General features: G+C 41.6%; 6 protein-coding genes across 13 annotated transcripts; 4 read left to right on the plus strand and 2 right to left on the minus strand.

Annotated features, from left to right (window-relative positions):
* Positions 1 to 1,538: 1,538 nt before the first annotated feature.
* Positions 1,539 to 21,165, minus strand: LOC141796286 (GTPase HRas). Its single transcript, XM_074677317.1, has 6 exons — positions 20,832 to 21,165; positions 8,020 to 8,166; positions 7,160 to 7,338; positions 5,764 to 5,923; positions 4,375 to 4,499; positions 1,539 to 4,214 (listed from the first exon to the last, which is right to left on the minus strand). Exons 2-5 carry the CDS (start codon positions 8,128 to 8,130, stop codon positions 4,380 to 4,382), a joined length of 570 nt encoding a protein of 189 aa, XP_074533418.1. The 5' UTR covers positions 8,131 to 8,166; positions 20,832 to 21,165; the 3' UTR covers positions 1,539 to 4,214; positions 4,375 to 4,379.
* A 542-nt stretch (positions 21,166 to 21,707) lies between these two features.
* lrrc56 (leucine rich repeat containing 56) lies at positions 21,708 to 31,073 on the plus strand. Its single transcript, XM_074677929.1, has 13 exons — positions 21,708 to 21,993; positions 22,211 to 22,388; positions 22,812 to 22,899; positions 23,883 to 23,943; positions 25,099 to 25,195; positions 25,513 to 25,710; positions 27,668 to 27,848; positions 27,926 to 28,153; positions 28,335 to 28,402; positions 28,672 to 28,814; positions 29,350 to 29,537; positions 30,073 to 30,400; positions 30,573 to 31,073. Exons 2-13 carry the CDS (start codon positions 22,224 to 22,226, stop codon positions 30,748 to 30,750), a joined length of 1,923 nt encoding a protein of 640 aa, XP_074534030.1. The 5' UTR covers positions 21,708 to 21,993; positions 22,211 to 22,223; the 3' UTR covers positions 30,751 to 31,073.
* A 3,213-nt stretch (positions 31,074 to 34,286) lies between these two features.
* rassf7a (Ras association domain family member 7a) lies at positions 34,287 to 74,841 on the plus strand. Of its 5 annotated transcripts, none has more exons than XM_074677710.1 (6): positions 34,287 to 34,390; positions 68,496 to 68,698; positions 69,426 to 70,354; positions 72,408 to 72,582; positions 72,703 to 72,810; positions 74,574 to 74,841. In XM_074677710.1, the coding sequence occupies exons 2-6, from the start codon at positions 68,596 to 68,598 to the stop codon at positions 74,603 to 74,605; spliced, it is 1,347 nt and encodes a 448-aa protein (XP_074533811.1). In that variant the 5' UTR covers positions 34,287 to 34,390; positions 68,496 to 68,595; the 3' UTR covers positions 74,606 to 74,841. The 5 variants fall into 5 exon arrangements, with proteins under 5 accessions (XP_074533811.1, XP_074533815.1, XP_074533813.1 ...); XM_074677714.1 differs by lacking the exon at positions 34,287 to 34,390 and adding an exon at positions 34,582 to 34,597; XM_074677712.1 differs by lacking the exon at positions 34,287 to 34,390 and adding an exon at positions 40,140 to 40,285.
* A 5,657-nt stretch (positions 74,842 to 80,498) lies between these two features.
* phrf1 (PHD and ring finger domains 1) lies at positions 80,499 to 92,195 on the plus strand. 3 transcript variants are annotated; one of them, XM_074676955.1, is made up of 20 exons: positions 80,499 to 80,591; positions 81,091 to 81,145; positions 81,278 to 81,425; positions 81,649 to 81,795; positions 82,109 to 82,305; positions 82,452 to 82,535; positions 82,660 to 82,793; positions 82,941 to 83,032; positions 83,148 to 83,323; positions 83,661 to 83,793; positions 84,734 to 84,846; positions 84,957 to 85,150; positions 85,299 to 85,421; positions 85,574 to 85,728; positions 86,217 to 87,999; positions 88,093 to 89,282; positions 89,371 to 89,447; positions 89,847 to 89,978; positions 90,098 to 90,229; positions 90,340 to 92,195. In XM_074676955.1, the coding sequence occupies exons 3-20, from the start codon at positions 81,338 to 81,340 to the stop codon at positions 90,502 to 90,504; spliced, it is 5,115 nt and encodes a 1,704-aa protein (XP_074533056.1). In that variant the 5' UTR covers positions 80,499 to 80,591; positions 81,091 to 81,145; positions 81,278 to 81,337; the 3' UTR covers positions 90,505 to 92,195. The 3 variants fall into 3 exon arrangements, with proteins under 3 accessions (XP_074533056.1, XP_074533058.1, XP_074533057.1); XM_074676957.1 differs by having other exon boundaries at positions 85,577 to 85,728; XM_074676956.1 differs by lacking the exon at positions 80,499 to 80,591 and adding an exon at positions 80,803 to 80,821.
* A 192-nt stretch (positions 92,196 to 92,387) lies between these two features.
* irf7 (interferon regulatory factor 7) lies at positions 92,388 to 96,912 on the minus strand. 2 transcript variants are annotated; one of them, XM_074676959.1, is made up of 10 exons: positions 96,688 to 96,912; positions 96,185 to 96,338; positions 95,352 to 95,520; positions 95,164 to 95,264; positions 95,025 to 95,076; positions 94,771 to 94,887; positions 94,485 to 94,687; positions 93,663 to 93,864; positions 93,443 to 93,558; positions 92,389 to 93,206 (listed from the first exon to the last, which is right to left on the minus strand). In XM_074676959.1, exons 1-10 carry the CDS (start codon positions 96,693 to 96,695, stop codon positions 93,018 to 93,020), a joined length of 1,311 nt encoding a protein of 436 aa, XP_074533060.1. In that variant the 5' UTR covers positions 96,696 to 96,912; the 3' UTR covers positions 92,389 to 93,017. The 2 variants fall into 2 exon arrangements, with proteins under 2 accessions (XP_074533059.1, XP_074533060.1); XM_074676958.1 differs by lacking the exon at positions 96,688 to 96,912 and having other exon boundaries at positions 92,388 to 93,206; positions 96,185 to 96,352.
* A 4,962-nt stretch (positions 96,913 to 101,874) lies between these two features.
* ascl1b (achaete-scute family bHLH transcription factor 1b) lies at positions 101,875 to 103,425 on the plus strand. Its single transcript, XM_074677970.1, has one exon. It carries the CDS (start codon positions 102,095 to 102,097, stop codon positions 102,707 to 102,709), a length of 615 nt encoding a protein of 204 aa, XP_074534071.1. The 5' UTR covers positions 101,875 to 102,094; the 3' UTR covers positions 102,710 to 103,425.
* Positions 103,426 to 120,592: the final 17,167 nt, after the last annotated feature.

Here is a 120,592-nt window from a genome sequence, read left to right on the forward strand (position 1 = left end):
GTTAGCAGCCTGTAGTATGTCAATGCTAACTGGTGTAAGGCCAGATGTCTTCCCACAAGGTGAGGAGAAGGAGGTGAGGACGACGTGCTGGTTCTCAGGTGTGAGCTAAGAAGTGACGACATGGACCTGTCCTTCAATCCATCATTATTGGAAACGTAAGATCTATCTCCAATAAGATGGACGAGCTAGCCATGCTAACCCAGCAACAGAAGGAATACCAGAGAGCAGAGTAGTGTCGTGCTATTCACAGACATGGCTAACGGAGCTAACATCAGACACCAACACCACCAGCAGGAGGAAGAGCTTCACCTGCTGTGAACAGACAGGATCCAGGAGACAGAGACTGAACAGACTGCTGAAGAAGCTCAGTCCTGGACCCTGTGGAGGTGGAGGCTGGCTGAACTGGACAATGATGGACAAGCTGTCATCATCTGTTTTCTTATGGACTTTTTTGCACTTTCTATACACTTTCTTACTTTTGTTTTCTTGATTGCTGCTGTGACTTCAATTTCATTGTACTAGTTACATGACCGTAAAGTTCTATTCTATTCTATTCTATTCTATTCTATTCTATGTTTAGGGATATTGTTGGGAAAAACCAATGTTACGAGATACTTTGAGAAATATGTCACAATATTGAAAAATGAGGGCAAATTTTTCATCATTTAGAATAACTTAGTGTATAAATGTTCAAGATGTATGTCTGTTACAGGCTTCCATAGAAACAAAATTTGTAATACAAAAGGACAAAGCAGAGCAAGCATTTCTACAAGCAGTGACCCTTCAAAGTGCTTGTTTTTGATATGCAAACCTGCGTATCCAAATAAACGTATCCATTATTGACTTTTCTCATATTTTTATAGTTTAACTTAGTCCGGGTCTGATTCGAGACACAATTTTACAACTTCTTTGAAATGTGCGAGATCTGGAACAGGGGATAGTCCAGTCATTGCTCAACCATAAATTGTTTCCTTGGCACTTCCTTCTTCTTTCTCAGTAGCTGTAAAGCAACAAAACAAACGTGACCTATTTACTGCTCATCCTACCACTGCTCCAGCTGTTTTCTTTTATTTTCAAGTAATGTTTGTACACTGGAGCAAACACTGGAGTTATACATTTATACCAATACTTAGACCAACTCACCCTATTTCTCTGTGTACTGAGGTGCTTATTCTAAATATATAATAAAGGCAATCTGCCATGTTTACTTGTGTCATCAGATCTTATAAACTGCTCAGTCAATAGTCTGACTGTGCATGAGCTCACGGTTTATGGTCGTCCTTTGGACTTGTCATCACTGTGGAAACATTACAATCTCACACATGATCATTCAGCCATACCAAAGGACAACAAAAGATAATAACACTCATTAAGGTCAGCTGTGTTTATGCTAATAAAGTACTTATTAAATACCACTGTCAGTTTATCTGCTCCAGTTTTCAGGTTTGCACAGCAAAGAGCTCAAAGCAGCCTGTAGATGGCAGCAGATCTCAGTTTTAAGAAGAGCACGCTCTGAGGAGACACCATTTAATCTTGACATCTTTATTCCTGTCCTGCAATACATTTGCCACATGTTCAAAGAGTAAATACATCTTAAATAGCTAAACAGTTGACATTTTTTCACAAATTCTTATTCAACACCCCAGATCCACAGTTTGCAAGGGAGAAACAAGCCCTTGAGCCCACTGTATCCTTGTGCAAAACTCCCAAATGGTCCGTACAGTCCTTGTCATGCTCGCCAGGTTTTGTTCATTGGTTGTGGTTTGCTGGCTGGAGTTTCCTGTGATGACATGATGGGGATATTCTTAAGCAATGTGAACTCAGAAACAGTCAGTGGGTGTCTTTGTGGTTTTATCACTGGTGGACTGTTTAAAGAGGGAGAGGACGAGCAAACATCATCGAGACTTTCATTACATGGTACAAACTGCACATTCCTTCTCTTTAAAGGTTTGAGTACAAAGGGTGAAAAAGCCAACTTCTTCATTTTCTCAATATTGTCAATTTGAAACTTGATGCTTCTTTTAAAAAGATCTAAAGGCTCAAACACATTCACAGATCGTTTTCTTGCTCACGGCAGAGAAATGAACAGTTAAATGATAAAAACAAGTTGACCACAATCGTCCAGTTATTGAGACTGATCATGTTCCTTTACGCCATTTTATGAATGAAGGAGAAGAAAGTCACTTTTGCTGTACAAAATCACTGATCAATTTCCCTTAAAGAAGAGCAATGGCAAAATGTTGGATTTTCTCTTTTGAAAGAGGTCCCATATATTTTTGCAGTTAGCGTGAGAAGCAGGCGCCAGGATCTACCAATTGTTTCTAAAAACTCCACGTTATTGTACATGATAAATGGTCTGCTTAAGAAAAATCTGAATTAAAAGTTACATCTAATAGCAATCAGTCACCATCACATGAACCAACCTAAAGATACAAAAATAGTAGCAAGAGAACTGGCTTTTAAAGGGCCTCATCTTAACATTTCTAGCGAGTTTTTCAGTCATGTTAAACAAGGTCACATTTTGAGGCATATGCTACTGCAGAAAACCTTTGTTTTATAATCCATGTAGTGTTTTAAAGGGACTCATTCAAATTCTGTACAGCGCATGTTTGAACTCAAACAACTATTTTTTTTCTTAGTTGCACACAAACAAACAAAACAACGCAGCAAACAAAACACAGAGTCGTCTCAGGTAGAACTCGCTGCACACATGAGGTACAAACTAGCAAACGGATAAGGCAAAGTCAACACAGAGCCGTCTTTTTTCACTAAGGCAGCAAGATAATGCAAATGTGGAGAGCACAAGCTGGTTGGTAACTTCTGCACTCTGACATACATGTTCGGTATGGTTCAGATATAATTCACGACTGACCTGTTATTGTTCCATCTAAGTGCTGAGGTGATAGCGAGAGAAGAGTTGTTTGAGGATACTATGGTGTGAGGGGAGAAACTCAAGTTCAACTCTGAGGCAGAGATGTGTGTTTCACTCTGAAAGCTAACCAGTGACATCCTTAACCCTGGGTTTACAGGACTGCTTGGTGGGACGTCCCGGACCCTGATTCCTGAGCCTTATTAAACACTAAGAGTGATTCTTACGATAACATAACGCAGGAAAAAGTGAGCGGTTGTTATTTTGTCTCAAACATCACCTGACGTTAAGTTTTTTTTCCTTTCCACAGGCCTCTCCAACTTCTGCTAATGACAAGTTCATCTTCCTGCATGGTACCTCTCCTTTCTGAATCAAATGAAAACAGGAGAATAAGAAGCTGTGAGAGGTGGTTTGATCCCATCATTCTGGGTAGACGTGACCGAAAAGAATCCTATTGCACCTGAACCTACGTACACTAGCCATCACTATTATTATTCCACAACAAGAAACAAGAAGAGAAAAGCAGCTGCATATTGGACATCTATCTTTGAAGTTCTCACTGTGTCAGGCAGGTTCAAGAAAAATGTCAAACCAGGTGCCAGAAGAAATAAAACAACCTTTCTCACATATTGCTCAGTGACTTTAAATTCTGTGATCACCAAAAAAATTCTGTATCAAAAAAAAAAAAAAAAAAAAATCAGAGATCCTTTTTAACTGTTAAAAATCAACAACAAATCAAAGTCTTTCCCAGGTCAGCCTTCACCCTGTTTCCAGTACGATGAAGGGACAACTCAGATGTTTGAGGAAAACCAAAGGCAGGTAGAGGGATAAAAAGGGTATCTACGCTAGAGGTGTTAGGGGAACTAAATGTCCATTCCAGTCTTATCCATTTAAGTCGGTCAGTCCTTCCGGCGGGCAGGCAGGGGGGGTTGGAGTTAGACTTTCAAGATGGGTAGAGGTCTGAGACACCCCTTTCAAGACCAGTGTTGAGACTGAAAACAATAAGTTAGCAGGGATCTTGTGAAGCCATCCAGCGAGACCACACTGGAGTCGACAAAGAGTCAGTAGTGGTGTTGCTCTCAGGTCGACGTGCGGACCAAATTAAAGATAGGACCAGACCAGACCAGGCGAGTTCAGGTAGCCACTTAGGCAACAGTCCAAATCCTCTTGTCCATAAAGGTCCATGGTGCAGTCAGCCCTGATGGTTTCCTTTAGGGCCTTTACTTCCATCGTCCTCTTTTTGAAAAAGTTTATATTTCATCATTGAGTTGTTTCATCGTTCTTTCTGTGAGTCCATGCTGCCGCTACGCACTGTAGCATTTTTTTCTTTATGTGCAACAGCCAGCTAAAGAGAAGAAAAAACACAAGAGAGGGACAGCTGTTAAAGTTGCTCTTTAGTTTTAAGGGGAATTAAGACAGAGAAAAGTTAGGTTGACAGTTATTTCATCACTTGTTGATCATCACATCTTAAGTCTTAATCCGTCAAAGAACAGCCATTGTCTTACCTGCATCATGATACCACACAACGACAGCTCATACAGTCCTGTCCGCTCTCATCAGGTGGGTTCAGCTTCCTCAGTTTATGCTGCCTAATCTCTCTAACCAGTGTATAGAAGGCGTCCTCTACCCCCTTGAAACACATCAACACATCGACAGGTTAGTACTCTGCATGTTCCTCATCATCATCAGCAGTAAATGTCTCAGCCTTGTGCAGTCCTGCTTCAAATGACAGGCTTTCTGCATGTTCAGTGATAATGTGTTGGTCTGTATGTACCTGCACAATGTGCGACAGTGAGTCAGACACAGTTTGAGCAGCAGAGCAACTTGTCCTCCTGGAAGCCTTCAGAAATTACTGTAGCTCTGTTCTCAAGCCAATACAACCTGACTATGAGTCACTGCCTGCAGCATAATGAAATGTTCCCAGCAACAAAAATCACATCATGCTGTGGGCTGTTTTCTGTTCTGCATGTGCACCAATACACATGCAAAATGTTTAAAACTAAAACCCTGATGATGCGTTCCTTATAGTGTGATGCAGTGCGAGTGGACTCAATCACGGTTTTGTGATGGCTGAAATGAAAAGATGGGAGGAGAAATTCTGACCACTTCAGACAGGAAGCTGCAAAAGACTAGCTCCTGCAGTCGCATGCTGCTGTCCGCCTCCACTCTCCCACAAGTTTCAAATCAGGAAGTTCTTTTGTTTTAAGGTTAGAGAGGTGTTATAATGAATAAATCTAACATACATGATTATCTTATCATTTATTCTTACTTTACAGAATAAATAGGCAAGCCTTCTGTTCTCTAGGTATCAATCAATCAGTCTTTATTTGTATAGCGCAGAAACCCAATATCAAGAAAAGATAAGGAGATCTCATCTTAACCCACCATGATTACAGGACTTTACAACATTTAGCAAGTTACAATGGCAAGGAAAAACTTCTCTTTAACAGGCAGAAACCTCGGACAGAACCAGACTCATGTTGGACAGAAATCTGCAGATACTTGCCATGGATTTGATAATCTATCTAAGAAATAAAAATCAGGCAGTTTCAAATCTATCATTCAGCCAGAACACTTCCTGTGTAAAGTAGAGCTGCACGATTTGGGGAAAAGGTGCGATTTGCGATTAGGTGGACAATATTGCGATAACGATTTTGCTTGCGATTTAATAAAAAAAGTTGTGTCATGATGAGTCTACAGGCTTGCTTGGTTATCATGGAGAAAAAACTGAATTGCATGTGCTGACATTGCGATTGCGATATCCTCTTTTGCGATAACGTAATTGCGTGTGCTGACATTGCGATTGCGATAATCGTGCAGCCCTAGTGTAAAGTGCCCGTCAAGGTTTCACTGTATTTTCAAATGTTGGTGGACGTGTCTTCATCACTACGTACCTGTCGTGTCTTAGCAGAGGTCTCAATATAAGGAATGCCGTACGATCGAGCCAGCTCCTGGGCTTGCCTTGTGTCCACCGTGCGTGCAGGGAGGTCACATTTGTTTCCCACGAGCACCATGGGCACATCGTCTGAGTCTTTTACTCGTTTGATCTGTTCCCTGTGGATTTACAACACAACACAACTGTTAATCGTTTCTATCATGAGCACTTCATTCAGTCATGATGACATTTGTCTGCTCTAGGATCCTCCCTGCTTCATAAACAACAGCAGCTCCACCACTGGAGCGCAAAACCACCTGGGGAGCTCTAGGACCCTGAGGAAGACCTAGGGCCCTGATGGTGCTGGGCTGTGCTGCACTGCTGAAGGAGGGAGCTGGGGGGGGAGGAAGGCAGGGAGGGGGAGGGACAGACAACAGGCAGGCAGTGAACAGCATTACCTCATCACTACAGCAGCCAGCGCCAAACGCTGGAGTCAGAGGAGTGGGTCAGATCAATCTATGTGCTCAGGCCTTCTTCTTTTTGAGGCACAGTGCTGCAGGATGCAGACACCTCAGTCTGCCCTGCCCAGATGCAGGGAACACTCCTAAAGCTCTTCATGATAACAGATGCTTACCCTGCTTAAAACTTGGCACATGGAAGATACTCCAAAATGAATCAAACTATTTAAAGCTTATAAAATAATAAAAGCAGGTGTCATTGTAAGAAAAGCTGAGTGACAGTGCAGGGACCCAAGATTTAACACCCACTATCTTGGCTCTTTGCGACACGCCATCCCCATTCTCTCTTTCCTGTTTGTGACTCTATCCATCCTCTTATCTTCTTTCTAAAACCTTAAAAATGTCCCAGATCATGTTCTTTCCTGGAAGTTTCAGTAATGCTTAAAGTCTGTTATAAACTCAAAAGCCTGTACATTTCTCAAACAGGCAGCAAACTTAATATTCTCTCTTTTCCTCGCCACGTACAGGACAGTCAAGTGAGTATCTAATGTGATGACAGGGACCGAACATGTGGGAAAGAGAGGGAGAAAAAGAATGCTGTCAACTCCAGCTGAACAACCCCCACCACCTCCCTCTCTCCTTCCCCGTCCTTGAAAGTGCTACCTCTCCCCTGCTCCTCTAATTGAGTCAGGATCGATTTCATTGGCATCATGCTGTAATCCTCCAGTTGGGGGCTAAGCTTTCTTTAGCCGTGTTAAACGCTACAGCATGACATCACCCAACTGCAGCAGAGAGTTGGCACACAGACATACACACACCCCTCTGCGTCCAGGACCCAGGGGAGTCCCTGCAACACACACTGCATTATGAATACACACTCACACACACCATTAGAGGAAGAGTTTGATCCCTCCTGCACACAATCAACATCTGTCCTTGCCTCACTGTTACACACACCTGTACTGATGAATGTCCTCAAAAGACTTAGTGTTGTTTATAGCGAAGACACAGAGGAAGCCCTCCCCTGTCCTCATGTACTGGTCCCTCATGGCGCTGTACTCCTCCTGACCTGCAGTGTCCAGGATGTCCAGCAGGCAGGTCTCCCCGTCGATCACAACCTGCTTCCTGTACGAGTCCTGAGAAGAGAAAAAGAGACAAACCTCAATGTTTAGACAAATACGAGTGGTTAAAAATAAAACATGAGCACATATACAGTGCGAAATACTTCAGGTGGGATTTCAAGCTACTCAAGTCCCTCCATGCTGAGCTGCAAACACATGGAGTGTGTATTAACAGGTACTAGTAAATCAATTCTCTGGGCATCAAGAGATCAGAGGAGCGGGGCATCAGAGCCAATGTTTAGCCTTCCAGCACGCAGCCACAAAAACATGGAGCCACAAAAACAGGGGCCAGGAATGCAAACACACAAAAAGGACATTGTCTGGCCAGAGGCAGGCGTGGTGAGAAAGAGAGGGAAAGAGCGGAGACAGAAAGGGAGAGACGAGAGAAGAGAAAGAGGAGAAAACATTCTCACTGGCCTCCCCCCTGCAATGTCAGTCAGTGTTTGATTTGAAGAAAAATGATTATGGGGAAGTGAGATAAAAACATTTCTTCATCAGAAAATGACTGACCATTTGGAGAGCAGCCACAACGTTTGATTAGGTAAATTTAATTAACTTGACTGAGATTGAGCTGCTGTGCCATCGGCTAGAGAAAATCTCTCCCAGCATTGAGGTGGGATGAAACTTTGAGATTAATGCTGCATGCCCACGTGATTTGCTTTGATTTAAGTGTTAAACATACAGAGAGAGTCATACCTCTATAGTGGGGTCGTATTCGTCCACAAAGTGGTTCTGGATGAGCTGGATGGTGAGTGCACTCTTACCCACGCCTCCTGCTCCCACCACCACCAGCTTATACTCCGTCATCTTTGCTGCTACCGCTCACCACGCACACACACAGCTCTGACAGAAGCAGAGAAAAAGGTACAGGTTAGCTCTCTGACATTCAACAACTACATCATCGCCAGGTACGAACTGAGCAACACACACTCTCACACATAATGCTGTGATGCACTCAGCAACCAGTGGTTCAGACAAAGCAAAAACAATTATTAGCATTACTGCCCAGCACAGGGGAACATTAGAGGTGTGTGTGTGTGCGTGTGTGCGTGTGTGTGTGTGTGTGTGTGTGTGCGTGTGTGTGTGTGTGTGAGTGAGTGTGTGTGTGTGTGTGTAGTGGGGGCTGAGGTTGAGACCCTCAAAGGGGAATGTGAAAAATGTGCCGAAGGTACTCGATGTTCCAATCCTCACACACTCAGTGTGAGCAGCAGAGTTAGTTTGAGATGGAGAGCAGTGGGGGAGACAGGGAAGGGGCACGACATCGACACACTGACCCTCATCACTCAGGGTTCACTTTTCTTGAGCCTGCCTTTAAGCCTAAATGATGCCATGGCCAAAATAAACAAAAGAAACTTTAATTTATAACCTACTTGTGATGTCCTGATCAGCATTTTTACCTCCGCCAAGGAGGTTTTGTTTTTGGGAGAGTTTGTCTGTTTGTGAACAACATAACTCAAAAAGTAACAAACACATCTTGATGGAATTATCAAGAAATGTTCGAAATGGAATAAGGAAGAAGTGATTAAATTCTGGAGGTGATCCGGATCACCGTCTGGATCCAGGATTTATTTAAGTATTCTTTATTATTGTGAGATAGGGCCGTTTTCACTGTATGTGTATATAACGCTACGATAAATGGTTGGATTGCTTTACAAAACAATACAAGACAAGGTCACCATAATTTCTGACATATGTTTAAGTACAAACATGCAACATAACACCAAATTGTAGCAGACAGTCTGCTGAAAGGGAGTATAGCTAGGGATGGGTACCTTTCACGTTTGAAATGATACAGTACCGATTCCCGGAACCTGCCAATCGGTAACGGTACTCATCGGTACCAATTTTCGGTACTTTTTTGTGTTAATGTGGTAAAAAAAAAATCAATTAGTTTAATAATAAAACGTAAATTCTTTTCAATTTCACATATTCATTCTTCAGAATGTAAGCTTATGAAGCTGTGTTCATGTCCAGCATGGAAAATCGCCTACTCTTCCACTTCCTCATAATTACAAGAATACATTTAGGTACCTAAACATAGTACCCTTTGATTTTACATGAGTCTGTACCCGGTACTTTTGACAGAATTTGGTAGGTACCTATGAAAGTACCTAATTTAGTACCCATCCCTAAGTATAGCATTAAAGTAGGACTAAAATGTTGTGTGACAATCACAATATGCTTGGCTGAGGTCTGCGCTCTAGTTTGGTATCTAATATCTGCCAATACCAAGTCCTGATCTGGTACTTGGGTTTGCAATGACAGAACAGACCAGTGTTTTAAATAGCTTTCAATGTTGTACTTTTCTTGCTACCTCTAGCTCAAGAAACAGCACTAGAGGCCTCAAACAGTATTTTATGACCTCATGTGTGTCTGAAGTCGTCCCCAATGGGCCATCTGAACCCACTCAATAGGATTTATCAATGCACCACAACTACACTGACTATAACTCAAGTCATGCTATGAAAGGAACATCTCAGTCTCTTGGGAAAACGTAAGTGGTATCTATTTCTCTGAGAAGAAATTTACACAACTCAGGTGAACATGTACAACAGTTTATGGACCACAAGAGTATTCAAAAGCAGAATAACTGCACGGTTGGAAAAAGAAATGTTTAAATATTTCTGAGGATGAAAAAGACAAGACTTGAAATTCACTTTTTTTCATTAATTCTGGAAAAATCGAATAAAAGCAACGTTCCCATCATTCTGACAGAGTTCAGATTGAGATCTTTTTATCTGGCTGGGTCGAAACATCTCAACAACTATAGTTCAGATGCTAAACAGAGCAGTGGGAAACTTTAGTAGATGGTTTAGGATTGTTCAATATATCCAAGATATTACTAAAAATACATGTTGTGTTTCCACAGTGAAAAGCATTGAGTCAGCTGGAACAAGACGCAATACATCGATGCATAGGGGACACAGTGTAATACACAGACATACACATCCCCTGACATCTCCACCATCCTCACAACACTGCTGCTCAGTGAAATTCCAGCTGTGTTGAGTCACCATCAGGCAGTGAAAGCAGTCATATGGGTGTTTCCTTCATATGCTTACAAAGTGTGACTCAGCTTAAATCACAAATTCACCAAATATAAGACCTGGAGATGACCTGATCCCTTCAGCAGACGTGATGAGTCACAGAAGAAGACGTACCACTACCGTGAAGTTTTAGAGGATTTATTCAATTACAAGCTACAGCTAGTGTGAGCCAGCCGTCAGCTAACCACAAGAAGTAAAGTGCGCTGGAGGCCCTTAGCAACCGCAGGAGCCTCCCATGGTGACGACATTGGCTGGACATCATGCAGAAAACAATGAGTACGGTTATGTCATCACAGCGATGTCACCTCTGATGTCAGTGCTCAGAGGAAAATCACTGGCACTGGATTTCAGTAACTTCCACTTTTCAACGGCAGATGGTGGCTCTTCAGTTTTACTTTCTGTTCCAGGCAAAACTCAATGGAAAGAAATCAAATGGGGTGAAATAAGGTCACATGCAGTAAAGCTAGCGGTGTCTCGTTTTGCTGAAGGTGAGAATCACTGACCTGCACTAGTTGAGGAGTCTGTTGTCACTCTGTCAACATTTCATGAGCTCCACAGTCTCAAACACTTTTTAACCTTCTCTAGAGGGTCAAGTGTCATCCATAACATAAAAAAAAGCACGAAGCTTCGTTTCCAAACTCACTGCAGAGCGTTGAACACTGGAGCCCTGGCCAGCTGGAGCAGAACACACACTAACGCCCTCTCTCTGGTGCTTTAGTGTGCACACACTCACACACAGCTGGAGCGAATCTGAAACTCGTCTTGTAGAGAAAAAAAAAGGAGGACTAACAGGTGACAGGAAGACAGTCTGGACAGTTTAACATGCAAAGTAGGGAAGAAAACAAGAAGTACAAAGCTAATTTCATTCTCAGGGAGTCAAAAGTTACTGACAGGCACCTATTTTTATCTCTGGGTGTGTGAGGTAAAAATAGAACCAACATGCACCTCTTTAAAAACTCTTGCTTCAGATGTGGAGGTGAGCTGATGTGGCGACAGACTTGGATCAACCGGCTCATTGACGTTAATGAATAACAGAAAAGCAGACTTGCTACCTGACGACACAGCTATTTAGTGGCTCTTATTCCATCACACACACTTGTCGTTCCTGTAACATATCCTTGATCCGGTAAGTCATATCTGGCCGTAATGGACCAGGTGGGTAGGATCCTCATAAAAACAGCCGTCCTTTAATTCTCAAGCACAACAGGAAGAGAATGATCCCGAGCCCTCAAACATTAAGCTTCCCTTTCCCTCACTGTGTATAAATCAGCCTGATAAGCTGCACAGCCTGGCCTGGCTGGAGTTCACAGACGGTGACAGAGCTGCAGTGCCAGCCTCGCTCTTCACAACCTCCTTTAAGCGAATAAACAGCAGCTGTGAGGGGAGCAGAGACCTGTGCAGGGCGGCAACCATGCAGGAACACCCATGGTCTCTGGTGTCTTCAGGTTCATGAAGGGGGGACATATTCATCAAATTATAGACCAGTCCTTAGGATTAAAGAGTGAACACTTTTATTCTAATCCAGTTATTTTCAGTCACACCTTACCATTCTTTAGAGCACATGATAGGGGTGGGAAAAAATTGATGTCTCTTAGTATTGAGATGTTTTGCTTAATGATTTTAAATCGGGATTTTTTTGTTCAAAGATCTTTTTCTTTTTCAAATTTAAGTCCTTTATCTTAGTCATTGTTTATAAGCTCAATTGGAAAACAGTTGAGATGTCAGAGGGGATGGTACCTTTCACATTTGAAACGATAAAGTACTGATGATACCTGGCAAACAGTAACAGTACTCAATGGTTTTCAGTATTTTTGTGTGTCTATGTGATAAACATTTTTTTAAGATAATAAAACCTCAGAGTTTTTGGATTTGGCATATTTATTTCTCTATACATAAACTTGCAATGCTGTGTTCAAGTCCAGCATGGAAAACTGCCTACTCTTCCACTCCCTCAGGATTTTACATGAATCGGTTCTAGGTACTAAAGACAGAATTCGGTAGGTACCTTTAAAAGTACTTAATTTGGTACCTTTAAAAGTACCTAATTCGGCAACCATCCCTAGATGTCAGATCCCCTGAATAAATCTTAAAAACTGGCACACCTGTGCAAGGTTATAATAGTTAACTAAGACAAAACTAAAAACAAAAACTAAAATTTTGAATACACTGCAACTCGAACTAATAAAAACTAGAAAAGAAAACAAAAACGATAAGTAAACTAAAAACTGTATCTTGTGTTCACAAAACTAACTAAAACTAACTACAATGATAGACAAAATTCCCTTAGTTATAGTTTTTGACAATATTAATAGCCTTTAGGATTTATATCAATCCGACACATTTTCCCAACCAATTTTAGACAGTTTTAGGCAGTTGTCAGCGCCGTACAGCACCATCATAGCGGCGTGTAGGGACGAGCTTGTTTACTGCACCGACTGGCTGTGCACTGTGCAGCGACAAAACGTGGTGGAGCAATGAATCAGAGCATCTGTAATAGTTTAATTGTTACAGAGTCCAAATTTTTATTGTATTTGAGTCCGCCTTTATTGTTACAGAGTCCACGTTTTTATTTATTGAAGCTCATATTATATTGTTTTTTTTATAATTTATATTAATATTATTTTTATGTGAACATAATTTTATATAATTTATGCTTACATTTTTTATACTAAGTTTATATTATTTTCATGTGTTTAAGGCAGCAGCCAACAGTTCAGTATCAGCATTGACTGAGCAGTGAGCTCTATGTTGGACTTGAAAATAAACAGTATGACAAAATATTTACTCTGACCTTTTTGAATCCTGCACCTGGTTAATAAGGTATGAAAAAACTAAAACTAAAACTAAACTAAACTAAACTAAAACTAAGCCTAGTTGCAAAAATCAAAACTTAATAAAAACTAGAATGCCTGCTCTAAAACTAATTAAAACTAAACTGTAATGGAAAACAAAATGTCAAAACTAACTAAAACTAAACTATAATGACAAATCCAAAACCATTATAACCTTGCACCTGTGATGTGCATTTTTGGAAGAAATATGGCTCCTTATAAAGTCTGTTGACATCATCATCATTCAACTTTTTCACTTTTTTGGTGTTAAAAAGCAGACTCAAAATCACAAAAAATCAGAACTATCAAAGAATTGCAATTAAAAATTGACTTGACATCCTTAAAATCATAAAAGGATAGAATTGTGAGAAAAACATATAGCCCTAGAATATGATGCCAAAGATATCGGTATATGATGTTATAAACAATTTTACCATATTTCTTTCCTTCTAGAGTAGATTAAACTCATTAAAGATTAGGAGCACACATTAGGAATGGGTACCGAATTAGGTACTTTTTTAGGTACCGTCAAATACTGTCAAAAGTACTGGGTAACGATTCGCGCAAAATCATAAGGTACCATGTTTAGGTACCTAAACACATCCTTATGACTGTGAGGGAGTGGAAGAGTAGGTGTTTTTCCATGCTGGACATGAAAACAGCAATACAAGGTTATCTATTGGAGAATAAATATGTTGATTTGAAAAGAGTTTACATTTTATTATTAAGAAAATTGATATTTTTTTCCACAGAAAGGGAGAAAAGTAACAAAAATTCGTACCGATGAGTACTGATACCAGTTGCCAGATACCGGGAATCGGTACTGTATCATTTCAAATGTGAAAGGGTTAATTGAAGATTTTACTACATTGTGTATGAAATTCCCGCCCACAGAGAGCACTGATGTTACTGATAAAGAGTAAAGATGGAAAATGTAGGACACACTTGAATAACAACATATAAAAATAAAAGGTTGCCACTCTCACACCCCCACAGCTCTCCAGATTCTGACATGGTTGGCTGCTCTTCTTCTACATAACCACATCTGAAGTGTGCACCTGCTGAACAATTAACATTTACAGCCTAAATCGCTCATTCAAAGCACTCCTGCCTGCTACCAGGAGACCAGAGGCAACAAAATAGACAGCCGTGCCATCTCCCCTCAAACTAGGCCATGACAGCAGCTGATTAATAATCCACACATACATATGGAGATGAGCGGCTGAATTAATCATTGATAGAGATGCTGTCGCTTTCTCACAGACACTTGTTATCAGGGGGGCTCATGCAGAGCTGCTCTTTGAGCAGACATAGAGATGATGAGGACACAGCCGCTGGAGATTACAGTAACTTTAGTGTTGTATTATGCAAAACTGCAGGAGCACACATGACATGCTCCATGCATGCAACATTTAGCCAGATTCAAAAATCACATTCAATGGGACTAGACTATATCAGGCTTGAAAAACTTTAGTGTTTTCTGTTATAGATGTATACTCCTCCAAGCTCAAATGACCACATACATGACACTGAAATCTGAGTTATTCCGGCTCGATACTTGCTCTGAATGACTGCGACAAATGCTCATGTGTAAATCAAGCCCCACAATCAATGAACTGATCCTCTAGCATCATTTATCAGCTCTACACAAATGTATCCAAAAAACATCTTATTCATTTAAAATCATTAACCCATACAGCAACAAAGCGTATTTTTCATTTTCATTCCCAACTAATGTTAAAAATCAAAGAACCAATTTTAGTAGAAAAAAATGCGAATGCTAACTTTGTGACATTAACTTTATTCAGATAAAGTCATTAATCACTGGTTTCTCATCAACAATATTAATTTGATTAATGTCAAAATCTCAGTTTTTCAATTGAACTCCAACACATTTATATCTTAATAAACCTGTAAAGCTGTGTCCATGTCCAGTATGGAAAATTGCCATCTCTTCCACTTCGTCACAGTCACAAGTGTGCATTAAGGCTGTGTTACGTTTTCTGCACGAATGTGACGTGCGGATATAAGATGCATGAGATCCATGCGAGAGAACATGTGAGGCATTTATGCTTTTTAAATCCCTGTGTGGTGTTTGTTGGTATCCACTCCCAAACTGCAGGGGGCGGTGTATCACAAACGTACATCTACCAGAGTACTAAATGAGAGTCAAAGAAGTTTGCTTTTGTTTACAACAAATTTACATATCTGTCCGGGATATTTTTCCAGGTTCTTTTAACTGCTACCTCTCCTCTGCCGCAATTTCACGTTATGAATTATTTACCGCTTTGTTATCATGGTCATCTTTCATCTTGTCTTAGCATCTCCGTCAGGCAGGTTGGTAGTTTTTGAGTGTGTGTGGTGCGGAAATCTTGGGCGTGAAAAGGGCCACGCTAAGGGGGGTAGGTGAAAAAATTATATCATTCTTTCACCCAAAGCCGCGCAGACCCTGTGGATAGTTCAAGCATAGATCAGCCTTAGGTACTGGACATGGTACCATTGGATTTGAGCTTAGCTAACCACTGTGCAGCTTGTCAGCAATTTAAGGCTGTTATTTTTTAAATTAGAATTTAAGGTGGTTTCACATTGAAAATTAAGATCCTTACATCGCTACAGATGACACAAGGGGCTGTAAGTTGTTATGATTGGCTCTTTTGTAGTTATTCAGTTATAATCATATCTAATCTATAAATGTACACGAGAATTAAACCTTTTTAAACTTCAGTTTTATGCAAAGGGTTTGCAATGTTGACATAATGTCCTGGCGTAGTTAATGTGACCGCTACAGACAGTCATTTCAATGTCAGCAAAGGCTTCACTTTGGTGTGATGCAGAGGTTGATTATTCAAAATCTGGGAGATGCTCATTGTGCTGACCCTTGAACTGTGCCTTTTGTGAACCAAGGATGCAACATCATTGTTTCAAATCATGCATGTGGGAACATGTTTCAGCTGTGCTCAGGCCCAGTTGGACTGGTAGCAATGGGTACCTTTCACATTTGAAACGATACGATACTGATGCCCGATACCTGGCAATCAGTCCCGGTACTCAACGGTACCACTTTTCGGTACTTTTTCGTGTTTATGTGGTAAAAAATATTAATTTGTTTAATAATAAAATATTTCATTTTTCAATTTAATATAATTATTCTTCAAAATATAACCTTGCAATGTTGTGTTCATGTCCAGCATGGAAAATCACCAACTCTTCCACTCCCTCACAGTCACAAAGATGCATTTAGGTACCTAAATGTGGTACCCACTGGTTTTACGTGAATCGGTATCCGGTACTTTTGACAGAATTTGGTCTGTACCTATAAAAGTACCTAATTCAGTACCCATCCCTAAATGGGACTACAGACCAGTCCCAAAATCTCTGCGAAAAATGAAACAAGCTACACAGTTCTTTTGTAATCTACAAATAAGTGACCCATTCCTCCCAAAGTCCCCCGAAACAGAGGATAACTCCTCTCTCTTTTGTTCAAAAAGCAGCGCCATGCAAAATGTTGATGTTAAGGTCTATTTATAGCTCGTCACCTCCAGCCTGGGAAATTAACAGTTCATTTTGAAACCTTAGAGCCAGCCTGGACCAGGGGGATAATCTTACATGACAGCTTATGGAGGGCGTGAGTGGAGAGCAGCAAGAGGGCTGATGGGAGTAGAGGGCGAGGCAGGGAGAGGGCTACTCTGACTGTGTGCCAAGGGCAGAGAAACCACAGGAGAGAAACCCAGAGGGAGGGGTCGACCTGGAAACTAAAAGATGTACGGGGAATCAATAAGAAAATGCTCCAAGTTCTTCATCCTTTACCTGACACAAACAAGTGTAGACTTCTTCATTACTTCAAAAATCACACGATGCAATCAACGGGGCATATGAATGGCCACCTTCTTCAACATGCATCCTGCTCTCCATTAAAACTCCTAATTGGTTAAAGGATCCATACTGGCAGAGCCACAAGCCCGCTGCAGAGATAATAGATTTTTAATGGAGAGATGATGGTAAGGAGACCCTCTCTAGGGAGGTATCACGGTCGAATACTGAGACTCCAAGACCCATCCTGGAGCCTTGATAGCCCACCACACCCCCCACCACCACTCTCCAATGACATCATCCTCCCAAACAACATCTGAGCATTAGTGTTGACCAGCAGCTGAAAAATCCCTGCTCTGTTCACAGAGGCCAAAAACACAAGAAACTAGACCTTTAAAGCTCATCTTTAGAGATGAACTCAATCAGAGAACAGACTTCTCAGGAAAAATCTATCATTGACCCATTTCATATTCCCAACATTTAGATTCTCTGTACATCTGCATGCATGCCTAAACAAGCAGCTCTTAAAGGCACCAGAGTACCAGTGACCTTTTCCCCACTGGGTCACCCTTTCAGCTTGTTGGGCAGGGTGACACAGTTGAGGCAGCAGCAGAGATGAAAAGGCCAGCTGACCTCCACTGACAAAGAACTGCAGTTAGAGGAGCCATAAGGGTTATCATCGGACACACGCGCACCCAAAACTCATCAGCAATAAGTGGAATCACAGCATGGAGGCCAGCTGTTGTGGTTTTGGAGGGCACATGAATGCTCTCTGCAGAGAACGTATGTTGTGGGGCACATGGTTATACATCCAGTCTTTCAGTTTTATCTCCAAAAATGCATACCTTAATGGGAATTATCACCTAGAAATAGGGATGGGGAGTACTGGTATCAGTTTCAGGTTTCGGGCTGACACTAGCCTTTTTTTCAAGGTACTGGTACTCACGGAGGATGCCAATACCAGCAGCCAGTACTCAAGGCAAAAAAAATCTTCCGTTGAGCGAGTCCTCCTCACCAGTAGTTGCCGCTACTTGCTGCAGTTTAACACCATGGCAAGGTCCTGTTCAGACAACATGAATGAACCAGGGAGAGCGAACAGACTGTTTTATTTTACACTTCAGTTTCTTTTGAAAAATGCTAAAACTCTGGCAGTTGTTAGTTTTAGGGTTGCACGATATTGGATTTTTGCCGATATCCGATATGCCGATATATCAAAACCCCTTTTGGCCGATACCGATACAGATACCGATACTGATAATCACAAGTTTGTTTGTTTTTTTCACTGTAAAGAAAGCTAAGTCTATCCTGTACTGGAATTTATATGTTACTGTTATTGTGACGGCCTTATTTGTTTAAGAAACACACATAAAACAAGACAAAAAACATTTGATTTTACCATAAATAAAAAATGTATTATTTTTTCAAACTCAAGACATTCAGTATTGAAATACAGAAAAATAATTTCTATAGATCACATGAACTTTAAATGTACAATGCATTTTTAAACATAACCAAGTTGCATTTGATTATTTTAGAGCTACTGTAACAACCTGGTGACAGACACAGAGCTCTGCAGTGCAAATAAATGAAGTGCTACATTTTATTTAAGGAGCTTATTTTTCAGATGGAAAATAATAATAATCCTAACTGAATAGCAACTTATCGGCTGTGCATAACAGCAGAAATTTTCATATCTGCCGATACCGGTAAACGTGTTTTTAAGCTTTTATCAGCCGATACCGATATTGTGCCGATAATATCGTGCATCCCTAGTTAGTTTTATTTTGCCCTTTAAATTGATTCAAAACAAATGGTAGCCTCAAAGAGAGCTGTTTGTGTTTTATTTTGGGGTTAATGGCAGAGCTGTCTTTGTTCAAAATGGTCTGTCACTATTAATTGAAATTTTAATTTTCAAAAGGACTAGTAGTATTGGTACTTGTTAACGGTGAGAACTCAAGAGGGAAAACTCGTACTGGTATCAGTCTGAAAAAAGTGGTATTGAACATCCCTGACATTAGGAACAAGACAGTAAGACACAGCTTCATACAGTGGAGTACAGCTCCCAGTCTAAAGTACACATATCACGTAATTTTGAAAAATATTACCACTTAAAATATAAAAGGAGAACACATATTTTATGTTTTATTAGTACTGTTGCACTGGGGTCAGTGCAATATTATCTAGTCAGTCATATGACTTAAAAAAAAACCTTAAAATTTCCCTATAATTGTTGATGAAATAAGCTATTTTAAAGTAATCAGAATGCTCCAACAAGTTACATGCAGCAGAAAATGTTATTGCTGTAATATCATGACATCCAAAACAGACACTTCCGTTTTGGCCTGAAGCTGGGCACCTCCCAGGCTACAGCTGTTCATAGAAGGGGACAACAGATTCACAGCGCACCTTGATCACTGGCTGGACGACCTCCAGCTGTGTTACAGCTGCCTGAGGTTACACTGTCTCTCTGAATGCTACAGATGCTTAAGTCAGACTGAGTAAGCATGAGCCAAACTTACTCAACTGCTAGTCTGTAGGATCATGGAGAAAACTTACAGTTGATTTTACATATGATTTACTGTGCAGCAGCAGTAGCAGTAGCGGCAAAGATGCTGTGATGGATAAAATGAAGAGAGTCAAAAAGCAGTTAGAGAAATGCTCCAAAAAATGTTCTTTTTCTAACCGAATGTTTCAGCTTAATACCCACATCACCAACAGTAATTTAACTTTCTGTTTGTCCTTGTTTATCTCTTTCTAGTGTAATGAAAAAATATCCTTTTGGCATGTTACTATGAACGATGTGCTGAAATATTCATTAATATGCTTTGTACCTTCGACTAAATAAACTATATATAATGACATTAAATAACAATATCACCAAATCAGTTTAACTGAAAAAAAAGCCCTGGAAGGTAAAGTGCAGGATGAATTTCATCACAGCCACCACAAGGACTCATGGAGTAAGTGTTGAAAGAGAAACCTGTTTGAAGAGCATTATTATTCTTAAATTAAAACATCAATATTTGGCGCCGGATAGAGGATAATTGTATGGCACGCGCCAGGATAACTATTTATCTCTGTATTGATATTTTGTCCCACGCCTACTAATTTATGTAATAAGCTCAATTAAATCTATTGGAATTTACGACATCTTGGTGAATGAACTGTTTCCTCTCGCTCAGCAGCCCCTGCAGTCATATTTTGGTGAATCTGAATCTGTCATGGCCATCTACAGCGATTTTAACGTGCAAAACGGAGTCGACAGCAGCTCCGAGGGACGGATAATCCTAAATCAGCACTGTAAATGCACTGTAACGGAATCTAACTTCCGCAGTGATACATTCAGTTTTTACTCTGTGACGGGGCGTCACCCTACTTGTCTGTGTGGCCACTACAGGCAACAGCAAGCACATTCAAGACTGTCTTCACATTTCACACAAACTACAGGGAGTGAAACCCCCGCTATAGGCTGCATTCACTGTCATGCATTCAGTTTCTGTTTGAAAGTGAGGTGAAGGGAGGATTTCATTTCCCCAAAACCAACTTACAATACCCAAACTACGAGACTGTTGTAGTCACAATCAAAATCAATTTTCCTCCATACATTTCAGGTCCAAAATGATAGCATGAGTTGTAGAGCTCGATAAATAAAGCTAACCGGGCGTGAATTATATTGTTATAAGCTAGCTTACATGTTTCAGCATGGGACCGCAATCTCCAGCGGTGCTTCAAAAAACGAAACCGTTTTATTGGCCTATCAATAGATAAAACAGTGGCTACCGACATATTTCGGACACAGGAATGTGCACTGCATACTTACAACAAGCAGGGGTCTAATTAGCGACAACAGCGACGTTTCGTCCACAAGAGAAGAAAAGAAAATCTTAAACTCTGTTGCCTCTCAGCTGTGAAAATGAAGACGAAACAAAATGTTCTTGCTCTGCTTCCCGCCGCCGAAAATTATCTGCTCCTTGTTATCTCCGGGAAAGTGTTTGGTTTTCAGAAGCTAATAGCCACCAAAGCATTCATTGGTTCTGGGGTAAAGGGAGCCCGCGTTGAACAATGTGCTTCCACAGAGAAGAAGCGATGAGGAGTGTGGAGCCCACGCCCAGCTCTCTCAAACATAGATCCGCCCGGCTACCATCCATGTAACTGCTGCGTTCATGGCCAGTCGGAAAGATGACAACTTCACCTTTATAGGCAGATCATCATTTGTATTACTATATATATGTATTATATTATTCCATCGTACGATCAAAGTGGGTACCATTTTGTTGTGACTTTGTAATTTTTGGCTTTGTCATATTCAGTATTTAGTGATTGTACAGTTGTGGAAATATGAAACTTAGATATTTTTTTCATGCTAAAAAAATCTGAGCAAAAACAGCTAATTAACAAGGATTATGTTCATGGTTACGGAACCCAGGAAAAGACAGCGTTCATCGCCTCAAAAAAGGACATAAAGTATCACCACTTACACTGTTTGGTTGAGAAAGCATTTAATTGCCTTCGACTCTTCTTAATAGGGTCTTAAAAAGGTACACTTTGCATCTGTCATCATAAACTGGGCTTTCGTCCACATCATTTCCATTTAGACATCAAGGGGTATGATTTTGGAACATGCAGTGGTTCAATGGAAACCAAATAAAAGCTCACACTGCAGATTTACGAAGAGCATTTGAACGTAGCACTAGTTCGGTGCAGGCGAGTTGAGTTTCCAATAACGAGGTTAAGGTTTTATTTCTGATAAAATTGTATTTCAAGAAGACGTGCTAGGTGTTTTATCTGACAGTGAATTCAGAAGGCCTCACGGTTACATGCAAACTGCATATCCCAGAGAGCCACTGTGCTCTCCGTGCCGTTTCCAGGAAGTTGTCTGTGGTTGTCAAGCAAACTTTTGCTCCAGAGAAAACTGGCGTCCGTGTGTAAAATGCACATACTTTGTTTTTGTCTACACTATTCAATAAAGGGCGATACACTTTGTGAGTATTAAAACAATTTAATACAGATGTGGATGCATGGGTTAGTGGAATAGTACTTTCAGCCGATTAGTGTTTTCTACATCAACATGTAACCATATCAGCCAACGCTAATGTGTTGCTAATTTAACGCTGGGTAGCTACGCTTTAATGTGACGAATTATGTCTTTGTTTTCTAAACAAATCTAAGGTTTTAGGTTTTTTTTTCTTGTGATCCCAGGTAGCTTAAAAGGATGAGTTGCTCTCTTGGTTCTGTGACCCAGGATTTTCGACCTGGCACAGCACGGGTCCATGTGACTGAGCTTGGTGAATCAGGTAAATTCAATCCAGCTCCTGTCACAAAACCTTGCGAGGACTCTGATGCAGCAGTGGATGTTTACCTCTCTCCAGAGAAGCTGGTAATTTAACTGAAGTGCTAAGTTTTAAGTCAAAGTTCATCATACTTGTATGCCATGTTCTCCCTTTCTTTGTCCTTATTCTGCTTTATGAAAGGATGCTTTCCCTAGTTGTCTGTGGAGGCTGATGGATTACATAGCACATAAATATGCTGACAAGCTGAAAAAAATCTGTATGTCCCGTGTCTATATTTTGCTGAAATTGAAGCTGTTGATGATAAAATCTCATCACTATATGAGTGATAAATGGAGAGCAGGCTGCATACATTGTTTATTTCAGGTTGAGGAGTACAGTCATAAATATTTCCCATGACTGTTTTGTCCCAAGTATAAGTTTGAATATGAATTTGAGAAAAAGTCTTAATTTGATGTGTAAGTCAATCATTCAAGGAAGTTGGTTTGCTATAATTTTCTGCTGCTTTACAGGAGTGGTTGTGTGGAACTCAGGACCTCTCTCATGTGACCTCGCTGGAGATCTGTGTTGACACGTGTGAAAACACACTGTGTAACTTTGGTGAGATATACAGTAAATCATGGCTCGGTATTTCAGACCACAGAGCAACAATGCAAAGTTTGGGATTAAATGTATAAGAACTAACTTTTTGTGTTTGCAATAGGGCTGGGCGATTATGGTAAAAATAAGAATCCTGGTTATTTTAAGTGATATTGAAATCACATTTAATATGGACAATTATTCATTTATTCAAAAACTTCAGTACTGATTTAAACACAACTTTAAAGAACCAGCAAGTGGCACATACAGTATTATTGATACACATAAGTCACACACACTCGCTGTGGCTGCACATGGAACACGGAAAAGCTATGAAGCACAGGAACTTGCATACATCTACACTGTGTGGCATATTAATTGTTTTTCTTCGATTATATTGTTTTTATGATTGTCACATAGCAAAATTGAAATCACGATTAAAATCCAATTAATTGTCCAGCCCTAGTTTGCAAAAGGCTTTAATTTTTCATATTTATCATTTCTGATCTGACTCTTATTCCCCTGAAATCCATATCTATGAAAAAAAGTGATAAAGATTTCTGCTTTGAATAAATACAGATCAATTGCAGATGCTTATCATGACTACAGAGACAATCTTAATCAAGAATTTAATCATACAGAGGGAACAAAGAGATGGCTATGACACATTAAGTATAATAGTACGTTTCTCGTCAGGTGTTCCTACCTTCAGGGAAGATGACAGAACTGATAGTTGTGAGGGAACATATTCATTTACTCAACTTTGTCCTCAGATAGATCTTGATTGCACAACAAGTACAGGCATGACAGAGCAGTGTTTATAGTTGTGTGACTCAGGCCAACCCCCAAAAAGTGTGCCTCTTTCCGGCTAACTGAGGCTAAACGTATCTGTGAATTTATGTTGGTTAATTTAAAATTGAAGCATAATGCTCATTTGAACCCATTGAAAGTCCATTCCTTGGTAAATGACAGTGATAGATGTGGTTTATCTGATCTTCTTGTAGGTGACTACCTGCCCAAGCTGGTGGAGCTGAAAATGAACAACAGCGTGATTATGTCAGTAAGGTGAGCATGAAGTTGCGTAACACCAATGTCTTTTTCTTGTTTTTTTCCAGGTTTAACCATGTCCCCAGAAGAACTCACGCTAATATCACGTTCACATTACCTCATGGAATACTTAAGATCCTTCAGGAAATCCTATTCTCAATAGACCAAGACAGTGACAATAAAATACACTGTTACACAAAACTGAGTTTGTGTTGCTAGTTTACACCTGTTGTCACTCATCTTTTGTATAAGTAGCTTATGTTTTTTCAAACAAAGCCAGCAGGTCTTCCCTTGGAGAGAACTGTAATTTGAGTTTTTGAGCAGTAATGAACTCATGGGGATTTCTTTCATGGCTCACAGTGATCACATGTGCAAGAATACATTCTCAAATCTAAAGTCCCCGGGAGCCATAAAAAGGCATTTCTTCGAAGCAGAATTCCAGGTTAAAGTTCATGGACACGTGTACCCGATGAAAGATGTTGTGTTGTTACTGTGCAGGTGTGGTTCTCTTCTCTCTTATTTGTGGGTAAGCTGCATGTTGCCTCGCGCAAACCAATAGATGTGGTGTTCACTACAATATAAGGGATAGAAACATGTGGTTTACCCACCTGTCTCACATTAGAACATGGATGGATTTGTAGATAACAGCTTCGACTACAGGGTTTAACCCCAACTTTTACACGATGAATATCTCAAGGAAAACAGGACTTCTGTGGTGTGTTTTTAGGATGAACTACAGATGTGATTACAGCAACTGTGTCATCCAATCCCATGAAAGACACACTTACACACATTTTAAATAAACTTGTCACAAGAATAGTTTCTTGAATTAAAGAGGAAGAATAAAGTCGTACAAACAGACAGATAGGATGCTGTCTGCTCCACCCTGGGAGTAGCAGAGCGGAGCCAGCCGGACGTGCGCTGCCTCTGATAGCATTTCCTGCTCAGGGCTGTGGGAGCTCTAGTGAAGAGGGTGTTACATGATTGTAGACACTTTGACTGAGACTCTACTAGAAGGGTCAGAGCTGACACAAGTGGGCGGCAGAACAGAGGCCTGCATATTGAGGTATTGAGGAACAGAAAAGACCTTCGAGCTCCAACAGTCAAGGAACTGGTTGTGTAATTCCCCTAACTGACTCTCGATGAAGTTTGTGTTTTTTTTTGTTTCCTTAGAGACCTGGGAACCACCCTTTCCCACCTGGAAGTGCTGCATCTGTCAAAATGTTCCTTGCAAGATTTGGATGGCATTTCTATTTTCTCCACCTTAAAGGTTGAGTTTAAGTATCAGGATTGCATTTGAAGAGAATGCTGCAAAAATGTACTTAACCTAATTTATGTTTATCTAGTTGAACTGCACATTTTCACACAGGCTCAACAGTACTTTAGATCATTTCCATATACATAGATCATTTACACACAGCAGATATATAAAACCCTAAATGTTAAAGCTGAGGATTTCACGTTTCAACCAGAGTTCCCCCTTTTATCCTAGTCTATGAGGTTACAAGATATACATTTTCCAACCGAAAGATTTTTCTGTCCGGCTGATCTCATGTCTTGTTCAAACTCATCCTCTTCTTATTTCAGGAGTTGTACGTGGACTTTAACGATGTGTCCGACCTGAGTCCTCTTGGGATGCTGGACAACCTGCAAGTGTTGGATCTGGAAGGGAACAAGGTGGACGATATAGTCCAGGTTCAGTATCTGGGGCTTTGTCCAAGACTACAGACACTTACCTTGGAGTTGAACCCTTTGTGTTTGCGACCTAGCCCCACTGCCCCCCAGGTAAAGTAATATTTTACTTATTTTGTCTTCACCATTAACTTCTCAAGACCCATCTGGTGTGCACTTTTTAATTCACCTTGCTATTTGGGATAACTAAACTTGGTTATAGTACAGGAAATTTGGTTATTTCTGTTATGAGTCCTCTATTAGTTGTTGTTATTAGTGTTATAGTACTTAGATATGTTGTTTTTTTTTTCATTAAAATGGTTGTAATGTTGTGATTTCACCAATAGATGATGTTGGCAGTGTCCCCAAAGGTGGCTAATAGGTCAAAGTTTAAGAAAATGAAGTGTCATGGGTCTGAAAGGCAGAAATGTAATGTCTACATATGTGGACACTGGGTCTTCAGAGGTTAAACTCAGTGTTACACAGAGATGGTAAATGAATCAGGTAACATAAATCCATTTTCACCCCAAATGCAAGCTTTTTTTTACACTTACATTGTCTTTTTGTCCTTGTCCCACTCATTGTTAGTCTTCAGTGAATCTGCAGACACAGCTTTTTGACCAATAAACATTTTCTGAAAGGGAGTGTAGTGCAATTGGAGACAGCAGGAAGAGACAAAATTAGCTTTGAAAGTCATGTATCTGACTGTGCTGTTCTAAAAGCTGACACATCAAAGAGTTGAGGCAGCTTTGGACAAGTCAAACAAAAGCAAGGGTCACAATAATATAAAGAAGAGAGAAGAACAAGTGTAAACAAATATACACAAAATAAATTAATAAGGGGCTTGGCAGGATGTTATAGCCACCTTGTCAGTGCATTATTTCTCTTCCCTCATGTGCTCCCAGGCAGTCAGACCTGCATTGCTTTGTCAGATAATGGTTGCAATGTGATTAGCATGAGCTGAGAATTGAAAGTAGCTGTGTACTCTCAGCCCTTTTAGCCTAGTAGGAGAGCAGGTGTCATTGAAGTAAGCTAGCATAACCTCCACCTGAATGAAACATGCTTATATCTTGGTGTTATGACCCTGACTTTCTTTTTTTCCTACCCCAGTAGTTTAAAAAACTGGGAAACAGGGCAGATCATCAAAGTGACACTAGGTGGATATGTCCTGCTACAAGCTGCGTTTCCCCCTTTTGCTGATTCAGAACACAGTGTTCTGTGAGTTTTGGGGCCCACTGTGAATGTGTTTATTTACACCCACCAGCAGAGCATTAATTAGGAAACTGGGGCAATGAGGGGAGATGCTGAGCTGAATATGCATTAGGCCTGTGCTTTGTAGGGACTGAGGACTTCTTGGGTTTGCTCGATTGCCAAACTATCACTTCTTCTGCTCTCTTGCTTTTCATCCGGACACACACACACAAACACACACACACACACACACACACACACACACACACACACACACACACACACACACACACACACACACACACACACACACACACACACACACACGTCCGTTCACTTCCTCTCACCCAGGCCTCATTCTCCTCCTCTTTTCTCTTTCCTTCCCTCGCTGCCAGCCCTTCACTGCCTTTTTCATTCATTGCATCTGTGCGGTTTGTTGAAGGGGCCGGAGTGCCAGGCTTAAATTTGATTGCTAAGTAGATCAACGATTCTCTGGTTTCTCTCTGCACTCTCTCCTACCCTTCACTGAGGTCCAGACTTCAATGCAAAATGTCCATCGCACACTGAAGCAGTGTTATTTCTGTACCTGCATAGCTTTACATCTCTTTTCTCTCGAAAGTGTCTTAATATTGAAGTACTCTTATGATCATGACCCTGTGCATATGAATAGAAAAAGATGCTTATTCTTGAGTAATGTTAGTGTAGATCCAGTTTATACTTGGACTCCTAGTGTATTGGCTAATTTTTATCCCTGTCTTTTTTTTGGTGAAATGAAATCCTATCCTGCAAACCACAGATGTACACCAAAGATGCAATAATAAGTGTAACAGCATTACTCACCTTTGCCTCTTTCTTTCTGTTATTACCCTCTTCTTCCCAGCTGGCAGACTATAGTTATCGAGCAGCAGTGAGGGAGTTGATCCCTCAGCTGTGTTACCTAGACAGTTTACGGGTGGAGGAGGAGAAGGGGCCCAGTTACACCAGCACCATGGGAGAGGAGTGGGCCATTCTCAGAGACTCCATCAGAAAATCAAACTCCTCCCAGGCTGCTCCTGAAGAAGGTGTGTTTGCATAGATAATGTTATATGTCATTTGATGCTAAACAGTTCATTACAGCCACTCCTCTTTTTTCATGTAGAGGAAACAGAAGGTGCAGGTGCCTACAGCAGACCCAGCTCAGCCAAACGTCCAGCTTCCCGCCTGTCCTGTGTTCACCCTCTGTTTTCAGCAAGCTCCAGACCCCTCTCAGGCTCCAGACCCATGTCAGCAAGCAAGCTTGGAGTTTCTTCTCCTCCTGGATCCAGACCAGGCTCTGCAGACTCTGATCTATCAGCAGTGGATGCAGAAACCAGTGACCTAACACACGGTCAGGCACTAGTTAAATTCTGAAAAATCTTCACAACTTAATCTTTCAATTCCTTAAAAGTAAGGGTACACCTGAGGGTGAAAGCAGTAATCTTACTCAACAGTGCCACCAAGGGGACCTTTTCTGTGCCAGAAGCCATTGTGAGTCAATGAAATCCCTCTTTATCTGTTGATCTCTGAAGGAGCCGGGAAAATCCTGTATTGTGGAAACCCGGTCCAAGCTATTCGAGCCAGGCGTGAAAAATTAAAGGTAGGTGTTTTTTTAAAAGAGAAAAAAAAAACAGCTTAATTCCTTCAGTTAGGTGAGAAAAATCATGTTTTTGGACCAATAACAAGAAAACTATATGCCTTGCATTTATAAAATAAATCCACACCAAGGAATCTTTGCCTTTGTGGCTGTACAAAACCACAAGCTCATGTCCTCTTAATGCCGTGTTAGACTCTGACTCCTGTGTTTATCCATTAATCCTTTTCTTCTTTCTTCTCCAACACTCATTATCCGTCTCTCCTGCCACCTAGACAGCACCTACCCAGTCTGTTTCCACGCCTCGTAATCTGCCCATTCACATACCAGAACACACGTACGACCTTGAGGAGTCAGACGTAGGAGGACGTGTTGATGTGTTTGCTGAGCTGAGAGCTTGGAGGGAGCAGCACAGCAGGTACTGAGGACTTACATACCTCAGTTTCTTCTCCCTGAAAACATAATTAAGAAATGTTTCAAGGTTTCATTTACATGGCTTGCTGCCAAGTGCTCTGTTTGAAGTGGTTATAGTCCTTTCTGAACAAGCTAGGCTAAAAACTGCTTTTTGTTCTAGTGTTCTAATCTAAAGTATTTGAAGCTGTAAACGTGTTCTTGTTTGGAGTTAAAATATGCCTTACAGGACTAAAGATTTAATTGGATATCCTGACATGATTTTTGTGCTACTTAATTTAATGAGAGGTTTGTTAACTGCAATAGTGGATAACTTCTTTAACAGCATTGTTTGTTGACAAAGAAATTTAACTCGATTGTAGATACTTCTCTTGATGAACCATGGTTGTAGGGTTGCCAGTGGAGGTGCCTTTTGGATAACTGTGGCAACAAGGAAACTAAATCATTTTAAATAATAGGGATTTTAAATTAAAGAGGCAGTATCTTCTCCAGACTGATGCTGAAAAAACTTAAACTGAATCTCTTTCTGTTTTGTTTTTCAGGCGTCTGCAAGCCATTCAGACTGAAAAACAACCACAGGTTTTAGCTATTCAGTACAGTGATGATGAAGAGAAGGGGTATGAAGATGCTGATGATGAAGAAAAGGAAGGCCATGGTGGTAGTAGTGATGAAGAATCTGGGGAGAAATTTGGAGACAGCCTAGTTACTCTCTCTTCAGCTTCTTCCCCAGGTGAGTAACCCTGCAGTAGTAATCACCCGGTTTGGAAGACATTAATTTACCAACTTTGAATCTTGCCAAGAAGGTCACAGGTTTGATTCCCAGCTTGGCTGTTGAGCCTTTCTGTGTGGAGTTTGCATTTTTTCCCTGTGCATGCGTGGGTTCCCTCTGGGTCCTACAGCTTCCTCCCACAGTCCAAAAACATACCCACCAGGTTAATTGAACACTCTAAATTGTCCCTAGGCGTGAGTGTGTGAGTGAATGGTTGTCTGTCTCTATATGTCAGCCCTGTGATTGACTGGTGGCCAGTCCAGGGTGTACCTCGCCTCTCGCCCAATGACAGCTGGGATAGGCTCCAGCCACCCGCAACCCTGCACAGGACAAGCGGTTAAGAAAATGAATGAATGAATGAATGAATGAATGAATGATGCCAAAATTATATCTGAGTTAAAATGATAAGCAGAAAAAATGATACGCAGTAAAATAAAATACCACAGACATTACTGATTTTTACTAAACAGATATTGTGTCTTGTATCTGATTTCAGACCTGTTTCACAGAGGAGCCTTATGCACTGACGTGGCTCAGTTGCCCCAGCCTTCCCCTCTCTTCCCCTCTCCCCCTCTCAGTGCCACAGCAGCTGCCTGCAAACAGAAGCCACCAGGGATCCGCTCACGTAGGCTTCGACTCAACCAGACCACTTCACAGCATTTACATCACTTCAGCAGAGTAGAGGTCTCCTCTAGTGACACAAATCTGTCTCCTGAGGCCTTACAGAAGTCAGTCAGGACAGATGGGCCTCTATTCCTTTGTCCTGCACATAAACCACGCCCACCTCCAACAGCTTTCCTTGATAGAGGGGTCACAGATTTATGGTAAGGCTCTAAATAAGATAACTTCTATAGAATCATGTATTAACACTTAGTCTGTTTTGTGAGCTGAAACTTTCTTTGTGTGCCTTTAACTAGGGTTATTGCTGTAAAATCATTTGAGTTTAACCAACTGTGTTTACTTGGGGATACTAAAGATATTTTCATTTTTATTCAGTGCGGACCTGGTGTCATCCAGTGGACAGCCTGGCAACAGACATCTTAAAACTTCCTCAAAGCCAAAAGCCCTCGTTAGACCATCAATAACCCGCCCACACACAGCCAGAGCAGCTCTACAGAAACATCAGCAGCAGCACATGCAGCAGCCCTGCAGAGGGAGCTCACACCCTGATTGAAATCACAGTGTGTAGACGTTTGGCTGCCTGGCCAGCATTCATCATGATCAATTGGTGGTAGTATTGAGGACCTATTGGTAAATCTTACCTGAACATAAGCTACCTTATACATTGAAAGTGTTTTGGTTACTTGTTCTTTTTTCTTTTCTTTTTCTTTTCTTTTCTAGTACTCCCATGTAAACTTCCAGTGAACTCATGACTTTCAGTGCTTAAACATGCAAAAGTTTATTTGGGGGACTTGCATAACTAAGAAAGTCAATCTGAGATGAGTTAATGCTTTTGTGATGTATTACTAAGTTAAATATTTAATGTTACATCTAACATCTAAGTCACATCTGTATAATTAATGGTGTTTTAGCTGAAATACACTTTTGTTTTACACAAATCAAAAGTTTCTTTGATCAGTTTTCTATTGTCTTTGATAGAGAGCTCTAAAATTGAAAATGTAACAGTTCACTTTTCATAATGTAATAGACATAATTGGCCACTGGAGGGCACTATTTTAAAACATCAAATCTGAAACTCAAATTGATCTGACTATATGAAACAAACAAATTTTCCTTGTGGCATAAAAGAGCTGATTCTGTTCTCTGTGGTTTCATCTAAATCACAAACAGAGTGATTTGACTTTTTCTAACAGGTATCAAAGTTTTGATCCTTGACTGTTATGGTGCTAGAGGAATTTTGCACAATGAGGCAGAACAGAGTTTACGTGTTCAACGTGTGACATATTATTTATTATATTAATATAATACTGTTATAGTAATAATCTGGTTTGAAACAACATTGTAGCTTCAGTTTTTTTTTAAATAATTACCTGAGAGGCAGCAACATCCAACACTCTGTAGTTCTTTAGGGCATATAAAATTGTTGGTAGTGCTTTAAGGTGTTACACAGAATGGAACATGGTATTCCTTTTCAGACGAACAACTACAACCAAGACCTGCATTTCCAAACTTGTCCTGGCTTATTCTGTACAGGGACTTGACTTGTGCATACACACTAAAACACACATATTATGTCATCAGTGCTTTGGATTTCTCCACAGAAACAGGATGTGAATAAAATATAACAAAGAGCAGACAGTCAAGCCCTGATAGCGTCACGTATCCTCCTCACCGAAGGATTAAGACTTGTACACTTTGGACTTAGGAATGTAAGATATGTGTATCCATGTTAGAGTACATATCCACTCAACCATGGGACACCTCTTATGTAACATGTCTGTGCACTTGTTTTTATCTTCTTGCAACTCTGTCCATCACCTTGGATAATCTTCTCACACGGCTGCTTCATTTGTGGGATTGCTTGGCTCCCATCACTCCCTGTCAGGTGTCCTTTTTTTCCAGTCACACTCCCATCTCACAGGTGCTATTACGCCTCAAGTCACAGATGGAGGAGAATAGAATGAAAGGAGAGGCTTTTTATGGTGGGAAAGTGGGATGGAGTCCACCTACTCCCTGAATGGTCTTGTAATTTCTGTGAAAGGGATCATTCTCACAGCTGGTCTGGAGTAGGGGCCTAATCTTGCATGTGGAAGCTTTCTTCCTCTGCCCAGTCACTGCCAGATGATGTGGCTCTCCAGAAGGAACAGTTTTGTGTGTCTCACTCAGGTCATAAATACTTTGAGGAAACCAGTGAAGGATGACTATTCTATGTAATATTCCTGAAGTGAAACAGAAATGTTTGTACAGTTATGATATTTGGAACATCATGACTATTTTAACATATTTTTAGAAGTGAAGATACAGCCAACTTTCTGATCTAATCAAAATATTAATGTTTGAAAAGCTAGGGTCAAAACCCACAGACTTTTCTTGACAAAATCAAATTGTAAGTGTAAATTTTAGCACAGCAGTACCATCACATCATAATTTGCTTCTTTATCCCTTTCCCCCAGAGGTGATTGTAAAAACAGGAGGGGTGGATGTTATCAAGACATGAGGAGTGATAAAACAGTATACACAAGGAAAAGAGTTTCTTTATTTCACATATACCAAATACAGCAGATGTGATATGAATTAGGAGTTCATTCAATAATCTGTCTGGATGCAATGCTGCCACACCTTCATGTTGCAACGGCAGCCAACAAGAGAGGGTGTGAACAAATTACAGGGAAAAACCCCACACTCAACAGATTTAAAAGGGAATTACATTTTTATGTAATTATCGTAGGAAGCAATTCTTGTTTTGACTTGAGACAAAGGTCACTATTCCTAACATGTGCTGTACCTAGAAATGCTTGCAGTATGAGTTGAGACAGGCCCAGGAGAGGCTGTTTGTGCAGCACACGTTTTACCGCAGGATCCTGCCTAAAGGCACATTCCTTTCACTGCAAGATCTTTAAGTTACATAACTCAACTTGTGTTGACAACTTTACAACTAAACATAGGCGAACAGTTCTTAATATCATACAAGTGTTATAAAGTCAATCACATTTGATTTTTCTTCTTGTTAACAGCTTTTAGGTTTATAAATTACATGAAACATTTTGTATGCATCATGAACACTAAAGAACTCATATTTAAAATGATGGGGTTTTGGCAATAAGTCTCAAATATATATGTCTTTTAGTGTACAATAACATAAACCTAAATGAGGTTTTTGTTTTCAGAGTAAACCAACCACAGTTCATAAAGAAAAAAGGCTTTTCACATGAAATAAAAAGGTTAAAGCAGAAATTTATGGAGAAATTCTGAAGGAGGAGGACTCAAACCTACTAATAATGCATTCATCAATTTTATATAATTGATTCTTGGCATGCTTGTAGAAATATAACGACAAGCTTTCAAAGATAGAAGACTGAAACAGATATTTTGGTTGTTTGTTTTGTTATTCCTTTCCAATAATTTTTTATTTCTTGAAATAATAGTTTTGGAACTCTGACTTAATTTGTGGTATGAGTACAAAGTTGTTTTTATTTGCTATACTGGCAAGTCAAGCCACTTGCCTCTTCAGAAACTTAACTCAATGTTTTGGGGAATCTTTTGGCAAAGAAAAAAATACAACATTTAAGCACTTGTCCCCTCATTTATTTTAAATTAACATGTGAATTCTCTCACTTTTGTCATATAATAACTATAATAAACACGTTTTAGATCACACAGCTTTGCCCGAAGGTTCATTAAATCATTTTCCAGAATAGACATGACATTTCTCATTCCTGTTCCAGTCAGTCATTAAACTTCTAGTGTTCCCTTTTCTTCCATGAGGGGAAAACACGTATGTGTGTGTGTTGAAAAGGTTAACACAGAAGCTATTGCAGCCTTCTGCCTCAGACATGTTTCCCTCCTCCTAGTAGAACTTGCTGTAACTTGCTGTACCAGTGTCTCGTATTGTGGCAACCTTTGAGAGATTGTGTGCAGATTTGTACAACATGTGGTCGTTGTAATTGCTGTGAACAACCTTGATCATGGATAATGTCAGATTTAATCTGTAAACTGCAACCACGGTGAATCTGAAGTGGCACCACGGGTTTTGAGTCATCCAACAACCCAAACTTTCACATGAAAGACTTTACTTTGAAAGCGAAGACCGGAAGTTATCAAAGTAGAATTTCCGGGATGGCTCGATGTCACTGGATTGTTGACAACGAGGACCGCAGTTATTCATCGATGCAAGTGAAGCTACTAAATAACTGGTAATTCTTCTTTTTAACCCCTTCTTTTTCTTTAATGGCAGAAAATGCGTTGTTTTAACGTTTTACAATCTTATTGAAGCATGCAACAAGTGTTGTCGAATAGAGCTGCACCTGCAAGCTGAAGGCTGGCAGCTAACGATGAGAGCCTGAAAAACTTTGTCTTACTTTTAGCGACACTTTCCGTGTGACAACTCTCTTCTTGCCTAAGTAAGTTTATTTTTAAATTTTATGTTGTTTTAATCAAAAAATTCTTTCAAACGGGCTGAATACTTAAACTCAGATATGAAATATAATTTTAAAATGTTGAGAAATTAGGTTGAGGATGAGTTACGTCATCTGAAATCATGAAGTCTGCGAAAGTGCTGATCAGGGGTTTAGAGTAAAGCTTGAGGTTAAATCATTGTTTAGTTACTTTCAGATAAGATTTTCAGAAAAAAAAAGACATAGCAACAAAAAAAAGTCTAACATCCATAATTTTAAAGGAGATTCAGATTATAAACCTTTTAAAGTTTTGCCAAGTTTTTGGCAAGATCATCTACATATAGTCTTTTCTGCACCCAGCCTGCTGGCAGTTAGACTGGGTGGGAAGGTATTCATAACAACAAAAAGGACCATATGTTGTGGTTAGTGTAATCATACACTGAGAAACATCTGTATGTCATAAATCAATTCTCAACATCTGACTGTGTACCTTTTCTCATCTTATTTGTCACTTTTTAGGGCAAGATTTTTTTTGTTTTTCTGTCTCTTTTTATCTCAAAATTAGAAATTGACTTATTTAACCATAGAGGTGAGAACAAATATTGGGTCTGAATTAGTTTGACAGTTTTGCCTGTAAATCTTTGGTTAGATGAAATTAACTTCTTCCCTTTATTTTTATAAATCATAAAAAAGACTTGTGATTTTCAGCTCCACTTTTATCTTCATTTGAGCTTCTCACCCTCTCATCACTACGTCTCTAAGCTTTTCTGATGATCAGCATCCTTCATGGGGTGCAGCAAAACAAATGTACAGCACAACTCGCAAAAACTGTTTGCATAAGCGTTTCATTGTGTTTAGTCTATCCTCTTTTGCCAGCACGTCAATACATATTTATTGACTCATCCTTTTCTTGTTCCTCTCTGCTGATCTATTGTCTTTTTGCTGGACGAACTTTATCCACTTCTCCTCTGCTGTTTGTACTTCTTTACTCCGACTTCCTTGTCCTCTGTTATAGAATGATGCTTTCTTCCTTTTTCTTCAGCTTTCCCACAGAACTCATTGACCTCAAGCGTGAAAACGTCAATTCATAAATAATCTGGTCTCAGTAGTGGAGCTTTTGAGAGCAGTTTGTTGTTATCTGGGCATAAAAGTTTGGTCTCTGCAGTTAGGTTATCTTTGTGAGTGCCATTTTACGCTTTTTTAATGCGGAGTTTGTTCTTGAGTGAATTATAAGCTCCTATGAAGAGCTTCTGTGAGCTTTTGACATAAACTAGAATTAATACTGGTGCCTGTCTTATATCAAGGAAGACCATTAGGGAACCAGACTTGCTATTTCTAGTTAGCATTTCTACAGCTCATAACTACTGCCAGGGGTTGGGTGTCAGAGTGAGTTACAACATGCTGTCACAGCAGCTTTTGTTTACATTTTCGACTGGAAGGATTTGTTGAGATGCAATTTGACATTTCAAAACCTGATCCATTTTCTTTTTATCAGAAGCCTGAATTTGGTCTGAACCAAAACTGAGCAGCATTGTTTCTTTGAAGGAGCTTTAAGGCATTGATTTTTGTAGCAAAACTTGTGTAAAAACTGCCTTAGGACATAAATAAGCCTGGTAGAAACAAGTAGTCAAACAAAAAGTTCAGTTGCCTGACCTCTTTGTCTGCTTGACACTATAAAACTCCTCCACGGTGAGTCATCTGTCCAGCTGCTCGACACCAGAGAACAAAAAGCCTGTCTACCAGCTGACAGACACACACTCACACACACACATACCCAGCCTTCATCACACAGACATTAAATCATTGCATCACCACCCTCCTCTCACCCATTATGCTAATGTTTTAACATTGAATAACACTGGGATATTAAAGATCAGATTTTAGGTCAAACTCCCTTCTGAGGGATAGTTCAGTTGTGTTTCCATAGAAGACGTCAGGTCAGCTTTTAAAACTCACGATGGCTGCCAGCTATAAATGCATTCATCATTTTCTGATGTGATCACCAACAGGGGGAAATCTGTTGTCTTGTAAAGTATTTCCAAGTATTGAATCACATATTGATGCAGCATTATGTAAGGGCGAATACAGCCCCACAGTTTCTGTTTTGATCTCCTCTTTGGTTTGATATGCAAGTCTGAGGATGATTGGATTTATATTATAGCAGTTTGAGTATTTTTGCACACTGTGAGTAATTGTCAAACTTGTTAAGCTGACTGCTTTTATGCTTTGATGAGGTCTAATCTTCAGGTTGCCCCTGCAGGAATATCGCAAGAATCTGCAGTCAGAGCCCAGACCCAGCAAGTGCCTATTATCTGTTGACATGCTCATACAGGACTCTTAATCCTCAGGTAGTCCCTTCCAATTACCTGTTAAAAAAAATCAATGGTAGAGGCTTAGACTTGTCATTGCTGTCCATGCTGCAGATGCTGCCGCCTGTGTCACCTTCTCTTTTCCGAGGTTCATCAGCTACCCCGTCACATCCTCACTGTAGAGATGTAATTGGGGCCCTTTTTCACTCGGTAAATGCTTTTCCTGAGTAGGAGACCTGCCTGCCACAGCTGAAGTACGGTAATTTACTGGTGCCGGAGCGATGTTTTACAAGGCAGACGATTGTGTTCAAGTGTACAGCACATGGCAGAGAAAGTGATAGATGTGTGATTTCAGTCTGAGTAATAAAGCTGCAGCCTAATGTTGGTAGACTGTATTGTCTGTCTATGCTGTTGGGAGTGCACGCTGGAGAGTGTCACTATAATTTAGTTTACTGCTGTGGCAACATGCCAGGGTACATTGTAAAAACGGGACTCTCTGCAAATTCAGAGGGATTTTCATTTTGAAGGCTGTGTTCAACTCAGCAAAGTGAGTGTTAACAGCACTGTAAACTGAAATAAGTCACTTTGAGAGCAGAAAATAAGAGTTGTCTAGACATGGAAACGGCAAAATAAGCACTTCAGTATTCTTCTTTTTCAGGACTTTAGGGTACTTTATGGATAAAGCAGTCGGCTATTTCTTCTGTGAGATAAAACAAGCTGCAAACTGGTGGTTCTTAAAATAAGGAGGATCAGGCCTTGACTCACAGGCCGATCAATAGTGGATAAAATGAGAAACTAACTTTCACTGTGCCGCTTCATCTTCTGCTCTCTCCTCAACCGTCTGCTGATATCAAATCAGATGAATCCACCGGAAAAGGATTTCTGCATCGCTGCTTTTTGCCAATGATTTAGCTCCACTTGCTTCACTGGATTCAGGCCTCTGCTGTGCAATGAGAGCAGGTGTTTAAGACATGTGGTGCTGACTTTGAAAAGACGTGGTGGGGTTGTACCCTTTGTTTCATGAGTATGACTTTTATGACAGATGGAGGGGTGCGGGATTTTCATCGACGCAGACAAAATCAATGTTTAGATATTGAGAGTGATGAATGCAGTACAGACTGAGGTAAATTTGTGGTACTGGTGACAAAATGGCTAAATTCAGCAAAAAAAAGCTCTTCACACACTTAACCTCACTTAACCTCAACCACTATTGGTGCTGATACAGAAAACAAGCACAGTTGGTCCGAAGTTCCCTTCACTTAAAATCTATGTTGGACAATTTGACTACTTCCTGTCACAATAACATTCTTGACATCCCAAAAGGCTACAGAGACTTGCGGTAACTTGAAACTGTAAAGAGAAAAGTTCTGATAGGCCAGGGGTGGCCAACCTGTGGCTCGCGAGCCACATGCGGCTCTTTGCCTTTCGGTGTGCGGCTCTTTGAACCATTCATTAGTTATGAGTAGTGGTGTGCCAAACAATCTAAAATATTGATATATTGATGTTGTGATCAGTATTGATTAATACTTAGGTGATGAGATTGATACTTAAGTTTCAGTTTCTTTTCTCGACATCGTCATGGGCTCATACCTATCTAGATAGATAGATGGATGGAACTTTGTCTCTTCTTCAGTAAAAACAGAATTTTTTCTTTGACACGGCTCCAAGTATGAATCAAAACACGCATACAAACCCAATAAATGTCACTTCAAAATTTGGAAATCTTTTGATTTTCATCTTATGTCCTTTTGTTGATTTGTGAAGTGCGTTTTTGATGTGGCTTTCTGTAGTACCATGGTAGTTTTTGTGGCTCTTGGTCTCTGACTGGTTGGCCACCCCTGTGATAGACGATTAGGATATTAAAATAAAAATATAGAATATCAAAACTGATGTGGAAAAATCTGAAGACAAACCTGCATTTGTTGGACTTATTGCGCATTTTGCTTTGTATTCCTTCTGTATAGTGGCTCCTCTTGAACCAACTTCAGACTCGCTTTGCAATCTCAAACCTGAGATGTTATACAGGCATATAATGGGATCAAGCAGGAAAAGCCTAAATTGTATTCAGTCTTGTACCTCATCTGTTTCTACATAATGTTCTGATAAGTATTTGTAATGTGTACCATCTGTTCTTGACAGGAGCCTCCACATTGCAATTTCTCACAGGCTGGCAGCCACGGCTGGAAGCTTGTTAGACTTCATGATCCAGTTTCATCAGAGCTTAGGTCTTGAAAAAATGAAAAGATAAGAATTTCTAAAAGCGTAAATTCAGATTTCTTCAACTTGAATCCATTTATGTGACTGTCTTTATTTCAAAACATGAATTATCTTTGGTTTATTTTGGGATAACTGGGAAAATGTCTTGGTTTGATCTTCAAAAATCTTTTGGTATTTTGTGCAAAATCCATCTCAAAAATAGAGGTTTAACCTCTTTTGTGGCTTCTGTGATCAGCTTATAACCGCCAAATATTTAGTTGAAACATATACTTTCTATTTTTTTACAGATTAAATTTTGGTTATCTGTAAATGGCCTTTAACAAACCTGTCACACCAGCACAAATAATAACCAGTCACTGACTCTGGTGGGTCAAAACTGTCATTGAAATCTAAGTTTTGCTAGCTTTGACAAACATTACACTATCAGCATGAATTAATGTTGTATATCAGTGTTCAGTGAGAAATATTGTCAAAGTATATGTAACTTTGGAGCCTATTGGTTTTAGACTAGATTGAACAAGGGGTATCTTTAAAGGGGACAACAATAAAGATGTTTTGTACACTTTGTGGTTCACAGGTGTGGGAGTAGATGAGGGATGTGCTGTATGTGTCTGTGAGCTGGATATAGAGCTTTTCCATTAGTTTCACTCTGAGCTGCTTTGCTGTGTTGTTCTTAGCAGAAGTTTTGAAGAAAGCTGCTCTAAAGAGAAGACTGTGAAGCTTAAATTCATTACAGCGTTCGGATTTACTTCCTCTTCACTTTTTCTTTTCCTTCTTTTTACCCACTTTATCGCCCAAAGACCCTCAACTCCTTCATTTTCTTCCCCTCTCGCTCGGTGCATAGGGAGTGGTGTTTTGGCAATCATGTGACTTTTTGTCTGGACACAATTGCCAGGGTTTGCCATTGGCTGATTTTCTTTGAAAGAGCGTTGGTTTCCCGGGTGACGGGGAATGGCGGCACCACTTCACTTTTCTCTGCAGCTGCCCCCTCTCCCCTTTTCCCCCCTCTGCATTGCTCTGTGTCGCTCTGCCTCTTCTACGGGCAGTGCTGGATCAGGTAGCATGACACACACACACAGACAGTGACAGGGTTGTGTAGCTCTTCCTCCTCTCACTCCTCTCCTTTTTCAAGCGGCAGGCAGTCACAGAGACCATTAGACTGCAGGAGGTGAGTGAAACAAATGGTTTTGTTATTTCTGCTGAGTTTTACACTTTTTTTGCCTCTTTTCTAGATTCCAAACTTTCTTTTAGTGCTGCAAAAACCATAAAATGTCAAGACGACAATAACTTACTAGTTTTGCACCCACTTTTGGGGGAAGTTTCTAGTAAATCTTTGATTATCTGAGAAATGCTTTATGTGTAACTCTCTGCTGTCAGATTATATGACATGCTGAGGAAAACACTTGCTCTACAACGCAGCAGCATGTTTTATAATTAAAGATATTAACTGATGATGAATTATTCAGGGATTTTATTTAAAAACAGTGTGGGTGTTTTTAAACTTCAATCAAATGTGTGTTTTGTAGATGTTTGGGTGTCTGGGACCCTCTCAGTGACTTTGTTCTGGCTTGACTCTGCTGCTTCTCTTGGCCTGGCTTTTAAAATATCCAGCATGGCCAGTGTGGTTATTTCTCAGCTGTAATGAGGACTGTACACTGCCATACTTTCTTTGTACGCTGCATGAAAGATTGAACAGCTGTGTGTGCTTTCTGCCCCTCTCCTCATCATGGCACAAACACAATACAGGGCTGTGTTTGGGAATCGGCCCACTTAGTGTGGATTTTCTGGCATGGTTACAGTCCTGAAGTGGTGCCCTCTCTGCTCCCCTCCTTGTCGGGCTCCACCAACCAGGTGGTCACGTCTGTGTTTGGTTACCTTGGTGATAGTGAAAACAGGCTCCCTGCCCCTCCCTCAGGTGCACTTTATCTGATGACCTGAAGGATCCTCTGCTCAAGCTACAAACACAAACACACACTAGCATCTGTTTGCTGACACTTGACCCCTCATATGCACAACAGACACATGAAAGAGGAGTTTCTAGCAGCAGCAGTGCCTCATTTTAGTCCAAACAATGTGGACACACATGCTTGGCTGGTTGGATTTCATGTTATTTGCTGCTTCTGTAATTGGAGACAGAAAATAATCACAAAAAGTTGTGAATGCAAACTTTTTTAGCACACCACTCCCTGCAGGCTAAACTTGCATCTCTTTGTAAACACCTAAAGTTTATTGTCACTGATGACCATAGAGCGCCTGAAGCAGGTGAGGAGATCACGCACGTAGTCTTACAAACACACTTCCTCTCACACATAAACAAAATGACATCAAATGAAAATCAATACATTTCCAATTTTCAAAGCGAGGTTTATTGTGTTTGTGAGTGTGTTTAAATTTGTACTAGTGAAAAGAAACTGAAACTTAAGTATCAATCTGTACACCCAAATATCGATCAATACTGAACCCAACATTGGCATCAATATATTAATATTTTTGATTGATTGGCACACTGCTACTCATAACTTTGTATATACATTTTTATAAATGGATTGAAGAGCCGCACACTGAAAGCCAAAGAGCCACAAGTGGCTTTCGAGCCGCAGGTTGGCCACCCCTGTTGTAAAGAGTTTGATTAAATTGATATAAAAGACTGATGAGCAGAAAACCTTTATCCAGACTGCATGGTCAGATGGTGTCAAACACTTTGAGTGAGTATGAAGTGTTGCTTGTATCATTTTCTTGTCTGTACTTAATATTTGGGGACTCATAAACCCCAGCTGGAAGCTGGGCTGGAGTGGGTGTCATGGAGCCACAGCCTGGTACGGTGCAGCTGATGCAACCAGGAGGAAACTGGCGCTGAGGCCTTGTTTTTGCTTCTGATGGGCTGCCATGATGTCACCACTGCTGACCCGACAATCCTAACATTCCTGCTGATAGGGTTTTAAGCAGACGTTGAGGGGAGTATGTGGGAGATACGTGGGCCGGATGTACAGACTCACACACACATATGGCCTTTGTCTTAGCTCTGATTAGTAATCCGGCATATCCACCAACACACACACATCATTAATTCAGCTCCATGCACATGCCCACTCCACACACACTCAGACCCTCCTCCAGCTTGATGAAGATGGTGATGGCAGTCTCACTGGCCTTGTTAAAATTCAAAAGGTCTTTAAGTGTCTGCACTTTAAGTTCAGGGGAATCATTTTGCATATATAGGCACTGCTTTAATCTTAAATGTCTCCCATCAGATTGCTATGATTACAGAGATCCAGCTCCATAATGTTCAGGTGTCATCCTTCCTTTGTGTGTGTGTGTGTGCATGCAGGCATATATCTCTCAGTTTGTGCTCGTAAAGTGCATGATTGTAGCAACAAAAGACTTTCATGTTATGACACAGCGATAGCTTTCCTTTGATCCGGTAAAGCCACAGAAGGAGGGAGATGACAGGCCCGGTGCAGTGAAAGCTTTTAAGAGCTGTTGTTCCCGCAGGTGTTTGGATAGTCTTCTCCCACACACACACACACACACACACACACACACACACACACACACACACACACACACATACACACACACTGTGGAATAGGGAATAGATTAGTATTGTAAACAGTATTTTGAATAAATGGACAGAAAAGTGAGGAGGACATCTAAGAATGATGGAAAGGCTTTTAAACTAGACAAACACATGTAAGAAAATATTGTCTGACAGGCAAATTAGAGGCATAGGCGTGAGGAAAAGGTGCAGACAGACAGGCTGGGCGTCACTGAGTGCATCCGGGGGGGCTTTGCCTCACTCTGTGTGGGGCTTACATAGCTTTTGTTCACCTCTGACCCCTGACCTGCTCCCACCTGACTCGCATTTCCCCTGGCGTCTAGTTCCCCCCCTCCAAAAAAATAAATTCTTCTGTTTTTACAGATTATCACGAAATCAGCAATCCCACCCTTACACAGGCCAGTATCTGTCTCTGCTTCATTTTAATTTTTTCCTACCCTCAGATGTGGGGCCAAGTATGGAGACACTACATTCAACAAGTGGGAAGCAGATGGCAAACTTCAATAACAATACAATTTATGTGTTGATATCATACGATTGATTTCACTTTGTATTTTCTCAACCCAGCCCTGTTTGTATGCTGCATTGTGCTGGTTGTGCTACTTGTTCAGTTTGACAGTGTCTTCCCTTCTTTGCACACTATTTGTGTCTTGTCTGATATCATCTTGCCCCTCGACATGCGTTATTTTAACCAAGAGGGTACATATGCTACCACTAAATCTTCATTTATATTTTAAAAAAGAGTGGTAAAAATATGTTCAATATCCAACAAATGATTTGTTGTCTTATGGGTTTGCATTGTACATTTTGTCAACCAAACAGACGTTAACAACAGAAAGCATCCTCTGCTGTTTCAAAGAGGACTAATGAATTTTTCATCTCATTGATTTTAGTTGACACAGATTTTCTGTGTCATAATGTGCTGCCACGAAACTGTTGAGATCTCTGACCGCGCACTGAATTGTTTTGACTTTCCTTTGTTGCCAAATTTACTTTTACTCTTTCTGTATGGGTATTGATAAGATTTTATGGATACCAATGCTATATCAACATTAATACCCCTTATCAATCCAATTCTTTATCACCCTTATCAATTCCTTCTGTGAATTTTCCCTGTACAAAAAGTAGGCTTTACAGGTTTCCTCTGTCGAAAACATTTTATTGAATGTATGAATAAATTTGGAATTAGTCTCTGGATTCTACGGTGGCCCTGAAAGTTCAAAGCACTGCAACTTAAGAAAACACATGCAAAAAGATAAAACACAAGCAATTAAGGAAACATCTCAACAATTTGACAGCGTGTGTGCGCAGTATTTAGAAAACGCGCTGCAAAGATCACGACACAACACATTAGATTAGATGCAGATTTTCAGTCACAGTTTTATTATGGTTTTCTTTCCATTGGTTGTGTTGGAAAATGAGGTATAGTATGTTTTTTAAAAATTTATTTAAATTGTGATTGCATGATTCAGATATTAGCCTATTGCTGTGACTGAAAATCTGTGTCAACAACGAGTATGTCTGGACATGTGCATCACTTTTAAGCGTCCTCTGGAAACACTTCTGTTGTGTTGCAGTTTGCAGCGTGTTTTCTAATGTGTTGCGTTGTGGTTTTTGCAGCGTGTGTTGTTAAATTGATGAAAATGTTTCCTCAATTAGCGTGTGTTTTGTCTTTTTGCACGTGTTTTCTTAAGTTGCAGTGTTGTGTGCTCTTAGGGCCACCATAGTATCTGGATATCTCTGGATGCAAATACATAAAATAAGTATAGATCTTTGCACATAATGTGAGGTGCAGCGTTATGTAAAGAATCAACAAGGGAATTGTTAAGCATAGAAGCTAGTGATGTTGATGGATCAACCCATTTGTAACTGATTCTTAACAGGAGCTGCTTATCGATACACATTCCTAGTACAGTATGAAAAAAAGGAAAAGCAGATAGAGGAATCAAATCTGGTGATGCTAACTCTGCTCAAATCTGTGTTTAAGTCAAAGGTTAAAGAAATACCAGTTTAACATCCTTCCAGTACCTATGGCAGCCTATCCAGTATTAGTGGCAGCACCAAGCAGCACGGTGTGACTGTACTGATACAGCTTTATCTGAAACAGCAATGATTGACAATACATCTAGAAGTTGGTTGAAAACAAGTTAGCTTTGAAAAAGAGGACAAGAGATTTCACGTCTCAACTTAGCTAAAACACTGAAGAACAATGCTGCAACTTACAACTTCTGCCAGAGATTTGTTTAATCTCTAAAAATAGTTTTCATAGTTCTTAAAAAAGGCAACATGATGCCCCATGGGAGGTAGAAGCATTTTTTTTTTGTTTCAGTTTAGTCCTGAGCCAGTCTGAGCTGGTACCGAATAACAAAAGAGAAAAGGAGACGATGGAGAAAAGGTGCCAAAGTGCAGCCAAACTTCTGACGACTTGGAAGCTGCTAAACGCCAACAGAGATGCTGTTTTGTGCTGAATAACTCAATCTAAATAGTGAAAAGATAGCGGGTAAGGAAAAGCTGCTTCTTTCCTTTTCTTTCTTTCTCAAACACGTCCTCTTTTCTATCTTGTGTTTGAAAGAATGCAAAGTTTGTTTGTTTGTGTACCTACTGTGTTTATCTTGATCCAATTCGCTCTGGTTTTCACTTTGCACTCCCCTGTTATCTCCTTGTCCTCGAGTTCACCTTGTTGTTATATTTTCAATACAACTGTTGTTATTTGAATATAGATGATGTAGGGTCTTTCATTTGCTTCCAAAACATGAATCATGATGCGAGCCAGGTTTCTGGGAAGAAAACAAAAGCCCTTGTCTGCTTTGGAACTGGATGTTCTGTGTTTACATCTCAACAGTGCAATTACCTTCACTGGGGAAAGCCATCTCCACTGTCATAATGATACACACGATGTAGCTTCGCTCTGGGAGCAACAGCACCGGCCTGACCATAATGAGCAGGCAGGGCTATACTTAGGCGTGTTTGGCACAAACGGCATTACTATCTCGCCATGAGTATGAAAACCAGCGTCAACAGAAGTTTAGGATTCTGTAACTTGTTTGTGCTTCTGAAAATAGACATTTAATCTGCTTAATTCAGTCTTGTCTGACCTGTTGTCCACCTGTTGAAGACTGTTTTGAGTGAAAGGCTGAATAAATAAGGAGAGAAGAAGGGGTGGGGGGTTTCCAGAGGGAAGACGGGAAGGGGTGAGCCTCAGCAGCAACTTAATGCTATTCATTCTGTGTGAATAATGGCCAACAAAGACACTATCAGCATGTATTCCCCTCACTCTTCTCCCCTCCACAAAACCTATTGAACTGCTGCCAGACCTCACCAGTCCATTTCTGCGCCTGAGAGCCATCTTCCTGTCTCCTCCAAGCTGAGTTATGGCTGACTCTCTGCTCTTTGGACAAATTTACACCTACTATCACTTGTTGAGGTATTAACTCAGTGGTTGGCGTTGACTGAAAGAAGTCAGATAACGACACAGTGTGCAGAATTGAGTTAAGTGCATTTTCAGCCCTTTTGCGATGAGGATAAATGGAAAAATGAGAACAAAACTTTGAAGGATTTCCACTTAAAGCGCAGGTTTTAGACTATTTCTTTGTTTTCTTTAGCCTCTTTGCTGAAAGCAGAGGGAGTGTTGTAGGAGGCGGAGGAGGAAGAGAAAAGGGGGGTTGGCAAGAATGCTTGAGTCACGCAGAAAAAGAGGGATGATATGTGGGGTTTGACAGGGGAGGGTGGGATGAGGGAGGCGCAGCTATGGGAGGTGCCCTGAGGAATGCCTGGAAGGTGTCAGAGAAGTCTGGAAGGCTTTGGACTGATAATCCTCCACAGCACATCACAATCCCCCCACCCAGCACTCTGATTTCAGCTCTGTTCTCTTTCTATCAGCAGACCCTCAGACCAATGAGTAGGGCTCACCTCATGTCATCCTTTTCTTAGTCATGTCTTCCAGAAAATAGCCCTTAAGTGAACCTGGTTTGGGTCTTACAACGGACGAGCACATGATCCACTGAAGGGTATTAGCCTGTCAGAAGCCATAAAGTGTACTTACTTCTCTGGTGCTTTTAAAATGTCACTCCTCCTCAGCACCTCAGCCTTTTCTCACTGTGGCCTTTAGTACCTTAGCACTGCCTCCAGAGGCTCCCTCCCCACTGAGCGTGTTTTAAGTGATTTGTCAGACAAACACAGCTTTTAGATGTGCCAAAAGCTTTGCTCCGTGGACAGAACAGTGAGGCAGCTCACAGAGATGTGCCGTGACGCTCTGCAGGCCGCTGTGACTCAGCCTGGCTAAAAGCTACGGCATTCTTCACTGTGGTCTTTTGTTTGCATGATTCAATTCATCAAATTAACGCAATTAATGCAAGACGTTTATTTTTGGAGCATCTGCTTTATACAATGTGCACACTGGTTATTAGGCTCTGTGACTGCTTGTCCTCATTAGTCTGGATGACAGCGTGATGGAAGATGAAGACAGGATGAAGACGTTATGGACGATGGTCTGCTGCAGCTGAGTTGGAGGAACTGAGTTCTTTTACTACAATGGCTCTGTGCTGTGGGAAGTGAAGAGTTCCTGTTTTATTAAATATTCATTGCTGCTGTTAAATGTGGATTTAAATTGCATCAAGTTTTGCTCCCACGTGCTGACAGTTTTGTTATTTTTAGATTCCTTTTTTACAGAGTTATAACACAGTTTTTGACTATTTGTCTGTGTTCACTTTGCCAAACAGGAAGTGTAAGCAAGCAAGCAAAACCTCCGTTTAGGTGGTCATATTTAGTAAATAGATGAGACAAATGTATAGAACCAGGTTGAGATAGCAGCCCAGCCGACCCAGCTGATATAATAGCTGCTGTCATCCTGTCAAAGATGTGTCAGCATGGGCATAAATATCCTCTGAGAGGGAACAGGAAAAAGCACTACAGGAATGCCAGGGATGGAGCTGAGACATGATATCACAGTCTGTGCACCTATTATTTTTTAGCAGTAAAATTTCATGCTCAGAACATATCTGGGTCACTGGGTTCAGTGTTAAATGGGGCAACCTTTTCAAATACCTGTCAAGTGTTAAGACATAATGTGAGAAAGAGAAGATCCTAGAATATACCGTCAGCAGATATTGAAGGATATTGTTCCATCAGCTTAGTTGATTTCCTCCAAAACTGTTGACAGGCATTTTCTTTTAAATAGGGTGTGTAAAAATGGGAATATTAATTGGTTGATTAAAATGCTTACTTGCTCACTCCTCTCAGTGGTGAGATTCCTGAAGCAACGGTGGCCCTTCAGGACAAGAAGCTTTTGTGATGCGAGATCAGTATGAACCTACATTTTTCAGATGTTTAGTATCAAAAACCTTTCTCCATTAACATAGAGGACTAACTTTAAGGTAAAAAAGGAAAGAATTTCTGTATTCAGGTTATAGTCACCAAGTAATTTTCACTGACAAATGTTTAAAATGATATGAACGTTGACAAGTTTGTTCTGCTCAAAGGGGCTGTGTGGAGTTTCTCAGTGATCTTGAAAACGTCTCCTCTCTAGATATATACCTGATCGTAATCCACACTTTAAAATGAGATTATCAGCGCCAATATTGCTGGTTAGAGGTTATTTTAAATTGCTACTTTTTAGCTTTGAGCAGGACTAGATTGACTTACAGCACGTCTAGGTCTCTATGATAACACCATGCTGACTGAAGGAGTTTAGTTGAGAGAAAAGATAAAACACAGAGTTTTTCTCTGCTAAAAAATGATTTCCATAACTAATTTTGTTGTAATGGTGGACACTGGAGCCTAACTGTCAGACAGAAGAAGGACAGAAGAGCAGAAGAAAGCTAAATGAGGGAGTGAGCCTGAGCTAAAGGCTAATTAGCCTTTAGCTTGGGCTGTATCACTCTATAACACAGGGGCTAAGCTGTTTGTGATAATGTTTATTTCAACCCACAGTCAGCAGTTATTCTGCAGTGGTCTGTTCAAACTTGAGTCTATCAATAAAATGGAGAGTGAGGCTATGTTAGCTCTGCTTGGTAGATGACTGGCAGGACATAGCTAACCAGGATTTACTAATGTTACACATCACGGACGAATCTTAGAGCACAGGGCTGCCATCTGTGCTAAATATAAACGGCTATTAAACTACTTACAAACTGACGGTGTTAGCTTGTTGTCATGTTAGCCTACAGATACGTTGGAGCACTGGGCTGCTGATGTAGCCAACGTATAGCTGACTGCTACAATATTTGCTTGATGTCACGTTTTGAACCGTAGCGCTATGTAACTGTACTGATAAGTTCCTTACCTCAGCGCATTGTATCCAGTTAAACGTTGTCTTAAACAAAGGAAATTTGTTTCCTTCTGATCTCCATTTAATTCCAAAACAAACACACGACTAGTTAAAAGTAATTTACGACAGTGTGCGGAGACTCCATGCCACAAGGTGGCGAGGGAGTGCAATTAAAACAGATCCTCCTCATAGCATCTTTGATGCTGCTTAAATACTATACCCTTTACCTTTAACTGTCTTATTTGCAATTAAAGGTTTCATTTAATAATCAATTTTGTGGAGGTATTTTGTATCTCTTTAGCTTCCAGTCTCTGGTTTTAGTACTGTGAAAAGAAGAGTAAAAAGGAGCTGTTAGTGATGGCACGGCAGAGAAAAGAGAGGTGTGGAAAAAAAAGAGGCGCATCCCACTTATGGGGGTCCCCCACAAGTTATGCCAGACCCATTGGTCACGCATGTCTTGGCTCTGTGTTTGTGTGTGTTGGGGGTTGTGAAGAGGGAAGCACATTTTAGAACAGTGACATTGTCTTATCAGTAAATGTGGAGCACTTGTAGCTCTTGACCAAGCCTTTGTTTTGTATGTGTTCCTCTCTGGAACAGAGTGGTCAGATTTAGATAGCTTCATTCTGTCATTTCCCCACAGGGCGTTGTCCAGCTCAAACAGACACACGTGCAGTCTCTACGTTACGCACCTGGTTTGCTGGACTATGACCTCATTCCAGGAAAAAGGAAGAGAAAATCACCTGACACACTCATTTGTGTAATCAGCTGTTCATGTGACCGGAGGCCAGGGGGTGGATGTCTGATGCCTCAGGTTATGGCTTGTACAAACAGAAGAGCCTCGTATGTAAATACACGTGCATGCAAAGAGTTTCGACTTTATCTCGTCTTATCTCCAAGTTTCATTACAGACTGTGCTTTGTGCCCGAGGAGATCGTAGAATACAAAGAGAATAACAGAGGAAATTGATACAGTGAGAGAGTGACAAAGCTGAAACTACTCGCTTTCAACTACCTGAAAGTGGGAGGTACCTGATCTGTCAGCACAGCAAGGAAGGGTGGGAGGAGAGAAAGAGAGGAGTGACTGAGAGGGTGTGTTTCTGTGTGGGTGAGAGACAGAGAGAGGAGGAGGAGGAGGAGGGATTGAGACAGGCAGAGAGGGAGAGACGACTCCAGCACTCTTTCAGATCTTGGCTGGGGAGAGGACACCCAGAAGAAGTGCATTCCTGACGCAGCAAGCGAGGAGAGGACGGCAAAATAGAGCCGAGACGTCCTTTAGATTTCTCCGCTGACCACGTCTGACTGCCTCTGACCTCTGCTGGACCCGCACACTCCGCACACTCTCACTCTCTCATTCGCTGCCTCTCAGGCACACCGGCTGCACAACCGGCTCTGCTGCTCTGACAAAGTGAAGGATTTCCCCCTGAGTGTGGAGAGGAGACACAGAGAATTAAAACCACTGAAGAAAGGAATAAATCCTCTCTCTGGGTGAGTGGAAGAGCGTCTTTCAGGGATTGTTTGAATGTGTCCTTGCCGGTTTGAATGACAGTGTGTGGAAGTTTCTCTGAAGTGTGTGTATCTGGCTGTGGCTTTGCTGTGTTTGAGCTTGTTCGTGAAGACAGCTATTAACCTTTTATTAATAAGTGTGAGCCTGTGTGTGTATCTCTGGTGTTTTGTCTTTGGGGAGCTTAGCTGTGTCTTCACATGTACCTGTTGACACAAGACCCACCACCCGAGTGCTCTCCTGCATTAAACAAAAGGACCCAAACCTGTTTGGGTGAAACTTCACTCCATTTTTTTTTCCCTTTCCACTTTGTATGTGCTGATTTTGTGTTCCTGTACTGGAAGCATGAGAAAAGTGCAGACTATCTGTGACACAGACTGCTCTTTTCCCCACAGTAGGATTAAATATTAATTCATGGAGAGCATGGACAGAGTTCAGCTCACTCTCTGCATGTTTCTACAGCGTTTAACTGTTAACGTGCTACACATCTCAAATGCCAACACTGTGCAGGTCTAAAGCAGCACCACTCTTTTAAAACATTGACTCATCACTATTCACTGCTAGCATCTCATTTAACATTTCCCAGTGTGGATTGTGTTGGATCGTAGGACTAGGAGCTCATTAGCAGGCTGAATTTGTTATCCCATCAGGTCCATCGATTGGGAACCCCTCCAACCCTTCACCCCTGGGAGCTGATTATTTTTTTCCTGACTGACTGTGGGAGTTGCACAGTAATACCTCATGTGTTAGCTGTGTTTACACGCTCTACAGTGTGAACTTGGTTTCACAAAGATGATAAAACAAACAGATGGCTGTAGGACGAACTGACTTGACAAATATGACTCAGACAAACGTCATAGTTAAACATGGCTGTCATTTAATTATTCATATCAGTTAGCTCTTGGTAATTAATTAAACTCAGTCTTGTTGAAAGTCAGATTGTCCTGCACTAGATAGCAGTTGTTCATGTGCCACAGCCCCAGTGACCTTGTTCTTCTTTTCACCATTTAGTGCTCGATCGTAACTCTTCTGACACTGCTAAGATGACCATTTAGGGAACTGACATCTGACGACCACTTTTTCATTGTCCCATTTTTTTATTGATTAGTTTGTAAAAAACAGTTTGACTTTTAATGCTTTTGTTGAAAATGAATGAGTTATACAGGCTAACTGATAGGGGTGGGAGAAAAAAAATGATTCACGTATGGATCAGGATTTTTGTTTTACAATATAAAAATCAGGATTCTTTGTTAAAAAAACAACAACAAATTTTTCAAGTTTAAATTCTTCATTTCAGTCTTTGTTTATAAGCTAGACTGGAAAGAAATACCACTTTTCTCCAGCAGAGGGCTAAATGTTTCTCTCTGAATCACGTGATATGCATTTTTAGGAAAATGTGGCTTCTTATACAGTCTGTAGACATCATCATCATTCAGCTTTTTTACATGGTCTGGTGTTAAAAAAGTAAAGTAAAAATCGCAAAAACTAGAAATATCTAAGAATCCCAATTTAAATTAAATCGGCACTAGAGATAAACTGATGTGGATTTTTCTGGGCCGATACCGATTATTTGTTGTCAAGGAGGCCGGTAACTGATATTTGAAGCCAATATTAATTTGCAGTTAAAGTGCAAATATTGGTGTCAAAATGTTTAACAATACAAACTCCAACACTTAACTTCATTGAAATAACTTTAAGCATGAGTTTATTAAACAGCTCCCAGCCTTAGCAGCATGTTTTATAAAGTTAAATTAAAACATAAAAAATAAATAGCTAAAGTTTTCTTCAGTAAATAAAGTTTTCCAAAATTTCAATGTAACTGCAATAACTGTAATAACTGCACTGCTGATTGGCTGTTACCCAAGCCATGGCTCTGCTTGTAACCAATCAGATGGTACTGTAGGTGGGACAGTGCTGGGGACTGAGTAATGACTGCAGACAGCGGAGCGGCTGCATCAGAGCTGCAACAATGCAGTTTTGAATTTGTTTCTTATCGGCTGTAGGATTAAACAAAACGCAGATGCCGATATGCCTCAAAATGCCAAATATCGGCCCGATAATCGACCCGGCCAATAATCGTCTATCCCTAATCCGCACCCCAAAAATCGTAATAGAATCGAATCACAAGAAAAGCATATCATCCCAGCCCTTCTAACTGATTTAAAGCAAAATTCAATTGAAGAGAAAATCTTTTTTGGCGGTGGAAGAAATCTTTTCTTGAACATAAAAATCAACTTGAGTAACAGTGAAAAACTTCGTTCTTGTGTCTGGCAGCTAAAAGCTAATGCCTATGGCCAAATTGGCAACCACTTTTTGAAAGTTTGTCTTGAGCATGTTTTATGTGATGTGGCATTAAACCCCTGTGTTATCCCCAGTTGTAACTCATGTATTACCCAGAAGCAGAACCAAGTAACAGGTACAGAGGTGCTGCTAGTGTCCTCTCTCTTTGAAGATCCAGGATATATCGATGTGCTTACCAGCAGCCTGAACACATGATTAATCACAAACTTGTAAACTGTCTTTGGGTGCTGTTGAGTTAGTGCCTCTGCCTCTCTTTGGATCTCCCCGGCTGCCTTGATACTTCTTCTTTTCTATCACATGAATGAGTCTGTTCTGCACAGAGAGCCGAGCCTCCTCTGAGAGTCATTCTGCCTTGTTCTCTGCAATGTTATTTTTACTGCTCTTTCACTGCTTGAATACACAGATGGACTCCCCTCTTCCTCCGGAATCATCCGTCAGTCTTTCAGCCTGTCTCTTGTCAGTCTGTCACTCAGCTGGCATGGCAGGGAAACCAAGTCCATCCCCTCTGAGAGTGCACCCAAACATCTCCTGGGAGTTATGATGGAAATATCCAGAGTCCTTCCTCATGCTGTGAAGTGACTTAATTTCCCACCATCCTTATCAGGTCTATTTCCCAACTCCTGCAGATGCACTCAGGGCCAGACGTAATTGGAAATGCTACGAAAGCATGATGGTAGAATGAAATGTTGCATGTTTCAGGCTGTGATTATTTTTGTGAAGGTGTTCTTTCTCCTCCCTTCCTCTCTCTTCTTCTTTTCCATGTGTTGCTCCGTCTACCTCTCTACCTCTCCTGCTCCCACTTGTTCTTTCCGTGCGTCCTTCCTCCCTCGCCTGTGCAATGTGACGGAAGGTAGTGCTGCGCTCTGCTCATGTCGGATCCATTAGGGATGAAAGCACACCGCAGTGATAAAAGATTGATCCAGTCCTTCCTTGCAACACATTCACATCCCTCTCGCACACACACACATGCTTACACACACTGGCTTCCTCATCCTCCCTCACACACTTCTTTTTCCAATCCAAAGTCAACCCAGTTTTCAATTTATTAAACCGTCTGCGCTCGTCTAAATAAATCATCCTCACCAAGTTTATGAAGTCAAACTTTTCCCTAAGAATTCACCATGAGGAATGAGATGTTTTTTCTTGAGCAGGATGTTCTCAGTGATGCAATAACAGTATCTCCCTTCTGCAAAGTACCTGGGCAGTACCTTCTGTAAAATCTCAGACTGTTCCCTTTCACTCCCAGGTGTTTTTTTTTGTACCAGGAAGACCAAGATGTCCTTGGCCAGCAGAACCAGTCAGGGACTGGCATGTAGCCCAGTGTATCCAGGCCTGCGTGTCACCTGTCGTATCCAAGGAGGCAAAGATAAACACAACAGGACCTGTAGTTTGTCAGCTGGGAGGCTATAATTACTGAGAGGAAGGAGGGCATGTGGAGAAGGAATTTCTCTACAGTTCTGCTTTTAGGTGTTAAAACATTTCAGGATACCTGTATGAGTGTTTTTGTGTTTTAGAGCAGCAGGAAGCTCTGACACAGAGTATTTTGATCCAAAGTGGAGGTTTGAGGAATACACACTCAGGGGAATGTTTTTAGACAACTACAAGACCTTGTTTTTGTCTTTTGTCAACCTTTTAAGGGAATGCTTTTGGTCATAAACCAGCATTCGATTCCTATGTCTCAGCCTCTCTTATTTCATCCATCAGGCTCAGGTCCGACGCTAGCTTAAACCTTCCTCTCAGGGCTAAGTCCACCTAAGGACGTGTTCCCGACTGAGTCCAGCTGACTGTGAAGATCACCTGGGTGAAAGCTGTCATGTCTTGTCAGACTAAGCTTCCTGTAGCCTTCATGGCTGTTTGCTTTGTCACATCATCAAACTTAAAGCTCTGTATTCCCTCTTTTGTTCGAACAGTTTGAAACTACTGGCAGGTTATAGTTGCTGGAGTTATGGATGTCTCTTACTGTTTGTCTCTCACTGCTACTGTGTAGAGCGATTGTGCCGCGGTAAACATCTCTGCCAGCCCCCTGGGACTGTCACGTGACTTAGTTAGTGTGTTTTTGTGTGTGTTTCGGCCTTTGTGTGTGTGTGTGTGTGAGCAGCAGGTTGCTCCCTTGTTCAACCAGCCATGCTGTGTTGACTCTCTGCACACAGAGCTCCCTGGGCAGTAAATAACGCGGTGCCCCAGCCAAGGGCCCCGGACAGGGCCAGAAGGGGGGTCAAGACGCCAGCAAGAAAGAGAAAATGTCTGCCTCGGGCCGCGGAGGAGCTAAATCAACAGCCAGGAGAGGGGAGAGGCAGGTGGATGTGACAGACTCGTCCCTCACGCTGAGAGGTTTGACGTGGAGGCTGTCATGGGATGTAGATGTCTTTGATCAAGCACATTGGGAGCAAAACAAGCAAGTGTTGAGTTAAAGGCAACAGTTGGAGCATGCACTTTCGAGGAAAGAACGTATTATTTAAGGTGAACTAGTTAATGTATGGTTTGATCAGATACAATTCCACTATTACATTTTCAGAAAAACTCCAAACATTTTTAATACGTTCTTCATCAACTCTATTTCATGTAAGTTGCTGAAAACAATTCAAACAAATTTCTCAAATTTTTGATTGTTTTGTTATCTGCGAACTTGCTGGAATAACGGCATAGTGCAGTGGAAATTTCTGGACAGATAAACGATGGGTGTACCAGCATCTAAAGCATCCCAGGAAAAGCTCAGCCTGACCCCAAAGTGCTCTGTCATGAACTTGAAACATATTGCGCAATATTTCGCCATCATGTGCGAATGTGTGTGATGCCTCATGTGCATGTCAGTGTTTGTTTTAGACCACCATGTTTAACCACAAAAAGTTTTGCTAAGAGACCAAAGCGGACTCTTCTCTCATCCGTAGAGATGAACAGATAAGCCGTAGTCTCAGACTCAGGTTACCCTGCTGTCTACAGTTTAAGGTGCAAAGTTTGACTCAGACTCGGGATTTGTGCCAAGACCAAAGTTTACTGTGTTGCTTGTGTGTCTTGGCATTGTTAAACCAGCTTCTTATCAAATGTAGAGCACAGTCTGCTTCAGGTTAAACAGGGCAAAGTTATGAAGATAATGTAGTGAACCAACTCCCTGGAATGATCCTCTGCTGCACCGACAAACCCGACGAATTGTCAAAGTAGGAGATGGCCAGTTACTCCGACAGATCACAGATGTATTGTCTGCCTGCTGTCTGAATCCCCCCCTTTAACAAACACTTGTGTTTATGCTGTCTCCTCCAGCCTCCCCTTCATCACTCCCCTCTCTCCTCTCTCTTTGTTCCTCCTGAGGGGTAGCCGACTTATCTCTTATGTGTAAACTCCACAGCAGAGGCCTTGTCAGTTTTAAGCTGTGTGTTTATGCATGTGTATCCATGCCAAATATCACCCTGGTGATCTTCAGTCAGAGAGGTGAAAGGCAGCTTTGTGGAAAAGAAGGGACTGCTTAGTTAGATATACCGTCTAACTCCCAAAGGTGCTCCTAGGATACTGGGAATCAGCCATAAATTTGGGCCCTGCCCTCCTACCTTTTCCTTACTCATCTTGACTGTCAACACATCCCTCCCAGCTGCACTGTAGGGAGTGATCACTGCTCCTTCTCAGAGTAATGACAGGGAGAAAGAGTTGTGTGTGACACATCCCCATCAAACTATAAATCAGGCATATTGAGAGGCCCACCCTAAGCTTTGTGATCCACGTGCAACACAAACAGTTTCCACCCTTCCTGTGTTCTTCAAATGGGAGCATTACGGGCTGAGTATCAACCTTAAAGACTTTCTAGGAACTGACTAAAAAGATAGGAAAATTAAAGGCATTTCCAAAATGAGACTAGGGGTGAACAGAAGATTGTGTTTATCATCTAAAGGTAGAAGCTGAATATTTTTTAAAAGATTCTAGGATAATTGATAAACAGTAAGGCTGTCACAATTTCAGATTTTCTCTGTTGTGATGACAAAAATACATTATGGCAATTCAAAGAAAGAAAGAAGAAGAAAGAAAAAAAGAGATTTTGAGAACCAAGTCCTGAAATAATGAGAGCAAAGTGGAAATTTGTGGTTATCAAGCTGTGATTTTGGGACAGTTTTATGAGGCAGAAGTCCTTATTACAGACTATATTACTCTATCTGTATGCCAAAATACAAAAAGAGGATGATATTAGAAGAGCAGCCAGCTGCTTGCATTAAAATGAAGAACATAGATCATCTTGCTCCTCTTCAAAATACACAGCTTCTTGCTTAATCTGTGCAGAACTGTGGTGCTATGTGGTGGTGTAACTCTAATACTGGGCTATACAGTGGGCTATAAGGAAAAAAAATACTTAATCGAAAAACTTTCTGTTGCATTGCCTATTCAAAGGCTGGCAAAACAAATACATGTTACTTTCTTATGGTGAAAGTAATGCTGGGTGAACAGTGAAACTGCCTTATTTTTAGGTTACTGCTGTCTTCTAAACACCTTGTCTTTTTAATGAAATCCAAAAACACTTCCAAACTCAAAAGGAACCTTTTATTGGGTGCTGTTAGAGTACCTTGCTTTCATCTCCCTTCCCTCCACACAAAACACTACCACCCCCCACTACGAACCAGTTAGTTACGCTTTATGACTGTAAGCTGATTGTTGGCACAATAACAATATTTCATTCTTGTGTTTAAAAAAAGGCTGTTATTGTGTTGTATAGTGTTGGAACACTGTGACAGCTCTAAACCAGGGGTGGCCAACCTGCGGCTCGCCAGCCGCATGTGGCTCTTTGCCTTTCAGTGTGTGGCTCTTCGATCCATTCATAAAAAAAATATATATAGAGGTATGAGTAGCGGTGTGTTGATCAATCTAAATTATCGATACACTGATGCCAACGTTGGGATCAGTGTTGATCAATATTTGGGTGAACACACTGATACTTAAGTTTCAGTTTCTCTTCCCTAGCATGAATTTAAACACACAAACACAGTAAATCTCGCTTTGAATATTGGAATTGCATTGATTTTTATTTTATGTCATTTATGTGTGAGAGGATGTGTGTTTGTAAGACCTTTTGTGTGACGTGGCTCTCTGTAGTACCACAGTCATCTTTGTGGCTCTTGGTGTCTGACTGGTTGGCCACCCCTGCTTTTAATGGTGAATGATGATTGAGTTAAGACAACAATGCATTTCCTCTATGATACTTGGTTCCACCTCGAATTGTCAACAAAAGTCAAGTTCTGTTTTGATTTGTTTCTGGTATAATGTGAAAAGCCATAGATGTATCTCCATCATCCATCATGATGGTTTAGCCTCTGAGCCGCAGACAACTTCCCATCACAGCTTTCAACTTTAGGAGTGAGAATGGTGTTGGGGTTAATAGCCAGTCTTTCAGAGTGTAGATTTATTTTTAGAGATCAGTTCAAACTAAATCTTCGTCAGATGGTCACAAGTAGAAGCAAGGATTGTATTATAATGTTTTGCATTCCTTCCCTTTTCTCCCTGCATGGACTTTTAGGAGAAGCATAAGTGGGCAAAACTACACAGATGACTAACAGATACCAGATTACTGCTGAAACCAGTAATCTCAAATGCAGAATCTGTACGACCCATCTTCATATGAATGTATCCTCTCACAGCCCGTCAGACACACCCTAACAATCAAGAAGTTTCAGTTAGAAACCCCCCCTACACCTTTTGTGCTTTTAAAAACACACTCCAAAATATCTCACTGATGCCTGTAGGGACAAGCTGCACTCTGCCTGACCACCTTTGTGAGTACTCTCTTTGTTCCTCCGTTTACATGTTCACTTATGATATCTTTTGACTTTCCTTTGTCTTCCTCACGTCTGGCTGTTTTTCTATTTCTGCAACAACCAGCCAGTTAGCTCAGCTCCACTCTCTGTTCTAATAATGTCTCACATATTTTAAGAAGTTGTTTATTCAGAATATGACTATAAAACTTCACCCAGAGGCGAGTGGAGTGGTTTGAAAGGGAAGTGTGTTCACAGCACAAAGGCTTTATTATTAACTAAAGTCAAAACATTGTTCCTAGTTTGATGACGTTGCTCACATTCCATAGTGCTTGTCTGTTTGAACCCCCTCAGCGCGGATCTTATCGCAGAGCACACAACAGAATTTTTGTGGGATGAATCTCCGGCATGGTTACGAAAGACAACATCTACTCTGCCTGGTGGGTGCCATAGGATACTGAAACACACACATGCACACACACGTACACACACACGTACACACACATGCACAGCTGACTCACCTCATATGTTGGAACTCCCTTTGTAAATATTAGGTGGGTGTGTGTAGGGATGTTTTAGAGCGACCTTAGCAAAGGAGTCACATGCTAATCCGAACAACCTGTGGCTTTCTCTCAAAACTTCCACATAGTTTTTTTCCAGGAATGTCAAAGCCAGAGACTCGGTTTCGGTTTTCAAGGTGAAACTAATAGAACCCAGGAGTGAATGGATCCTATTAGCTGTAGTTGTAGTTTTTGAACTTCCCATGAAACGTCCGTGACCTCAGATTGATGTCTTTTGAAGAAACCAGGTGGAACTCTTCACTTTCATCTAGGAAAACATTCGTTCAGCTGTTGGAGCCAAGTTTCTTTATGTTGGACTCATATTTTTTTGGTGTAACATCATCCAGCTCTGCACAGGAATGTGCACCTGGTCGACCATGGATTGATAGCTTCCTAATCTAGGACTAAGCTACCTGTGAGTAGATGATAAAGGTTTGTCCCTCTGACGTCCTTGTTTGCCACTCTCCGCAGAAAAAAAATATTTGGTATATGTTTCCTTGGGCATGCTAAAGGCAATATTCCCTTCAGCTCAGATGAGGGCTTCAAGTGTATATTGCATCATGGATTGCATGGGATTAAAATGTGATGAAACAGCAACACAAGTCTCAGTCACTGAGAAAGTAGCCTTGCAATAAAACCTCCACAGTTCAAAGGAGTTTTGACTATGAATTAAATTACACACAGTTGCTTGGATTGAAGTGCCTGTCTTTATGCTTTCTTGCCACATTTTGAGGCCTCACTTTTGATTGTGCTTTGAGAATATAAGAAGTCAAAGAACCTAAAAAAACTTGGAGTGAATAATTGATATGAGCAGACATGGAAGCGCCCTTTAAATTACTAATGAGTTCTGCTTCATTCGTGTGACACTGGAGGCCGTGGCACTGCTGACTCCTCAATGACACATGCATGCACGCAAGCAGGAAGCAAGAGCTGAGCACCCTCACATGCACCTGCAACCTGAAATAGCACGAGCTGGTAAATTTAAAGCTACTAATTTCCACTTGGGAAGCATGTGAATTGCATCCCTTAAATGAGTGGGTTTGCTTTTACACTCGCATGTTGCTTTTGCTTAAATTGAGCATCATCGTTAAGTTTGAGACAGCCTGTCTGCTGTCTGTGTTCTTGCCTGACATGACATATTGTTTGATTGCAAGACAACTGACGCTGTGGGTTCTTTTTTGACTTACTGCACAATCTGTTTGCACAATCTGCATATGTTGTGTGAGTCTGACTGGGAACAGAGTGATGTCCCTCTTCCCTTGCGAGCATTGCTGAGTCAGGCCAGGCAGTATATAATTACACGTGGGTGCCTATCAGCAGTCTGAGACCCTTCTTCTCTGGCTCACCCAACAATATAAACTCCTGTGCTTGCTGGGCTCAGCCTGCAGGCAGCCAAACCACTCATCCTGAGCTGAGCCCTCAGCAGCGACCAGCTCTGTCCGGCTTTACTGTGACTATGTGCAATCCTGCATTATCATTCTGGCCACTGGCTGCCGGTTCTGTAGGCGGACACATGAGTCAGCGAACAAATTCCTGGTCTCTAATGTACTCACCTACGCTCCGTTCTGGAGCTGAAGTGAACAAGTGACTGACAAACCAGGTATGAGTAAGTCAGCCAGTGGGATGAATAATGTAGTGTTGTTTTATTGTGGCTGAGTGAACTATTGTGTCCACTGGAGTGTCATTACTTTCAAAGGCATTCAGAAGTGTGTCAGGGTGAACAAAAGCATAACCTACTTCCAAAGCATTTTTTAGGATTGAAACAAGATAAATATTATTTTTCACACCTTCTTCCCTCCCCATCTTTCCAGTGGCTCAGGCAAAGGCTACCATCTGGATGGTGAGTGCTGCCGGTGATTCATGATGACTGGGATTTCACACTTAGTGTTGTTTTACACAGTGTGACTGGAGAGGCAGTGACAGCCACAGGTGATGGGCAGACTGTGAATGACCATGTCATGATCCTTTTCAGGTTTCTGTAATAATCCACATGAACCTTTGAACCTCCCTTATCAAACGCATGCACTGCCATCACACAGCCTGTTTGTGGGTGAATAGACATGAGATGTTGGTGTAAATGAGCCTATTTGTCCAGCCGGTGAGAGATTTACATTTGCAATCTTTTAATAGAAAGTCTGTATTTCCACATACGAGGTATCACTGCTCATATTCGTCCTTGACTCAGAGGCAAAGGTGTCCCCTGTATTAATGAACCGCTGATCCCCGCTCATTGGTATTTCACACTTGGACGAGCCAATCATTATAACTGAGAAGGGCTGCAGCGTCAGATCCCTGTATGCCAGTATGACGACTAAAGCTTATTAGTGCTGTTTCTGATTCCTCCACGCTGAGTCATTAGCATGTCAATAGTGAAGAGACACAGGCGGACAGGGGACATATCCAAAGAGCTGGTCGGTCACAAGCATTTGGATTTTGTTCTGAGAAAAAAAAAAAAAAAGCCAAATTAATGTGCTGTGAAAAATGCATTATTCATCAGGTGTGTTGAAGCTTCAGTGAAGCAGCGTTAGTGGGAAACCAGGCAACCGTTCAGTCTAATTAACAAGCAGTATGTCTGAAGAGCCTGCAGCCTGGCCTTCTGCTTTGAGGAAGAGGGAGCAGCACCGTCACTGTCAAGAGTAAAACAAACAGTTTATGACATATGTATGCGCTAATGCCGCATAAGAAACAAAGTTTTATCTCAGCAGCCCAAACAAAAACACACATAACCCAGTTTTCTTTGTAAAAGTAGAGCTTCAGATGTTTTTTCATGCACTACAAAGTGAATAGGCTGCTGTTTGATGTTTTGTTAACACCTCCCAGACACACTAAGCCATCCAGCAGCAACTTTATTATTGTCCTACATTTTACTGCCTTGTCACATACTATAAAAGCAAAAGCTCTCCTTTGTGAGTTTACATTGAAAAGTTATTACGCTTAAATGTCAGCCGATGAAAGCTCTCAGATCTTAGCTCTTGTTTTCTCATGTGCCAAGTGGACCACTCCCTGCTCCCTGACCACAGTCCCAGGAGCCTCGCTGATAATAGCTTCTGCATGGAAGTTATGGTGATTTGGGAGCCAGTGACGGCGCTTGTAGAATTTAGAAAGCATCACTTACTTCAGGACGGATTTGGACGAAGATCTGACAGAGGTATGATCAAAAGCAGATCATCAAATATCTTCCTTTTGTGCCCGAGGACTAAGTTGATGCTGACTTGTGCAGATGTTTTGAATAGCACGGTTTAATCACTGAAGCAACCTTAGCTCCTGGAAGGGGTTTGATCTTTGAAAATTATTAAGAGAAGCAGGTGCAATAAGAGTGATGTGAGAGGGAGCCTCATTCATTCTGTTTTTGACATATTTATGGTCACTGTATGGATACTGATGTTTTGTTCACACCTAGTCAGCTGCTTTTCATACCACTGAGGTTGTTCTGTCCAGCGTTGAAAAATTCACATTGAAAAAGTCTCCCTTCTAGATATATGCCTGATCATAATCCACACTTTAAAATGAGATTATTGGCGCCAATATTGCAGTTTACAGGTTATTTTAAGTTGCTACTTCTTAGCTTTTAGTTCAGGTCAACAAGGACTGGACTGATTTACAGCACGTCTAGGTCTCTATGACAACACCACGCAAAAGTTTAGTCGTGAGAAGAGATTAAACACAGAGATCTGTGGGGTTTTTTTTGCAGAAAATGATTTTTATGACTAATTTTGTCGTGATGGTGGACACAGGAGCCTAACTGTCAGACAGAAAAAGGACAGAGGAGCAAAAGAAAGATAAATGAGGGAGTGGTACAGCTAATTAGCCTTTAGCTTGGGCTGTATCACTCTATAACACAGGGGCTAAGCTGTTTGTGATAATGTCCATTCCAACCCACCGTCAGCAGTTTTTCTGCAGTGGTCTGTTCAGACTTGAGAGTCTATCAATAAAATGAAGAGAGAGGTTATGTTAGCTCTGTTTGGTAGATGACTGGCAGGACATAGCTAACCAGGATTTCCTAACATTACACATCAAGCTGCGCTAAATATAAATAGCTACTAAACTACTTACAAACTGAAATCATTTACTTGTTGTCATGTTAGCCTACTGATAAGTCGGAGCACCGGGCTAACATATAGCTGTCTGCTACACTGTTTGCTTGATGTCATGTTTCAAACCATATCGCTATGTAGCTATACTGATAAATACCTTACCTCAGTGCATTGTATCTAGTAAAAAGTTGTCTTGAACAAAGAAAATTTGTTTTCATCCGTTCTCCATTTGATTCCAAACAAACACACGCTTCACTAAAAGTAATTTACGATAGTGTGCAGAGACTCCTGGCCACAAGGTGGCAAGGGAGTGCAATCAAAACAGATCCTCCTCATAGCATCTTTAAAATAAGAAGCTGGTGAAGTATTTTTGTGTTTTTAAATGTTTAAGCGAGTTGAAATATGTGTGTGTTTATTTAAAGGAACACACTCTTACAGCAAGTGCACAAGCAGCGATGAGTGAGACATTTCTTCCTCAGTAGTGAAGAAGTGACAGAGAATACTCCTGTGATTCATCAAAAGATTTCCAGCAGCTCAACTTTCAGGGGGGAAATGATAATTTTCCACCATAGCGATTAATTATTCTGCTGTTCTTAACTACAGGCCCGTTAAAGACTTTTGTTTGTTTACAGTCTCATCGGTCTTTATCCACATAAACTGTGCTGACACTGAAGCGCCAGATGACGAAGACGAGGGAGGAGGACTAACAATGCAAAACATAAGGCATGGGAGGACACGAGAAAGTGTCTTTTCCCCTCTTTTAGTGGCTTTATCAGGGGTAACATGTGGATAGGGCAGAGCGGCACTAAAAAGCTGGCGAGGCGACCCGGCGATGCCAGGGGCCACAAAAGAGGCAACACTGTCCGCTGAGTGTGGAACCAGAACAACAATAGCATCTCTGCAGTACAGATGAGACCATGCTGCTCGGTGCCAGCGCGTTACAGGCTCTTTGAGTGTTTTTGTGCGTCTGCCAACCTGGACCGGAGTGGCACAGAGGACACAGCTTCTCAGAGCACTGTTTATTGTTCTCCTACAGCAGTGTCTCACATATTATGTAAACTTCATCCAGCCTGAACCAGGGCCTTATTTTCTCTTGTTTGCTGGAAAACTGTTTGTCTACACTTGTTGTATTTCTCTATTTGTGTACTTGTCAGGGCTTCAGGTCAGAGGCAACATGTCATGTGCTCTCCTGCTATTGTTCCTTGGACTCCTGTTGCTGCAGAGATAGCACAGTTATCACTCTGGGCTGAACCAAGCCCTCATAAAGATAGGCCTTCATGGCATGTCTGCCTGCAAACACACTAACAGATACAATCTTTTACTTGAATAAATGCAAAGCAACCTTTGACCACTGCATGATTTCTCTTGCACATACACATTCTTGTGTGTTACACACCCAGAAAGAATGCCCTTCATGTAGCCTTAGGGCTCAGGTGTTGAGGCGCTACAGTACAGTTATTGGCTTCATCGGAATTTCACTACTAAGTTTAATTCCTCTTAAAGGCTGCTTTAACTTACAGGAATGAATCTTTTGAAATACTGAAAAGAAAATCTTGAGTCAGTGTGTTTATTGCAATGGATGAGTGCTTCTACAGTGCATTTGTGCATGTATTGGATTTTTTGATCCTCTTGTGTGAGAAACCACAAAAAAAGAAAGAGGAGAGTGGGTGTCTCCCACTAGAGTCCTATCAGAGGCAGATGTTAGATGTTTTTTAAATTGTTTAGCGATGTAGTCATATCTAAAATGGGAATAACACAGAAAATGATCTGTTCTCCCCCGTTCTGTGCAGTAGTTTATGGACAGATGTAGTTTTGGTAAGCTTAACCAAAAAAGGCCCGTCTATTGACAGCCCGGCTCTGTTGCTCACGCAGCGTGTCACACAGACGAGCCGACTCGTGCTCAGAGTCTGCCGGGCTGTGCTGCTGTTAACCACTTTTGCCTCCAGCCTAACTCAACGCGGGCTGTTATTGAGGAGAGACAGAAGGAGGCAGAGACAGGCTGATGAAAGACGCAGAGAGGGTTAGCCGGACGGGTGAGTGATGATGAGAGAGCAGAGAGAGGGAAGGGCACATGGCTCCAATCATTGCTCCTTTCTTTACCACTCTCTATCTGTCAGACGTCTCTTCCCACATTTACCCTCTCCCTCTTCCACTTGCTCCACGTCTGTCCCTCTTTCTCTGCCTTTCGTCAGACAGTTTGACTAGTGTGTTTTCTGTATGAAAGTTATCATCTAATAATCTCATTTTTTAAGGATGTTTTTGTGTCAGAGCCTTGAGTGGGAGATATTTCAATGCTTTGCTTGGCTGATAACCTCTGAAGTGGTTTAACATTATCTTGATCTCTTCTGTGAGAAAACCATAACAGCCTGAGCTCAGAGTTTCAGCTGAAACTGTGTTGTTTACTTGAGTGGGAGGGGGTGAGGGTGAAAGTGTGAGCTAGAGTGGGATGTTTATGGACAGGTGGGGTCGACCTGAGGTTAAAGGGGGAAGCTCTGAGATGTGTTTCATTATAAAGTCATTTGTTTTGGAACACTCCAGCAACTTGGGTATGAGTGTGTGCGTGCATTGACTCTAAACATGCGCAAAGCTCTCTGCAGCCTGTGTTTGTCGACCATATTTGCATGTTGACTCAGAGTCACCCTCCTTTTTGGATGGCAAATGTGTTGACTGACAGCGTGTTTGGCTTTTGGAATATTTCTGACATTATTTCAGCCTTAACTGCTGCTGTTTTCATTCTTTGTTGTGCTTCTGCTTCATGATCCTCACACTCCACAAAGGTGAGGAGTCTCTCCTGCACCTGTTTTTTTTTTGTTTTTTTTTTTGTCAGCAAGAAGTGACACAGGACTCTGGAGCTGTGCTGTGAAAAGGAGCGGGGTCAGGCGGATGTCTGTTTCTCGGTGTTGTTGTGCCTGTGACAAAGAGAATAGACAGCAACCTGAGACGCACAGGCCTGTTTGTTTCCTGTTAGTGCAGATGATCACATTTCAGCAGCCAGGAGGGACGAGAACTGAGCATCATGGGAGAGTGACACTCTTAGCTGCAAGATGTTTGTGTGTTTGTTTTTAATGAGATCGTTATGGTACATAGAAACCTGGACATACACAGAAGACTTGATCTGATGTACCATGAGTGAGGTACAGGGCTTAGTTTTCCTCTACATGCAGACAGGAACGTATTTACCAAAAATGAAAAGTTGACTCTATCCCAGCTAGGGCTGCAGCTATCGAATATTTTAGTATTCGAGTATTCTACTGAAAATCCCATCGATTAATCGAGAAATCGGATAAAATACATTTTTGTTTAGTTGAACAGCAGTTATTTTTCAATTGAAAATGTTTCTCTTTAATAAATAGAATTTTCTGATTCAGCATGTGAATAACAGCACTTGCTTTGGTAGCTCCAAAATTTGTCAACACACTTTGACACTTTTTTGTGCCTTTTACATCTCATCAGATGTTGCGGACCCAAATAGCACCCGTTTCGTAGAATGACCCATCAGTCTCCAAACTCCAGAAAAAAAGCTAGATTTGTTGCTAGTTGCTATTTTGTATAAGAGGCAGCTTGAGGGGTCTGAAAACTCTCTTAATATGGCCTCAGCTCTATTTGAAATACCACTCTTTGATCCTTTTTAAAATCAAATGATTCCTCGAGGCGGAGAAAATTACTCAAGTATTTTTTGTTATCCAGTACCTCGAATCATTCAAGGAATCGTTTCAGCTCTAATCCCAGCTTTGTGATATTTCCATTTGTCGGAGCCTGTGAGGTAGCATTCCACTGCGCAAAGTTTCAAGTTCTAAATATGTTTCTTCCTGTTCCTCATTGCATGTTTTAAAAAATGCCTAGAGGAAAATAGCTAAAGTAAATGATTATCTACTCACTCTGTGACTCAACCAGTTAGGCTTAATTATGTCTTGCAACACAGCACACTTTGTACCCTCTCAAAAAGAAATATTGACATGTCTTATGAGTTCAAAGTTACAGGGTTTGATGTCGACAGCACTCCCTTTTCATATCAAAATGAAATCACCTCGCTCGCATGGTTCAAAAGAATCTCGACCACATGTGATCATATTTCTCTGTCTCCCGCTTGTTTCGTGTGATCTCGTTCAGTCTCTGTGCGCGCTGTCACCCCGAAGCTGTTCTGTGTGATGTTGTTGCCACATCAGATAGGCTGTCGCACCCCAGCCTAGTTGGTGTTTGGCGTCCAAACAGCAAAGAAGTAGTGGTGGCGCGGGGCAGCCAGGTCAGCAGTAGAGGGGCATGGAGAGGAGGGGTGAAGGGTTGGAGGGGTGAGGGCTTTGTTAAGAAAAGCAGGAATTCTTCCGGCTGGCAGATGAAGTCAGTGCATTCCTCCAAAGCAGCTCCCTATAGGCAGCCAGTGGAGCAGAGCCAGGCGCTGAATGAGGGGCAAGATAATGGCGGGGCTCAGCTTTAAACACCTCCCATTGAGAACCAGAGAGACAGAGAGAAAGGGAACACCATCTGTCTGACTGTGGGTGAAGAGTTGTCTTTTACCTACCTAGGCTACAAAGTTTCACTGAGTGTGCCAACGTCTATAGATAATTCTGCCTCTGCCCAGGGGCATTTCACTTTTTATGAGCACTGCGGTATTTTATTACTTTGTTTTGAAGCTGAGCTGTAAAAATACAGCCTGGCAGAGGGAGGCCTGGGTAACGATATTCATTTAGGTTAGACCTGCTGCCTAGACGCCTGTTAGCCTACCTGCTGATCTGCTCTCTGAAGTCTGATGAGACCCAGTTCTGGTCCTGCTGAGGAGGATCAAACTGAGGGACACACACACACACACACACACACATATGCGCGTGCACTTGTTCAACCTCTCCTGCCGTGTTTCTGTGTATTTCTACCCGCACAAACACCCTCTCCCAAAACACAGACACACTTGAGCTGCTCCACTTTCCCCTGTCCGTTCCCCTCGGCGGTAAGCTATCATAACGGCTTTGAAGGAGGGCAGCAGAGCGTTTAATTGGGTTACAGATTGGCATTTATGCTCCCAGGTCCACGAGATACTGCTGGGACTCTTAAATAACCGTTAGGAACCTCAAAATATTACACCACACCACCTCTTGGCTGCTGTACTGGAAATGTACAGTTCAGTGATGTTCTCGCTCAGCAGAGAACAGCAGTGACGTCTGTCTTGTTTTATATAGACAGGTATTTCAACATGGTGGCAAACAAGTCATGGCGCCATGTGACCGCCTCTGGTGTTTTTTTCCTCTTTATTTGTTATTGGCAGCAACAAGTTGTGTCATAGGTTATGGTAGGATTGCATCATGGTTCACAGCTCAGTGCAGCCTGTAAAAAGTCAGTATGGTGTCTTTTTTAGTTGGACCCAAGAGTGCAGGACAGAAAAACAGCATTCATGGCTGAATCTTGAATTATTTTATCAACATGTCTCTCTTTCTTGTCTTTCAGAGCCAGTGCCATGCTGCGTTGAGTCAGCCGGAGCACAGCTGAAGTGATCTGAAGTGATTTGAAGACCATCTAACCCTTCATTCCATCCTACGTGGTCCAGATGGAGCTCAAAGTGTGGGTGGACGGAGTGGTGCGGGTGGTGTGCGGCCTGTCGGAGGAGACATCTTGTCAGGATGTGGTCATAGCTCTGGCTCAGGCTATCGGTGAGTACCTGCAACACAACACGGTGTTAAGAAGCTTGTTCCACGGCTGCTTCTACTTTTCCACTTTGTTTGTTTGCCTGAGAGTTTATCTAATGGGGCTTTCAGTGATTAGATAACAGCCTGGTCTGCAGAGAGGATCAAAACAAACAGTATCTGTACTCGCCACAGTTTCAGAAATCCAGGACGACACCTACCTTTGAGTTCTTAACTGACCCAAATCGAGGATTTTGCTGGATTGTCAGGGGGTCAGTCTGGGGTTGGGTCGGCTCTATGGTCTCTTGGCCTCCAGCTATATTAAAGCCATACACTGCAGCTGCAACATAAACCCAGAATTAGTGCTCTCCTCCTTCCATGAGTGAGCTGCCTGCCAAGTCATTAGGGAGGGTTTGTCCTAATTTCAAGGTCCTTGTGGAAACTTGAGTTTATTTGAACATTTTTTAACTTGTCGTGCGAGTCTTGCACAGCAGCTTTTTCTTCCTTTCCTCAGAGGAAGAGATTTAGAGGTATCAGCATCATCGTAATGCCACTGAAGTCATTTGTTCACTCAGTATAACTTGCGTAGAAGCAGTGGGAGGAGTCAAACTAACTTTTTAAACTGCGCTGAAGGTTAAAGAGGAAAACTTTTCAAGCTTCTTGTAGTAACTGTCTGGTTTTTTAGTGCAAGATGACTCTGCTTTGGGAGTGTTGTTGTGACCATTTTTATGACACGTATTCCATGTTTCCACAGGTCAAACAGGCCGTTACGTCCTGATCCAGCGTCTCAGAGATTCAGAGAGGCAGCTGTCGGCCACAGAAAGGCCTCTGGAGTCTCTGGCTAAGCTGGGCCAGCATGGCAGTGAGGTTCAGTTCTTCCTGCGCCGTACAGGTCCAAGTAGCAGCGACAGTCCAAGCTCAAAACAAGACAGACCAACTCCCCTCCCTCTGCCCAAGCACCCTGAGCCAGAGCCTTCAAAACGCAACCAGCCCAAGAAAGCCCTCACCTTTAGTCTGGGGCCATCCACCTCTCCTAGAACCAAAGCCAAACAGTTTAAGAGATCTCCTCGGGACTCTCCAGAACAAAGGGCCTCTCCCTCCCCTTCTCCCAGTCCTGTTTCTTCTCATGTGCCATCGCCCTCTCCATCCCCAACTTTAGGCCCATCCAAAGAGGAAGTCTTCAGAAAGGTTCTGCAGCAACAGGAGAGACTGAGGGCATTCGAGGCCCAACTAGAAGCTCTAGAGAGGGAGTCACATTCTCGGGAGCGTCCCTACCCATCCCCGTGTCCTTCACCTCTTTCCGATGCTCGCTTACAAGAAGAGATGGATGCTCTGGAACTAGCGCTGCGGCGCAACCAGGCCGAGCTAGCCCACGAACAGTACTGGGAGGAGGAGCTTCAGGAGGAGGTGGAGAGGGAGCGAGGAATGAGGAGGAAGCTGGGGGAGCTACACGCACAGTTGGATGACTGCGGGCGGCGGCTTCACGAGTTCTCCGTGCGCTCTGCTCAGCTGGAACAAGAAATCCAGAGGGAGAGCCAGGCTGAAGGGAAAGCCAGCAGACCGGAGGAGTCCCTCGACGTGATGAAGGCGGAGCTCCAGAGCCAGGATCGTCATGGGACGGAGCTGGAGGAGCAGCTATCTGAGACTGACAAGGCCCTGGGGAAGGCAGAGTCTCTGCTGCAGGTAAGGAGAGAGGTCACGGTTCTGGAGAAAGGGCTGTGAATCAACATCCACAGCCCATGAGTGTTCACGTGAGGGGTGTAGCACAAACCCCTTTAAGCTAAACTGTGAAGCTGTATCCCTCTCCTACCTGCTTACTGCAGCCTACAAACACTAGTGCAGAGACGCTCATTAAAAGAAAAGACGACTCATTACAAACATGATTCATTATGAGATTTGATTTTAATGTGATCAATCATGACAGTACAGCATGATGCCATATACTCATATCCTGCCTATTATTAAAATACTTTTTTATTGTCTGAATTTACAGTCTTGTTGAACTGGTATTGCAGCTGTCTGCTTGTATGGATGTTCTGAACACGTGGTTACCAATGGTGTTTTTATCATATTGACAGTATCCTGACATTCATGTATCTTGTGTGTGCAAAAAAGGATTAAAAAATTGATTTGTAGCACAAAAGCCCCTTTTTATTGGATCTACTCAGCCTTAACTTATCATAGTTTATGGTGTTATTGTTTGTTTACATTGGATGGTTGTCATAGAGGCGGCTGTACCAATAAAAGCCTAACCCAGTTTTAGGTGAAACTCAAGTTTCCTCATTACCCAAGACTCCGGTACCCGCTTCAATGAGCTCATTCACGCTATTTCCAGGCTGGAGAGTGAAGAAAATTAAATTCCTCTAGTGTTGTAGGATGGTAGGAGATGTTTTGTCAGGAAGAAATAGAGTGTTTCCATATCTTCATTAGCAAAGACCATCCAGACTGAGAGGCTATTGTGTCTTTTTCCCCATGTGGGCTCTGTGCAATAAATTGCAAACTTGCTGCAAAACTAATTAACAATAACAATAAGCTCATGGAGTCATCAGTCAGTTTCCCCCGCAGGGATGTGTCTGACTCTGGGGGTGAACTCCAGAGACGTAGAGCCTGATTGATGGGACAGAGGGGGACCTTGTCATGACCAGTTTTGAAATTATACAAGGAGTATCCAGTTGCAGAGAAAGCATTATACATCTTGGCATTATATACCAAGATGTCATAACATGTTGTCAACTGTAATGCAAGAGATTACAATTTAAAGATACCACAAAGGAATTTTGCCACCCAGGCAGTTATCTCTTGGAAGACACAAGAAGCTCCTATTTCCAGTAAACAACATGTAGAGACTAGTAACAGGATACTGTGTAATAAAGCTCAGCGTATAGTAATGGAGAGGTGTGAAAGTCTGCCTGTGTCAGTCAACAGTCCTGGCTGCTTGCTGAGTGTTTAAGTGTTGGTGCTGAAGAGCGCTGCGTTGCTGTCATTAGGCTAATGGAGGCAGACTTGCAGGTGTGAACTGCCTCGGCAGGCTGCCTCGGTCCAACATCAATTACAGGATACACACACACCAATGCCAGTGCTCGGGTGCTCCTACTTCCTGTATGCAGACACCATTGATTAAGCACAAATGGGTAGTCGATTAAGACTGACTGACTGGCCTGTTGGTGTGCACACAGTTGAATCTGTAAGCACAAAGGTGAGACCACTCTCACTGTGGAGGATCTCTGAACTCTACATTCAATAATAAAACTGAAACTAGTTTTATCATCTCCTGATATTTGGTTAGACAACCTTTTGAGACAACTTTTAAATACAGCAGGCATGAGCTGAATGTATCAACATTTACAAACATCTGAGACTGCTGTCATCAGATGAAGTGTAAAAAAAATAATGACTTGACTTTGATGATTCATGGTAGCTGATTGGATCTCTTATGGGTGAAGTAGGCTCCACATATCCCAGTCCAGACTTGTAGGCTCTGCTGCCCCCTACAGTCAAAAAGATAAATGACTCTTACTGTGGTGTTAGAAATGTGACCCAGAAGGATATCATAGTGGTCTTACCTTGTTTTAATTTCTAAACAGCTGAGATCACAACAACAGAGCTTTATAAATTAATTCACTGGCATGTTGCACCAACTTTTTAAAGTCTAACAAGCTGTCTATGCTCAGTGATTGATGCAAGGCATCAGCTTTCTTTTGTTTTCATTTCTGATCCATGGTCTTTTTTCTCTCAGGCCAAACAGGAGGAGTTGGAGGAGCTAAATAAGGAGCTGAGGCAGTGCAACCTGCAGCAGTTTATCCAGCAGACAGGTGTCCTACCGGCACACACACACTCACGCACAGAGCTCCAGGAGCAACTGGAGCAGCTGGAACTGGCACACCTTCTACATGAAGGATACAGTAATGGAGGTAATGGAATTAAATGATATTACTCTTTTCCCTTGTTGACTTTCTGCTCAGATATAAGCAAAACAGAAACTAGAAGTCCACATTATAACACAGGTTGATTTATTGTCTTCTTTGTCAAAGGTCACAGTGTACCACAAGGAGACTCCCCGCCTCGCCCCACTGCCAAACAGTTCCTGGGACATCCACGCAACCTGCAAAACCCTCTAGTGTCCAGTCTCAACCCTGAGGGTGTGTATGTGTGAGACCCTGCCAATCCCCCAAGTCCACCCTGCTATGCTCCTCCCCTCCCTTCGTCCCAGATTTTCCCTTTCTCCCAAACTTTCTACCCCAGCTTGTCCGGGTGTGAAGCTGCAGCTGCTGATTCATGGTGTTGGGTAGCTGAAGCATATGATGGTGGAGGTCTCTGTCGTCTACTGTCGTTGAAAACTTTCCCTCTGCTCTCCAGTCTGCTGAGTCTTCAGCTGATTTCTGTCGCTAAATTTTAAAATTCAATCATTTATTTGCTTCAATTCACTGAATAGTTTTTTTCTTGTCTCCGCTCACCTTCCTACTCTTTCACTGTTTGCTTCTGGACTAACACTATCTACTTCCTTTTCACTTCGATGCATCTGGGAATACACTTTTTATCCCGCACCTCTGTAATACAGAGAGGCCTTCCTACCCTCAAGTCAACAATCGTATACCAACAGCTGCTTCTGACCATATCTCCATGTAACACGTGGATCGCACTGGGAATGACTGTAGCAGACATTCTGACTCTGTAGTGCTTTTTTATACTGTGACATGGAAATATATGTGACCAATGTCATTTCCGTTTGCCTTTTGTGTATGGATACTATCTGTATGTAAAGAGAGGGTTGAGTATCTATACAATGCCTTGTACTTTGGTGACACTTGACTTCCAAAGAGCAAGAGCCTTCATGGAGGGCTCTGCAAAAACTATTGCACTGTCCCATTCTCCTCCTGTGTGAAACCTTGGCCCTCGTTTGCTGACAGAGAAATGTATCTCGAGCTCATTACAACATACTTTTAGGAGTGTACGACTCTTAAAAGTTTAATTTTGTCCTGTCAAATGCTAAAAGCATGGGATACATTTTGAAATAAGTGCAGCAGACGGGGCCATGGTCTATTAAGTTTTTCTTTTCATCTGTTGGGACTGAGGTGTTGGATTTTCTTTTGCAGTCATCACACCTAACATTTGACCTGTCATTGCAATGTGCCTCAGTGAACTGTAGGTGGAGAATGAGCTTACTCACCTGAAAACAACAGTAGTTAGATCAGAATCAGAATAAGATATCCTTTATTGATCATCAAGGGGAAGTTACATTTCAGTTTCATCCTGTCCAAGAAACATAAAAGACAGTGATATATAACATGGGGAAGACAGGTGCAGGAGGGGAAAAAACACCTCAGCACATAAAAAATCATTACAACAAAACTCAAAGACTTGCACATATGGGAAGGGGGAGGGTGTTGGGAAGGGAAGGTGTCACAGCACAGACACTGAGGGGCGCGCACAGCCTCACTTGGGTTTGAGGGATGCTGCATGTTCCACTGTTTGGGACAGGTTCATTTATTCTTAAGAACCCATCCAAACCATCTAAAACCAGTATTAACATTATAGCACTTTTATAATTTATCATTTGTCTTGTTATGAAGCTGACAGGTCAAAGTGAAGTGTTTGAATGCATACTCTCTCCTACAGCCTTGTGCTTTCTTTAAGAGATTACATAACAGCCTCTTGCCATGGAAACTACAGACTTCTCAAAAACAAACATGCTTAAAACTGCTGCTGTTTCTAAAAGCTACTGTGACTAAAAAAGCACAAACCTTGGTTATAGTCCTCTATGGGTAAAGGATCACCAGGTCAAGAGTTGGCTTATGCTAGCGTGAACATCTTGAATGACTCCACTCTCTACTGTCTTAGCTTAAAAAAATGTTTTCCAGACAAAGGGATCATCATCCCCCCCTTATTTTTGTGTGTCTTACAGTCCTGACATCCCGCGACTCATCATGGAGATAAAACATGGACCACAGGGCCAGGGGGAAAACTTGTTCACTGTTCTGTCACCGTCAACCTTTATTTAACCCCTTTCTTTGTAACTCATTATTTAATCCACCAAGATATACATACTGTATATACATAAGACAAATATATTTACAGAGTTTTGCTACTGTAAACACCACAATATCTGTATGAAATGTAAAATAATTTAGAACATTTTACCTAGAGGAATTATTACTATGTATTTAAAGATAATAAAATTGTGTATTGTGTTTTAGATAATCTTTTGCTGAGTGTTTGTTTTTTTTATCGGTTCACATGTTGTCGTTATAACCCTTGTTGGAGAGGAGGTTCAACTTATGTGAAATATCTTGCGGTAAATATTTAACACCACTCCACACTCTCTAAAAATGACCGTGCCATGAGGCTCCTATGTGAAATGCATAATGAATATCTTATAGGCTCTGAAATATGCATGGTCCCCTCATCGCTCACGGTACAAGGGGTCCGATGATGCTCCATCATTTGGAGCCGGTATTCACAGGTGGCTGATTGAAAGTTCACCGAGTGCATCCTTGAGAGCAGAAGGAAATGTAGCAGACATCCTGGCATCACAGCTGCTACTGCTGCTACGGATGATGTAACGCAGTAGATCTACAAGACATGTGACTACAAAGGCATGAGGGCAGTGCAGACGTGTGAACATTTAAAAAGCCTGTCCAGTGATCTGCTTAGGTGTTAATGTAACTGCGCCAGTACTTTTAAGATGCCTTGGTTGTTCATGAGGATGCCTGATTGTAGAAACTTGCAAACTTTACCCCTCAAAGTCTACTTTTTGACCACAAAATGAACTCTTGTATTGTGATATTGTCATATAAAAATCCCCCTGACATGGTGTTATAAACACTGTTACACAACCGCAGACTCCCGCACAACACTTTTGTCCTCCACCCCTTTCCTGTTTGTTTACCCTGGAGAGTAAACATGCTGGCTGTCACACAGAGTGGCTTGAGCTTTACTTGCTTCCTTGCTGACCGCTGACTGAAACCCTGTTGATTCCTATAAAAGCCCATCTGTCAACAGGTAACAGGTAGAATCAAAAAACTTAAATCTTTCCAATGCATGGGTGAATTCATATCGATAACTCTCACAAAGAATCAGAAAAAGCCTTCTCTTTTGATCCTTTCTGCTTTTCAGTGATGCTGTGAACTCTTGACCCTGTGTTAAAGGAAAACACACCAGTATGCCAATCCAGATATTATGATTAATTATGCAAAATTGGATTTTACTGAGAAGATTTAGAGCTGTCTGGCTTGGTCGGGGTTAGATAATCGCCAAATCCTTGTTTAGTTCCCACTGTCTGGACAAGCCACAGGATGATGCAGCGATGGCACCAACCTGTGGTGGTGGATGATACAGCACAAACACTTGAAGTCAAAAGAGAAAGTATTTTATTTTTATTTTCAAATGGAGACTTTCACGCTGAAAACAATGTGTGATGTAATGGATCATTAATTGTGGGCCATGTGATCAGTTGTCTCATACATTTTATTTCATGAATTGTAAAACCTTCTGATGTAATGCTTTATTTTTAGATGACTCCAGGCCAGTGACTGTTTTTTTTCCTTCTGTTACTCATGCTGTGAGGAAGTTTTTAGACATTCAAACATATGCACAACATAGCTTTACCAAAATGAATCCAGTCTCACACAGAAATAAACAGATAATGAGAATGTTTCATGACAGCACCCTGAGGGAACTATTTTGACTCATACATGGCACTCTACATGAACCCTGTCCAAATCTGCTTTGTTGGGTGTTGGATCGATATAAAAGCCGTACGTCTGGCCTCTCTCTGTTAAAAACAAACAACAACAAAAAATCCCTACACATCAGTACATACAGCAGAGAGCTGATGGTGTCCAGAATCTGGCCGCCTTCATGTGAGTGAGCATCTACACGTCCACATTACGATGATGAATGGGGCCACAAGTTAATGAGTCTGACATACTGCACTTATCTATTCCTCTGTGTCACAATGAGTCATTATGCACCGAGGGGAATGAAACGTCCTCCCTCATACCAAGAAATGTATCACACAGTAAAACTGAAAGTAAAATACATAATGTTGTTTTCAGCAGAAAACCTATTTCCTGGACACGGATATGGCTTTTTATTGTTTATTTTTTATTTTATTTTATTTTTTACAAACATGGTAGAAAGTTTGTGGACAGTTTATTTCTTTTACTGGGTAATTATAATTTTTCACTGCTTTAACTATTTTGAAAATGACTCCCAGCAACCGAACAAAAAATTATGGTAGTAAATTTTTCCTAAAACCATTAAGTTTCCCTTAGCAGTGCTATTTTTTCACCAAGGGCCATGGGACCCTTTTCAGGAACCTCTGGAGGGCCTATGACCTCAAATTTGTAACCCTGAAAGAAATGATGATTAGCACGCAGCAGATACAGAAATAAGACACTCACCAGTAGTCTTAACAGTAGACGGCACCAGAGGAGTCGCCTCTATAGGGGGCAATGCAATATCGGCTTGTCCTAAAAAAAGGACAGTATGTGAACATGTGAGGAAGTAGTCTACACATGGGGACCACTGGCTAAACAGTAGTGGTGAGCAGGCCTGTTCCAGAAATGTGCATGAGACGTGCTCAGAGGAAGCTTAAGGTAGATGTATGTCTGGTCCGGCTGTGGCTGGTCTTGAGCGAGCCCAAAATATAAAATGAGAGGTATTCCCAAAACCAGGTTAGCCGCTGTCACACGCACAGTGGAACTGACAACTGGCACAATGTGCGTTAGTCAGTGGCTTACCTGCTTTTAGAGCTGAGACTGACAAACACGAGCAATCTGTGGAGCAACACAGACAAAGGCTGAGCAATACAATATAGTAAATCAGACAAAGTCAACATAAAGAGTACAAATTCAATCTAACCGGACAGAATTTAAAATGATATGCGTTAAAATGTTTACAAAATGATACAAATCGATAAATATCTGATAGCCTCTTTTGTTCTGACACCGTTACAAAATGTACTGAATTACAAATTACTGCTGGCACCTAGTTTTCGATATATACATTCAGTCACTGAATTATATTGATGTACTTTCTGTTTCATCTATTTACAAAAGTTTTAAAATAACTTGTTTTTACGTCCAAAGACTGCATATAAATAAATGAAAGAATTTATCAAACGGAGGTGGCCCAATTATCCTTAACATATAGGCTAGGCGGAATTAAGAGTAGTGGGAGATAAAAGGAGCTACTTACCAGTCCCAAGTTTTCTTTTACATTCATTTAAAAAAATAAGGAATCTGTCATAGTCGCAGAAAGGAGCCATCCGACCGTCCTAATGATTATCCATTTTGTTTTTTCCTTGAAAGAAATCACAGTGCATGTTTAAAGTTAGGTGCATTTTAAGAACATAGTGTAGCCTACACCGACGCACAAGTTCAGTTCACTTGCACTACCCCTACCCTGCCCACTCCCCTGCATCTGCAACCCGACCTGGTTATGCAAATTAAAAAGAAACTGGCAGCACATACAGCCAATGGAAAGCCGTTGTGAAGTTAAAAGTCCCGCCCAGTATCGATAATAGACAAATGAAAATCCCTGAGAGGCTGGTTCAATAAGGGCAGCAGGTTCAGCTGACTTGTAGAGTTGTAGTTGGGGTGCGGCGCGTTCAGTTCTGCACGTCGTACATTAGGAATGAACCATTATCGTGTTAACAGTTTCCTGTCCAGGGCGATTATATATGCAAACATGAATGCGACGCAGGTTTGTTTATCCTTAAATAGACGGCATGTGATGCGCAGCTGCTGCCGGAGGTGTGATGAAGGCTTTTGGTGATGGTTTAACAAAGGACGCCCCTACCCCTACAGTGTGAAGTGGTTGAACTCGGCTCACTTGTGTACAGTGTTGCCATGAGCGGAGTGTGGCTGTGCACGTACCAAGGATGCAGCATGACAGTCTGATCTGATGATGACGAGTAGGAGCAGGAGGAGGTGGTGGAGGAGGGTGATGAGGATGATGACCATCATCATTCAATTATTTAAGGAATGAGAGTTAGTAACTGCCTTTCATAAAGCAATCAGGAGAAAATCTAAATTGAAGCTAATGTGCGTTTTCAATTTCAACATGGCATAAAAGGAAGTTCAAAGAAGTTCAAAGCGGAACATTGAAGTTAAAAAGACTAGTCTTCCTAAAATAAAGTAGAGGGCTATATGTTTATTACAAGGCAATAAACAAATCAGAGCCTGATTAATGTTTACCGCAATCAAACCTGTGTTTTCTTTTCTTAGGGTACACAAAAATCACAGTCTGTCTGTCACTTTGGAACATGATGTTCCCTTTTTGTCCCCGGGATATTATCGCAAAACCTTTCCAGACTAGCTGGGTCTAATCTTAATTTCCTTTGACCAGTTTTTGACAGTCGAAACCCAGTCGGATTATTCGCAGCCAGGATACACATAACCCCATGACATAAAGTAGCAAATCTGGATTACATTGTATTATGTAATAGCAGATTTTGCAAAAGTGAAAACTACCACCAGGGGGTGACAGTTTGCTTTGGCTGCTGAAAAGATACCTGAGCTCAAGCATGTCTCCTTCAGGGCTGGTTTGCATTTTATCTAGGCTATCATCAAACATGCATATGAAAAGATACTTGAAAAGAAATCTTACACCCGCATACCCTAAGAATATTGCATGATCATATGATTTGCATATGCAGTCACATAGTACTTACTATTTGGTCATTCCACAAGAAACTCTTAATTGAACTGAACACTTTAGTTAATGCTTATTGCAAAACTCGGTAGAGTGTAATCTTGTGGTAATGAATACAATTTGACTCTGATACTGCAAAGAAATCTGTTTAAAACAATTGAAATAAATTTGGGAATTTTATAGGCACGGATAAATAAGTGTAAGAAAAAGATCTAAATATAGCCGATTGTTAAAATATTTATGGGGTACTTGAACAAAAAATTGTAAGGCTGACGTTTTATATTTGAGATCTCTTATGACATATCAGGCATCAATTTATAGTTTTCAAATTGTGCAAGTACTTGCAAAACATGTTTACTGATTCATGAGGTGCAAAACAACCAATTTCCCCATTGTGATTGTTTTTCATTCTAATGGCAGTAGTGATTTATTTATTTATTTATTTATTTATTTATTTATAGAACAATCCATGCACCGCATTAGTGTGTTTCCCTTTGTATTTATTAATGACACACAGCCTAGAGGAGAACTGTCTATCTTCAAAAATCGTATCAATTAAACTTGGCAACTCAGGATTTTTATTTCTTATGACTGTTAATTAATACGTTTATCTTAGCTGAAATTGATTTCTTGAGTGAACAGACACATTCATAGCTGTTCATTTATTCATCAGTACAGGCACCAAGCAGGGAGGGATCCAGATGGATGACATGGACCCCCCTCAAAATCTGACTGGCTGGTAACCTATATGCCATCACAATACCATTTACCATTGGGTAGGATATGGCTTGTTAAAAACTGCAAGTAGCTCTTTTGGCCTTTGAGTGTTTCATATTCATTTTAAGTTCTGAAGGACTCGAGCTTGGAACTTTTTCATGTTTCCACTGTCTCGTGTTAAGTTTTTATGCTTTTACTGAGGGGATATTGCAGTGGTGAAAGCCTCAACCGGGTAAGCGAGAGTGAGCATGTGCGCCTGACCAAAGCATTGACCACCCTTTCTATAAATACTTATCAGAACTGTGTCCTTTGCCCAAAGAGAACTTTGGGCTATGCTGTGGCAGGTTATTTAAAGGAGCACTCCAGCATACCACGATAACTTCAATGAGTCGTTAAAGCAGGTATACAGGTGATGTTTAAAAACAGCTACTGTCTCTTTAAGAGTCTCGAGCGTCTGAGTGCACTCGGCCATTTCCGTCGATAGCCAGCCGGTGGTGTCACTCAACAACTGTGGAGACTTCAAACCACTCTTAGGTTATTTAATATGGTATGTTTAAGCGTTTGACGTGTCATTCAGTCCTCTTTTGGCATATTTTCATTGAAGAATGTTAAAAAGTAATTTGTACGTCAGTTGCCCCTCACACTGAGTGACTGTAGGAGCATGTAGTGGACGCTCGCTGAATGTTGCTATTCTGGGATGAGCTAACGTGCTCTACTGAAGCTAGTGTTAGTAGCTAGCGCCATTTGTTCAGGAAAACCTGACCGGCTTTTTAAAAGGTTCTTGTCAGTTCATTTTTATGAATCGTGTTTATCTTCGTTGATGTCACATGCATATATTGTTTGCTATACGAAGAAAGCACCCTGTTAGCTGTCGACTTTTCTTCTTTGTTTACAAAAGTAGCTTTAGCATTGTCTGCAGAGGGCTGCTGCTGGCTAGCTGCTCAGTGTCAGCAGCGAAGAAAACATGAAACCTGTTGTAAAAAGCTTTCTGAGTTGTTGCTGCCTTTTTGTAAGTAATTAGATCCTGCTGTAACTATATCCAACAGATCAAGATCCTACGCTTTCGAGCTCAAAGTTGACTCCACCTCTGCCCTCTCAAAGGTGAGTAATTTGCATCTGGTGTCGTGACTTCTCGTCGAGGTTATGTCTTACTTCTTTGCGTCCTCAACTTGAATTTGTCCAGACATCACTCAGTAGTGCTAAGTCTAATTGTCCTTTGGTCTGTCCTCTCAGTTTTATGTGAGACTAAAGGCTGTCAAAGAAATTGCCCAGCTGTTGTTCTGATGGTCAGCCATGGATGAAGATGACAGCCAAGATGAGCTGATCAACCGCAGCACATCCCACAATAAAGGAAAAAGGGCTGCTGTGTGGGCCATCTCAGGTAAGGTTTTATTGTTGTCTTCGTTGTTAACATCTTAATGAGTTAATTTTTTAACGATGACCTGTTTATAATAGCTCTATGCAATCAAACAAACAAATACGTAAGTAAATAAAAGTCCTTTGGACAAAAGCATCTGGTAAACAAAACTTTGGAAACTTCAAGTTTTTAGTTTGTTATTTCATGTTATTTCTCATCCTTTTCCTTCCTTGCCTTCCTTTTCTAGATGATTCAGATGACAATGGAGGGGAGTCTGAGGAGGGAGAATCTGATAGTAGTGAGGAAGGAGAGGATCACCCAGATCAAGAGGATGATGATGAGGAAGAGGATGATGATGAGGAGGAGGAGGAGGAAGAAGATGAAGGGGAGAATGGTAGGAGTGACAAAATATGCAGTCTATTTTGCACTGATATGTGTATTTTGTCATGACACTATATTTATGGGTGCCTGTTGTTTGTATTATAACAGATTTTGTTCATTCAGTGATTTAGTCTCAATCATAAGCTGCTGTCATGTAAAATATGTAATATCAGAATATTTACACATGCAAACTTCATTGTCCCGTAGTTAAACAGGAAAATATGTCACTGTGGCTGACATTTACTGTGACACACCTATTTCATTTTATCTATTTTAAACTGCAAAACCAACCAAGATAAAGAAAGATATTTATCCAATTCTTTCAGATGAAGAAGAGGAAGAAGATGCTAAGACTGAGGGTGGAGCTTTTGGAGGAACCTCTGCTGACCTTGCAGGGATGAGCTCAGACGAGGACGCAGACAAATGTCCTATCTGCCTCAACTGCTTCAGCAGCCAGCCTGTTGCTACACCAGAGACCTGCGAGCACTACTTCTGCCTCGACTGCATCCTTGAATGGACCAAGGTGGGACTGACCCAGTGCTCAGAGAGCACTTTGTTAGCAAAATAGTTTGTCCTATCAGAGTATACCCCCATATAGACAAAGCAGCTTTGCTTCAGAAAGCTATGCAGCCCAATTCAATTGTTTTATTTTTATTTTCTGCCTTTCAGAATGCAAACTCATGCCCTGTGGACCGGATTGCTTTCAACAGCATCTACCTGAGGAAATGTTTTGGAGGCAAAGTGAAGAAAGTGGTCAGTGTGCCCAGTTTTTATTCAGCATACCCTCTATTACATTTTATATATCAGTTTACCCCATGTATCTTTATTTAAGGTGAACCTATTACTTTTTGAAATTTGTGATGACTACTTTATTCAGATCACAGTACAAAAGCCCGTGAAGGAGGGTCAAGAGGAAACAATAGACGTGGATTTTGAACAGACCAACTGTGAAGTGTGTGGGGGCAGTGACCGAGAAGACCGCCTTTTGCTATGCGATGGCTGCGATGCTGGGTGAGATTGACATGCACCCATAGATATATAGTTATAGCTCTATAAATATGAATATCAACTACAAAGCCCCGTGTCAGCACTAAAGTAGGTCTTGAAATGTTTTTTTTTCATCATAAGATATATTTATGAAGCCTTTTTCCTCCTCAGGTATCACATGGAGTGTCTCACGCCACCCCTTGACTCAGTTCCTGTCGAGGAATGGTTCTGCCCTGAGTGCGTAGCTAACAACCGGCACTCAAGTAATCATAAAGTTTTTCCTTCTATATATTTATTAACATGAAAGAAATGACCAAAAATGACTTGGAGAAGAGAGAATTATTTGCTCTGAGGCAAGTTGACATTTTCTTGTCTCAGGGGGTTCAGCTGAGGAAGTCAGTGATACAGAGAGCCTACCGTCTACCAGTCCTACCACCAGTCGCTCCCAGTCCCGTGCTGTGGGTCCCACCAGAGCTATTGCTCGCACTCAGCAGAGTGAGAGGGTTCGGGCTAACGTCAACCGACATCGCATCACACAGGCACGCTCATCCCAGGTTTGGCATGAGGCGTGATGCTTCTGACTTGGCTCAATCTCTAATTTTAACAGCATATGTTCTGCGCTTAAACTTGAAGAAATATCCTAATATTGTCATTTGTAGGAGTTGTGCAGTGCAGATTGATGTCATTTATGAGTTATTAAGTCTTGTGTTTGTTTAATCCCTTGAGTGTGACTGACAGCGTGTGATAGCATGTGTTTTTCTGTAACTTTGTGTATTTCATTTCTAATATAAATGACTTTATTTAGAAGAAGTGCGTGCATTCAGCTGTTGTGTGTGGACAACAATGGTTTTGAAAGTAAACCATATAAGCTATGTGTATTTTTTGTTGTAGCTTGCTCCCACATACCTGATGCAGTCCACTTGGCTTGATGAAACTATCAATGCTGTGGTGGCTGGGCTCAACACGTCTGTTTACATACGAAACCTCACACCTCGCATCCCATCCAGCCGTAGGCGTAAGACTGGTCAGTAAACACACTCACACACACACACACACACACACACACACACACACACACACACACACACACACACACACACACACAAAATTAATACAGCCTGATTTACAGAAATGTGGAGATGCTGTGGAAATTGATGACAAAAACAGATTTGATAGTTTGTTAAGCATTTTGAAGTTGTTCTCGGACAACTTATCAAAATTTGAAACAGGAAAAAAAAATCCGAAAAAATATATGCTTGTTTGCAAATCTGATTCCAGCAACGCGTATCAGATATGACCATTGTGTGGTTTTCCTCTTTTCATACTGGGGTTTAACCTACGCTTAGGGATGCAGAAACTGTCTTCCCAGTCAGTGGTTTATGGAAGTGATTTGAGACCATTTGGGATTCTCACTGCAGATCCTTATCTGTTTTCATTGCAGTGCTACCTGGTTACTAATGTAAAGTATCACAGCCATTCAGTGTTTGTTTCCAGCCTGGTCCCCTTTTCTCAGAGATTACTTCAGGTTCTGTGACTTCTGATTGTATTATACACTGTGGAGGATGAAATCGTCATTAATAGTAGCAACTTTTTCACAAAGAAACATTATTTTGAAATTGTTTTACTTTATGACTTAGTCTCTCATAGACTGGTGAACCTTTTTTGGTTTTTCTTATGGTTTAAGCATGTGCCTCTCTTCAGCTCTCCTGAATACGAAATACAAAAAAGCCCCAAAACATTACTTGATTTCTCACGTCACATTGATCATGGAACAGAAAATAGTTAGATATGCTCTTTGTCTGCAGAAGAAATAATTAAATAATTGGGTTTGAATGATTTGCAAACAATCAAAGTCTATATTTTTTTTTAGCAATTACACACTGTCCCATTTTTTATTTGTATAGAGTTGTGAACATGGTATGTGTGTCTAAGACGTGTGATAACTTCTATGAATGATTCAACAGGGAGGCGCAGAAGGGTCAAGAAGACATCTTCTTCAAAGGGCAGAAAAGTTGCAGGCACTGGAGTCAGGAGGAAGAAACGTAGAGTGAGGAGGACTAAATCCCGAAAAAAGCTGGTGAGTGTATCATCGGTATCAGTCCTTAAATCTACGTGATTCTGTTCTATAGATTTTGCTTAATGTGTCCCAAACCAAGTAAAGAGTGATTGTGTTATTCTTCCTGCCAGGTTTTGAAAAAGTCAGCCACTGCTCGGAGTCGCATTGCTAATAATCTGGGAATAGTAAAGGATCAGAAGAGCTCTTCGCTGCCGATGGTGTACAGGCCAGCAGAGCACAGACTCAGTAACATGCGTGCTGAAATTGGTGCTCAATCACTCTCCATCTATGGGGATCCATTTGACCTGGATCCATTTGTGGATCGGTGAGAGGACCAATTTACTTACTAAAAATATTCTGAAAATATGTTAGACCTGTTAGAATAACAAACAGGGTTGTCTGGAAGTTAAGTCTTTGTGTGCATACACAGTGCATATTTGCAAATAATGTTGTAAATTATTGATCTTGATCAGTGAGGAGGAAGATCATCAGACCCACTCTACATCGCTATTAGAGGCTAAGAGAAGAGGAATCTCTCGCTCTGCTCTGCGGTCTCACCAGCCCGTAGCTCGACCAGTCACAGGGAGCCTTTCCAGGTAACTGCCCCCTTTCCTAAATAATTACAGTCAAACATTAACCCTGCTAATCAGTTCGGTCACATATCAAAGATTTACTGATTTCAGTCACGCTGTTTTGCTGAAAGGAAAATAATTCCATGTTCCTTTTCTTTTTAACGTTGCTTCGTCAGAAGGGCTGTGGATGTCCCCCAGCCAGTGGGTGTTGTGGAGGCAGCACCAGTCCCAGACCTGCTGGGCAGCATCCTCACAGGACAGAGCATGCTCCTGATGGACAGTTCTGATGTCGTTATTAATCGAGATGGTTCGCTTAAAGCTGCAAAGCCAGGTAAGTTTGTGATCGTTTAAATAATTAGTTTGTTTTGAAGCCATTAAATCCTTTGGTTGTTGAGAAACAGATTTCACATATGTCTTCCATTTTTTCGAAGTGGCTGAATCAAGACGTTTGCGAGTCTGTACTGCAGAATATTACACTACTCCAAATCCACAAAGCTGTTTGTGCTTTATGGTAAAAGCTGCTTCCATCTTGTGAATATCTAACTTTAAAAGATCTTCAATCTGGCAGCTCAGAAGGCATGTAGCACTGCCAGTCCCAACCCACAGGGACAGTTTGTTCTTCTTCAGCCGCTCTCAGCTGGTGGCGAATGGTGAGGTTTCTGTTGCCATTCCCATGCTGTGTTTCTTTCCAGCACTCTAAATGATTCTTCAAGTACTTTTAAGCAATCTACATGATAGCAATCATCTAAACTTTCTAGCAGATCAAAGGACATTAGTTTTTCAACCTCAGTTTGATCATTTGTATGCTCTGTATTTCAGTGACTCCGACTGTGTCAACGCCAGGTTGCAGCAAAAGCAACACCTCAGGAGATGCCAGCACCCACATTAACTCAATGATGTCACCTCGCCAAGGTGATGCATCTCTGCCCGTTCACTACAATGCAGACCTACCAGGATCCTCTCACAGCACCATGAGCAGACCTTTTTCCCAGAGCTCCTCTCGCGTGCCTCCCTCAGCGAGCCGCGGCCAGCCCTCTGATCTGCCACCACCCCGAGGACATCCAAGTTTGCAGCCAGTTCGACCAAACAGACCCAGCCATCCTCCTGGCCATCGAGTGACAAATGGAGTTGTCGACCTCACCCTGGAATCTGGCTCGAACAGCATCCAGCCTAAAAAAGCAACCACAAAGCCCATGTGGGTGGATGTGTCTGTTCTTCCTAGGATACCAAAAATAAGAAGGGAGAGCAGTGACGGCCCACACGGTGCCACAAGTCAAGGTGCTAGCATTTCGAGTAATAAAGCTAGAACTAGGGAAAATATGGCAAACTCTACCCCGCCAAGTCATGTTTACGGCATGCCAGACACAGGTATGAACAGCCTGGCTGGAAACAAAGGCAGACAGCAAAGTGTCGATCAGCAAAAGGGCCGAGCTGAAGGTTCGTCCCAGAGACAGAGGCCTGAAGGAACAGGCTCATCAAACTCCTTCTCAAACTCCTTCTCTTCTTCTTCCTCCTCTACTGGTTTCCCTTCCAGCCAGCCACGTTTTTCATCGTCTTCCTCAGCTTCATCGTCTGTGAGTTTCCGCATCAACTCCAGTGGGAACTCCTGGCAGTCACGGCGTCTTAGCATGGCTTCGTCTTCTGCAGCTGGAGGCAGCACGCAGGGACACTGGAGCAAAAAGGAAGATGAAGTAAAAAAGAGACAGATGCACAGGGATAAACAGATGCTCCTGGCGTCACATACCCAGGTCAAAAAAGAAGAGGATGAAAGTAATAACATCTATGATCCCTTCAATCCCACTTTGTCAGACTCAGACAGCGAAAGCGAGAGCTCTGAAAACACCACACATGAGGTGAAAGCTCCAACTGTAGGAAGCAAAAAGGGCTTAGTGCAGAACAAGGAGGACCTGGTTCATGTGAAAACTGAAAAACAGGACATTGAGGTCTCACAGGAAGAACCAAGGACATCCAGGGCTCTAGAGAATATATCACAACAGGTCAGATGCTCAGAGGTATTAATTAAGACTGAAAATGAAAGAAGATCAGACTCTGAGAAACAAAGAGTAATGGTTAACGCTACGATCAAAAAAGAAAAGGGGTTAGATGATGCAAAGGAGGCTCAAAGAGGTGCAGATCTTCTTAATGCAGAGCCAATGGAAACCCAACCACCTGTTCGAGTTCAGGTAAAGACTGAAGAGGAGACTGTAGGAGTGAATGAAGGGAGTGTTGGCACTTCAAACAACACTCTCCGGAACAACTCATCTGCATCCAGCTCAGCTCCCCCTGCAAAGAAACAAAAAACAGATTCCAAATCCTCCAAGTCCCCAACAAGAGATTTAGGTCTCAAGAAGAAAACCCCCCAAGTGTCAAAGGAGCGGCAGCCTAGCAGTTCAGAGACAGATAGAGGGAGGAGAGGAGACCATCATGCCTCGAGCCAGACAGGCCAGCAGAAGGAGAAGAAGCAAGAAAGGAATTCCAGGAGATCCAGGTCCAGAGAGAAGAGAGCGCGCTCAACCTCAGAGAGCTCTCAGTCCAACTCACCTGATAGGACCAGCAAGAAGAGACGACCACGGTCCCTGTCAAAAGACAGGAGACGATCAAGGTAAACAAGCATTTCTCTTTCCAGTGTTTTTCTTGTCATTGCTTAAATAACCTGTTAACTTAGAAACTTTATGACAATCATTACTGATTTCAGGTCAGATTCCAGCTCCAGCTCCAGAGATCGCTCAAAGGGGAAGAAACACCAACAAAGAAGCATGGAGAGGAATGATGGCAGAGAGAAAAACTCTGAGAAAAGACAAGTGTCGAAGAACAAGAGACCAGGTCGATCTCGCTCGAAATCTATGTCCAGATCACGTTCCAGATCCAGATCAAAGGACCGAAGACGGGGCCGGTCTCACTCAAAATCACGGTCCAGATCTAGATCCCGTGAAAGGAAAAAAGACGACACACGGCTACAGAAATCATCTCTTTCATCCAGAGACAAAGCAGAGTCACGGTCAAAAGAAAAGAGGAGACACAAGTCCAGATCCAGCTCTAGAGAGAGACGAAAAGATAAAGGTTCATCATCCAACAGTTCTCAGAGAACTTCCAGCTCCAGTGTTTTGCCTTCTCACGACACAAAGCCACAGGACAGGAAAAAGGACAGAGATCTCATCAGAAGATCGATCAAAGGGGAGAAAGTGGATAAAGAAGAGGTGTCTATCTGCATTACTGCCCCTAAAGTGAAAAAAGAAGAGCTCAGGACTGAGAGCCAGGCTAAGCCAGAAGAAATGGCTAAAGAGATAAAGACTGGGAAAGAAATCAAGAAAGAAAAACAGCAAACTCTAGATATGTTTGAAGATTCTCCTTCTAATAAACCAATTAAAGAAGAAGCAGCCGACATTAGTGCTCTGGTGAAAGTCAAAGAGGAGAGTAAAGAAGACGCCGTTAAGACTGAGACATGTGAAATCCTGATAATTAAATCTGAGCCAAGTTCTCCACAACCAACCCAATCAACCCAGGTCACCTCGTTTCCTTCATCCAGCACACCTGTGACAGCAGAGAGCCTCCAAGATAAAGTCCCAGAGTCTCAGCCTGAGGCTCCTGCTGAGCAAGCAAACACTGTGGGCTCAACGGTCTCTGTGAAACAAGAAGGTGGCCAGCCCTCAGACTCAGATGATGACTTTAATGTTGATGTGATGCTAGACAACCTGGACTATGTGAAGTCTGAGCCCAAAGAAGGAAGTGGTTCTTCTCTGATTACAGACAAGGCTGCACAGGAAGGGAAAAATGAAGGGGAGCAGGGATCTATTGTAGTGGGAACAAAATCCAAAACCCAAGTGAAGCGGGTTACCTGGAATATTCAGGAGCTGGAGGGGCCACAACCAGAGAAACCTGCAAGCAGTGAGTTTTGCTGTTTAGTCCCTTTTGCGCCTGATTCTATTGCGTTTGATCTGTATCTTAAACTAGTTCCGAATCCTTTCTCCCACAGAGGTGGCTCTTTATAAACTGAGGCTGAAGCAGGAAGGACTGCGAAGACCCTCTTCATCATCTTTAACAAGCAGTCAGGTAGGAGAGCACTTTGTTTTTAATTTCTTAAATCAGTTACTTTAAGAAACACATCCAGGATGTCATTAGACAAAGTCACCAGATGGTGGCAGTGTTTATCTAAATAAGAGTCATACAGCATGTTGTCTGGGTGAAGTCACGTGGCTGAAACTAAAACTGATACTGGAGCATTTCAGACGAAGTGAAAGTAAAAGCTTTGCTGAGGAAATAGAAACTGTTGACAACACATTTAATGAAAACAATGCAGCAAAGTTCTATTTTTCTCAACATATTTAATGATAAGTGATGCATAAAATATAATAAGGTCCTGAGTTACTGTCTCATGGTTTGTCCTTTCATCATTAAATAGCACTTGTTATCCCCCTAACATACTATAATAACATCCTCTGATTGAAATAGGACATCACTGGATCTGTCGGTGACCCCTCTAAAAAGGTTGCAGGAGGCTCCTCTAGAGCTGATGTTGCACATGCTGAGGGGCTATCAAGCACTGGACAAACAGGGGAAGGGGACATGCTGAGCAAAGACAAGGTGAATGTGACGTTAAATATTCAGTATCTCTATTTCAATGCACGCTTCAGTGTTCAATGAATTGGGAATATTTGTGACCGAACTGCATCTTGACATTTGTGATGTTCTTCACTTGCCAGCAATACCTAAAGAAACTGCACATGCAGGAGAGAGCTGTGGAGGAGGTCAAACTAGCCATCAAGCCTTTCTACCAGAGAAGAGACATAAATAAGGATGAATACAAAGAGATTTTGCGCAAAGCCGTCCAGAAGGTGCGTTAAGAAATTTACCAAGAAATTTCAGTCACCAACCAACTTGAAGCATGTTTTGTAAACTCAGAGGTTTGGCTTGAATGAGGAATTTTTTGTGCTGCTGTTATCAGGTGTGCCACAGTAAGAGCGGAGAAATCAACCCAGTGAAGGTGGGCAATCTGGTCAAGGCATATGTGGACAAATACAAACATGCAAGAAAACACAAGAAAGGAGAGGACTCGGGAAGGACGCAGGAGGCTCAGAGTGAGGTAATGAAAACCTCTGATAGCCCCTGAGGAGCCTTGAACCACGAACAAGGACAGCCGTGCCATTTCAGGTCTTTTTTTGGACTGACAAACCCAGTCTGAACAGGTAACAGATTTGCTCTGAGCTGCAAGATGGAACATTTTCTATACTGTAAAACTTTCTATCTTAAGTTTGAGGACAAACCCTCTTCAGTGAATCCTTGAACACCTGTTGGTGTCTTTTGCTGGGACTCTCCCTGCCCAGAGTTGGTGTTTCTGTGTGGTGTAGCTGAGAGACCCAAAAAGAGGTTTTGTCTCAGAAGTTCAGACACCCCTCCATGGAGCGGCAAATCTGGTAGCTTCCGCGGCACGGGTTTTCTATGGCAGTGGGGGGAGGGAAGTGGGTATTTATCAGTGGCAGAACGTTTAGTTCGATGAGAAGTGAAATAAAGTATGCAGAGATTGCATATCTGAAACTCCTATTAAGGAAAAACACTGTTATGCAATTTTGTAGAAACTGATCAGAGAAAACAGTTTTAGAATAGTTTGTAAATAATTTGATATACCCATTCATGTTCCTTTCATCTGTGTTTGTTTCAAATTTTGATATGCTTAGTTCTCGTTCGAGTTGAATAATTTTTGTCATTCACTTCCATATTTCTAATGTTCATGCTCTATAAGCTAAGTGCAGTCTTAACATGCTCCAGCTGTGGCCCAGCATATTGAAATAAATTATGGAGTCACGTTTCTGTGACCGCCTTGTCTCTTCAAACAGTCCTTATCGATTCTTGTAGAAACACCTTTGATCAACCCAAAACTTTATTGGAAAATAGCAAAATAATTTGATTTTGTGCCAAACAACTTTAAAAAAAGGATGAGTTTTTAGTTTTAAGTTTATTTTTTTTTTTAGCCGGACGATGGATTGAGCGGGAAACTGGGCGAGGGTGGTGAGTGACATGAGGGACAAGGGTTTGCAGGCTGGAGCCAAACCAGGGCTGACTTTTTGAGGGCTAAATGTGAGGTCATACCTGCACACCAATGATGCTTTTCTTTGAACATTTTTTTCCCCTATTTTTTTTTCAATCTAAGGTGGATATGACACAACAACACAGCAGGTTAGTGTAGATTTTAGTTTCTACAGTTGCATAGTTTAAGGGATTTGCATGATGAGGTACATTTTTTTTCTGGTGCTCCAAGCATTTCAATAGTGTTTTTTTTTTCTCTGTTAATATTTTATGTTAAAAGTATTAAACTCATTTAGAGGGCATCATTTGATTGTTTTGAGTTAAATTTAAAGTCTAGAAACAAAAATTAGATAAAGAACTTTTTCCAATACAGTATTTGCTAAGGTAGGTTTGAGAAATGAATGCATCTTAAGACGGGAACAGAATCATTTCAAAGTCACCTTGGGCTTTTTGAATCAACCATTTAATGCTGTGTTGTGTCAATGTGACCTGAGGCTCACTGCTCTGCATTGCTCCTTTCTGTTAGATACACTTTTCAGTTTGCTTACTGTATGCATTAGCCAGGTGAGTGGTTGAACTTGTTTTGTACTTTCTGTCCCACATATTGGGCTTCTTAGCCAAGAACCAGTATGAGAGTGAGTCTTAAAGAGGAACAGGTGCTTCATCTTTGTCTAAATGAATTTCATTTCCTTTTTTTCTTTTGCATCTTACTTGATAAAACAAACCAGGTGTTTCTGAGAGGGAACACAAATGATAATAAATCACCACTTACTCCTATTCTCTCTTGTTCACATCTTTTTAAAGTGTTGATGGTTCAAGATTGCAGCTTCTGGAGATAATTTCCTACTGAATGACAATTTTCACACCTCTTCAAAAACACCTTGAATAATCAGTGACTGAATTTAAAAACATGTCTGTCTTTACTTCTTTTTGGGTTTATCATGGATGTGGTTTAAGATAACTTTGTTTTTATGACTCAACCACTGTATCACGGGTGAAAGAATGAAAATCTTGTTTAGTATAAGTTTATTTGAAGTCTATAGAAAGCTTAACACTGTTTCAGTGTGAAAAGTGCAAAATGAAGAGATCTGGAAAATTGTTAAAAACAATGGAAGTGCAAAACAGTTCACCAGACAGTGCATCACATAGAAAACTCGTTAACTGGAATTTTCAATGTACAAGCTCATAAATAGTTTAAAATCATCAATTAAAAACATTTTAAAAATATTATTTGACATTTACAGAAATCATTGGCAGTTTATTCTCAGGCAGAGCCATTATAGTTTGAGTTGATTTAACAGTAAACCAGCTGAGGAGTCTATTTCTGGTTGTGTAGTGATAAAGTCAGGAGTCAGTTTTGTGCTTCTAGCTGTAGAAAATGAGAACTAAGCCTGAAGAGGAGATGATGTGTAGCAGGAGGATGGAGTGACACATTCAATAATGGATGTAAAAAAAAATCTTATTTGTGGTGTTTTAGTACATAAATCAAGCACTTTCCAGATTATCATTCAGCTTAGTCTGGATAAGAGCAGGCTGTGGTGCATCATGTAGGTTCATAGGGTGGTCTAAATTATTAAGCTGCAAATGGGAGATCGGTTTTCAGATTGTCGGTATAAAGGGCGTGGCTGCCTGTGCTGGATCTTCAGCTCCCGGCACACCAAAGACGTTGTGAATGAGATCATAGAGGCTGTTGTGTGAGATCTGCAGGCTGACATTGGCGCTGTGAAGAGACGAGGCGCCCTCCATCTGGGCCATCTCATGAAAGTGTCGACAGATCAGAGGGACTACCTACAAGAGTGGAGACAGGTAAAGATCATTACAGTGACCCACATATGAGCCCTAGGATTGGACTATGGTAGTTTTCTAACAACTCTTTTGATCTGCTAACACACCAGTAGACGACACTGGATCTTAAAAAAAACAGCACACTTAGGATACTAAAATCTGGTCACATGTCTACTGAGAAACCAATCGATACAACCCATTAAGGAAATGCATGACTGATTGATAGCCAAAAGTGCTACCTTAACCACGATAAGCTTCTTCTCCAAAGGTCTTCCATCTGGGAACTTCTCCCCAAAGCACATGTTGATGGTGTATTCAGGAGAGCTGCCATTGTTGTCTTTGAACTGCTTTAGTTCTGAAACAGGAAAAGTAGCTTATTTCATACTTCATGCTGATGTTTGATTAAAGGTGACAATGATGGGAGTAGTTTGTACACATAAGTAAGTAAGCTAGACGCACCATTCACAAATTTTTCAAAGCTGAGGAGCTGCACCATGCTGTTCTGGGGCAGCTTTTTGGGGTCTGGGTGAGCCACAGAGGGGTCACTGGTGCTGGCAAACACATGACACCTGTCCTGCCTGTAGGCGTAGATACCAGTGTCCTGGACCTCCAGGAGGAGACCTCTCTGGATGTTGTTGAGGATGCGGGTGGTGTATTCAACCTGACACAAAAAAGATGGTGATTAAAAAATATTTTTAAGAACAGCCAGAAACAGCTAAAAAATGATTTACTGAGCCTAAAAGCTGGTAGAAAGTTTCCTTCCCCCCTCCTGCTGTGTCCTGCTGTGTTGGATTACTTAGAGAAAGCCACTTTCCTGTGTTGCAAAAACTGAAAACCAAATCTGAATTCATGCTTGTGAAAGCTCTTTATGATGGAGCTAACTCTAAAATCTTATAAAGCCAATGTGTGTGATGTCTTAATATATCATGTGCTTATTTATAACATGATTGTTCTTAGCATGTGAGGTACAGCTTTCTGCCAGTTCCTTCTAAACCACAAAGTAAGTTTCACTAGTTGCAGCTGCCTAAAATCATACTTCAGCTATACAGAACTTTCAGGGCAGAGCAGAAAACTGGTCTTCCCAAGTTCTGTAGAAAGGGGAATTTCCAACAATTTTCCCCACATCATTCAATTTTCTTTATCAATGGATCACAGAATATTTCCAACTAAACCAATCTTAATAACAAAGGCTGAGTAACATTACCTTTTTTGTAATAATTCCTCTGAAGTTGAAAGTCACTACTTCCTGTGTAAGTTGCAACTGCAGATGTAATGAAGCACCTGTTTTTGGTCCAGCAGATTCTCAGCAGAAGGGAAGCAGAGTTGTTCGGCGTTGAGCTCAGGGACCCAGTGGTGGTAGTGGAGCTGGAGACGAGCAGCGTTGAATCGGAGCTTTAGCATTTCCTTTTTCCTGTAGTGAATGGAAACCTCCAGGTCGTTAATGGAGGGCTGCACAGGTGGCTCGAGAGCGGGTGGAAGATTTACTGTAAAGATAAAAACAAACATGCACTTTTTTTGGTAATCTGCAGAGGACTGTTTCATATTAAACTCCATCAGCTGAACATACCCTCGTAGTAAGAAGGCTGATCTGGTAGAGGCTGTTGGATGTCATCAGCTGCTATGTGACAATTTTCTACCACAGCTAGATTGGGCTGTCCGTAGTTCTCTGCCCAGGGCTGCTCTTCTGTTAAAAATGATTAAAAATAGATTAAGCTACATCTTAATTTGAATATAAACCTTGTAATATCTTGAACAGGTGGAGAAGACATAATTAACTTCTATGACCAATACTGCATTTCCTTTAAATGTGAGACTCTCTACCTGATTGACTGTTTCCAAAACCCAAGGCCACGAAACTGTGCAGCAGATTAAGCTGTCAGGAGGAAAAAGAAACAGAAAGTAAGCATTTCATAAAGTGTGAAGAAAAATAAAACGTCAAAAACATCAAACATGTCTGAACCTCATTCCCCACAGTAAGGCACTCTATGGGAGAGTTTTGGATATCCACAGGCATATCAGAATCCTCCTGGAAGTCCTGTGGCAGCAAGCTTGCATAGTTGCCTACCAGAAAGAAAACAGACCGTGGTTAAATTACATTTAAACTCAAAGAAATTCAGCTCTTTAAAGATGGGTTAACAACTGTCTTACACTCAGTGTTGATAATCTCATAGATTTTATGTGGGTCATCTGAATTCTTGGAGTTGTCCTGAATCAGCTTGAAGTTGGAGAGGTTGTTAAGAGCACACCGGAAGTTTGTTTTCCATCGAGCCTTGTCTTTAGGAAACTCATTGATTTTGCCACTTGCGACTGCCCAGGCCTGTAAAATATGCAGATAAGGTTAAAAAATTGTGATTCTTACAGTTAAAACTTTAATTTCCCTCTTTTGTGAGACATTCAATTATAAGTAGTTTTTAGTATTTTTAATTAAAATGCTGCATATTTTACTCCTCTACTTTTATCTCATGCAAGGGGGGGCCTCAAACATCAAGGTCTGCCCATATCTGAGGCCTCAAGAGGGCTGACCAATCAGAGGAGAGAGGGTTTGTGGAGTGTGGAGCCTTAAAGAGACAGCAGCTAAAACAAACTGTCAGGGGCTGAAATTAGATTTTTCAACACCAGTGTGAGGAAAAATAATGATACTTTTGAGCTGAGTAAATCTACTGGAGGGACAGTATACACCCTAAGAAAAAGTACAATGTTCTCTCTATAAATAGAACAAAATAGGAGTGCCACCACATTTGTTATGCTGTTATTGCTCATGGCTCTACCTCCACACTCTGACATTAATGAAAGTAAGATATCCTTAATTAAGAGGTAATGATAAATGGCGAGAGTAGGAGTATCTTGTAGAACAACAATCCTTCATTCTTTTAATTATGTCTACTGCAAACAGTCATCAACGCAAGTCTATTCCAATACTACTCATTTATTTCCTGGCTGTCAGATAACAGTTGTGATAGCCTACAACACACCAGACTTACCCTGAATATTTTACCGTCCTCATCGTTGCAGTCTTTTCTGGAGTTGTGCTTCCAGGGGACTCTGAACTTGTTGCGCTCCACATAGCACAGACCTGTGTAATGGCCCGTCCCCACCTGCTCGATGAGCCAGCTGGCGAACTGGGGTTTGGGGAGACTAGATGGCAACATGACAGAGGAGTGTTGTTCATTCATGAGGCAAAAGCAAGCGCCTTAACTTCACACGCGTACACAACGGGCAATGCTGTGCCAAAAGCTACAGATCATGACGCTCAGTTTCCTTCTTCTGTCACACAATTTAAAAGTAAGATGTCGCAGTATTTCATATGCCATATACAATATGATCCGATAGCACAGTGCTGCTATGTGCATACTCGGTGAGACTATTAGTGCTCCAGACAGAATAATTTTGAATAAGTTTCGGATCTAAGTCGCCCATAGTATGTGGATCCTTCGGATGTCCCAATATCTCGAACCGAGAAGTAACAAGAAGTGTGTCAGCTTACCTTTGCATGTTTGAAGCAGAAGTGCTACTCTCCGATCTGACTCCTCTGCTCTGTCAGCAGTTTATAAACACCCGACACCCGTGACATCATGTGCGCTCGTATTGTAGCCAGCCCTCTGTGGGAGGGCGCACGAAGGGGGTGCGTGTTATTATCACGGACAACCATGGCGTCCCCGCCTCATAGCCTGGCTACAGATCAATAGAGAGAAATTTGAGCTGCAAACGGTGCATAGATCAAACACACCCCGTGTGGACAGTCAGCAAGGAGGAGGAGAGTGTTGTTTGTTACACTGGAATTTCTTTCCGGTGGAAAATGAGAAAATGAAAGAAGGATGGGGGTGGCTACGACATTCCCTTGCATCATCGTGCCTTTCGTCATCCACTATATGTGCTGGTTACTAAATAACCATGATTATTGTCCAGCTTGGAATTTCAGAATGATGTTTACTTGTAATTCGCGGGAATTTTCACAACATTTTACTTCTCCAGTACTTGTACTAAGGAACCCTATTGTTTTATCTGTATCCTTCAAAGCTGATCCCACCTACAGCTTCCGCATGTTTCCCCCACACTTAAACCGAATCATGGACGGGCCTGAGCACAATGCTGACAAATAATTGGTCATATTATGGACAGGATTATATGATATCAAACTCTTCACGTAAAGCAACAACGATGCACTAAGCGTTTGGTTTAGAGTTTAAGATTTAACCTGACACCTGAACTGTATAACCCTGGGTAGCTTCCTCCAGTGTCGTCATGTCTTATTTCGAGTTTGTTAAATTCTATTTCACATCTTATCCGTGAGTATTTCCTGTCCACATGTCCAAATGCTCATGGTGGGAAGTGACAAACTGAATCTGATTTTATCCTTAAGCAAGCATAGATTTAAGATGAATTGGTCATGGACACTTCATTTCACACATGAACACTGCTGCAGATATATGGAGAAGCTGTGGCACAGAGGTTGTCCTCTAATTGAAATGGAACTGCTTCCTGCATCTACAACAACTTTTGTTGTTTGTTTTAATGCCATTCACGGCCTGGCTCCTCTACATTCATCAGAGATTTTAACTTTACGCAGCCATATGAGGGCCCTGCATTCTTCTGGCCTGTTCCTTTTGGACGCTCCAAGGTCTAGATATAAACAGTGGGGGGACTGCTCTTTTGCTCTTGCTGCACCTTTATTGTGGAACAGGTTGCCCCCAGTCATCTGCACCACCTCTGACTTTGGTCTTTTTGAATCTAAACTAAAAAAATTGGCTTTGGAAAGAAACATTGATTGATTGATTGATTGATTGATTGACTGATTGATTGATTGATTGTAGGCTGAAAGTGAACCCACTGCTGAGCTGACACGGGAGGTGGTACCAGCAGTGAGATGTTTCACTCTACACGTGTAAAATCACCAGAGGAATCCCAATTCTGCCAGCTCTAAATCGGTTAAAAACACAATGGTAGACAGACAGCAGAGCTTTGCTACTGCCCTGCTTTGGATTTGTCTAAAATTCTTTGGTGAGACACTAAACCCCAAAAGGATAACGCTTTTGGTGTACGGGAGTTTGAAGAAGCAGCTGCCTCACACAGGGAACTGTGTTCGTGAGTGAATTCTTATGTGTTGTGTAAAGACCCTTCAGTAGTAAAAGAAGCTAAAGGTCTTTTTTGACCATATTGTAATAAAGAATCGGTCATTTAACATATGTTTTAATGATTCTAAGTCATTTTAGTCCAGATGATAACTTGTCGGTCATCCTATTTGCTGTTAAAGAGGGGCTCCACCTGCTCTGATGTGATGTTTTTGTCTGAAGTATTGCCTGCAAAAATAGTGTCCTATGAAACCACACAGTTCCTCTGAATTAAGTAACACGCCAGTAGAGGTACTGTAGATTGTACTAAATGTGTCATGAGTATCAGTGCTTTCAGGGGACTTTTAGAGTCAGGATCCTGCAGGTGTGTGGTATTGTCATGTGTTTGAGACAGGACGTTTATAACTTGTGGGTGAAAGTATTAAGGGGATATCTTTGCCTTTAACGTGAGTTGTAGTCATAGCTGGAAAAAAAAAGGAAAACTCAGCTTTCTTTGCTCAAGGCTCACATCCTGTTTCTACCATCACTGCTCTCTAACTTCTCTCCACAGGCGAATACAACTGCGTCATGTCCCCCCCTCTTATCCAGTTTTACCTTTGGCCAGCATTCACTGTGCAGAAGTTCAGGTGCTCCAGGCTCTGTTTGAACACATGCTGAACTTCACAATGAAGAGTTTTTCTTCACTGGTGCCCATAAGTGGAGAAAGTGTAAGTGTGACCAAGTTCTGCCATCAGACTGCATCATCAAAGAACACCCTTGTCTCTCACTGTTTGTGTCACATACCTCTCTCCAGTTTACATGTGTGAGGAAAAGGGAAGCATCACACACACTAACGGAGCACTTCTCTTTTCAGGCTCCCTGGAAGGGTGCTCTCAACCCTCCTGCAGAACCCACAGACTCCATCCATGAGGTAGGATGTGTTGTGGTTACTTAAAGGCCACATGGTAGATTCATATCCTATTTCACACTCATATTAAGGGCAATATCAGTGATGCCAGGTAAAGCCATGTCATTTATTTACGTAGGAAAGGCTGTTTTCCCCGAAGCTTACAACTTCCTTGTGGCCAGGGAAAGATTTACAGGTAAAACAACAGGAGCTTAGCTTGCTTGTGAAACACATGCATGTTGAGCCTTTGAAGGGATGAACCAAGCACTGCAAAGTTAAAGTCTGATGTATTTAAAAGGGGACTTTTATCTGGAATTCTTGCAAGCTGCTGGATTCCCCCTCCTACTGTTATGTTCCTCCTTATCTCCTTATCACTGTCCCTTTATTACTGTTACACTTACGGAGAGAAACATGTGCTTAATTATCCTTGGCCTGTGCTAGATAAAATGCTCTAAAAACTACTGGTACTGTTTCGAAACAACAACAGCAACGACAATGACAACAATGACAATATTGATAAAAAAACTCTTTGGGCGTTCTGACACTTAAGTTTCAGCAAGTATCACCTCTTCTTGGAAACAGCCACACCTTTACCTTTGAATGAGACTTTGGCAGGCTACAGCTTTTCTTTCTTTCTTTCTTTCTTTCTTTCTTTCTTTCTTTCTTTCTTTCTTTCTTTCTTTCTTTCTTTCTTTCTTTCTTTTTAAATATATGTGTGTGTGGGTGGTTTGTGTTGTCTGAGTGTTTGAACCTCCAGTTAGTCATGTGTTTTAGGATGAACAAATTCAACATTTATTTTTTCATCACAGTTTGTTCTGGTACTGCTCCAAGAGAGATTGATCTTAAATTCCCCTATTCAAAGTGACAATCATACTGCCACTGATAAAGCTTTAATTAGTGCTTTACAAGATAAGAATAAACAAATAAGAGGAAACAGTGATTTAGATGTGTCTAACACTCAGTTTTATATAGGCAAGTTGATTGTTTTGTAGATGTATGACATGCGCCATAAAAACTCAACTGAAAGTAAAAGCCTTACACAATCCCTCAATGAATCATGTGTTTTGGCTTTTTCATTATAATTGCCTCACTCAAGTTAGCTGCACACAGTGTGTAACACTTCAAAACTGAAATGTGCTGAATACACAGAGCTGCACCACTTGAGCCTCCATCGGGCGCCCCCTGGCGTTCGAATGTGGAGGATCAGGCTGATCTTGTGAAAGGGGAAATAGATGCACAATTGAAAGTGAGAATTACACAAGCCTAAAATCAGATTCGTTTGAGCCATGGCACAGACCATAGTAATCCATGATCACAGGAGCATCAACTTAAGTTAATTCTTTAACCTCTAATACCAAATATGATTTAACCATGAAGATATGAACTTTATTTTATGAAGCTGATGTAAGGCACAGGTAGGATGGGGAGTTACGAACAGGGTTGAGTAACTTTAAATTATTTGGCACACACAAAAAAAAAAAAAAAAAAAAATTAAGACCAGAGTCAATATGGTCATTTTACTCCCCCCCCCCACGTTTCCAACAATAACAGATAAAGACACGATAACATGAAAAGCAATTCCTCTCATGAGTCTGTTCTGATGTGTGCGTTCATCAGGTCGTTTTGTTTTGCCCATGTTGAAGGTAAGCTCAGCACAAAAGAAAATGTTCATTCACTAACTATCAGGGAATGTCCCTCTAGATTGGAAAAAAAAAAAAAAAAAAAAGTCGAGTTGCATCAGGTTGTTGCATTTCTCACCGCCAGAGGTCGCCTGTGTACCACTGTTGGAAGTGAATGACCGCAACGTTTCAAAATCCTTGTCTTCCTCACTGCAAGAAGTTTCTTTGAAAAACAAAACAAAAACTTTAACACGAATACAAATGTTTTCAGGCCGTAACTATCAAAAAATAATGGAAAAAATCAAGAAACGATGCGTCTTAAATGGGACAGAAAACATTTTTGAGGTTGATTATGTCACTGTGTTTGACTGTCCAGTCGGACGTGGTGCTGAAATGCAGAGTCCGTGCATGCACGTTGAGTTTGAATAGTTAATACAGAACACATTGGAGTGAGAAATAGCGCAAATTGTGAAGAAGCATTTGCACTTAAGTGGGACTGCAACATGCGTTTTGAATTCTATAAAACTTTCTCGCAATGATCCTCCGAGCAAGAAACTGGTCCACCGTATCACTGAACCAAGAGAGGACAAGAGCGCCAGCCAATTATTGTGCTACGAGACACGCTTGCGGTTTATTTGGCTCTGTAAAGCTGTAGCCTGGATACAGCAGACAGCGTCCTTGGTATTTGTAATTGTAAAGAGCAGGATGAGAACGATTGCCGAGGGGGAAGACTGATAATTTGAAGACTTGCCAGGGGTACATTGTCAAATTCAAAAGGCATTTCAAAGAGGCAAACCATTCACTTTTTTATTCTCTCTTCTTTTTTTTCTTTCGCTGTCTTTTTTCCTCCTTTCTTTCTTTGCGCACGGTTGCAGGCCGTTTGAATCGACCAATGGGCCTTCAAGTTAGAGACATTGGAATGTAAATGAGCCCAGCGCGTGCTCCCGGCGCAGTGAAAGCTCGGGATTGTTTATTGAGCTCCCGGAGCCACGCGCCTGGCCCGGGGGAGTCGGCGTGCAGAAGAATCACACAGCGGGGGCGGGGCCTCGCGACGAAGCGTGCGTCTCCGAAAAAAGGGGTGGGTGGGGTGTGTGTTGGGGCGCGTGTTGAAAAAGAGGAGTGCTGCCAAAGTTTGGGTCAGATCGGCTCGTGGAGTAAGCAGTCAAGAGAGACTTGGACAAGAGTTAGCCACACGGTCCCCACGCGAAGGACACGAGAGCTGTACACTGCCAACGCTTCCTGCTCTTCCTCCTCTCCCACTGTTTGAGGCTGCACTCATCCTCTAACATCCATCACTCCTGAACAACTGTCATCGAGATGGAAACTACAACCATCACCACTACGCAGACTGCATTCACCTTTGGACTTACTGAAAGACACGCAACCCTCAGTCTGCACGCGCCGGCTCAGGACTGCACCGTGCCCTCCGTGCACCCAAACACCACCACCGCAGAAGGCTTCCAGAGCAAAACCAAGGTGCTGAAGAGACAGCGCTCCAGCTCTCCAGAACTCCTGCGCTGCAAGCGTCGCCTGAGCTTCAACGGCCTCGGCTACTCCATCCCTCAGCAGCAGCCGGTGGCTGTAGCCCGGCGGAACGAAAGAGAGCGGAACCGGGTCAAACAGGTCAACATGGGCTTCCAGACACTGCGGCAGCATGTGCCAAACGGCGCCGCCAACAAGAAGATGAGCAAAGTGGAGACCCTGAGGTCTGCCGTGGAGTACATCAGGGCTTTACAGCAACTTTTGGACGAGCATGACGCAGTGTCGGCTGCTTTCCAGTGCGGGTTGCCATCCCCGACACTTTCCAACAGCTACTCCGCTGACCCAGAGTCACCCCACTCCAGCTACTCGTCAGATGAAGGAGGATACGAGCCTCTGAGCTCCGAGGAACAGGAGCTGTTGGACTTTACCACCTGGTTCGACAGGTACTGAGGCACATAACCTACCCAGCAGCGTCTGTGCGTAAAAGCGGCTGCGTCTTGCAAAAAAAAAAAAAATGCTGACAGAGACTTGCTGAAGGCGACAGATCTGTGTTGCTCTTCGTGCATGGAAGTGATCTGTTGCCTCCCTCCCTCACTTCCTCACTCGGGCTGCTCCTGCGTGGCAGTAGTGAGAAAGAGAGTGAGAGAGTGGGAGCCTCTTGTTGCATGAAGCAGGGAGGGAGTTGGATTCGCTGGTCACGTTGAGGCGTGGAAGTAAAGAACTGTTGATGGTGTGGTGGCGAATAAGTGCAATTAATACGTGACACGGCAGACTCTGCAGTGGACTATGATGGGTTATATCACAACAGGACTGCCTTCCTCTGCTGCCACGTCTGCAGGATGACTTAACAAAGATGATGCATCAACAGACTTTTTGTTGTAGAAGTTTCGCCTTTTTACCACAAAACTGTAAAATACAACCACTTGTTTATTATGAAGACATATTTTTGTACACTGAGTCAAACAAACAATGTCACTGCCACTTTTCCTAACAGTGTTTTTTTTTTTTTTTAAATGACCAGCTTTCAGTGAGGCAGTGAGTCTGCATGTTTAAGTTGTGTGACTGGGCAGCAATATCAAGGCTACTACCTGTGACAGATTGTAGATGTTTTGTTATTTTTTAGGTGGTAAGGAGACTTTAATTCATGTATGCACTTGTTCTCCATTTCCTTTGGCCTAAAATGTAAATATTCGATTTTAACAGATATATTTTGTGTAAAACAACTTTTATAAATAAAACGAATCTATTTATATTATACGCTCTTGTTGTGGTTTGGTTCTTAAGTGTGCGTGTGAGAAGTGCGCGCGCATGTGTGTAAGGTGTTTGTGCGTGTTAGCAGTCTCGGCTGTAATTGAGCAAACCGGGGAGCTTCTTTTCTTTTCAAAGCCCTGCGTGACCTCTTCCCGACTTGGTTGGGCACACGGGGGAAAATTGCGCAGCTGGGTGAGCACTCAATAACCATTATGGACGTGCACCTTCTACAGCGCTTTGTCTGCATTCAGGACGGGGAGATTAATATTACGTTTCATGCATTGCATTGTTTCTTTTGCACACTCTGGCTTTAGCCCAGGGGGAGCGAGAGGGAGGGGGCAAGAGGGGTGCAATTCACTCCTCTAAAAAGGTATAGACACTTTGAAATACGGCCTGGGGAAAGTCAGCAACACAATGAGACGGGTCAAAATTCTTATTGCCCGATCGAGATCAATCTAAATAAAACCTGGGGTTGTGGACTAGTTGTATCCCCGACTGTGTTTTTCATGGCGCACACAGCCCAATCAAAAAGCCCATCTCCTGCGAAATGGGGAGCACAACACCACATTGTGCGCGCTATTGTGTGCGCCTTTGCGCCTCATTATGCCAATTATGGAAGATCTTCCATTGTAATTGAACACTGATGCCAAATTCAGCGAGGCAGAACGAGAAATAACGAGTTTAATTTCACCTGGTACTCTCTGTGGGAGGGGAAAATTGCGAACAAGAGAGGCTGATTGGAGTTTGTCTGAGAGTTTTTCAAATTATTCCAAAGCACAGACATTATATGAATAAAAATTCACCCGACTTCATTTAGAAATGGTGCCCAAACAGCAAACTTTTTATTTACGCAGTCAAAAATAAATAAATAAATAAATGGAAGACACGTGGAGTTTGTTTTTCATGGAACGAAAGTGTGTCAGACTTGTTTGCAATCTTTCTCTTCATAGGTCTGGTTATAAACACACACACACACACACACACACACACACACACACACACACACACACACACACACACACACACACACACACACACACACACACACACAGAGTGCAGCCTGCAGGTGTAAGCCACGTGCCTGTACTCACTGACAAAGGCCCCAGCCCTCCCATTGGTCAGTGGCTCGCGTATGTGAGGCCTGTCTGTGAAGGCAGTGACAAAATCAAACCAGTGATAAATGACATTAATTACGCTCTGCTTTATAACCTCCAACGCCACCGGGACTCCAAAAGACAAATCAATGTAAAGCGCTGAACACCCCGCTGCTCCATTATTATAGGGCTGAAATGGTGTTTATGATGTCCTTCAGTGTCAGGCAAAGGCCAGGCCTCAGAGTGAAAATAAGTGTTCGTCTCTTGTCCTCTAAGATGGATTTGCAATTCTCTCCTCGGCCAAACAGGGAGGAGCAGGGTCGCACGTAGATTTATTCATGTCATCTTGTCCCCAGGTCACTTTCACTTCGACAATATCTAAGAGCCATGTTAATTTCGCGTAATCCAATGCTGAATAATCAATCACATGCAGCCCATTTATGCATGAGTTTTCCTGCGCAAAGCCATGATGTATGCATGAACCATGGAAACGCCAAATGCGCACAAACCTGCACTATAATACACGGCATAATTGGAAAAACGGGGGTGCACAGAGGTCATCTGTTGCTCTGAATGCAACAGGGAGCTTATATGGCATAAACAGGAGGCTATACACTCCCTCAGCGTATGCCAAAATTTCATCTGTCTTTTGGTCTTGATGTTATGTTTTGATCCCCAAAGCAAGAAACGTTTTCAGTTTCTGTCCCAAAACAAAATACTTATAAAGGCAGACCATATTTACATCATAACAGCCCAACAGCAATAAGAACAGAACAAAAAAGTTGCTCCTAACTTTCACTTTGAGAGTGAGTGCAACTTTGTGTAATTAGGAAAATTTAAAATAAAAAAATAAAAATACCAACCACAGACGTAAATAGTTGAACCTATTGTTTTATTTTTTATCATCCTTATCCAGACAAAAGTTAATCTGCCTGCCTGATTTTTTTCTGTGACAGAGTTTCCTTAGCAATGGTTGTATTAAAGTCTCATCCTGTACCCTGCACTGTCATTAAACTTCACATTTTTATTCACAGTAAAGTTCAAACATTTGCCTTCTTCAGCTGCTTAAGCTCCATGAATGTTTCTCCTCTCCTCTCCTCTCCTCTCCTCTCCTCTCCTCTCCTCTCCTCTCCTCTCCTCTCCTCTCCTCTCCTCTCCTCTCCTCTCCTCTCCTCTCCTCCTGCTCTTTGCATCTGTTAAACTATTCACCACAAATCACATTTTTCACATTATGAGTAAACAGTGATATGAAAAACATTCTCCATGAAGATTGTCAATACTATGGGGAAAATAACATTTTTGCCACAGTGTCAACAGGATGAGGGAAAACGCGCAAGACTTCTTTATACTGTCTACTGATGTAAAAAAGTAAAGAAGCATGCCTCATCACCACAGACTCCAAGAAGCTTTCTCTTTGAAATAAATTGATCAAACGTTGATGATTTAAGTTAAAAAGTGTAAAATTAACCCATGACTTATTTAGGGTCTGAAATCTTGATCAAACTTTTGAGGTCAGAAATAATAATTAATATTTTGGCGAGATATTGTAAGTAGGCATGGCTGGAAAGTGAAAACAGTGGTTTGTAAATTGAATCATACTTTTTTCATTGTTAAAGTAAAATGAAACAAAAGCATCTCCACACATTGACTGTAGTTATTCTCTGTGTTACAAAAGTCTTAGACCTGATGTTGGATGATTCTGACTCAGTGAACACATTAACAACCCAATCAAAGCTCAGAGCCTCACCCACCTGCAGAATAACAGGTGCACCATGAACTGCAGGCAGGCAGAGGGTCAGTGCTTGCACTTGCACATGACCTGTAATGAAAACAAAAAAGAGTCCTCACACTAGAAAGTTGTGGTCGGACTCCCACCTGTAAAGATGCGGGCACAGTCGTATATTTCACACAGAGGAGGGATGAGTGGGGACGGTGACGCTGCTGGATACAGAGGTGGTGTACAGCCTTGAGCAATGCTGACAGAGGTGTTAATATTTAAGCAGAGGCACAGACAAGTTTGTGTTTAACACTGACAGGAAACATACTGAACTGATTTGGAGCAGACTCATCTACACACATAAGCAAACACACACGTCTGTGCAGCTGGTCCAGAGACAAATCTGTTGACCTCCTGACTATTGACCCAGTGAGGTCCTACACAGTGCAAGCACTATGGAAACACAAGTATTTTGCACGAATCACTGCTTCTTCTTCTTCTTTTTTTTCTTGCTTTGATAAGAGTCACTCATTGTAGGTTACACTGCTCCTGACACATGATAACGAATGACTTCTAGACTTAAAGCTGTAGCCTCAGCTCCCCTCATACTTAAAAGCTGCTGAACCTCTTCACACAAGTGTGTTATTTAACAAGTTTTATGTGCAGGATTTTCCTTGCAGGCACACTTCTTAGTCATGTAAGCAGACCAAGAGCTGAGAGTTGAGTTGTGAAGATTCCTAAATCTTCTCTAATACAGATACATTTAATTAAACCTTTCCACAAAACTTTTATTAGCTGAATTTCTGGGATTATCCAGCTTAAATTAAGAGGATTCATCATCGGAAGTGTTGTAAAAGTAGATTATGAGTTATTATTTGCAGATATTCTCGGGCTAGATCGGCCTCTTTCCCAGCCAAAGTGGATCCTGTGTTTTTCCCTGTCTTTCAATATATCACAGGCCACTTTACTGTGTCTGAAATCCTGTACTCTCCTTTAAAGGTCTGTTTAAATCAGAAAACCCCAAGCCATAGTGACTGCTAAGTAATTTAGTGACAGAAAAAGTCAGTCTATTATTTTTTCCCTTTTCTCTAAAAAATAGAATAAAATAAATAAACCTCTCTTTTTTCAGATGAATGTGTAAAGCTCAGCACTTTTATCTGACACCTCTGTGCGTCAGTGAATAGCCCCTAAACTTAAGACAACCCAGCAGAGGAGGAATCCAGCTCAGGCCTGAAGGGTGGAGAGATGGAGGAGGTGTGGATGTGTGGTAAGGGTGGAGGCGGCGGGGGCTGTGATTTGCATGGCCCATTGTGCTGCACAAGTTTGGGTGCTTTTTTTTGGCCTGGGCCCTTTTGGCCATTTACTTCCACTCTGGCTGGCTGTGGCGGGCTGTGAATAGTCTCTGCTCGGAGGAGACACAAAGGCGCTTTTGTGCTGCGGCCGCACCATATTCATCATGTAATGCCTGTAAGACAAATCTGATTGGACGTCTCTGTCACTTTGATGTGGGTCCAGAGTGCGAGTGGCCCTGAGATTGCTAACTTCACTCTCTATTGCCTATTCTGCAGCATTGATATGGGGGTGGAGGCAAAGGGGAAAGAGGAGAGGAGGAGGAGGAGGCAGAGGGGAGAGCAGGCAGGGGGTAGTCCTCATTATTTGCAGGAGCAAATTCATAATAAATTTCCCCATTCTACAAAACCGGGTCGAGATGATTGACACTACTTTACGCCAGGCTGAACAAAAGGCCTGATTTGAGCAGAATACCAAATGAATGGGGCGAGTGTGGACTCAATTCAAACAATTTTAATCTCTCCCTGTCCTCCCCTATTCCTCCTCTCCTCCTCTCTCCCCCTCTCCCTCACACTTACCCTCTTTTTTCAACTCCAACTCTCCTGCCTCTTTTGTGCAGAGTATTCTCATTTTACAGGGTAATTCTACTCCAACGGATGTGCTAATTGTGCTGGGTTAAACTGGACGCTGGTGGACTCCTGTGATACAGAGCTTATTCTCGCCTAATGACTGTAATGATGGTTCAGACAGACTGCAGCCTGGAGACTGGAGTGGGCAGTGTGTCCACAGTTCCAGAGGGAAACATATTTTTTTGTGTGTGGCCTGAGTTACAGCTGATGTCTGGGGTTAGGAATAGAGAAGAGGATTTTGGAAACAGTAATGTGACAGTTCTGAAACTGTTACTGAAAGAGAGGCACAGAAACAAACAGAAATATTCACCCACTAACGCAGATCTCCAGACGAATGCATAATTTAATGATCAGTTTATGAGAAATTATATCCTGTTGTTGCTTATCACTTTGGAGGAACTTTGAGATTCGTGTAGAGCTGTTGCATCATGAGAACACGGCATGAGAAAAGCTTCTGATGCATTGAATAAAAACGTGCTGGGATGATCTCCAGCACTCAGCTAAAGTTCAGCCAAGCCAGGACTTGGCACAACAGCATTACCTGTTATGTACTGTTTTTTATACATACTATCTTTGAGCAGAGCATATCCAAAGTGGCCTTCATAGGAAAATCACTTAACAATTGTGAGTGTTCAAAAAGAAAATAAAGTTTTGACGAGACAGAGAGGGAGAGCAGAGATGTTACTTTTCTCTGACTGTTTCTGTTACTTGGATTACTTTTACAACGACTTCAGGGTTAACTCTGAATACAGTTACAAATCTTTTATAGTGACCCAAGAAAAACACTTGGTAACGTCACTCTGATAAGGTGTGCGTTGTTTGGTTATTCTTTTTGATATAAAATGAGTTGAAGAGGTCAGAGGTCAAATATAGACTGTTTACACACATGTCACACACATATTAGCCACATCATTGTAACAAATGGAGAAACTGTACAACCAAGACTTTGTTTGGTAAAAAAGCAAAACAAATATTTATGAAAAAACTTCAGGGCCCTGTGGGGTTCTGCTACTTTTTCCATTAATATGTCCTTTATTCTTTTTTATATACTCAAAAACCTGAGTTTAAAGTTAGACTTCTGCTTTTTACAGTCATCTTACTTAAGTTTGGAATTCAAAGAATAAAAAAAATGATACAGCAGTTTTTTTTTCTTAATGGACCTTATCTACCGCAATATAACGTTTTGTTCTGATGTGAATATTTCACTGCTCTTTGAGGACCCTGTTACACGTTACTCAGGTGCTTTCTCTGGGACAGTGGGACACAGGTCAAACTTTCCTTTTGATCAAGTTTTGTGAGCTAACATATGGTAGAACATCAGACTTTCCAGGGTTTAGTCTCTGTTACATTACAGTTAAGACTATTAGATGGGAACACATGAAGATATAAGCACATCCCTCTAAACACCATAAAAGTCATCTTGAAAAAGAAATGCTTCCTTTTCATTAACTTTAAAAACAAATGCACCTTTTATTGGCAAGATTTACATCTTTACGGTCGGGAGGGTAAATGAAAATCAGTATAGAAAAACTTAATTCAGTGTGCAAAATTTTGAAAAAATAGCTCCATAACTCTGAAAATTGTGAAAACATTGACTAAGACTTGTAAGAGTTTGTTTAATTCAAAGCAAAAAACAAAAAACAAAAACGGATGTCCAAAGAACTTTCTCTTGCCTGACAGAAGTTTGTAAATTTGCTCATACTACTGCAACTGAAGGCAGCATCTAGTGGCCATTATGGGAATTGCACCTTTGAAAACCTTCACATTTTTCTTTGCTGCCAGAAGTTTAGTCATTCATACTATGTATGTATGTATGTATGTATGTATGTCTCTCTCTCTCTCTCTCTCTCTCTCTCTCTCTCTCTACATACACACACACACACACACACACACACACACACACACACACACACACACATATATATATATATATATATATATATATATATATATATATATATATATATATATATATCAGATTCTATGGTGCTGTCCATTTAAAACTAATGTGTTCTCCCTGGTCATTCATAGTGACAAGCCTTCTTCTGGACTGGTCTTCCTCGTGTGTATGAGTAGTAACATCAGTTGTATAACCTTTAAAGAGAGAAGACCCTAACCTTGTTGAACTGTCTCTCTAAAAACATGTTCTGTGTATGTCTGATTTTGTCTTTGTCCCTGTGTGTGTGTGTGTGTGTGTGTGTGTGTGTGTGTGTGTGTGTGTGTGTGTGTGTGTGTGTGTGTGTGTGTGTGCGTGTGTGTGTGTGTGTGTGTGTGTGTGTGTGTGTTGAATCATTCTTATCCATGTTTCTCTTCAGATCAGGTGCATTCCTTCACTCAACAATTTGTTGTTCTGTCTCAAAAGTTTGTGTGTGTAGGTGAGTGCATATTTTTTGTTTGCTTGCATGTCAGAGGTCACACCTCCAACTTTGAAAACCACTTTTCCACTCCTGTTTTATTTTAACTCAAACAAATGGTGTCCCTCCCTACACACACACTTACTCACATTAACACACTCACACACACATGTAGTCGTGTCCTTGGGTCCTCAGCAGGTTGCAACCTGCCCCTGAAGAACCTGTTCATAGTGACACACCACTGCACGGCCTCACCAGCCTCTGACACGCATCGCCTTCAGCTTCAGATCACATGCTTCACTCCTCTGCTGTTTGATGCAGACAGACAGAGGGACACTCACTTATTTTCTTTTTCTAAGTCTTGTGAATATCTCTGCATATTACAACAAAAGTGCTTTCTTTGTGTTTCCAAAGCTCAAAGTAAACTCACTTGTGATCATAAAAGGTTTGTGTGTGACAGCGATGAATGGAAACACGACAGCACATGCAGGATTAGAACAGAAGAAAAGAAAGAAGTAAAGGTGGATCAGTTAGTTAGTTCACTGCTGTTTGATTTGTCTGGCCACATTTTGTTGACTGACCCACATACAGATTTTAATAGTAGAATTTAGAAAGGTTGCAGTTGATACAACTTAAACATAAGTGAGGGAAAAGTTTTCAACATTGTTGTTATCATTTAAAAATATAGTAAGGTTACTTCTATACTCTCACCAGCTCTGCTTGCTCTCCCTTTCACTACCAGAGATGTTGGGGCCCAGCAGCCCTCAAGGCTGCTCTATCATACGTACCTAGTAACGTTCATTATTTTCTAACTCTCAAGAGTAGCCTGAGCGAGAATCAAACATAGTAAAGTGTGTACAAGTTGAGACCATAGAAAATAAGAATTTTTGGCACAATGTCAACAGGTAAAAGTGAAACACACCAGACTCTTTGACATGGATTAATTTGTTATAGTGAATATAATCAGGTTGCCTACAGCTAATGAGATTTCATTACCATTGTTATGGGATTCTGACCAATTAGAATCAAGTATTTAACAACATTTTATTTCTTAAAATGAGGATCAGAAGACTGTTCTGCCTAGAGGTAATCAACAATGAATAAAGTATATTTGAAGGGTCATGGTAACCGTAAGTAGGTTGCCTTCAGGTTCCGACTTACAGCGCCTCCTGTGGTCAAAGCTATCAACTATTCTTTCATTGATTTCATCCTGTCCATTTGTTGGAACTGTTTTCTGATACAAAATCTCATCCTGTATTTTTTTAAATCTTAGTTTTTACAATTTATGTGTAAAATGTAGAAAAACAAGCTGTTACTTCAGTGTGTTCTCGTTAACTTATAACCACAGACTGTATTAAACATGGAGGTATCCTCCGTAACGTCACCCGTTTTTTCCTGATACCATGAAATGAAGCCAACCTGCGGATGCAGCCACATTTGCTAGAACGCCGGCATTGTTGCTTCGCGCAGCTGCAGGGCGGCCGCCAGTCAAGTGACCCGAGCTGTGCCACTGATTGGAAAATAAAACCATCTTAATAACTTCTGAACTGCAGAGATAGCACAAAAATTCACTTACCATGTGTGTGCTGATAGTCAAATCAATGTTTCAGACCCAAGTCGTTTTTAACCAGGCTGTAGATATGCTTTTTAATGCTGTAAAAGTCTGTTTTTATGGCTTGGTGTGTATGTGACTTCCAGTCTTTCTGCAGCCAGTCTCAAGCGGATTCTTGATGAACATCAACTTTTAGCACTTCCGCATAGACTTCATTTTCATTAACCCGATGTTGCCCCTTGCTTACAACAGAGTGAAAAATAACTTCTTTGAAATCATTGATTTTGTTGCAGGTGATCTCATTTTTGTAGGTCACATAGACACAACATGTATTCATTTCCTTCCGTTTCGTAATCAGCTAAAAACTCCTCACAAGAGGTTTGATCCAACTTTGGAAATAAGGAAAGTGAGACAGAGAGAAAGAAAGAAAGAGGGGTGGTGCTTAGATAGATATAGATGGCTATAGACAGATATAGATATAAATATAGATTAAAGATGACAGGAGAAACTGGATCCACAGACACTTTCTTGTTTCAAAAGGACATTTTGGAGAAACTTACATCAGAGTAATACTGGTATTATTTATACTCTTACTAAGGCTGTCTTTGAGAGAAAAAATTCACTCATATCTAGAAGCAAAATATTTTTTTCAGCTGGGTTCTTCTTTTACACAAAGCATTATTCCATTAAACTGATTTGAATATGAACAATTGAAGGACTACACCTTTCTTGAAACTTCCTACACTCTGGAAAATGATTTTGTTTGAAAGATCGCGATCATTGCCGTATACCCCTTTCTCTCACACACAGCAGTATTCACACATGCACACCCACATGCACACCCAAATCCATAGTCCCAGGTCCCCCTGCACCCCACAACCTATTATCAGCTGAGGTGCCCTGGCTTATAAAGGCCTGCCCCCTTCCTAGAAACAAGGTAAAGGGGGGATTAGTGAGCACCATTTAGGGGCTCCTTTCAGCCCCCATTTCATTTCATTAGCTTGTGACCCCTCCAGTTAATTATTTTGATCTGGCCAAAGACTCGGCCTGCTTTTAATGATCCTGACTGACTCACCGCCCCCAGGACGCACAATACTTAACACACCCATTGAGAGGCAAGGAAAAGGAGGAGTGAAAAGGAAGGAGGAGAGAAAGGAGGAAGATTGAAAGTGGCATTTACCAGTCACCGGCAGCGAGCGGCTGTATGGAAGGGGAACCTGGTGACGGCAGGGTGGTGTAACACCCTCAGACGTTTTGTCAGAATATACCATTGTCCCTCATTGATGGAGTGTCTTTCTTTATTGAAGGTTGAAATGACTGCGTGGTTTTTAGCTGAATTCATCAGAAAAGAGGGACTAAAACACAGGAGAACCACTGTACCTACTTGTGAAAGCAAAGTTCAGTTTTTATAGAGTTAAAAGGTTTGGTGATTGGAGATGGAGAGTAGCTGAAGAAAGCTTGAAGGATTTTGGTGAGCAGGAACAGGTGCCTTCCTCTTCTTTTTAAGTTACTGGATAAGCAGCTCTTACCTTTATGTTTCATTACACAAATGTGTTAAATTACAGGTAAAATCTTCTAATATGATCACGTTTTCTCCCTTCTTCTTCACTCAGGTCCCCCCCCCCACCTGTCACTCTCTGTCACTGCTTGCACTGATTGTCCGTATTTGTTCATCCTGTGAGTGTTTGCAAAGGGACAGTCTGGGTTTGTCCATGACCACACAGCTCCAATTTGAGTGCAAACACAATAAAATCTAAGCAGCTTGAGCGATGTAACGGCTCATAACTATGCCTCCCAATACATTTCTTATTGTCCCTAAACATGAAGGACGAGGGTGGAGTGAGCTGATGGGTGCGTTGGTCTGATACCCCTGTTTTTCCCCTTCTTTTCCTTCCTTCTGAGTCTGTTTTTGTGTCTTGTATTTACTGGCAGCACTGCTGGCCAGTTTACTCTGTCTGGCTATGCATGTAAAGAGTGTCCCCTCTTTGTTCCAGCCTTGGGCCCACAGCCAAGCTCCCCCTTCAAAACTTAAGCCACACACACAAACACACATGCACACAGTGCCCCACTCGTCCCCTCCTTTTTTTTTTTTTTTTTTTTTTTTACCTCTCTCAAACATCTCTCTCCCTCTCTTCTGTGCTGCCCTCAAATTGCATATAACAATAAAAGGAGGATCGAGCTGCAGAGACAAGCATCACTTTAAAAAGCAGGTGTCCAGAACTTTTCAGTGCTCGTCGATTTCAAATGGAGACCCTTTAACCTCCGAGCTTTTCGAGCTGGTGGCTGAGGTAGCCGGTCAGAAGCCTAATCAGTCTCGTCTGACAATACGGGGAGGTTGAGGGCTGTCAGTCCCTCTTTCAAGCAAGGGCTCCAATAAAGCCGTGGCAGGGGAACCCCTGATTGATTAGTGCCTCTTTATTGAAGTGTGTGTGTGTGTCTGTGTGAGCAGGGAAGTGTGTGCCTATAGGGGCCTAGCCAGGAAGCGTTATTTAAATCCAGCCAGAGAGAGCACTATAATTATGACTTTTTCTTTCTGCTGGCCGGTTAAAGCTGACAGAGAGGGTTCTTATGGCTCACTTCACCCTCTCAGCCTCCTAAAGAGAGATTATTACTGGCCCTAAGAGCAGTCAGGCTCATCAGTGCAGCTCTATAGACCCCAGAGAAGGACCAAGTCCAGCCAGAGGAGGACTCAACAACAGACAAAAAAAAAAAAAGTGGTCGACTAGTCAGTGTGTAATCCCTTTTGACTTTATTCAGTGATGCTCAGTGTGTCAAATAAATGAAACCACAGAGAGTTGTAAAAGAAAGCTGTTTTTCAGCTCACTGCTATCCCTGGCATTTAGATGCATTACAGCCCTCCTTCAGCAAACAAACCAACAAACAGAAGCTGACTGCAGGTCAGATGAATCAATAAAATGAGGAGATCCTGTGTGGCCTTGTTGGTAGGAGGTCTTCTTCCTCTCCCTCTTTTATCAGGTCACTCACTATCACTTTGTCTCCCTGTAGACTAAGTGCTGGCCGGGCTTCTGCCCTGCTCCTATTGTTAAGTGACAGCTTCTATCTGCTGAACATTTCACTGTGTGTGTCTGAGTCTGTTTCTGAGCGTGAGGGTCACCTCTCAACTTCTACTTTTTACTTTCATCTTTGCTACTCACAGATAAGACAGCAAACACACTGATGTGTAGTAAGAAAGGTAAAGGGGTCACACACTGCCAGGAGCTCGGTCTATGGGGACTTTGCTTGGAAACTGGAGGGTCTGGTTCAAGTCCTAGCATGAACTAAGATGGGGAATTGGGCTGATAGCTGTAGAGGTGTTAGCATAATTTCCTGAGCACAGCTGATGTTCCCTTGAGCAAGGCACCAAACCCCCAACTGCTTAGTTGCGCACTGATGGTGCAGTACCCTCACTCTGCGCTCTCCATCTGTGCATGTTTCTATGCAAAGTGCTGCTTGTGCATGTGTGTGTGTGTATAGAGCATAATTCACAGTGAAAATTCTAAATTTACTCCAAGAGGATTAACAAAGGTATATCTTCCTCTTCTTATGGTGAGATTTAATTTCAGTTTCAAACCTTGTCAAGACATAACATTAAGAGAATTATAAGAAAGAATTATTTTCTCAAGGCCCATCTGTGATAAAATCAAGTGTTGTGTTGGCCATGGGTCATTTAAAGCCCGGTCCGGTTTAGACCAGTATGGTTTAGTGCGTTTCCACAGCCAAATGTGCCTCCTCATGACAGGCAGTGTGTAAGCCAGAAGTCATCGGCTGCGTCAGTTAAATGACAGCGTGGCGTCATAGCAGCGCGACACAGTGCACCCTGCTAATTAATGTAACAAAGAAGAAAAATGTATGGTGGCCAGTGAGTGTCAGATGATTTACAAAAGCTATAACACAAATACAAGAGCAAAAACATGAATACAAAAGCTACAACATAACGGAAGTGCAAAGAGGTTTTATGCAAACAAACACAGAAAAGTTGTAAAAGTTAGTCAATAATTAATTTCCTCTAAGATAAATATAGCTTCGTAAGGGTGTCACCTTGTGATATTCTTCATAGTTCTTATATTTCTTTTACGTTAGCAAAAGAGCTATATTCATCATAACTTAAGTCATAAAAGAAAACAATCTTTAACTTACTTTCACAACTTTTCTGTGTCTGTTAGGAGTGGTTGTACTTCTGTTGCATTGTGGCTTTTGCATTTGTGTTGTGGTGTTTGTGATTACGTTGTAGCTTTTGCTAATTGACTGCCACCTTTCAGCCCCTGTAAAAATGAGACACAGTAAAAAAACAGCAGCCATGGGAAACATCCAGCAAGTCGCCTTCTCTGTGATTGGCATGTAGCTCTGTGTTACAAAGCACAATCAAGTTTTGTTTCAGAGAAGACTGTGCTGCCACGAGCAGAAATACAGCCACTATCGCATGGTAAATTACGATTCTTTTGACCAATCAGGTCTGCAGTGTTGTAGCTCCACCTTCCGGGATCAGATGGGTTTTGGTTGGCACCCATACAGAAGGGTCTCAAAAAGTGGGACGTCTCGTCTCGGCTATTTGGGGATCCATTCAGGGATCAGTCAGTGGAAATGGCATTAAATGCGTGCTGAACCGAACTGAACCAAATAGAAACGGGGCTTAAACTAGAGATTAAGATTAGAATTAAATCGCAAAACATTATAATATGATAATAATGATGAATATAAAATATAATCGTTCTGTAGCTGGTCGATTCAGTATCAGTACCTTTTAAGACCCTTACCTTTGTAAATGACTGCTTTTTATACTGAAGTGATGTCAACAAAGGGAAGTGCTGTTTTACTGAATATCAACACAGCTGGGCTTTGGTCAAAGATAAAAGGCTTGAGATGAGGCGAAAAAAATCCTCTACTTGTGCTGAACCACATCAGATTGAGATCTCTGATGGTGGGAGGAAGGGATGATTTCCATCACATTATTAATTAAAAGCTTCTGTCAGGAATTCACCTCACAACCTGCAAAACCCACCTACAATCACTTTGAGGGAGTTGTGTTAGCTGTCATTTACAGCACGGTGAAGAGAAAAGTCTGTATCTAAATTTCCCTACATTATTATTCATGATGACTGAAACATTTGACAAACAAACAAATGAGACAAAGGAGAGGATCAGCAAAGAAATGAGTGGACATGTCATAGGGGGCGCCAAAATCAGTACAAAAAAAGTTCCTCACAGGAGCTTTAACTTTGCAAGCTTTGAACACTTGTATGATTTTAAGGTATCCGCTTGTTCAGATGCTATTGAACTCTTTATCAGGTCTCACTGAAGGCCTCTTGTCCAATCAGATTGCTTGATTGAAGAAACTATTGTAAGATGGTGTAAAGTAGAGGTAGAGAAAAATGAATTCACCACCGAAAAAAGATTTTTAAAATTAGCATCCACCCCCTGGGACAAATGTACTTAAAAAAAAAATTACAACATGAAGTCAAAGTGCTCCCATAAAAAGATGATAGAGGGCTGGAAAGATCAGACTGGTCATTGAACATGTACCATGCATACACAAAGAAATCAATGAGGAAAAATCTGTCACGATATTGACTACTGACAAAAATAAGTTTACGGCTAGCAAAGTCTTGTGTTCGGTTCAAATAATCCTCCCTGTGTCTAAAGGAAAGATCTCAAACATCAGTTGCTAGTCCATCAGTTAATCACAGGAGATTAGCTTATGCGAGCTTGAGTGTTACATATGATTATTTAGAGCTTAACAGAACTGATTCTTTAATATGATGGAATATTTCAGTAGTGTATTGATTCTTGGAGAGAAACAACTTATGAGTGTTGGAAACTTGCCAAGAAACTGAAAACAAAAGCCAGGGCGGTTAGCAATAATGTACTCTGTTTCATTCCTCTTCTGCAGGACTCTATGGTTCAGACACTCGTCACTTCATGCATCTCTTTCTGTGCATGTGTCACTGAGTGTGTGTGTGTGTATGAGCTTATGCTAGTCCGTTCACATTGTATTTGGACCGTTATAACAAACACCTCTGGGTGTGGCAAGACTTTAGCTCTACTGACAGGGCAGTGACATACCAAACCTTCAGGTTATTCTGCAGTCCTTGAACGGCATTGTGCTGCCAGGCCCCGTGGTACCGACATAACACATCACTGCTACTGTCAGTCCTCAAACCTGACCAGTTTATTCTTTGTACCTTCACGTAGTCGTGCAGCTTTATGAAGAGTTTCCACTTGATGTTTGGTCTGCTGTATTCATACATGGGTAAAAAAGGAAGTTTCGTCTCTTGGTTTCTTCCATTGAGTGGGTTCCTCTGAGGTGAATCACGTTCATCTTGAATCGTCTTGTTCTTGTCTGAATGAATGTCAAGAAAACATGGACACAGTGACAGGCGTCTGAGTTGATATTTAGGGCTAGGTAAACTGTGCTTTGCTTTCTCCCCTCCTCTTGGTTTTCTTTGCCGGCGGTTACAGTTTTTGGCCCATGACGCTCCATACAAACAGGACTGGCAGCTCTTGTCATCTGACTCCTGGGATTAACAGAAGCAAAGAATATAATCCTCACTCTTTGAAGTGTGTAAGATCCTAGTTTTTCCACTTCACACAGCACAGAAGAAAAGACCTATCATTGTTATTGATCTAAAGAAACCCTCAGCCTGTTTTTTTCTTTGAACATCACATGACCTTCTTTGCTGCTTTTTAGTCATTCAGAGGAATGCTGAGGCATTTCGTGGACCCTTACAAAGACAGAAAGACATGACTCACCACATTCATTCATTTCAATTATCCCCCTAATAAAAAGCATAAACAGCCTCTTTCTCTTTGAATTTTTGTGCTGGGTTTCAGTACGTTTAGGTGGCGTGTGGCAGCAGGTCTGGCCTGTTTGTTATTAATCACAGTTTGTTAGATAACAACCTCAAGCTTTCTTTATGTCTGGGCCAGGTTCACGGCCTTCTCAGATGCAGACGATCCACAGGTAAATACTCGGGCATCAATACCCACACCTACACCCGCTTAAGCATTAACCTTGTCAGGCATAAGTGAATGAACACACAAGTTCTCAAATATTCTCTCTATCTGTCAAACGCACACCGACACCTGGGCTTGGATATGCCTTTAGTTAGAGGGGGAAAATTCCAACATGAGCCCATTTATCAGGGGGAGAAGGTGAGCGATTAGATATTGGTGATAAAGATTTTAAGTCAACATCCCGGCAGGTGTCGAGCGCCCTTTTTACAGCTCACCAGGGACTCCACCCCTGGGTCTTTATGAGCAATAAAGGATAAATCACTTCTTCCTTTCACCCCTCCATCTACCCTCCATTCTTTTACTCTGGGCAGAGTCCAAGCTGAGGCTTTGAGAGGACATCAACCTGCAAGTTTTACACAAACTCATTTCAGTCTGCTGCCAGACCTAAAACTTTCCAATTCTTACACAAAACCTGTGCAACTCAAATGTATTTAAGCATCATGCCATATGCCTTTAACACCTCCTTTGAAGTTCTTCAACAAGTTAATACTTTGTATGTAGGTAGATTTATGCACTGAAAACTGTGTGTTTAGAGGATTTGAAGAAAATACATATTTCACTGTGCACTAACTTTTTTTTAAATTGGGATCGTAACACAGGCTGCACTGGTGACCTGTGCTGCAGCCGCACAGGTCACCAGTTTGATTCCCAGTTTGCCTGGTGGAGTTTCTGTTTGGATTTTGGATGTTCTCCCCAAGCAGGTGTGGGTCCCTTCCCTGTATTATGGCTTCTTCCCACAGTCCAAAAACATGCTCATCAGGTTAGCATAAACACTGTTAGTCACTCTAAATTGTCCTTCTGTGAGAATGTGTGAATGAAAGGTTGTCTGTCTCTATGCGTCAGCCCTGCGATTGAATGGCAAGCAGTCCCAGAAGAGGCTATTTACAGGCCAACGGTTTTAGGTTGAAAAGCAAAAGTATTGTTGTGTTATGGCCTCTCGTTTACATGGAAACACTGGATTTTTTCTGAATTGCTTCTGCCACCATTAAACAGCAGTAAACAGCAAGCCAGGGTTTTTAGTGGTAACACTGACATCATGCTCCTCGCATATGCATACAATACTGATGTTACAATCATTGCAAACTATTGTGTTGTGCTTGTGTTGCTCAATTTGCTGAATTTGCTGACAGTCTTTCAACAAAATGTGCATCTGTTGCTCCACTTCTGCACTTAGCATTTGCCAATACACAAGATGATCGGCCTAACTCTACTTCGGTGGAGATCTACCGAAAGCTGCTTCTGCACATGACAGTTATAGCGTTAACTGCAGTTTTTTTTCTCTGCATTTTTGTGTTTTGGGGTGAAATGTTGTCTTGTAAACGGGGCCTAAAACAGCTGGGATTGCCACCTTCCAGTCACCCACAACCCTGAACAGGATAAGCACTATAGAAAATGGATGGGTTGTAAAACATTAATAAGCTTCAGATGATACCAA

Source organism: Halichoeres trimaculatus, unplaced genomic scaffold (assembly GCF_033239565.1).
Source record: "Halichoeres trimaculatus isolate MK-OKI-2021-1 unplaced genomic scaffold, fHalTri1.1 fHalTri1_scaffold_10, whole genome shotgun sequence".
In the NCBI taxonomy this organism is placed as follows: Eukaryota; Metazoa; Chordata; class Actinopteri; order Labriformes; family Labridae; genus Halichoeres; species Halichoeres trimaculatus.

What these genes read in the sequence shown, in the direction of transcription:
- lrrc56 (XM_074677929.1), top strand. Translation starts at nt 22,224, where the DNA reads ATGAGTTGCTCTCTTGGTTCTGTGACCCAGGATTTTCGACCTGGCACA. An exon ending in AGCGTGATTATGTCAGTAAG is followed by an intron (nt 23,944 to 25,098) that starts GTGAGCATGAAG and finishes TTGTTTCCTTAG; the next exon opens with AGACCTGGGAACCACCCTTT. An exon ending in CTAGCCCCACTGCCCCCCAG is followed by an intron (nt 25,711 to 27,667) that starts GTAAAGTAATAT and finishes TCTTCTTCCCAG; the next exon opens with CTGGCAGACTATAGTTATCG.
- irf7 (XM_074676958.1), bottom strand. Translation starts at nt 96,352, where the DNA reads ATGTTGCCATCTAGTCTCCCCAAACCCCAGTTCGCCAGCTGGCTCATC. An exon ending in AGGACGGTAAAATATTCAGG is followed by an intron (nt 95,521 to 96,184) that starts GTAAGTCTGGTG and finishes CATATTTTACAG; the next exon opens with GCCTGGGCAGTCGCAAGTGG. An exon ending in TGAGATTATCAACACTGAGT is followed by an intron (nt 95,265 to 95,351) that starts GTAAGACAGTTG and finishes TCTTTCTGGTAG; the next exon opens with GCAACTATGCAAGCTTGCTG.
- phrf1 (XM_074676955.1), top strand. Translation starts at nt 81,338, where the DNA reads ATGGATGAAGATGACAGCCAAGATGAGCTGATCAACCGCAGCACATCC. An exon ending in GAGGCAAAGTGAAGAAAGTG is followed by an intron (nt 82,536 to 82,659) that starts GTCAGTGTGCCC and finishes TACTTTATTCAG; the next exon opens with ATCACAGTACAAAAGCCCGT. An exon ending in TGCGCAAAGCCGTCCAGAAG is followed by an intron (nt 90,230 to 90,339) that starts GTGCGTTAAGAA and finishes TGCTGTTATCAG; the next exon opens with GTGTGCCACAGTAAGAGCGG.
- LOC141796286 (XM_074677317.1), bottom strand. Translation starts at nt 8,130, where the DNA reads ATGACGGAGTATAAGCTGGTGGTGGTGGGAGCAGGAGGCGTGGGTAAG. An exon ending in AATACGACCCCACTATAGAG is followed by an intron (nt 7,339 to 8,019) that starts GTATGACTCTCT and finishes TTCTCTTCTCAG; the next exon opens with GACTCGTACAGGAAGCAGGT. An exon ending in GAGGACATTCATCAGTACAG is followed by an intron (nt 5,924 to 7,159) that starts GTGTGTGTAACA and finishes GTAAATCCACAG; the next exon opens with GGAACAGATCAAACGAGTAA.
- ascl1b (XM_074677970.1), top strand. Translation starts at nt 102,095, where the DNA reads ATGGAAACTACAACCATCACCACTACGCAGACTGCATTCACCTTTGGA.
- rassf7a (XM_074677710.1), top strand. Translation starts at nt 68,596, where the DNA reads ATGGAGCTCAAAGTGTGGGTGGACGGAGTGGTGCGGGTGGTGTGCGGC. An exon ending in AGCTCTGGCTCAGGCTATCG is followed by an intron (nt 68,699 to 69,425) that starts GTGAGTACCTGC and finishes ATGTTTCCACAG; the next exon opens with GTCAAACAGGCCGTTACGTC. An exon ending in TGAAGGATACAGTAATGGAG is followed by an intron (nt 72,583 to 72,702) that starts GTAATGGAATTA and finishes TCTTTGTCAAAG; the next exon opens with GTCACAGTGTACCACAAGGA.